Source organism: Saccopteryx leptura, chromosome 1 (assembly GCF_036850995.1).
Source record: "Saccopteryx leptura isolate mSacLep1 chromosome 1, mSacLep1_pri_phased_curated, whole genome shotgun sequence".
In the NCBI taxonomy this organism is placed as follows: Eukaryota; Metazoa; Chordata; class Mammalia; order Chiroptera; family Emballonuridae; genus Saccopteryx; species Saccopteryx leptura.
In genome coordinates this window covers 128,634,524-128,778,702 of record NC_089503.1, presented here as the reverse complement: position 1 = coordinate 128,778,702, position 144,179 = coordinate 128,634,524, and the positions used below count along the sequence as shown (strand labels likewise).

Here is a 144,179-nt window from a genome sequence, read left to right as displayed (position 1 = left end):
TCAGGTTGCTGTGAGAATTAAATGAAGTAATAAATGTAAATCACATAGAATATTATGTCCATTATATAATTGTTATCTATTGTTATGAAATTTTGGGCTTCCTTGTTATATAGCATGTTAGCCTTCTACTAACTAATACATGTGGGTTTGAATCATCATTCTTTCATTTACTTGTGTGATATTGGGCAAGTCATTGACCCATGTTATGAACTCAATATTGTAAATATTACTATAAAAAATATCTTATACTGTAAGTAGATGTTTAGATATCTTTCTTGTGAGCATCTCTAGGATAGTGATTGTCATTTATTTGTTATTCATTGATTACCACAGTGAAGATGTCCAACAACTGTTTATTGAATAAGTTAATAAATGGATCACTAAATCCTCTGGCATTAGTTTACCTGAAAACCCAATACTTTAGCTGTTGAAATGCTGCTTCTGAGACTTCCTCTGGACATAAAATCCCAATGGTACTCTAAGGGCATGCCAGAACAAGGGTGTTCTGTCCCTTCCACCCAGATCATCCCCAAGGATAACAGCTCTTTATGACGCAAATAAAAGGGTTACTCTTTGGGCTCAACCCAGCACACACAGTGGCCAGCATGACTCACTCAAGCTCCTGCTGGCAGAGGACACCTATGGGATCACTCTCATCAATTCCTGTTTATTAAGTGCCTGCCTGAGGGGTGCCAGGGATAACTGGTGGCATGTGGCTGGAATCTACAGTCTTGGCAGGCCCAGCAGTATACCCTGACTCATGCAAATAACTTGCTCTAAGCAGGAGCTGGCAGGAAATCTTTTTTCAAGCCTTTCTGGAAGGGAGGTGGCTTGGAATTTTTCCTATAGTCAGGGCTGGAGAAGGGGAGAGCTGGGCAGTCATGTCCAGAGCCCCAGGCAGTGATCCCTGGGGTGAGGTGGTATATTAATCTGGGTTCCAAAGAAAGAGAACTAATAGGATGAATGGAGAGGGACAGGGAGAGGAAGAGGGAGAGAGAGAGAAGAGAGAGAGAGAGAGAGTTTATTTTAAGGAATTGGCTCATATGATTATAGGAGCTAGCAAGTCCAAAATCTGCAGGTATGCCAGCAGGCTGAAGACCTAGAGAATATTTGATGTTGCAGCTCAAGTCTGAAGGCTGTCTGGAGGCAGAATTCCCTCTTACTTGGGATCCCTCAGTCTTTTTCTCTTCAAGTCTTGACCTGATTGGAGGAGGCCCACGCACATTGGTGGAGGGTCATCTGCTTTAGTAAGTCTACTGATTTAAATGTCTATCTCATATTAAAAAAATACTTCCACAGAATCTTCTAGAATAGGGGTCCCCAAACTTTTTACATAGGGGGCTAGTTCTCTGTCCCTCAGACCGTTGGAGGGCCGGAATATAAAAAAAACTATGAACAAATCCCTATGCACACTGCACATATCTTATTTTTAAGTAAAAAAACAAAACGGGAACAAATACAATATTTAAAGTAAAGAACAAGTAAATTTAAATCAACAAACTGACCAGTATTTCAATGGGAACTATGCTCCTCTCACTGACCACGAATGAAACAGGTGCCCCCTCCAGATGTGCGGCGAGGGCCAGATAAATGGCCTCAGGGGGCCGCATGTGGCCTGCGGGCCGTAGTTTGGAGACCCCTGTTCTAGAACAATGTTTTACCAAATATATGGGTACCGTGGCCCAGCCGAGTTGACACATAAAATTAACCATCACTACCATATTACTTTATAAAACCAGAAAAACAGAATGCTGATACAGGTCTGGGGTCACACCATGGTTTTGGACAAGGACAGTGAGCTCTGTCCAGCAAAAGCCTCTGGTCTGGTGGGATGAGTACTGTCAATGGAAAGGACCAATCAGCAGGGAGCTTAGCTTTCGCCCAATGGGGAGCACCTGAAGACGTGAGCGGTGAACATGTGTCACCCTCAGTGCACACTGGTCCCATCTACAGCAGCAGCGCATGTGAGAAATAATGACGAGTAGGACAGAGAGATGGATGGTAGTGAGAATGTTCAGGGGGGGAGTCAGTTGAACAGAAAGCTAGTGTGAGGTGGATTTGCACATGACTCTGTGGCTCTGGCTTGAACATCTGGCCAAGAGTAAATGGTAAGACAAGACAGAAGATTCCAGAGCAAAAAATCAGGGGAGCACAGGGGGTTTTAGGCATGAGGTTGAGGTGTTTGGGGGATGTTCAAGTGGAAATGCCCAGCAGGCAGCTGAGTGAATGGCCCAGTGCTCAGTGTCAAGGTGATGGCCGAGCCATGGCACAGGGGTTTAGGAGACCCAGATTACAGGTCATTAATGTCATGTCCAAGGTGAAACTCTCAAGGGAGAGAGTATGGAGTGCGACCTGGGGCCCACAGCAGAACATGGACGGTCTGCCGTGCACAGGAAAGGGCAGAAACAGCCACCAGCGAGGGATTAAGAGGGGCGTCTGAGAGGTGTGAGGGGAGCCGGAGAAGCGGCGGAGGTGCTGAGAGAGGGGCCTGTCTCTAGTACAGAGGACACGGGCACAGGAACGGAGTGAGAGGTGTGAGGGGGAGCCGGAGAAGCGGCGGAGGTGCTGAGAGGGGGGCCTGTCTCGAGCACAGAGGACATGGGCACAGGAGCTGAGTGACCACAGGAAAGAGCAAGAATGGAAACGCACCCATGGAGGGGAGAGAGGCGACTTTGCAGGGTGAGGGAGAGGTCTTCTCCAGCATCACGTGCTGTGTGCGCAGTGACTGGGCCTGCGGGGTGATACAGCTTGTGGGTCTTGCAAGGTCTCGCTGCATGTCATAGATGGCAATTGTGAAAGGACAGGAGCTACCCGGCAGACCTACCAAGCTGAGTAACTCAAAGTAACTGAACAGGTTGTTATGATCATAAAAATTCCTAACTGAGCAGCTTATAGTGGGAAGTCCTATCCTAAGGCCTACATGATAGATTAATGTTTGTCTTGAGCAAGCCCTGTCCATCATGTTTGTGCATCTAAGATAACATGCTTAAAATATCAGAATGATCTTTTCTCCAGACCTCCAGAGATAAACGCCTGGTACCGGGGCAGATGACCCCAACATTCCTCATCGTTATCTTTTAGCTGCATACCTCTGTAAACTATGCATGCTAAGTGTTAACTCCTCTGCACCCACCAATGTAAAGGAAGCGTGACTCTCTCTATTTATCTTTTTATCCAGTCCTGGAGATTTCCCCAGCTTGCTTTTTCCGGGCTTCTTAATCTACCGCCAGTGGATTCCATGCACCCTTCCTTACTTTCTCCTTTGGTCCTAATATATAAAATAAGCTACAAAACTGCTATTTCTTGGAGCGTTTCTCAATCCTTTGGGATTTTGCTCCCAGGTCTGGCCCTCAACGCTGGCTCAAATAGCCTGTTTAAACCTTTATTTAAGATTGAAATGTCTTTTGTTAACATAGTCACGGGCATCTCTGGTCGTGAAAAATGAAACACATGCTCTAGAGCAGTGCTGGTCAACCTGCTCCCTACTGCCCACTAGTGGGCGTTCCAGCTTTCATGGTGGCGGTAGCGGAGCAACCAAAGTATAAATAAAAAGATAGATTTAACTATAGTAAGTTGTTTTATAAAGATTTATTCTGCCAAACTTAGCGAAAATCCGACATAAAGTACTTGGTAAGTAATTATTATTATATGCTTTAACTTGCTGTAACTCTGCTTTATAAATTTTATAAAGTAAAGTTACTTCCCTACTTTATAAATCACCATTACTATGGAACTGGTGGGCGGTTAGAAAATTTTACTACTAACAGAGATACAAAAGTGGGCGGTAGGTATAAAAAGGTTGACTACCCCTGCTCTAGAGCCTGCCCTGGGCAGGCTATCTTGTCATCACTTCTCGCATATTACCTTCTACAATCCTCACAACCACCTTAACATACAGGTGTTAGCAATCTTTCCAACTGTCAGATAAGGGGACAGAGGTAGAAAGTAGGTAAGTAGCTTGTTCGAGGCTGTGCAGCTGTTGAAGCGCCACACCAGACTGAGCACTGGCAATGGGACCCAGGGTCTAATTCCTATGACACACTGTTACCTACTCACTGAGCAGCTGGTTAAGATGCCACCGGGAAATTCTACCTGACAGCTGTGCTGGGTTTCAAATAACCTTTATAGTGGGTTGCATGGTGGCATCTTACCTCCAAAAAATATGTCCATTGTACTCCTGGAGCCTGTGAATGTGACTTAATTTGGGGGAAAAAGAGCCTTTGCATACAGAATTATTTTAAGCATTTAGAGATGAGAATATCATCCTATGTAGACTCTAAACCTAACGACAAGGGCTCTTATAAAAGGGAAGGGAGGAGAGACAGGGGAAGGTCATTGAAAAGAAGGATTGGAGACAGAAGTTAGACAAGCTAAAGAGTGACAAGAGCCATCAAAAAGCTGGAAAGTACAGGAAAGATTCTCCCCTAGAGTCTTCAGACACAGAGATTTCAGATTTATGACTTCCCGAACATTGAGAAAATAAAGTTCTGTTGTTTTGAGCCACCACATTTGTGGTAATTTGTTATGACAACAGTAAGAAACTAACACACTTTTATCGAAACCATTTAGTACAGTATTTCCCTGAGTCTGTCTTGAGTTTCTTCCCTGATAACTCTGAGACTTGAACATCGCTGTTCTTGTTACCACAGCTGGAATTCTAGGAAGTGAGGTGTCCAGAAAGTATTTTAAAATTCCACAAGCAACAGGCATTTTAGACTAGAATACTCAACTTGAAATGTCTGAGTTCAGGATTTGCTCAGTTTAAATGTTTACTAATTATTTTGATACTATACAAATTTTAGTGCCATCACTTAAACCCATGCTCACCACCTGAAATAATTCTGTGCCACACAACAGGGGACAACGCATCCCAGACATCCTGTTGTCCTTTGCTGCCTGCCTCCCAGAACTGGGACTCAAAGTGTGCCCAAGGCACTAAATCTGGGTCACAGAGTCCCTTCCCCACATACGGCATTGAGGCAGGATATTAAGAAACTAGGAAAATTCCTGGGCAAGTGGAATGGGAAAACTGAGACAATGTAATTTAACAAGGCCAAACAATTTGAACAACTTACAGACAACTAGTGAATCGCAAGACCTTATCTTCTCTAACAAAGGACACTCGGGAACAAATGGTTTACACATCTCCTCCCTGACCAGAGAATAAATATAATAGATTAAATTGCCCTGGTCAGAGAGCTAGAGCACAGAGACCCAATCATTGCCATTTGTGCCAGCTAAACCCAAGGACAGATGAAGTCAGGGGATGAAATGATAAAAAACGCAATTAGAGCCAGACAGGCCCAAGATAAAAGTAAAGCAGTGAAGTTGACCAGAGAATAATCCCAAACTCCCCTATAGGCTCAGTATGATACATCAGCATATTAAAAATGCACCTGGAAAGCTGATGAATATTCTATTGAAAACCTCCCCTAAGATTCTGGCCTGCAAAAAGAGATAAAACCCCGCAAGACAAAGGATGCTGGCAGGGGCTCACTCTAGAACACCATGACTTTCCTTGGGCATAAACTTTTGTCTGCCTCCCTCCTAGACTCTAAGGGTCCCCATGAGACTTACAACCAGGGAGCAACAGGCAGCGGCAGCTCTTCAGGAACTACTTCCTGAATCTGTTTCCAAGGCCCTTTTCTCTGACTTCCCAGTGAGCTGACAGCAGCCCCGCCTGGTTCACTTGTTTCCTATCATGTTTCTAGGGAGCCAAAGCAGCACTGCCTAGGCTCTCTGTTTCTTTGTCTACCCTAAGTCCTCCCTTTGCTTCACTGTCCCCAGCTTTAATAAACATACTCTTAAAATCACTTCGATTCCAGTTGGGAAATCTTTCCTGCATGAAGTCTAGAACCCACACACTATAGGCCGGCCCGAGGCAGACTGCTCTGGGCCTGGTCCTTTTCCAGTGACAACATCACATCCCCCAACACCTTTTATACATATGGCAGTAGCTAACTAGTAGTTAAAAGAGTTGATTATTGGCTCACTTCAATGCCACCTTGTCCAAATTTTAGACAGAGATCTAATAATTTGTTAGCCATGTAAAATTGCTTAAAAAAAAAAAACTTAAACGAACAGTGACATGGTATGATTGGTGGTGTCTGCCAAGCTAAATTGTGTACATATATTCACAGCCAGAAAGTGATCACCCAAGAGTTGTGATTTCCTAACCTTTATTCCTACATGTCAATCTCCAGCCTGCCGATCTGAGCAACAGATTAAAATCATCACAGAAATTATCGAGCTTTGTTCTGATTAATAATATTTAAAAATTTTTTTTTTGCATACTCATGATAATAAATCAACCAAGAAATGTCTGGCCACTAAATTCTCCAAGGACTTTCGCACCTAACATATAAACCACTCTGAACAGTAACTTACTCTTAGGCATATATTTTATTGGGACTTCTGTAATCATTGCTAGCTTTCAAAATTTCATATTTTCCAAATAGCATGTGAACTCTTATTCCTTGAAAACGTAAATTAACAGTTTTCAAAGCCTATTACTATTTATAGATGCTAAATTGGGGGCAGGGACTTCTTTTTAAGCTAACACATATTAAAGAACCACTCTATGGCAACCATTGTACATATGTTACTATAATAATTTTAGAAATCTAATTTTCCTTTTATTATTACTTGGCAGTCCCTTAGCTTAATTCTTATATTATCTCTTCTCTGTAACAGATTCTTTCTTCATGGGATCCCTCTCGGCAGAAATAGTGATTTCCCCACACACAAATTTTCCAGAACCTCTCCATAAAGTGCTGAGGTTGTAAGACTCACAGCTGATTAATTACTTTATGCAGTGGGACTGGTGTTGGCTTACCAGACACAACTCTGAGAAGTCCCTACAGGTCAGGTCCTAAGGGGTCTAGGGGATGCCCTGACATGCATATGTGAGAGAGTGAATGTGTAAGTGTGTATAGATGTGAATGTGCATAATTGTAAGCATGATTGAGTGTGCATATATGTATGCATCTGTATGTTTGAGTATGTGTGTGTTCATAGGGATGTTCAGAGTGGAGAAAGCCACAAATAATTAGTGAGACATGACATTAAATTTTGGGTTGTTTTTTTTTTAACCTAACAACAAAGGTGACAAAGCTCAGCTAATAGGCCACCTGGGATGTCTAGAAATCAAAACAGTGAATTAATGGCCTCTTACAAAACTAAAGGCAGCCTGCATCTTTAAACATGGTTAGGAAAGGCAGGGAATTTTCCAGAGTGAGGGTGAAGGTGGGAGGGAGGTAGAGACATCAAGGACTTGAAATTTGGCACCCAGAACTTGGATAAGAACAGAATCTCTATTAAGAAGAAGAAGAGCTGTTTACTTTGATAGTTTGACTGGGTAGAGAAATCTTGATCAAAGTCTTTTTTTTTTTTCTTTCCAGAACTTGAAAGATGTCTATTCGTTATCTTTTCATAACCACTGTGGATAACAAGAGATCTTATTTCAAAATGATTCTCGTTTCCAGAAAATCTTTTCATATTCTTGACTTTCTGAAAATTTTCAAGAATATATCTGGGCCTAGATCTTCCATTCATGGCACTGAGAACTCAGAGGGCTTTTTCAATCTCATACTTGTGTCATTTAATTCAGGAAAATCTTCAATATCTCTTTTTTATATAATTCCTTCCCCTCTTTTTTTTCCATGAGTTTTTTAGTCACATATTAGATCCTATGCATTGATATTTTAGTCTTTCATTTCTTTTCTCTATGTCCTGTCTCTATTATTATTATTTTCTTGTCAAGGAATTTTTTTATATTTTATCTTCCAATGCTTTACTGATTATTTTTCTTTTTTAGTTCCATCAATTATTTTTTATTTAAACAGTTTTTTTCTTATTCTCTATTTTCTCCCTTTTTCTATAAAACCCTTTTCTTGCCCTGGCAGGTTGGCTCAGCGGTAGAGCGTCGGCCTGGCGTGCGGGGGACCCGGGTTCGATTCCCGGCCAGGGCACATAGGAGAAGCGCCCATTTGCTTCTCCACCCCCACCCCCTCCTTCCTCTCTGTCTCTCTCTTCCCCTCCCGCAGCCAAGGCTCCATTGGAGCAAAGATGGCCCGGGCACTGGGGATGGCTCCTTGGCCTCTGCCCCAGGCGCTAGAGTGGCTCTGGTCGTGGTAGAGCGATGCCCCAGAGGGGCAGAGCATTGCCCCCTGGTGGGCAGAGCGTTGCCCCCTGGTGGGCATGCCGGGTGGATCCCGGTTGGGTGCATGTGGGAGTCTGTCTGACTGTCTCTCTCCGTTTCCAGCTTCAGAAATTTAAAAAAAAAAAAAATTTAAAAAAAAACAAAACCCTTTTCTTGCTTAGCAAAGAGCAGTGTATCTTGAATTTCTGAAATACAAATATTGAGTGCTTTTTCTAACAAAAAAAAAAGGTGTTCATTGTTCCCTGTATTAGCTCTCTTTCTTTTGGTATAATTTTTTTTCTTTTTTTTTTTCCTGTTCATATAGCTGGTCTGTAATCTCTGGTAGGGTTTTCCTCATAAGCTAGTGGCCCTACTTACTTATTCTCAGTGAAATGTGAAGTTGCCTGTAAGTTCAGTATATGTAGATGGGACTAGTCCACGTCACTTGGCCAGCAATGGTGGGAGGCAACCATATTTTAAGGCTTCTATATGCAAGAAAGAAAGTATGTTTCTCAGCAAACCAGTTCCCACAACTAGCTACCAGACATTTCACTTAATGTCTTCAAAAAATAATTCTATTTTGGGGAAGGGAAGTGGATAAAATTATGAGGATCACTTGTATTTGTAGTTTTTGCTAGGAAATAAATCCCTAGGGATTAGAGAGTCCCATCTTTGGAAAGATGGGGAACTATTTTCTCCTTTAAAAAGTGTAACATATCTTGCAACCACTTCAAAATCCCTTACTGTAATGAACAAAGGAATTAAATCAGATATTTCTGATAAGTCCATAAAATCAGAAGAATTCAAACCTATACTGAAAATTGGTCGAGCTTCCTCAGGTCATGAAAGAGCTAAAATTGGTATGACATCCCTGATGAGTTCAAAAACCACAGTACTTTCTGGCATGTAACATTTGAACTGAAATGAAAAAGAACTTTTCAGCCTTGTCAAAATGGGAATACAATCTGTCCTCAACTCCATGTTTCTACTATTCATGGCTTTCTCTGGCTTATTTATATCAGCTCCTCAAATTATGAATGAAACCAGATAACTTTACTTCCTAGTGTGCAATCTTAAAAGTAGGCTGCCTTAATAATCACCTGGGTTAAGTTCTAATTTTAGAGATGAAGAAACCAAAGCCTAAGAAATTTTTTAAAGTGCAACATCAAAGGTCACAATACCAGCTGGTGATATAATAAAAGAAGGAACATGGGATTGGAGCAAGAAGGTCTGGGTCTAGCTCCATTTTTGCTGGTTTAGATTGGTTAACAAATTGGCTGGAATGTGTTTCTGGTAGGTTGATAATGTGAACATGAGTCCTTATAGCAGAAATTTGGAGTGTTCTGAATCCCAGATCCTTCAAAATTTCAAAATTATCTGAGAAATATAAACTTAGTGTTCCAGTTGGCACAGACCACACCCCTGAATACATTTGCCTAAATCCAGTCTAATCATCATTGTTTGAACATGTAGGTGAATTTTCAGAATCCAAGTGGTCCTTCCACTCCCCATGAGGCTCTCAGAACTAATCAAGAAAGACCTAAATTGAATCAGATCTTTGAACAATCATTAAGTTTTAAGATTCCGAAGAGGCCTTAAGATGATCCATTCTGATGCCTTCATTCTACAGGCATCAGAATACATAAGTAGTTTCACTAAATTAACACAGTGAGCTAAGTGACAGAGGCCACAGAGCCATGTACGGGGCCTTCCCAGTCTGGTACTTTTCCACTCACCGTGCCTCTTCACCAGCAGAACGTTATCCACAAACCAGCCTGTGGGTTTCAAACCGTGAGAAACCAGATGTGTGAATAAATATTCACTGCCACATTTCCCAAGACTGTTTATTCCATATATACATGGACCATTTAAAAAAATAGATTCATGAATGGCCAAGATATCTCTGCGTGATTAACATGCTTATAGAGAAAACATGTGACTATATACTAATTAACAATTTTAATATAATTCTAGAGTGATAAGCTTCTTTAAATGCTTCTTAAGATCTTAAAAATGTAAATTTCTTCAAATAGCTGCTTTGAGAAATTATTTTCATGCCATTTTCTCAGAAATCAACTCCAGATTCTGAAGCTTTATGTATACTTAAAAAAATTATTTCCATTCTGTTATTAACTTTCCTCAATTTGGTTTGCTGTGAAATTCAGTGGGGAAATGAAAGATGATGCTTCCAGGCTTTAATTTAATTTGGGAAGCACACCCTCTCTTTAGAGTGTTTTGATGGGACCATAGAGTGCATATTTTATATGGGGCATTTGTTCCACTAAGAACTATAAAATTTTGTTAGTTTTTAATAAATGCTACTCAGGATACAGAATCTCAATGGTAAATATTTGTTTACCAAACCAACTGACACAAAAAAGTGTCTATATCCATCGACCTGGTACTTTCCCGTTGTCCCATTTTGATACAGGTAGTTTCAGACAAGACAGTGCTAACTGAATGTCAACATAAAAGCTGCTCATGATAATGGATCTTTTGACTCTTCTGTCTGATTAATTTCTTCCTAGAATTCTTAGGAAGTAACTGAATATTGACAAACTATGAGATGGAAATTTCAAGCTCTGAAAAGGTAGCTTTGAGAATAACGAGGTTTCTGGGTACAGGTGGGGTCCAGACCATCCAGTTGAGGCCAGCCTCCCCCTGAGCAACAGTGAACACGTCGACATCACCCGACTCTCCACTCCAGGGCTCATCCTCAGCACAGTTAGTAGCAGCCTTGAGGGCCACTTGCCCCCCTCTGGCCTTCAGGTAGCTCGTTTCTGAGATGAGGCACTGGGGCCAAGACCCGTAGGGACTGTCTCAGCCCTGGCATTTCATGTTCCTATGTCACAAAAATGTATTTTCTGTGGAATCTGGTTCAAGAAACAGCCACTTAAAATTCCCTCTCTGCCTCTAGCAGCAGAGTTCTTATCTGAAAACTACACTGTTCTTCACCAATGTGCTGACGCATTTCAGGTCACACAAAAGTTGGAAAATCAACATGCCTTGGTGAGAAGTGCATTCAAAATCTTTTAAAAGTGTTTATGTCAACGTTAGCATTTCTATGGCCCAGGGTCATATTTTATCTTGAATTGTGATGTTGATGTTTAATTATAAATACTAGACATGCAAATATGTAAGTCCAGTTATATAATACAGATGGACAATCTTGTTTAGATAAGTAAGCATAATTTAAAAAAAGAAAACCTTGTGCATGACCTATGGACATTCATATCAGCACTTTGAAATTGATATGGGGACTTATTTTTGTGGCACAAGCAGTGTGAGCAAGAAATCTTTGTAATAAACTCAGTTCCTCCTTGATCACCTTGATGAAGTCTCAGTCAATAAACGGTCTGTCTCTGTCATCCTGAGTTGACCGTGTGACAGCTGATTCACAGAAATGCAGGATATAACTTGTAGACAAAGCTCAGCTCCCTGGGGGATGGACACCCTCTTCTCAAGGTCACATAGCTGTGGTCACCCCTGCTCTCAGCAAGGACACTCAAAGAGGCATTCTGGCCCCTGGCCTCCTGCCCCCACACAATTCCAGCAGCTCCAGGAATGCCCGTTCTACGCCAAAAGCTTCCCTGGAAAAACATAGGTTAAACCAAAGCCAGCTGCTATGTGGTCATTGACCTGATTCACCCCAACAACAAAGGCAAAGTCAGGCGGGAACGGGTGTTGAGCATAGAGAGCGATGGCCTCCATTCTTTCTCTGCATCTTTTCAGTCTCCCTGGACCCTAATTTATGTACTTGTTTCCTAGGATCTTGTTTTAAAGAAGAATATGGGGTCTAAAATGAAAAGCATATTTACTTTGACATCAGTCCAGAGAACTGTAGGGCAGGAGCCAGTGGTCATTAGGAAGAAGGTGCATGTTTTCAAGTGAAGAAATGAATAAAACTCTGAGCACGGATTTCTGAGCCTCACGCAAAGCCTGCCCCGGTCAGCTAAGCCGCACGGCCCTGCACCCCCCAGTCAGCACAACACCCACAGGACCCTGGACCATTCTGCTTAACCAGCTCCAGCTCCCAGGACAAAGCAATAATGCTGGTGGGAAGGGAGACAGGGGAACATGTCTGCTCCCTGATGGAATGGGACAGGAGACTAATAAAGAGACCCTGGAGATGAAGTAAGTAAGTAACCCCTCAGACTCTAGAACTTCAGATATTTGGCAAATCTTACCTAAAAGTTAATTTCTTATCTCCCATCAGGCTGGGCCTTTTGAGAATTTCACATAATCCTATCTAAAATGAATTCTCTAAAGTCTAAGTCCAGAGCAATTCTACTTGAGAAAAAGAAGTCTGCCCAGACCTGCAGAGCAAACCAAGCAGGAGTGACCAGAGCCACCGCATTGGTTTCTTGAGAATCATGATTGATGATGGAATACCCACAGTGTCACCAGCCCTGGGCACATCAGAGCACAAACTCTACCTCTTATTGAGGACAGCACAACCTTGCCATGAGAGGAAATGCCAGCTCAGTCCTGGGCTGACTCTCCCAAGTGAGGACAGGCCTTCAAGAGCTAGGGGCCCAGATCTGGCCACATGGTTCCCATGAGGGTAAGTAACACTTCCTCCCCTGTAAAGAGGTTCAACTAGAAATGAGTACTACAGGTAATGCTGCTGCATCAAGAGATTTTAAATCAGAGAAACAAAACCCCAGGCTTCCTAGGCAGAGCTCACTTAATAATTTCCTGACTCCAGTTTGGGGTTTTTTTTATAACACTATTGATATTCCCAAGGTGGGGGGGGGGGTGACTAATGACTAAAAATCCATCCAGAAAGCTTGATTTTTCAATGAGATTGTCCCCAGCATGGGTAACTGAAATAATTGTTAAAGATATATGGTGGATTTGCTTTTCTTTAAACAATCAGACCCCACCCCATCTCCCCGGACCTAGCTAGACCTTTAAAGTCATAAGGCTCTGCTAGTAAAAGCACCCAAGGTAAAGGCCTAAGAAATGATCTGTGTAAGCAGGTGTCTGAAAGTGACAGCCGAGACCTAAGAAGGAGTTTAACAATGTGTTTGTGACAGATAAGTTTGCACATGCAAGATGGAAAAGATAACATTTCTCAACTGCTTCTGTAATTATAGCTTTGAAAGAGGAGGTTGTCAGTTCCACCTTCATTCAGGAAACTTTCTTGCAATGTCTCCGTTAATTACCACTGTCTATGTATTTATTGTCAAGGAAGTTCCTTGTTCCCTAGCCTTCTGGTAGCTCTTGGGCTGGGGAAGAACCTTATCCATGGGTGGTCAGTGCAGTTCTCCAAAGGAGGCTGAACTCAATGGACCATCCACTCAGAGTCATGCAGCTCCGGCTGCCTTTGACAAGAAGCCCATCAATCAGCACAAGTGCCATACCACCTACACAGCACTGGTCCCTGAGCTCCAAACACCAGCATCTTTCATGCTCATTAACATTACTGAGAGAGCTGTCTCAGTCACTGATTGTTTTTGGCATTTTCATTTGCAAAGCAGTAAATAAGTTTAGGGAACACTTGGACCCACCTCTCAAAACAACTCACTTCCAAATGATACATGAAATGCCTACCTGTCTAGAGGGTGGAACTTAGCACCACCCCCACCCCTTTGAATATGGACTTGACTTTGTGACTTGCTCCCAAAAGATAGAGTACAAAAGGGGAGAGAGAAATGTTCCGGTGGAGAAATCTGGCAGACTCCACCTGAACCAAATGGTCAACGTTATTGTGCCCAGCGTTGTCACATCACATCATGTGTCCCTGATATGATGTGATGCAAAGGGACCTTCAACTTTGCAGTATTCTTTCCAAAAAATCCCCAGGACCCCAATGTAAACATGAGAAAGACAACAGAGAAGCCAAATTAAGGGACATTCTCCAAAATACCTGCTTAGCATTCCTTACACTGTCAAGGTCATCAAAAACAACAAAGAAAAACTGAGAAGCCATTACAGACCAGAGGAGCTTAAGGACACACTAAATGTAACAGGCTGCCCGGGTGGGATCTCAGACCAAAAAATAGCATGAGTGAGAAAACTAAAAAAATCCAAACAAAGTCTGATGTTTGGTTGATAGTAATGCAGCAATGTTAATTTCTTAATCTTGGCAAGTGTAGCGTGGACGTGCAGGAAACTGGGTAAGAGATATGTAGAAATGGGGCTGGGACCGGGTGCAGGTGAGCAAGTCACCTAGGGTGCAGATTTAGGGAGGTGCTCACTCTTGGGATCTCTACGTGCAGCTCTGCTTGACCTTGTGTGGGCACTCTGTGTGTGCTATGTTTGCAACTTTCCTGTGAATCTAAAATTATCCCAAAATTAAAAATTTGGAATTTTTATAAAAGTAGCATTGGATGAAATCTTGTCATATCCCCAATAGGATATTCCTGGAATAGTGATGTTGCTGGCAAGAGAGGGGGGAAATCTGGCACAATGACAAGACAGGGCTCAGTCTATTCCAAGCCAGAGTGTTGGGATCAGCACGCAGACCTGCAGCATAATGTGTAGCACAAAGAGACAGTGACATTAGACTGTCCCAGCAACTTGGCATAATACCCAAGCAGGAGGTCCCCACATAAAATATTCATGTCTTACCATACCAAAGGGACTCTTTCACTTGCAGCTTTATAAACCCAATTGAAGTATCTGTCCAGCACATTGGTCCACATGCCATTGGATGTGTATTAATGAACTATATTTATTGTTCACAAGGATGATAAAGTGTGATTCTGATAAGAATTCCCGAACAACCAACTACAGACCCAAATCAAAATAGTGTCCAGTTGGGTCCTGACTTGTGATACACGTGTTATTCTGGCCACACATGGTCTAGACTGGTTGGAATGGAGCTGTTCCCTGGAGGCCCCATGGCCAGCAGCTATTGGCCTTCACTTATGGATGATAAGGGACCACACAGTGTTACAAGTCTCTCTTACCTTGGACATTCTATAGTGGCCCCTTGGAAGAATGAACGTTTTTAACGGCTTTGTTCTTGATAGATGGCAACCAGGCATGGGGCAGGATGCAGGAAGAGAGGTGGTGGGAGATTTAAGTTCTTTTAGGGAGAAGAGTCACCTCCTACTTGAATTGAGAGCTAAAAAACAGTTCTCCCATGTGTGCAGTGCCACGTAACTTCTACTGTAATGCCACAAAACACCCACACGTGGAACGCTGATGCTAGTTCTCCCTCCTCCGGTGCCCAGATCCGAGGGGGAACCAGGGAGAGCCAACCAGCCCTGGAAGCAGCTAATGCTGGTGTAGATACAGCAATGAACAAACAAGCTTATTTAAAACTGGCAGGGTGAAAAGGATTTAGGTTTGGGAAATCTTGCCTGAGGAATATCTGAATGTCACTGAGGGGAAAGAGCACGGAATAAACCCAAAATATGCTTTAAGGAAGCCGTGGAAATGCCTTCCGCATAATATTATCTCCCTCTGCTAGAACTGCCAATTTTGAGTTTCTCACTATTTTTATTTTCTTGAGAAATGATCATTTTTATAAATAGCTTTTTAAATGTCAGACTAACCGGTTGAAAAATCTATCTCTACTTCTTATCCCGAACAACTCAGCCCTTGTTCATTTTCTTGGGTGTCTCAAAAGGTTAGAGGAAAGGAGTTAGCTGGGAGTGGTCATCTTTTTAATGTCCCATTGGTTCTAGCTACTCAACAGTCACAACCCATAACCAGGGTCAGTTAAGACAGATTGAAACCACCGAGAAGCCACTACCAGAGGCCATGGGAGAGCTTCCTGCAGCCACAGCAAGACCTGGACTCTCGCTCCTCAGACAGCAGGAGGCCACAGCCCGTCCATCTGCCCAGTCTTGGGTACCGTGGACACTTTTCTCTAGAATGGCTCTGGGCTACTCTGTTGGGGCTATCATAATGAAAGGAGCAGGAGGTTTCTCTTGACCTAGAACATTGTTCTCCAAGGTCATGCCAGCAGCCTTGGGTCATCTGGGAACACATTAGAAATCCTCATTCTTGCCCCTCCCCCAAACCCACTGATTCAGGAGCTCGGGATGAAGAAGAGACAATGACCTGTGAGTTAACATGTCCTCAGGGTCATTCTGATGCATTTTCAACTATGAAGACCACCCCACCCTCCATCTACAACCCTGGTTCTCAAACCTAGCTGTACATTAAGACAAAATAGAACAACAACAAAATGACAACAGATCACCAGAGCTCATGATTGCACTGATATGGGGCATGGTATGGACGTGGGGATTTTCCAAGCTCCTCAGGTGATTCGGATCAGCAGCAAACCTGGAGAACTGCTGTTCAGGAACAACTTAGAAACTGAGTGCAGGTCCCTCCCCCACTTGGTGCACTATGCAAAACCTGCTCTGTCTAAAATATCCACTTCTCTCATTGGAGGTCAGCCTAGAGCCAGTGTCCACTGATCTGGCTGCACATAAGAAACTGGGGAGATCTCAGAAATTTTCACCTTATTGTTTTTAAAGTTATTTCATTATTGCTTCTCAGATAATATCCAACCAAGATTATGAATCAAAAGCTAAGGACCCATGCCCCGTTTTCATATGGGTAGAATTTCTTTTCTCCCAATAAGACCTTGAATGATTTCAGAGATAGGACTAGGGTAGTGTGATAATATGATTTATAATAAGAAACGTTGTATTTGGTTTTCGCCCACTGCTGGCACAGACTTCCTAAAAACCTTGGCATTTCCTGTGATGAGAGCTATAAAGGTATCCTTTGAGAACAAAAGGTTAATGAGGTGACTTTTGGGAAGCATCTAAGGATGCAGGCTGGTTGCCAGGAGAACTGACCATGTGATTAGAGGGTTGGAACTTTCAGTCCCACCCACTGATTTCCAGGGAGGGGAGAAGGGCTGGAGGTTGAATCAGTCACCAATGGTCAAGGACTTAATCACTCATGCCTATGTAATGAGGTCTCCTTGAAAAAAGCATAAGGAGGGGGTTGTAGAGCTTCTGGGTTGGTGAGGTGGACATCCGGGGAGAGCGATGCTCCCAGAGAGGGCGTGGGAGCTCCACCCCCGGTCCTGCTTACCTTGCCCTACGATGCCCTTCCATCAGTTCCTGGGTTACATCCTTCTACAACAAGCCAGTAACCTATTAAGTGAAATGTTTCTCGGGTCTGTGAGAGGCTCCAGCAAATTAATCAAACCCAAATAGGAGGTTGTTGGAAGCTCCCATTTATAGTCAATCAGTCAGAAGCACAGGTGACAACTTAGACTTGTGATTGGAGTCTGAAGTTGGGGAGAGGGTCAGTCTCCTGGGACTCGGCCCATAAACTGTAGGACCTAATGCTATCTCCAGGTAGATAGTGTCAGAACTGAGTTGAAAAGCAGGATACCCGGTTGGTGTGGGAGAATTGTCTGATGTGGAAAAACCACACGTTGGAATTAGGTGTCAGACTACTCAAGTGGGAACTCCCACTGAAACACTCTGGGTCAGAAGTGCTCTTTGTAGTAGTTTGAAACAGTTTAGGCCTTGGTTGTTCACAGACCACCACTCCTGAGTGACATTTAGGAGAAACCTTGGTTCCTGCACCTGTTCTGGGACCTTGGGTCACAGCAAACCAGAGACCCCTGTGAAAAATGCTCTCCCCGTCATTAGCCTGTTGGCCTGGTTTCATCTGCAAGGTCTTTTCATTTATGGCATCCTCATGTCTACAAAGAGAGAAGAATGATTCATCTCTTTTCCTTTAATACTCCCTGCTTGTATTCAGGGACATTGTAATCAGCAAAACTTTATTAAAATCCTTAAAATAAATAATCCCAAATTGCCTTTTAATATAGCCAGTTCACCGTAATTAAAGTGTCCTGGTGAATGTGAATCACCCAGAAGAAATCAAGGCTCCATTTAAATGTTTAAAACAAGCATGAAAATTAATACTTAGAAAAGCCATGGCCCAACTCTCACTTCCTCCATGAAGCCTTCTCTGACCTCCCCCAAAGGAGAAAAAAACCCTAATCAAAGGCTTTCATGTTTTGTAGACCTTTTTCCGCTGTCACTCACATAGCCATTAATTCCAGGGTGACTTGATTCCTTTTTGTCCAGTGAAGACATGGCCAGCTCGGGGATACCTAGGCTTTGGCCCAGTGGCCAGCACAGTCATCAGGTACATAGAGGGTTGTTCCTCCTACTCCAAAGAGCTTGTGTCCTTTCTCCCAGCTTGGCATCCTCCTCCAAAAAAGTAGAATGCACTTCACGTGGAATCAAGGGGACTGTGGGAAGTGCAGCACCCCACAAGGAAGCTTAAAAACAGGCATGAGGGCCTGGCTGGTTGGCTCAGCAGTAGAGCATTGGCCCGGAGTATGGAAATTCCGGGTTCGATTCCCGGCCAGGGCACACAGGAGAAGCGCCCATCTGCTTCTCCAACCTTCCCCTTTCCTTTCTCTCTATATCTCTCTTCCCCTCCCACAGCCAAGGCTCCACTGGAACAAAGTTGGCCTGGGCGCTGAGGATGGCTCCATGGCCTCTGCCTCAGGTGCTAGAATGGCTCCGGTTGTAATAGAACAATGGCCCAGATGGGCAGAGCATTGTCCCCTGGTGGGCATGCCGGGTGGGTCCTGGTTGGGTGCATGCAGGAGTCTGTCTTCTCCCCTGCTTCTCACTTTGGAAAAATTAAAAAATTTTTAAAAATTAAAAAACAGGCATGAAAGGGAAGCTGCCATTTCAAGAGGGCCAGCTGCACAGCCTGGAGGCTGTTGGTTTTGCACTGCTTTATTTTGGGTTGCTTTTGCTTAAGATGGTCAAACACAAACCAGGAAAAACGTCACAACTTCGGGGTCCAGAGAGCCCCCAACAAGACCTTGTTTAAAGAGGATGGGAGCTGTTTCTTCTGATTCCCTGTGATTGATTGAACCTTGGAAATTCCTGGACAAAATTATAATTTTAACATTTTTCCTAGACTGAATTGCATTCCTCAAATTCATACTTTGAAGGCCTAGCCCCCAATGTGACTGTATTTGGAGATGGAGCCTGTAAGGAGGTTAGTAACGATAAATGAGGTCATAACGGTGGGGCTCCTAATCTAATAGGACTTGTCTCATCTCCTTTAAGAAGAGAAAGTGACATCAGATCTCCCCACAACCACCTCCTCCACACACACAGAGAAAAGGCCACATGAGGGCACAGCCAGGTGTCCTGCAAGCTGAAGAAAATGTCTCACCAAAAGCCAACTCTGGCCCTGGTCAGTTGGCTCAGTGGTGAAGCATTGGCCTGGTGTGTGGATGTCACGGGTTCAATTCCTGATTAGGGCACAGAGGAGAGGCACCCATCTGCTTCTTACCCCTCCCCCTCTCATTTCTCTCTCTCTCTTTCAATCTCTCTTCCTCTCCTGCAGCCATGGCACAAAGGAGCGAGTTGGCCCCAGGCGCTGAGGATGGCTCCATGGCCTCTACCTCAGGTGCTAAAAAATGGGTCCAGTTACAATGGAGTAAGGGCCCCAGATGTGCAGAACATTTCCCCCTAGTGGGCTTGTCAGGTGGATCCTGGTCTGGGCATATTGCAGGAGTCTGTCCCTCTGCCTCCTCTCCTCTCACTAAAACAAAATAAAACAAAAGAAACAAAAAAAGCTAACTCTGATCTCCAGAACTGTGAGGAAACAAACTGTTGCTCAGCCACCCTGTATGTGTTTTGTTGTTGCCTTGCGGCATCCCTAGCAGACTAACACAGCGTCATCTATTCCTGCTTTATCAATACTATGTGTTTGATTTCATCATGTAAACCTAAAAAAATAAACTGACTTCAGCTAGTGCAGACTTGACTTGGGCAGCTCTCCAGGACCAGGCGTGTGTGTTGGCAGCTGAGGGTTCCCCCAATGATCCTTAACTCTTCTTTCCTTGTGTAGCCTTTCCCTCTTCCTATAACCCAGCAGTTCTCAAGTGAAGGGAATGCTGCCATCACCAAGGTCAGAGACGTTTTTGGGATTGCTGCTGGCATCTAGCAGGGATAACCCTGTAACAACATTGATAGTGCCGAGGTTGAACCTGCCTTAGTCCCCACAGACCCAGGTTCTAAGTTGTGACCATGTTTTCAAGCTCCAAATTCACTCAACTAAACCAGTCGTTGTTAGCTGAATTAAGTAAATAGTCCTATTACAGAGACCAAAAGAAAGTCATGGAGGAAAGTACAAAGGAAGGAAAGAGGTAGTCATTAAGATTCCAGTCGGTGTTCATTAAAATTAAACAATCTTATCACATCATAGTGCAAATTAAACATTAGGTACCATATAAGATGAGTGTTCTTTCTGATGCCGACTTTGTCACCTTGGCATGTTTTCTGACGTGTCTCACATTAGTAACAATGGCAATAGCCCAGGTGACATTACTCTGTAAATACAATGTCAATCGAAGGAGAGGCACATAATTAGACCCACAGGAGACCCAGTCTTCTCAAGTTCATGTTTTTCCAGCTTCACTTTTACAATTTAACGATTATTACAGCATGTGACGTCACAGGTGCACTCAAAACTCTTCCTTCGGGGGGGATTTCTCAGCGGCTGTGCTGTACCCAAACACTTCCCAATCTTCAAGCTGTTCCAGTCTTTTTATAGATCTAACTAATGAAAACAGAGAAGAGTAGCAAGGCAACTGCTAACATGGGCCTCTTTATGGTGAATGTTTGCGCCCTCCCTGCACCGAGTGTCCTGGTGTTTAAGGAGGTGAGGCTTACCTTGCACTTGGCATTGTGTGAATCACAGAGTGAAAACAGTCCCCAACTTGTGTAACAGAAGCTAAATTTGTGCACAAAGCCCTGCTTTTGTCACGCCCCAACCCCTGTGAGTTCCCTGGGGCTGCTGTACCAAAGTGCTGCAACCTGCGGTGGCTTAAACAGCAGGAGTAGATGACTTCCCGGACTGGATGCCAGGAGTCTGAGGTTAAGGTGCGGGCAGGGCTGTGTGCCCCCCACAGGTGCTGGGGAAGATTCTGTTCCAGGCTTCTCCCCCAGGCTCGTGGATGGCCGTTTTCCCCCTCTATGCCTGCCTGTCTCAACATCTAAATTTCCTCTTTTTATGAGGACAGCAGTCATATCAGATTGGAAGCCATCCTAATGGCCTTATGCTATGGACTGAATGTGTGTGTTCCCCACAGTTCATGGACAGAAGCCTAAAGCCCCAGTGTGGAGGTGTCAGGAGGTGGGGCCTTTGGGAGGTGCTCAGGTCATGAAGGTAGAGGCCTCGTGATCGGGTTAGTGTCCTTATAAGAGGAGACATGAGAGAGCTTGGTTCTCCTCTCTGCTCTCCACTATGTGAGAACACAAGAAGGTGGCCATCTTGCAAGCAGGTCTGAACTGGACACCGGATCTGCCGGCACCTTGCTCTTGGACTCCCAGCCTTCAGAACTGTGAGAAATAAATGCTTGTGGCTTAAGCCATCCAGTCTAGGGTACCATTTTACAGCAACCCACGCTGACGGGATACCTCACTTTAACTTCATTGCCTCTGTAAAGACCTGTCTCCAAGTACGGTCACATTGTGAGTACAGGGGGTTAGCACTCGAACATATCTTCTTTGAGGAACACAATTTAACCCATAATACATCACTTTTATCGGTTTGTCCCTTATTAAATGTGCTGTGGGGGACCCATTGCTGAGGGCCTACTCAGCGCCACACATCACACTGAGTCCTTAGAACTCATTCCCGAATTTAATCCCTCTACAAATTTACTGCCACTTGTGTGTGTGAAGTATCTGACCTGTTCACACAGCGCGGGGTCTTAGAATCAGACTGAACAACTGGGCTGACCAATACTAAAGGCCTGCCCTTGCCCAGTCCAACCTGCCGCTTCCAATTGCTTCTTTTTGTCCTTATAATTCAAGTCAATTAGCTTTAATTGAGCTCTTCTAAGTAGCTAAGAGCCCTACAGCTGCCCTAGACAACACCAGAAACCCCTTGAGTGTCACAAACGTGTCATCGGGAAACTCACTGCTAAGATTTTATATTTTCAGCTCAGGGGACAAGTACAGCCTTTCAGCTCTGTCATGATTTTTTAAAGTCTTGTTCTTATGTTACTGGAGGCCCTGTGTCTGATTATTTGTTTTCTCTTCTTTCCCCCCCCCCCTCAATACAGAATGTCTCACCTCTGAAGCAGAATGCACAACTCCAAACTCCAGAGGGACAAACTGTGACCGTGGTAAGGGCAGCTCCGGGGCAGTGCCATCCTCAAAGGACCTCAGATGAATAGGGTCCCGTGGGACCTTGACTTTGAAGCAAGTGCCTGAAGTCAGACCTCCAGATGATGTCATTGCTCTTCCTCCACTGTCTCAGTTCACCTTGACCCAGTTCCACCTCCCCAGAGTAGCCAGAACTGGAAGACAGACTGTGTACTTTGCCCCACAAGTTAAGACGTTCAAATTCTGCCCATTTAATTAACACCCGTGACGTAATTCCATACTGACAAATGAAAAACCACTCCCATGGGAACTGGGATGTATTCCGCGGGACAGCAGCAGCACACAGAGGGCTGTGGTAGTCAGTGTGCACACTCATACGTAAGATAAAGTGCTCTTCTGGTCCCCATGTTGTGTTTACCATCATCACCATCTCGTTTTTACTATTTCATTCACTGTGTGTCATATTCCACACAAGCATGTTATTGCATTTTCTCTCACCTGTTATGATTTGAATTGTGTCCTCCAGAAAAATATATAGAAGTTCTAACCTTTGGGACCTGTGACTATGACCTAATTTGTGAATAGGCTCTTTTACAGATGTAATCAAGGTAGGGTGGGTCCTAACCCAAAGATGAGTATCCTTATAAGAAAAGGAATTGCCATGTGAAGACAGAGGAACAGGGAGGTCACCATGTGGTGACAGGCAGGATGGAGCCATGCAGCTGCTAACCTAGGGAGCCAAGGGCCGGGGGTGCCACCAGAAGCCAGGAGGAGGCACCAAGGGATCCCACCTGGAGTTTCTGAGGGAGCACAGCCCTGCCGACACCTTGATTCCATGTGTCTGTCCCCCAGGCCTGGGAGAGAGAGCTTCTGCTGCTGTGAGCCTCTGGTTTGAGGAGCTGGCTGCAGCAGCCCAGGGAACCAACACCTTCTCGTAGTCAACTGCTATTCATGTTAGGGTTCATTAGGTCCACAGCTGAGGTGCAGACTGTTTAATTAAAAGTCAACCCAGAGAAATTTTGCTAATGGTAAAGCAGGATTCATTTTAGGAAGAAAAAAAAAAGGTTTTTTTTGAAAATTACTGCTTTCTTCAGTTTTGTGGGCACCTCTTCCTACCCTCCTGTCCTGTCCCAAGCTGGGATTGGTGGGAGCACACTGAGACCTAAGGGGTACAGACGCAGAGCAGGGTGCCTGGCCACGGTGGGGGAGGTGGGGGAGGTGGGCATGGCCAGCGGGGCAGTGGGTGCCTTTATCACCCTTCCCCGGATGGAGCAGTCACAGGCGGCACCCTTACCACTGCATGTATATGTCCCCACAGCCACGCTTCTCTGTGCCACCAGCCCCCGAGGAATACTCTGGACCCTAGGCTGCTAGAAAGGACTGCTTTTATGGAACAAGTGAGTATCCATTAATCTTCTTTAATAGTGACAGTTAATGACCCAAAAGTTTCTATCTAGCCAGAGCAGAGGAAGCAGGGGGTGCTCATTAATTCTGTTTCTAAGCAAGCATCTACACTGTAGCCAGGGACTGCCACCTACAGCCCTTTGCTCAGTGGGATTCCAGACTCGAGACCGAGATCACAGAGGGAGCATGGTCAGCTCACTGCGCTGTCCTAGGTGGAGAGAGGCTTGCAGGAGACCCTCTGTCCCCATCAAGGACGACTGTGTCTGATTCAGCACTGAGGCTCAGAGTCTAGACTCTAGACCCAGAGTGACCCAGAGGTAACCCCACCAGCACTCACCCCTCACAAGATCGTTGTGCCATGTGGCACAGGTCACTCCCTCAGAACCTGCCCATGCCCAGCAAATTGCCCTGGGACTCCAGAGCCAGCATGTGGCCCTGGAGGAGAGCATTGTCCACACCCAGCCACACTTGGCTCTAGCCACTCAGTCAGCCCTGCCTTAGGCGGAGAGGTTGGCTAACAGAGACCCTGAGGGAATGGTGTTGGAAGAGTGTGCTCACAAGGACTCGAGTCCATGGCTGCCTGTGGGAGTCATGCCCTCTCCGAGATGTCCAGCAGAATCATGCTTTCCCCTTCAGGACAGGCACTGAGTTAGAGCACTCAGCACAGCAGGAGGTTTGCTCCCCAACTGTCTAACCAGGCCGGCGATCCCAACCTCACTATACATTATACCCAGAGACTTTCAAATTACCCATCTCTGAGCCTTACCCAAGAGGTTCTATGTAATTGGCCCTCGAGGAACGGGCATCAGATTTTCCTAAGACAACTCTCCATACCCACCCAGGTGAGCGTGTAGCCAGGATGAGATGGCTGAACTAGACTATAAAGCCCTGAAATCCTTGGTATTGCTTTCTAGTCTTTTCTATCTTTCTTTCAATTATAAAAGCCTTGCATGGGCTACCACACTTAACAAATGTTTCATGAATGAGTGAATGAATGAATGAAGCCTTTATGTGGCTTCCACAGGTTAAGAGGAAGATCTGTTGGTTCTGACTATATAAAGCTGAATGTCACTTTCCTGTTTTGGGGTTTTTTTTTTTGTTTTTTTTTTATTTACTAGAATTTGTCATTTAAGAGGAAAGGGAAATGCTATATGAGAAGTGAACAATATATTTTTCACACCTGCAAACTGACTAACAGCAAAACATGTGACTCAAATAAACCAAGAGAAATTAGACTTAAGAATTAGGTTAAATATGGCGAGTTGCTGATAAAAGCCACAACTTGTGAAAATGGGAAGCAAATGAAAATTGGCGAGTAAAATGGAATTTCTAATGAAGCCATTTGTGAATGTAGCTGGAACTTACTAAACTTAAATAACATCTTACTTATCAAACTTCAAACAAACAATGTCTCATCAAATTCAACCCACTGTACCAAACATTTACGCAGTAGGACGAAAGTACCCTGCAGACTAGCAAGAGATTAAAAAATAATTTTGAGCCTGCCAGGCAATGGCACAGTGGATAGAGTGTCAGACTGGGATGCCGAGGACCAAAGTTCAAAACCCCGAGGTCCCCGGCTTGAGCACTGGCTCACCAGCTTGAGTGCGGTGTCGTCGCCTTGAGCATAGGATCATAGACATGACTCTATGGTTGCTGGCTTAAGCAACGGGTCCCTCACTCTGGTATAGCCCCCAGGTCAAAGCACATATGAGAAAGCAATCAATGAACAACTAAGAATCGATGCTTCTCATCTCTCTCCCTTCCTGTCTGCCCCTATCTGTTCTTCTCTCTGTCTCTCTCACAAAAAAAAGAAAGAAAAGAAAATAGAAATAATTTTGAAAATATGTAAGTAATGAAGGAAAGCAGGAATAAGTTAGGTGATAACAACCAATTTAGGACTCCCAAATTCTTCATGGAATGGGATCTAGCAAAACCTTCTGATAATTGGTAAAAATGCAAGCATTTTACAAGTGAGTAAAGAAAGGCTCAGGTCAATGAACTCACTGCTTAGAAAAACATAGGGAAATAAGTTTTCATAAGAAAAATAGCCTCTTTACTACTAATTTATAATTTTTACTTCACAAGAAAATATATGTTTAATAATGTAAGCTGCTCTCTTGTTAAAACTATGTTTTGCTAATTTATTTGCTGTGCTCCAATGGATTAAAATGTCGTTGGGAACAGGAATTATGCCTTCCTTCTTCCTAATGTGCAAGTTTTATGCCTGATGCCATTTTTATGGAGAACATATGCCTAGAATATCTTATTCTAATGATATCATTTATAATAATGTATGTATGTCTATTATGCTTACCTATAATTATTTGTTATATTTAATTATATACAATAATCATAGTTTTACATTATAATTATTTTGCCTTTTTAGATAGGTTGCCCCTAAAGATCTTTTGACAAGTGGATGGGTAGATGGATGGATAAGAGGATCCATTAATATGTACACATATATCTTAAATCAAATGACATTTGTAATAGAGAAGCTCTGTATAGGCAATCATGCCTGGTATAGCTACAGTATATAAAATTGTTTCAACATTTCTCTGGAAGCAGACTATGATTGAATGATCAGAGGATTTAAGGATACAGCAAATTCCAATGCATATCGTTTACTTTAGGGGTTGTCATAGCTTCAAAATCACATACTTTTACCCAAATTTCTAACTTAGTACTGTACAGTCACAAAGTAGTACTGGGAAGCATCTCTTTTCTATGCCAAGCACCCATCCCTCCCTTGGCAAAGACAGGCTAACATAGAGACAGGTATAGCATCTAGAGAAGGGGTCCCCAAACTTTTTACACAGGGGGCCAGTTCACTGTCCCTCAGACTGTTGGAGGGCCGGACTATAAAAAAAACTATGAACAAATTCCTATGCACACTGCACATATCTTATTTTAAAGTAAAAAAACAAAACGGGAACAAATACAATATTTAAGATAAAGAACAAGTAAATTTAAATCAACAAACTGACCAATATTTCAATGGGAACTATGCTCCTCTCACTGACCACCAATGAAAGAGGTACCCTTCCAGAAGTGCGGCGGGAGCCGGATAAATGGCCTAAGGGGGCCACATGTGGCCCGCGGGCCGTAGTTTGGGGACCCCTGATCTAGAGATTTCTCTGGACTTACTACATGCCTGAAATTCTGTAACTGGAAACTCAATCCTTTTAAGTTATAGCAGTGGTCAAGGGGACGACTGACAATATATGGAGACATTTTTAATTCCAGCTGGGACAGGAGGTGCTACTGACATCTGGTGGGTGGATGTCCACCCTAACTAAATATTCTGGAATGCAAAGGACAACCCTCACAACAAAGATTTATTTGGCCCAAAATATTAACAGTATCAATGTTGGAAAACCATTAGTTGAATTGATAAAGATTTAGACATTTGAAATAAAAATAAAGCTAAAGAGAAACATGTGGATGCCTTTTAGATTACTAAGGAAGGATCCACAAATATAAACTGAGTGACTAATACAATGCTGAAAATTGGGAAAATAGCTTGACTGGGCAGTGGCGCAGTGGATAGAGCATCGGACTGAGATGTGGAGGACCCAGATTCGAGACCCCGAGGTCGCCAGCTTGAGCGCGGGCTCATCTGCCTTAAGCAAAAAGCTCACCAGCTTGGACCCAAGGTTGCTGGCTTGAGCAAGGGGTTACTCGGTCTGCTGAAGGCCCGTGGTCAAGGCACATATGAGAAAGCAATCAATGAACAACTAAGGTGTTGCAATGTGCAACAAAAAACTAATGATTGATGCTTCTCATCTCTCTGTCCCTGTCTATCCCTCTCTCTGACTCTCTGTCTCTGAAAAAAAAAAATTGGGAAAATGTGTTATATCTAATACTTACACAATTCTTGGGAAGTAGGTATTATTTTCATTTTATTGAGGAAGAAACATCAGTTTCACAGAAGTTAAATAATCTGTCATAAATTAAGTAACTCATGATGATGTCCATAAAATTAACCCAACAGACTATTCCCTAATGCCTCTACTTACCACATGAAAAAACTTTACTAAAGCATGAAAGATGCAAGTTTAAAACTAAAAGGACAGCCTCACATGGTTGTGAGTAAATCTATGAAATTCAATACTCACAAAAGTTAGTTCAAGCTACATAAATGTATTAATAACATTATTAATGGCATTCTTATGGGAAGGTAGGCTGCTTAGGGCGAATTTCTGAAACTGACAGCAGAAAGGACAATCATACCCTTCTGGAAACCACCTTGAGACCAGGCTTAAAATCCAGTGTCTTTACCTCACTACTCACTCAACAACTGCCTGTCGAATTAATCTGAAATGTTTGGTGCTCTGCTCAAAGAAAAAATTCAATTGAATGGATCATAGATTGTTTGAGGCTGATAATTTGGAAAGAAGGAAGGAAGGAAGGAAGGAAGGAAGGAAGGAAGGAAGGAAGGAAGGAAGGAAGGAAGGAAGGGAGGGAGGGAGGGAGGGAGGGAGGGAGGGAGGGAGGAAGGAAGGAAGGAAGGGAGGAAGGAAGAAGGGAGGAAGGAAGAAGGGAGGAAGAGAGGGAGGGAGGGAGGGAGGGAGGGAGGGAAGAGAAAGAAAATGAGAAAGAAAGAAAGAAAGAAAGAAAGAAAGAAAGAAAGAAAGAAAGAAAGAAAGGAGGAAGGAAGGAAGGAAGGAAGGAAGGAAGGAAGGAAGGAAGGAAGGAAGGAAGGAAGGAATAAGGGAGGGAAGGGAGGAGGGGAGGGAGGGAGGGAAGGAGGGAAGAGAAAGAAAATGAGAAAGAAAGAAAGAAAGAAAGAAAGAAAGAAAGAAAGAAAGAAAGAAAGAAAGAAAGAAAGAAAGAAAGGAGGGAGGGAGGGAGGGAGGGAGGGAGGGAGGGAGGGAGGGAGGAAGGAAGGAAGGAAGGAAGGAAGGAAGGAAGGAAGGAAGGAAGGAAGGAAGGAAGGAAGGGAGGAAGGAAGAAGGGAGGAAGGAAGAAGGGAGGAAGAGAGGGAGGGAGGGAGGGAGGGAGGGAGGGAGGGAAGAGAAAGAAAATGAGAAAGAAAGAAAGAAAGAAAGAAAGAAAGAAAGAAAGAAAGAAAGAAAGAAAGAAAGAAAGAAAGAAAGAAAGAAAGAAAGAAAGGAGGAAGGAAGGAAGGAAGGAAGGAAGGAAGGAAGGAAGGAAGGAAGGAAGGAAGGAAGGAAGGAAGGAAAGGAAGGAAGGAAGGAAGGAAGGAATAAGGGAGGGAGGGGAGGAGGGGAGGGAAGGAGGGAAGGAGGGAAGAGAAAGAAAATGAGAAAGAAAGAAAGAAAGAAAGAAAGAAAGAAAGAAAGAAAGAAAGAAAGAAAGAAAGAAAGAAAGAAAGAGAGAAAGAGAGAAAGAAGGAAGGAAGGAAGGAAGGAAGGAAGGAAGGAAGGAAGGAAGGAAGGAAGGAAGGAAGGAAGGAAGGAAGGAAGGTGGGAGGGAGGGAGGAGACAATTAAACTGATAAGCAATGAGTTCAACGTAAGTGAGAGGACAGTTAGAAACACATAAACAAGTCTCAGCCACCAATTCAGGGACATACCCTTGAAGACAGGGTTATACTTTTGGGCATGGTTTCAAGACTTTCTCCATTTACATATTTCTAGTTCAACACTATTTTCAAATCTGGATATTTTAGTACTATTTCCAAATCTATAAAAAATTTTAAACTTACTATTTTATGAAATTCAGCAAATCCTAGACCTTTAAAAAAAATGAGTTTTCATGGGTCTTCATGACCTCAAACATGATGACGTTTGCAAATCGTCATGAGATGGGTCACATTTTCTGCTGTGAGCGCAACCTAGTTCTACGTTACAGGCACAGCTTTTATGTATTACTTTTAAAAATAGCTCTCTCTGGTTCCTCGCCGGAACTGGCTCATCGTTTGCGTCTGCATTCACTTGGAGAGGTTCCCAGGCAGGAGGGTCTGCGGAGCTGTGTGGGAGCTTATGGATCCCAGCCAAACCTGTCACAGCCCAAGGCTCAGGGACAATGCAGTCAACCAGAGGCCCAGGGAACTGCTTTTGGTTTCTGCTTTGGTTTCTTCACGATGTGGCAATGCCACTCAGAAGCTTGTCTCTGAAATCTAGGGGTTGGGTGAGATCTTTTCTCTGGTTGCATTCATCTGGGATATGCAAGCAAGCAGCTGCTGGCCCACGAGGTGGCTTATTACTCCCTACAGGTGCCAGCCTTAGCTCAGCTGGGCGACTCTCCTCTTCCCTGCACTTATCCTCCCTCCTGGCTTCCCTTATAGAGCCCTTCCGGCCTGCCCCTTCCACCCTTCAATAACAGTGCTGGGACAGGGAAGAAAAGATTTTTTAGCTCTCTGGGTAAGCTTGCACAAGGAAGGGAAGGGAAGGAGAGGAGAGGAGTTGCCCTCTGCCCCCTCCACCCTCCACTGTGGATACCACATTTATCACCACAGTCCCCAGGGACTTAGCAAGCACCTGCAGTGCCAGGCGCTCTGTTGGGCATCAAGGGCTACAGAAGAGAAGGCAAAGACCCTGCTCACAGATAGCTCATAACACTGGGGAACAAAATTTTTGTTGCATCCATAAAAACACTTGTTCTTACCTAATTCGAGTGTGCTGATCTCAAATATGACATTAGTTTTTCTCAGTAAGCTACATATCTTTTGCAATTTCAGATTTTAGGTTTTCATCTTGTAAAATTTTCAACATTTAGTTTAACATAATAAAGTAGAATGTCTTCTTGGGCATCATCTTTGTGAAAATATAATAATTTATATAATGCAGTAAATACACTAATACACTAAAAGATATCATTGCATCAGAATTTGTCTACAATTTCAAAATAGAACATATTAAAACACTTATTTTAATTATAAAATTTGCGCAAAACATTTAAATTCTATTCAGGCAAAAATTTGCGCTTGTAGCTCTTGCATTTGTGTACTTGTTGAGGACAATCTCCTTAGATGCTAAAGCTATAGTCTGATCATTGCTAACAGCTCCAAGATTTTCGGGAAACTTATCAAGGTGACAAGGTGATTGTTTAGGAAGTGAATCTTAACGCTCATGTTACATCCAATGTCGCAGAAAGCCAACAGCATCCTTTGAACCAGAAGTTCATAGATTTCTGCTTTTTTGTAGCCAAGGAAGTTCTTTGTAACTGCCACAAAAGACTGCCATGCTGCTTTCTCCTCCTTATTCATCTTCCTGGCAAATTCTTCGTCACGTATGAGGGTTCAAATTTGAGGTCCATCGAATACACCTGCTTTTATCTTCTCGAAAGACAAGGCAGGAAAAGCAGAAATAACATGTTGAAAGCATTCACTTTTTCTATTCAAAGCCTGAACAAACTGCTTCATTAAGCTAAGTTTGATATGAAGTGGTAGAAAATGATCCTGTCTCAATTAACTACAGGTTCATTCACAATATTTTGCATCCCTACTTCCAGAGCTTCATGTTTCGGCCACTCCTTCTGTGTCCAGTGTTTCTCCCGAGCTCGGCTGTCCCACAAACACAGAAAGCAAGGATACTTCTTGAAACCTCTCTGTTGTCCTAGCAGGAAATTTACCATCTTAAGATCCACACAAATGATCCAGTTATGCTCCTCATACTTCAGAAAGTCGAGGACAGTTTTTATGTCATTCTTACTAAGTCATTCAATTCAGGTTGGCTAAATTGCTGAGGGGTTAATTACTGCTTGGCATCAGAAGGAGACCTTTCAGATTCTACAACCATTTCCTCATGCATCTTATCAAAATACACTTAATCACCATGTTCACTTTCTTCATCCTTAGAAGAAATAAAACCATTGAAAACTGGAACTGAGAGTGTCTCAGAGTGTGGAATAGGTCATATTGCTGAAGGAATATTAGGATATGCGATCATATGCCATTTTTTTCTTGCAGATGCCCTTTGTATGGATCAGACAGAAATAACAGTCACTGCTGTAGTCCTTAGGTTCATGCCAAACCATACGAATATCAAAAGGCATTTCTTTGCATTTTCCTTTTGTCTAGTCATGAGGCATTTCCTCACAATTATGACACACAATATGAGGAGCCCAATTCTTATCTTGATCACCAAGGGGAACTTGAAAATAGGCAATATATGCACGTGTCACAAATGATGAAATATTGTGCCTATGATGTTGAAGCCACATATATAACAGAAGGTGTCAGGACTATTCTTACATTTATGCCTACTTGAAGAAGCCATGATTCAATCTTAAAACAAAATAAGGGGGTGTTTTTATCAGATAATAATTTTTTACATTGAAATACAACTATAATTATGTAAAAGTGATGTTTGTAAAAGATTAATTGCCTTGTGGTTATGTTCAATCCAAGAGTCATTGGCCTTTAACTCCAATTTAAAAACCAATGCATGCCATTAATTGTAACAAAAAGAAATTAAAAATGCATAAAATCTAGAGCATGCACCAAAAAACAGATTTCAGATTTAGAATCAGCGATGCAGAAATATATAGTAACAGCTCTAAAACCTCATGCAATAGAAAATGAAAAAAAAATTGGTGGGCAGAGCGTCGCCCCCTGGTAGGTGTGCCGGGTGGATCCCGGTCGGGCGCATGCGGGAGTCTGTCTGACTGTCTCTCCCCGTTTCCAGCTTCAGAAAAATACAAAAAAACAAAAAAAAACTAGCTGTTAAAATAATGTGCTTTCAAGTAGAGGGATGAAGACAGTCCTGTAGGACTCAGTTCCCCTATTCTCCTCCTTCTCACACCTGTCCCAGGCTCCATCTGGGGGCTCACCCACCACTTCAGCCCCACACGCTGGGGTGAGCCCAAGGGGAAGCTACCAGTGGTACTAGCAAAACAGAAAGCAGGTGATCGGTCGGGGGTCGGGGGCTGGGGCTTAAATGTGTGTCTCTCTGTCTGAGGGGTTGTGAGGGAGGGCACAGTGTGACTAAGAGATAATTCCATATAGTAAGGTCTGAAAGACCATTGTGGTCTGATACCTTATCAGCATACACAATAGTGTTTTTAGGAAAAATGCAATTTGTTCTCTAGTGCTTCCCAAACTTGCTGGAGAAGAACATAGAAGCTACAGCTGTCTTAAAAAGACAAGGAATCCATGCTCCAAGCTGTTCCCCTGTGAGTGCACAAATGTAGACTCATTCGCATCAACAAACTTCTTTGGGGAGGGGGCTGTTTTTGTTTACTGGGGCCATAACAAAGTGCCATTGTCTCACCATTCTGGAGGCTGAAAGTCTGAAATTAAGGTGTCAGCAGGGCTGGTTTCTTCTGAGGTCTCTCTCCTTGGTTTGAAGATGGCTGTCTTCTTCTTGCACCCTCACATGGTCTTCCCTCTGTGCATGTCTGTGTCCTAATCACCTCTTCTAAAGACACCAGTCATGCTGGAGTAAGGCCCCATCCCTACAATCTCATTTTACATTAACCACCTCTGGCCCTATCTCCAAATACAATCATATTCTGAGGAGTATTAGGTATTAGGTCTTCAATATATGAATTGGGAGGAGAGACACAATTCAGCCCAAGCCAGGGGGAAATTGTGAATGTATGTATGGGGAGAGGAGAGTTAACACATTCCCCTCTTCTCATCCCCACCATGCTTACATATACATGATTGAGGAGTCCAGGGAACTGAGGAAGGTGAGTGAGGACATCTCAGGCAGCAGTGAGACTATGGGTCAAAGATGGCACCATTTTCAAGTACAGAGAACGTAAGTGGGCGGGGTCAGGAACAGGCCAAACAAAGTGCCTGGAGGAACTGTGCGGGAAGGAAGGGGAAACAGGACCATGGGGTAGAAATAAAGGCTGGATCCCACCTGTTTCTCAGTTAACCAAGAACTGGCCCTGGTGGTTGGATTAAGCAGGTCATTCAACATACACATTTGATGTGAGTCAAGTGACTAATATTTATCAAAAAGGATCCATACTCAACTTGAGTGGTTTCTCCACCTCTCAAAAAATATGTGTATTTCCAAAATTGCTTTGTTTTACAAGACAATATTCTATATTCTAAATTCCTCTATCTGAAAACCAAAACAATGTTTATAAAGTGAGTTTGAAAAGAAAAATATTAGCTGTTCTTCATGAATTCTAATAAAGACATTATTCTGTTTGAAGGCATCCTAATTATAAAACTACACAATAAAACTCAATCCCAACAGAGTTACTCTTCTCTACCAGGCAGATGGTAATTGCTTTTTAAAATATATATACATATATATTTTATATATATATATATATATATATATATATATATATATATATATATATATATATAACTCATGGCTTATCTGTTTAAGTTATCTGTTTTGAAGAAGTAATAGCAATCCTTTTAAATTGCCTAATTTTTTATTCTGCAGAGGCTAACTCCGAATAAAATGTCTTTCCAAGAAAGATATCACTGCCTATATGAAAAAGCAACACTAAAAAAATGAATATTTTTTTTTTTCAGAAAAGATAAGATGGCAGAATGATAGACTCAGAAGGAGGTCTTACAAGCCTTTGCTCTCAAGCTACTTGTGACAGCAAAGAACAGCAGTGTGCAGTGTTTGGCGTTTGGCTGATCTGCCCTCCGGCATACTGGGCAGGTTGAGGTGGGAGCTAAACCACACCCCAGGGAGAGAGTAATGGCATGTTACCTCCATTTAGGAAAAACCTTAGTGTTGATTTTTCTCAATGGTCTTTGAGGACATTTTCCCTTTCTAGATGCTTTCATATAGAGTATTCCAACTGTAGCCCAAGATTCCTACTTATAAAATGTTTCACAGAGGGACATGTTTTGTGGTGTGTGGGAGGGAGAGGGGATTACGTTTTCTTAGTGGGAGAGGATGTAGGGCAGTGTTTTAATACTGCAAGGCAAAGCCTATTTTCTAAAAAAATGAAATAATAGACTATACCAGACTGAATTAGAATAGGAAGAACAAGAAAATATTACAGTGCCTTCCTTGCACAGAGGAAGGGTAAGCATTGTTGTGTAAGCCTTTAACCCTTACAGGGTTACACGACAATTTATTCTAGATGGTCACTCTCCAGTCACCCATACACTGGGCAGATATGATTAATGCTGCCCCGGGGCCATTTATGCTGAGACAAGATACTGGGAAAGCTGGAAGGGGACTTAGACTAGCAAGTGTCACAACATCACTATCTCTGCTTGCTTGCCTTAGAGCAAACAGGCTAATCTAGTTTTGTTGGTTGACTCAAGAGTTGGTTTTAATAGAGAGATACAAGTCTGAGGCAAAGGGGAAAGGGTCACCACAACATCAACGTGCACTAAAACTTACCACCTTTTCAAATAGGAAAATAGGACACTTCAGACATTTTCCAAAAGGGTCCCACTACTTCTAATAAGTTACTATAGATTTTTCTCATCATCGTGCATGTGTATGTTATAGCCCACTTCCATATCCCATGTGCTCAAAACAAATAAATTTCTTCTTGCACAGATGTTTATAATTACAATTTATATTTTTTAACCAGATAAAGAACAAAATAAAATCAAAGCATAGGTTTAGAGGTATTGAAGCAGCTAAGAGTCAGCAGCAGCAACTTTAAAATATCATTACCAAAATAAATATTTGACGTCTTAAAACACCAGCATCACCCCCCAAATATCTTGCTTTCATTCAGATAAGCAAATACTCTTGTACTCTTTGATACTAAGTGATTCTAAAGTCATAATGGTATGGTAACAGCCATACACCTTAATTACAGCCTCTGCATTCCATCAAAATCATCATGTGTGACACTGATTTTTCCACCTTTTTACCTAGTTAACACTCACTCTAAATTAAGCAAGAGTTAGTGTCTTGTTCTCCACCTCCATCCCTGTCTGTGTATTTGAAAGAATTCTATGCCACAGCTCTTTTGCCCTCTGATTTTCTGTCAAAGAGGTTCTTGTCATATATTATGGATAAAACCCTTTCCTAAACCCCATGTCAAAGATTCTGAGAAAATATCTGAGCTCAGTGACCCTATGGCATTGCCACGGTCTTGGCTTTCAAACAGCAGTTGCGACTTGTTCTGGTGTGGGATGATGCCAATGTCTCTTCCACATGTTGTCTGTGTGGTCACATCAATCCAATCAATGTGGGATTTCTCAGGGGCATGCTGCCCCAGCTGGGAGGCACTGAGAATCAGTCCCCTGCTTAGAAAGCAAATACATAGGTCAGTGGGGGCCATATATCACTACAACCAGAACAACAGCAAAATGACGGCTCAAGTTCGACTGTTGTCCCTCCTTGTCTTCAATATCTGCCTTTCTACTCAAGAAAAGCTACACAAATTGTTTCTGGTGAGACAGCAGCACCTGTGGGGATTGCTTTGATCAGGACACAGACTTTCTGATTTCAATACTCATTCCTGGATTAATGCATTTATGCACGTAGTCAATCACTCAGTAAGAATGCATTTACAAATGTATCCACTGACAGAGAGCAGACTAAACTGTATCTCACATTGCTCTGGAAGATGTTCATTTTAGATATTAAAATCTCTTTTTTATTCTTCTAACTTTATTTCCTCAAATGTTAGTTCTTTGGGTAGGGTTGCTTTTTCTCGAATGTTTGGTAGAGGTTTATTTCTGTGAATATGTGATGGCTCAGGAATCCCTGCTCATCCCCTGGGAGATGCTGATTCTGAATTTCTGCTGTTCTATGATTGAGGATGAAGGGCACATTCCACAATAAATGACGTGGAGCTGGTCATCCAGATGAGCAGTGTCTGGTCAACCTGGGGTGTCTAGCTGCACCAGGCTTTCTCCCAAGTTTAGGCGCATCTTCCTACTGTTGGCACAGCCAGAATCATCGTGATGACTATCTAGGGTCCCCACCCTGTTCTTTATCTCACTCACTCTGAATTCCCACTTCTGTGCCAGGGTTTGCATGCTATGGCTTCCATAGGCTACTTTCTCTGACAATCTGCTGCAATCTGCTCTTGTTTCTTGGGGATCCCACCAAATTTTACTCCCACTGATGATCCTCTTTCTTGTTTTCCAATGGGAGCGCAAAATGACACAATTTGAGAAAGAGTTTAGAAGTTTCTTGTGAAGTTAAACAGATGCCTAGCCTTTGACACAGCCACTGTACTCCTTGTCATAACCCAGAGAAGTGAAAACATGCGTCCAGAGACTCACACATGAGTGTGCATAGAACCTGTACCATGATATTCAAAACACAAAGCAACACAAATGTCCTTGGATGAAAAGATGCATCAACAGAAGGTGATATATTTATGCAATGACTACCACTGATCAATAAAAACAAATTACTGAGACACACATGACATGACAAATCTCACCACGAAATCATATACTGATTATGTATCAATTGATAGAAGCCAGATATGAAAGAGTACCTACTGCATAATTCCATTTATATAAAGTCCAAAACAAGCACAACTAATTTGTGCTAACAGAAATCAGAACAGAGGGTGCATCTGTGGAAGGGTGCAGGGAGGACTTAACAGGAAGGAACATAGAGAAACTGTCTACAGTGATGGAAATATTCGATATCTTGATTGGGGTGTAGGTTACACAGGTGCATACGATTTTCAAAACCCATCAAGTTGTGAAAGTAAGACATGTACATTTCACTGTATGTGAATTAATTCTCTATTTAAAATACTTTTGAAAATAAGACACTACTTTTAAGTGCCAAATTTTCAAAGCCCATTTTGATTATGTTTTTTAAGCTGACATAAGAGCAATAAGAATTTACTGTCTCATACTGTTGGCAAGATAAATAGCAAAAAGGTTCAAAAGATTCCATTATATTCTAAAGCTTTGAAAATGCATAAGATAAATACAATCCATGTTCTCACTTTCAACTAATTATAATATTTCACTTACTACCCCTCAACACTGCCAGGAAGCAGAATTGACCTTCCTTTCTTGGAATACTATATTTGGACCTATATTTAGACCTAAGATTTGAGGTAGCATTAAATAGAGATGCCACCTTGACACACAATATCAACTGTCATTTCACACTTCCACACAACCAGAAAGTAACTGTCTTTGCCTCAAGCAAAGATGAAGAGGACAGGGAAAATGAGATTACTATCTCTGGAAATCTCTTTAGGACCAAGCCATTTCTTCTTCAGAAAAGAATGCATGACTCTTCTCATCACTCAAGCATTCCTTCAACTGCCAGAGAGAATCTATATTCCATAATTACAAAAACCATCTTGGGTCTTTTCTTCTCTGCTCAAAAAGCTAAGTACTGTATAGCCCAAGAGGAAGCCTCCATAGATTGTCATGGTGATGGTTCACACAGGTCCTCTAGGCCAGTGGTCCCCAACCCCCAGGCCACGGACCATTACTGGTCCATGGCCCATTTGGTACTGGTCCACAGAGAAAGAATAAATAACTTATATTATTTCCGTTTTATTTATATTTAAATCTGAATGATGTTTTATTTTTAAAAAATGACCAGAGTCCCTCTGTTACATCCGTCTAAGACTCACTCTTGACACTTGTCTTGGTCACATGATATATTTATCCGTCCCACCCTAAAGACCGGTCCATGAAAATATATATTTTCTGACATTAAACTGGTTTGTGGCCCAAAAAAGTTTGGGGACCACTGCTCTAGGCAGTCCACCCAACCCAGGATTGAACCACCTGACTTTGGAGGTCATAAATTAAGAAAGGAGCTATGATGTCATGCTAGCTCCTGGCAGTAGCTGCTGGGGCAGCAGAGGGGAAGCAGCTGTGGACCGAGCAGTCCCAGGGATGGAGCCTCTGCAGCCACTCCAGCAGCACCAGCAGCTTCAGATACAGTCCTCCCTTGCCATATTGTGGTTCACTTTTCACAGTCTCACTGTATTGTGGATTTTTAAATTGTATATATCTAATATAGTATCATGGATTTTTTGCTATATTGTGGGATTTTTATATATTTATTATTTGAATTATTTAGAAAGTGTTTAAGAGCATAGGAAGTGTTTATAAGAGTGTGAGAAAGGCTAATAAGAGTGTGGGAAGGGTTTATAAAGCCTTAAAATATATATAAATAATAAAATAAATATAAGGTCTCTACTTCATGAATTTCTGCCTATCGCACGGGGTTCTGGAACCTAACCCCTACGGTAGACAAGGGACCACTTGTATAGGGCCTTGCACAATAGTTCTGAGAGGTGAGGGTCATAAACTTTGTAACCAATGATCCAGATTCAATCTCTTCTGTTCAAACACTTAGCATCTGTGAGTTCCTCACTGGACCATGACAGGTACAGGGCTTGGGATCAGGAGCAGGTGAAGATTGGAATGACCATCTAACATCATTAACCATGAGCACAGTGAAGGTCTCAAAGCCAGTGGAAAATGAAAAACTGGCTGTAGCAATTCTGTGATTAATACCACCCGTGGTTCTTTGAGACATGCCTTGATGACAGCTTTGGGACAGCAAGTAGCTGCTTCCCTTGACCCTTACTGTGGGAATGATGATAGTGGCAAAGCGTAGGACAGGCTGCCTCTGACTGAGGTGGAGAGCTTGCAGAAGAGAAATGGTAAGCTCCGAGATCAAAACTCTTGGCTCCAGAAGAGTCAGAACAGCAAAGCTCTCCACGATGGCTCTAAAGACTCATGACTCTTAGAGCTACAGGACTGGTACAGCTGCAAATCAGTCCCAAATTTGATGCTTGAGATGGCAAAATTATAAAATATATTGAATTTACATCTATGCCAACCCTTTGGTGAGTTAGGGCATCAATTGTAAAGGAGTAGCACCCTGACAATTGAAGTGAGGCCATTTGGGTTGACTCAGAAAGCTTTGAGTAAAATACCACCCTACAGCCCCTGAGCATCCTTTGCCAGCAGAAGTTGTTTCTCCTCACCTGAATAAGAATGCCAGCCTTCCTTTGCCTGAAGACACCACACTATCTGACCGAGGGAAGATGCCTTTCAAGGGAAGACCTGCTCTCCTCAACACTCACCCATCACTCCTCATAGCCACCAAACCAAAGCCCAGTTCACCCTAAGGCAGTGGTCCCCAACCTTTTTTGGGCCATGGACTGGTTTAATGTCAGAAAATATTTTCGCAGACCAGCCTTTAGGGTGGGACGGATAAATGTATCACATGACTGAGACAGCATCAAGAGTGAGTCTTAGATGGATGTAACAGAGGGAATCTGGTCATTTTTAAAAAATAAAACATCGTTTAGACTTAAATATAAATAAAACAGAAATAATTTAAGTTATTTATTCTTTCTCTGTGGACCGGTACCAAATGGTCCACAGACCGCTACCGGTCCGCAACCCGGGGGTTGGGGACCACTGCCCTAAGGGACAAATGCCATATCTGACCCAATAGAAGAGAGTTTATGCTCCAAAGGAATTGTATGACAATGTTAATTATGCTGGTAGGAACCTGTGTCCCAAACTGAAAAGGAGAGTGGAAAAGGGCTCAGGTACAGACTAAAGGGAATGCTTAATGAAGACAGCATGTGGGCATGATCTGAAATCCTTCATTTTATAGTTTTACTCCCTTAAATTGAGCCACTAAAAATCCACTGAGGAACGTAGATGTGGCAAAGACTCCTAACTGACCTCCAGTGTCCAAACTCCCTGTTTCTTTCTAGTGAGTTTAAGCTGGCACCTGCTTTCCAGAGAAAACTACAGCTCCCCAATTTCTTTGGATCTGGGTATGGAATGGGATATGAGTAAGGATGGTGTATGTGACTTCCAGGGTATCTGATTACAGTCACGTCTAGGATCAGCAAAAGGCAACAACTGAGGCCACCGTGGAAGCCATGTGCTAACTGCCCTATTTCACTGCATATAAGAGAAATAAACTTCTTAGTTGAACCTCTAGATTACTTTTTTAAAGCAACCTCACCAGCATTGGAACTAATGAAAGGTGTGTTATTTTAAAATATAAATATTCCTAGGGAACTATGCATTAGTTTATATTTTGTATGAATTAGTTTAACCAAGGTGTTTTCTCCCAGAATCCTTGAAGTTGTCAGAGACAGCCTAGTATGTGCAATGCTGCTCCCCCAGCACTCCCAGAGGACATCCTTCACCAGTGGCCACATTCTCTTCCCAGCGCAACACTCCTCCTTCCGGACACCATGGGCAGCTTCCACTACTTGATCCAAGTTGGCAAGAAGAGAAAATCCATCTGCCACACTGAGTTAGGGTTGTATGGAAAACAGCAAACTAAAAGGGTCACCGAGCAAAGGTTTTGAGAACCGAGATCAGTATGAGGGCTCCATGAGTTAAGTAGTGGTGGACGATACACAATGAAAGATGCCACTAAGCCTGTGCTCTGTGCAGATGCCATTTCTAGCAGGGGCAGTCTCAGTTAGACAGAAGTTGTGTAAGTCAGAGTTCTTACAAACAATAGTGTTCATCCACCAAAAGGAGTATAGAGATGTCCTTTGAAGAATTGCCAGGATGGTCACAACCTGACTAACACCAAGATACCACTGACCGCCCCAAGGAAGACACTATTGTTCTAGCCAGGGTACAAGCATACAGGTAGAACCATCCATTTGGAGATCCAAAGCCCCAGGAGAGCTGGCTGCTGCCTCTGAAAGCTGGATCACCAGGTCCATTCACCAGGACCGACCCTCACTGGGTCTCCATCTTGTAACCTAAATATCCAATCTGTTGCACTGCATCGGCTGAGACCATTCAACATGCCTGTGCTTTGCTGCATGGGAGTCTGGGAAAGCAAGTTTCTGGCTTCAAGGAGGTAAGAATCATTAGGAGTCATATTGGTTATCTATTGTCCATAACAAATTGCCCCAAAACATGATGGCCTAAGTGAATAATCTTTCTTAACTTTCAGTTTCTTTAGGTGGAGAATTCAATCAATACATAGTGAGGGACAGCCTATTTTGCTCTCCAACATCTGGGGCCTCAGCTGGAAGCCTCAAAGGCTAGGGACAGAATCATCTGGGAACCAGTTCACGCATATGTCTAGTGGGTTGAAAGCAAGCCACTCTTCACCTTCCCCCTTCATGCAGCTTGAGCTTCCACACAACATGGGGGCTGGGTTCCCCAGTCAAGGATCCTGGGAGAAAGCAGTCAGAGCCTGCGATTTTTTATAACCCAGCCTCAGAAGTGACATCGCTTCACTGCATGCTCCTACTTATTCATCAGAGCTCTCAGAGCCACCTCTGCCCAGGCTCAATAAGAGGGAACATAGAACCCATCTTTCCATGAGAAGAGTGACAGACAGTAGGAATAAGAATAGGTGGGAAGAGACCAATATACTGGCATTGCCAGATTTGGAAATTCCAATCTGCCACAAGAGGGAAATTCTCCAAACACAGGAAGGCTGTGCTAAAATGCTAGCATGATGGAAGTCCTTCACCACCTCTTTCAGACTAGCAGTGCTTGCCTTGCACTCCGCTCTTCTTCCCTTCTGTCCTTTCTGGCCTTCCTCTCCTTCTTCTCCTTCCTCTCTTCCTCCCGCCTGCTGTTCACCTGGGAAATATGGCACCTTGAGCATAAGATAGCCTTACACAAACCATCAGACTGAACTCCCTCTCTCCCCACCTCTGTGCAACTTTGAGCAAGATCATGAGTGTAGTGAATTCAGATGTCTGTGCTGAAAAAAGATTGATATTTCAATTAAAAAACAAAAAATTGTTTGTCTGTTGTGTGACCATATACAGAGGCGAGTATGGAACATTTCTTTGTGTCCTCAGCTCTTTCCTCCTGAGAACCTCAGCTCCAGACGGGATTTCCTTCACTGCTGTCTCCACAGTAACTACATGCTGTAGGTGCTCACGGAACAATAGTTATAACACCATCTGGAACCAAAGATGTCTGGGTGAAAATCCAGGCTCTCTGATTCTGTGCATTGGTTTACTCATATATAAAGTGAAGATAAACATGGCACCTACTTAACTAGAGTGTTATAAAGATTGTTTGGGAAGGCATTTGAGATATTGTAAGTGCCACTAAGTGCTAGCTTTAATGATCAATAAATGAATGGCATAATAATGTGACCTGGTAATATCAGAGATCCACACTGTTGCTTTGCAGTGAATTCTTTTGGCAAAATTTAAAAAAAAAATTTTTTTTGACAGTGATCTTAATACCTTCATTCAAAAGAATAAACAATGCAGATGAATTGGGGGTGGGTCTTTTGAGATATGGTTGATGCCTTGGTGATTCTATGAGATTGGGGCTCAAGAGGAAACAGGACCAATTGGAAAAATTGGGATGCAGTCCTCTGAGGCTGAAAATAAATGGGCAAACTCAGTTTTGCATCTTTTTACAAAAACTGCCACTGGAGACAGCTGACTCCTGGAACCATTGATTCAAATGATCATGGGAGAGTCACTGGCAGGAACAGTGCAATTCCACAACCATTGACCACTGTGCTAATCAGAATCCCTTCTCCTCCCTTTCCTCCTTTCATGGTAGACTGGCCCAGGATCTTTCTGCAGACACTCCCTAACCATCCTCCTTCCCCACTCCTGTCACTACTTGTGAACAGTGGTGAAGCTACAAAGCCAGGCATGGCCAACATAGGGCCCACGGGCCATATCTGGCCTGTGTAATGAATTTATGCGGCCCACAATTTAATTTTTAATATTCTTTGCTACTTTAAAATCTCAGCTACTCAGAAGCGGAAGCATCTTTGATTATTGGAAATTGAGATACTTAAGAAGATAGTGATACACGGAAAAGAATTCCGTGTGTGACTAACCTAGGGTTAACTTCCAATAATTGGTCGAATGGATTCTCGATACTTCTTTATTTTTTAAAAAAATTCCATTATAAAGATTTACAACTTTTGTACTCATTTGTACTTGATATGAACTGTTTGACATTTAGCGGCGATGTGAAACCCACATTCTTTTAGGCAGAGTTCACCAGTGCGCACCCGAGGTCAAACAGTTCGTTATTTTTGTGGTCAAGTGTGCTGAGTCAAGTGGCATTGTAGCGTAGCCAATAGCTGCAGTTGATAACTGAAAACGTGTCCAGGCTGTTTGTAAAATGAAATAATTGTTTTATTTGCAATATAACCCTTCAAGCTCATTCTATTAATTAAATATTATTTCGATTGATTGCGATACAGTTTGGATATTTATATGGTATATAATTATATTTTTATTAAAATATATTTTTATTAAAATAATATTGTATATTAAATTTTTTTACTCACATTTATTCATAAACAAATTACATAATAAAATTTTGTTTACTTAAATGAATCGTTTTTGTATTTAACATTTTTTAATTTTAATATTTCGTCTGGCCCATGAAAAAAGTTTTCTTTCTAATCTGGCCCAGGGGTAAAAACTGTTGGCCATTCCTGTACAAAGCCACAGTTGTCCTTGGAGATGTTTTTATTTCTCTCAATGTTCTCAATTCAACTGTCTTAATGTTGTAAACTTCATCTTCAATAAGCTAATTTTTAAGGTTTACTAACAAATTCTTTCATTATAACTGCAATATATTCCTTCTCAGAATATTTGAACATCAAAAGAAGAGAATAAATACAGCAATAAAATATAATCTCTACACTTTGCTGAACTGGTGAAGGGGAACTTTCTAGACTCTTTCTGGCCTAAGAGAAGGAGGGGGCTTTACAAACCACACAGGCTCTTCTTTCCACACAGCCCCTCTCATCCTGTCAGTGAAGCAAAGGTTTGGATCCATGGACTAGAACAGCACTTCTCAATCTTTTTCATCTCATGGAACATAAGCTAGTCACTAAAATTCTGCAGTACACCAAGAAATATATTTTTTGCCAATCTGACAAAAAAAATAGGAATAATTTTGATTCATTCACACCAGATGGCTATTGTTGTGTTGGCTGTTGTCATTTATTTATTTGACAATCTAAGGGAAAAGAGATCAGTGCCCCTGACTAAACAGTCAGGTATTGCATGTGTTAACAGTTCTTGGGGCACACTGGTTGAAAACTGATAAATGAGAGGACTGAGCGGGGGAGTAAATTGAGGATACCTACCTGTACTAAATGTCACACTTGTTATCATTTCAAATTTTTTTCCTTTTAATCTTTTTTCCTACACTTAGTTTTATATAGTTGTACTTACAGTGTGGAAATAATTTTGTACTCTGCCTTCTCACTTAAAATCGGTATGGAAATCATAAATATTTTCATTTGCTATATAATTATTATAACTATAAAGTTATCTTATCGCTGCATAATATATCCTTAAGTGGATTAGGTATGATTTACTTAAGACTTCTTCTCTAGTAATTTTAGACTGTTTCCAATTTATTTATTTATTTATGTATTTATTTATTTATTTTATACAGGGACAGAGATAGAGTCAGAGAGAGGGATAAATAGAGACAAACACACAGGAACGGAGAGATGAGAAGCATCAATCATTAGTTTTTCGTTTTGACACCTTAGTTGTTCATTGATTGCTTTCTCATATGTGCCTTTACCGCGGGCCTTCAGCAGACCGAGTAACCTCTTGCTCGAGCCAGCAACCTTGGGTCTAAGACGGTGAGTTTTTTGCTTAAGCCAGATGAGCCCACGGGTCTCGAACCTGGGCCCTCCGCATCCCAGTCTGGCGCTCTATCCACTGCGCCACCGCCTGGTCAGGCTGTTTCCAATTTTTAAATAACAAATGGCTTTAGCCCTTCTAGGAGTTGATCAGAGATGCTGTGTGACAGGTAGGTAGAAAGTAAGATAACAACCATCTCATGTGTCAGTCCTGCTTTGACCTCTGTTCCAGCATCTGTATTGTGATCCTTTCACTCTCAAAAAAAAAAATCTGCATCCAAACAATATATTATATTATCACCCTAATAATAATTTCATTCAAAAATAAAGGCCTTACAGACAGCCACTTGGGATTTTGGTTAAACCTTCCCAAACCACACTAGATAACATCCTTGAGACTTCATCCCCCAGGTCAGCTGGTTCTGTGACAATGATAATCACACCTGTGGGGGCTTTCTTATCTTTGCCTCAGGGACTGGGGCTAATAGCCCTTCTGGTAATGTAGATTGCTGTCTGAGACAACTGGTCAACCTCCAGCCGAGGACCTGGAGGCACAGGTATCAGCTGCTGAGATTTTTCAAAGCTTAGCTTCTTCACCAGTAAATGAGACCTTTTCATATCTCTTCTTCCCCCATGTTAAGTGATCTCACAGTACTTGGACATTTTCATCTTCTCAAACTATCTTTTAAAAACAGAGCTGTATAGAGCGGAGTTGCCAAAAAAAACTCATGAAACCTTCAAACCATGGCAGCTGAAATTCCACCACCAGCCTCCGGTCTTGCCTGGACCACTGCGCAGCCCATTCCCACCCAATTGAAAACAGCCCCCGTGGAAATGCACCTCGTATACAGACACCTCTCCAGGTAAGGGCACTCAGGGAGCAGGTGCCTCCTGCGCACCTGCCACAGCTTGTGAGGATTATGCTGACAACTGGCTCTCCTGTTGGACAACCCCAGAAAACCAAACCCCAGACTTGTATTAGTGTCCACAGCGGCCTAAAGAATTATTTTTCACAATGGAATTTTGTAATACAGTGTAATTTCAAAAAAGTGAAAGTGTTAAAGGACGTTTTAAAAAATCATGGTGGCATCAGAATGAATATATGGCGCTGATGAACTCCGAGGCTCCCCACGTTGGAATCCCACCAGGAACAGCTGTGAAGGGTAGAGTCCTTAGCCATTTAGGTGAATGGGGTAATTTTTCCTATATTTCATAGGTCATCTCTGCCTCTCACCATCGCGAGGCTTGACCAACGACTGTGCACGGCAGCGCGCTTCCTGTAAATGCTGAAGCTTCACCTTTTCCCAGGTACTTTCAGCATCTGAGGCTCTGAACATGCATTTTGCTCGAAATTTTCATATATAAAAATAAGTTTCAAGAGTTACAGGCAGAAAGGGAGGGAAAGAAGGAAAGCATCCAGGCTGAAGGAGGCTCGATTCCAAGCCTGGCATGGGTACCAAGGACTCCGGAGTCTCAGAAGGACCTGCCCCGCGCCCTGACCACCCATGTGAGCCAGCTTTGGACACGTTTCCCCGCAGCCGTTTGGAAAGGAGCCAAAGCCAGTGCTTGGCGATCCCCTCCTCTGGGGGCCCTTTTTCAGAATGCAAGGACCTTAATGCGCGGGGACCGAACAGTAGCCCGCCGGAGCAGAGGCTTTAATTCGCATAACATTAACCCTTTAAGGTTAACTCAAGAGACTTCAGGAGGTTTGCGGTGAACACGGTTCCCACATTCTCCTCCTCGGGCCCTGATTCTTTGATCGGTCTTTATAAAAGCGTCCCTGCCGCTGATCCCTCAGTCCCAGCCCCTGCCGACTCCGGACGGCTGTGCGGGACATAGGGCTCCATCTGGTCCCAGGGAATCAGTAATCAGCTGCTTCCCATGCTTCATCTCTTCCCCTTCGGATTGTTCTAACGAGGTTAAGTGAGGTCGGAGGCTCGGACCGGGGGGCGCAGCGAGCCCGGATACCGGGCATAAGGACCGGAGTCAGTGACATCCCCATTAGCGTGCTCACACGCCCCTTCTCCCTCTGGTCCCCACCTTCGTCCCAGCTTCTGCCAGCTGGTCGGCCTCCGCACAGAGACCCCCGCCCCCAGCCCACACCCCGCCCGTGGGGCGCGCCACTGTCTCCCCCCAGCGGCCGAGCGCGTGTCGCCGCTGGAGACGGGCGGCGGGAGGGCGGCGGGGCGGCGCGGCGCAGGCAAGCCCGCGGCTCCGCCCCGCGCCCCCCCTCCCCATCCCGGCCGGCACGGCCGCCCCCTCCGCGCCGCGCTCGGCTCAGACGGAGCAGCCGCCTCTGCAATGTCAGCAGCCGCAGCAGCGGCGGCGGCGGCGACGCGAGCGGCAGCGGCCGGGGCCCCGCGGTAGCCGCCAGCGCGGCACTGCCCGGCCGGCGCGCACGGCGCGAGCCCGCCGCCACCTCGCTGCCTCCGGGGCGCTGCGGGCAACTCTGAGCGCCCCGGCGCAGCGCTCGGACGTCAGGCCAGCCCGGCTGCGGCCACGCACAAAGGACGGCGGACACCGGCTCCGGGGGCTGCACCCAGGGACCAGCCCGGAGACAGCCAGCAACGCCGCATCCCCTCCTCGCCTCCGTTCCTGGGGCGGCCGGAGCCCAAGCCAGAGAGGGCACCGTCATATGACAGCGGCGATATAGCGGCTGGTGAGCGCGCTTGCTACCCTCTCCGCTGCGCCACGGCCGCTGGCGCTGGAGGTGGCCCCCTGAGTGGTCAGCTCTTCGCCACCAACCCGAGCCCCCCGTGCCCCGGCTCTCGGGCTCCGGGGGCAGGATCCGAGAGAAGCCCCAAGCCGGCGCCGAGCCTAAAATGGCCACGCTGCTTCGCAAAATCGGGCTGATCCGCCTGCACAACCGGGACACCGAGGACCCCAAGCACCACCACAACCACCGCGGCGGCGGCGGCCAGCAGAGCGCGTCGTTGCGCGGCAAGGGCGGCGCCAAGAGCGGCGGCCACAAGCAGCAGCAGCACCCCCCCGGGGGCGCGGGCGACGCCAGCCCCGGGCCGGGCAAGGGCAAGGGCAAGCGCGCGCCGGAGCTGGCCCCGCGCGACAAGCCGCCGCAGCCGGCGGCCGCCGCAGCAGGAGCAGCGGGCGCCGGGGGCCCCAAGGAGCAGGCGGCGGGCGCCAGGGCGGGGCCGGGCCCGGCGGGGGCGGCGGCGGCTGCGGCCGGCAGCCTGGTTCCCGCGGCGCGCCAGCAGCACTGCACGCAGGTGCGCAGCCGGCGGCTCATGAAGGAGCTGCAGGACATCGCGCGCCTCAGCGACCGCTTCATCTCCGTGGAGCTGGTGGACGAGAGCCTCTTCGACTGGAACGTGAAGCTGCATCAGGTGGACAAGGACTCGGTGCTGTGGCAGGACATGAAGGAGACCAACACCGAGTTCATCCTGCTCAACCTCACCTTTCCCGACAACTTCCCCTTCTCGCCGCCCTTCATGCGGGTGCTCAGCCCGCGCCTGGAAAACGGCTACGTGCTGGACGGCGGCGCCATCTGCATGGAGCTGCTCACGCCGCGCGGCTGGTCCAGCGCCTACACGGTGGAGGCTGTCATGCGCCAGTTTGCCGCCAGCCTGGTCAAGGGCCAGGTAAGCGGGGAGGGGCTGGGGCGCGCGGCCCGCGACCCTACGCACCGGGTTGGCCCCTCCGGCCGTCTCGCTCCTGGCAAGGCTGCCTCGTGCGCGAGGCGCCAACCGGGAGATTCCGGAGACTTCCTGGAGCCTCCGACTTTCTAAAAGCGTGGTCCTCCCTACTTTTTCATCTCGTTTCTCCCGGTCCCCCGCCCTGACTCCTCCGCTGGTCTCCTCACTCTCTCTTCTTCTCTCCAGAATTCGCTCTCCTCCTTGCTCCCTTCCTGCCCTCTTCTCCCTTTTCTCCTCTACTTCTCCGTCTTACCCCCTCTCTTTTCCCTCAGCCCTACCCCTCTCTCCTCGGTCCTTAATCCTCTTCTCCGCTCGCCCATTTACTCTTCTTTCCAGCCCCCCACCACCTCACCTCTCTCCTTCTCCCTCTCTGCCTTTCCTCCCTCTCCACTCCCAGTCTCCCCCATTCTTTTCCCCCTGCCTCTCCCATCCCCTCATCTGCGTCTCCCATCTTCTGTCCCCATAATGTCAGTAAAGGTGGAACTTTATGTGTAACTCAGAATTCTAATCTCCAACCTAGTTTACTACCCCACCACACACACACACACACATACACACACACACACACACACACACACACACACACACACACATTCTCGGGTGGGTGCTCTGCAGTGGGTGCTCTGCAGAGACCCAGGGACCCAGTGCCCCAGCTCCCTGGCTCTGCTTGCTTGTCCTGAGCAGCATCTAGTGTAAAGGTGAAAATTTTGCTCTTGAGAAATTTCACTGGAGAGGCAGAGGTGTGGTGTGTCTCCTTAAGTAACAAGACCAGACTCTGTCAAGGAAATGCTTCTTGGTACCTGCCCCTTCTGGGACCTTCACCTCTGGGGTAGATGTTCAAGGTCTTGGTCTTTCTCAGACGTGTTTCTTTCTTTGGTTTCCTTGTGCCCAGTGGTCAAATCCTTTACCAGGGCTAAAGATTTTTTTACTAAATACTGAAATAAGGGGCGAGTTTGATGCCCGAGTCTCCTCGACTGTTGGCACCAGATGGCAGCTTTACAGAAGAGAAACCCCAGAGGACTGGAGAGCAGAGAATGAATGAATCTGCTGAAATATGCTCCCACCTGGCTGCAGGCAGGCACATGAGGGTTTTATCTTCCCACATTATGTTCTCTTGATCACATGTTCAAGTCAGTTGATGATTTCCTGAATCAATATTAAACAACATTTAATAAAAATTATGTTTTATTATAGGCATCTTTTAGATTTACGAAGAATCATTGTTTTGTTTAGAAGACTCTGAATGGTCTCAATTTGATCTTTCTACAGCCAGCTTATCAGGGGAGATTAGTCCCCTGTCACCTGCCTCTGTCTCTTTCACGGCAGGATCTTTCACACTAATCAAATAATGCTTGTTCTGCCAATTTCACTAGAGCTGGAGCCCCTGGGATACCAAGCAGATAGCATCCTAACTCCAGTGGAGAAGGGCACTTAATTTCTGACTGAGGTCTGTTGTTACCAAGTAACTCTCCTGCTAGTTTATCTTTTCTGGGGTTTAAGTTCCACTTATTTCTTGACTTGGAATAGGATGGATGTGACAGGTCTGGAAAGACATCTCTTTCGTGAGACATCTCGCTCAGAACTGAGTAAGGTTTAAGTTTTGACGTCAAAGGTTCATTCTGAACCCTGCAGTTCAATGCTGGCTCTGAGGTCAAGTGCCTGTGAATTGAAACAAACCACAGGGATGGGAGGGGGTCTCAGTTTATTTTTCAAACAGAATTTATACAAATGATGTGGAAGATTATTTTTCAGAAATGCCTTTGTTATTTGTTTCTGAAATCATTGCTAATCAGAACTCTCTAGAGCAGTCTCTTATCTTTTTTCATTCTTTACAGTGAAAATGACTTTGTGGATCAGGAGGAAAAGAATGTCATTTTGCTTTATAGAATCACAGACTCATAACATTTTACATTTGTAAAAGATCCTTGAGGTCACTGGGACCACAGTCTGTATCTTAAAAGATGCAGGAAAATAAAGATCTCAAATAAGAACTAAGGAAATTTCCTTTTTAAAGAGATACGTCTTAGTTAAGTGCTATTCACGTTTACATTGATGTTATGAATAGTAGTTCTGTTGGTGCCCATATATTTCTATTAAAATAGGCACGTCTTTGTGTCTATATTCCTTTCCATTGCAATAAAAATTGATAGTCTTGCATATAGCTTGCAAATTAGAGACCTCAGTGTTGAAAGTAATTATCAATACAATTTTTTTAAAGACTTTATTTAAATTCATTTTAGAGAAGAGAGAAAGAGAAAGAAGGGAGGAGCAGGAAGCTTCGACTCTCATACGTGCCTTGACCAGGCAAGCCCAGGGTTTTGAACCAGCGACCTCAGCACTCCAGGTTACAATTTTATTTCTTAAGTATAAATCTCACCTGACTGAACTCAGGGTCCTCCACCTAGCATATCATGTTCTATTACTTATTCTAAATTCTAGCACATAAAATATCTGAAATGAAGGTGAGAACTCAGCAAGTTATTAAAATACCACTTCAGTTTCTTTGCATTTTCCATGCTGACTACAACATCCAAAAGAGAGGAATGTTGGGTATACATCAACTATTCGAAATGCAGTGTAAGAACAGGAGAAATGAAGTCATTAACGTTTCAGTATTCTGTGCACAGAAGTGTTTTGGGAACTTGAGCATTACTGTGCCTTTCCTACAGTTATGAATTTCTCACCTATAGATTACTCATTGCAGTACTTGTAGGTACCAAATCATTCCCATAGTAAATGGTCATAGGCTCTGGGAAAGAACGCAAAATACCTGATCAGGCATTCCAAGAGAACCAGAACTGCTACCAAACCAGTAATTATTTTAAAAGAATGAACCATTCATTCTAGTACATTCCTCCATCTGTTGACATTTCTTTTTAGGATTTTTTTTTTAAGTGACCAAGTCAGAAAAGGCTCCATTTCCTCTTTGATAATTGCTCAGCTTAACTTTCTGAATTGAAGATACACCAAGTTGATTTTGTTTTATACCTTTCAAGACTATTAAGGGTTTCATTGGTGATATTATAAAGAGATCAGCTTAATCATTTTGTGGAAAAAATAAAAGTTGGAGTTTATCACACAATATAATCAATTTAGTTATTTCACAAAGCCTTTATTTGACTCTTTGGTCCATGTTGTCAAAATCTCTGCTGTGCTGCTTTATGGATGGTGGCTGACCTCAATTAAATGAACATGAATTTCTTATATGCTATATTCTGCGTGGATTCAGCAACATACATCCTGACCTTTTTGTCTACTTTCCAGGACAAAGCCTATGTTGACTAATAGGGACATTTTAAGTAACTCTCTTGCTTCTCTACAGTTGGATGAAAATCCTTGTACTTCAAACATGAACTGGTGACAATGTTCAAAGTTTAGACCATTATTTATACCCTTTATCATTTACTAGACCCAAAGAAATAGTCTGCAGATCCTGTACATGAACTTGACATTCAAAGCTGTAGGAAGTTAGTCTTAGAATTAACGTCAGGTACAATGTCAGCACAGTGCATGCCCCTAGCAGGCAGCCTAAGGTGAAAATGACATTGGACAGACTCAGCAGACCAGACATTGGAGGACCTGCCCGGAAGTGCCCCAGAGCTCACTGGCTTGTCTTCCAGGTATGGTCTGGGATCACTGGAGGACTGGACAGAGACCCTCTTCTTGTAGCTGTGTGAGCAGAAAGGTCCCTGAAAGCCACTTAACGCTACACTTAACTCAGGGTTCTGTTTTCACATCTGCTTACCTACTGAATATCTCTTTCTATTTAGTTAGATGTGGCCAGGGGCAGGAGACCAAATGGCATTTGAAAGACAGTTCCTCACTCCTCCTCTATCCTCTCAGAGCCAAAACCATGAAGATGATATTGACCATATTAATAGCAGCAGCCTCTAACATCTAATGTGTGCTCTGTCTGGGCCACACTCTGGGGAAGCTAAACACTTGGGCTGTTTCACCTCACTTGGTTCTGCTGCTTTGATGGTCACTGTACAAGTGAGGAATCCACCGCTTCATGCAATCAGGTGACATTAATACGACTTCATGTTCTAATACTAGCAACCAGTGGCAAGACCGTTAAAATCAATCCATGCCAAGAAAAGCTGTCAGGAATGGCAGAGTCCAGCGCACCCACCTGAGCATCTTACACTCGCCAGGCAGTCTTCTGGACTGTGACCTGCATGATAAGCCTTTTGTCCACAGAACACAGAATGTGCAGCCAGCTGTCAGTAGAAGACTGAAAACAACAAGACTGAGGCATCCTCAGATCTTAGTGTTTGAATTAAAAATTGGTAAGCGGTTGCCATGACAGTTGTTTGCCTGACAGCACAAGTTTCTGGGGCTTTTGAATAAAATAAAGTGGTAGACTTGGCCATTTGTCAGAATGTGATGAGGAGGTAAAGGGCCCTTCAGATCAACTTTGGTCATAATGTGCATCTCTGAGGTTGACTTTAGGTCTTAAAGGGGCCTGTACTGTGGGTGTCACTGGGAATCGTGTGAAACACACACACACAGCTGTCTTCAAAACTTCTTCTAAAGTACGAAGCCTAGAAACAGCCTTTTACTTATGACTGCAACCTCTCCAGGTCTTATCAGAAAAAGTGGTGAAGATGAGCAGTGCTTTGGTTTCCTAAAACAGATGGGCTTCTAAACTGTTTTCATTGACATATGTTGAAAAGCCCTGGATTCGTTTGCTAGGGCTGCGGGGGCCTCAATCAACAGAACTGGATTGTCTCACAGTTCTGGAGGCAGAAGTCACATCAAGGCACCAGCAGGGTCGCTTCCTTCCCAGGCGGTGAGGAACAAGCAGCCTTTCCTTGGCATGTAGATGTCTGTCTTCTCCCTGTTTCTCTTCGTGTCTGTGTCTTAATCTCTTCTGGTTAAGGACTCTGGTCATACTGGATTAGGGCCCACCGTAATGACCTCAGTTTAACTTGACTGTCTCCAAGTACAGTCATATTCTGATGTGATGCGGGTAGGACTCTACCATGCATTTTGTTAAGACACACTGCAGCCCAGAGGGAGTAACTCCTTAACCAATTTAACCTCCCGCTTCCCTAGAGGCTATGCTGGTTTTCAAAAGAACATAAATAAAGGCAATTGTGTAAACACAGGGGGGACCACCCCATGGAAGGTCAGGAGGACCAGCCTGGAGTGCAGCTTGGAACAGAGAGACGGCAGCCGCTCTAGAGAGAGGCTGGAGATCTTAGAGCGTAACCAGTGATAACCCCAGGTGGGTACTGCCTGTGCTCACCCAAGGAGAGTGGACTTGCGGGGGGGGGGGGGGGGGTCTGTGAGTCACCGTGTGCTTTTGTTCTGTGCCACGTGGAGATGAAGGAGAGATTTACCCACCAGGATGACTCTGCAGCTTGAGGTATCCAGGTGCTTGACTGCTCAGAGGAAAAAATAGCTTGTTCTATCAAGTAGGACAGGCAGGAGGACGCAGACAGGACTCTGCATCCTAAAAATAGTTCCACGCCAACTTGGCGGCCCCACAGCTCTGCTCCTTGGTGCTGCGCTCCTTCCGGGGCTGGTGGGACAGTTAATAATAGTAGTGACTTGCTTTGCCCTGAGCTGTCCACTTCTGAGAATCTAAACGTACAAGAAGAGGGTGTAAATACATTTCTGTGTGCTTTTCTGGTTTTCATTAGGGATGTGAGGGGTTTGTTTTTCTTTTTAAGAAGCAACATAGTTCGATGAGGTTATGTTGGGTTTTTTGGGTTTTTTGTTTTGTTTTGTTTTTTCATGGGAAGTGTCAGTATGAACAATGAGTTGAAGTTCATTTTAATGTCTAAGAGTCACAATCCAGCATGTCCTTTCTCACCCCCAGGAACTGTGTGAATCCAGTAAGGCAGACTCAGGTACCATTTTGGGGTGGCTTATTTATTTATTTATTTATTTATTTATTTATTTATTTTAAGTAGCCACTAACAGCGGTCTCTTTGAGCCTTCATATTTCAAATCTGAATCCTAGTTTTTTGCAATGTTGATATAATGGTGTGGAGGGAGAATGAGAATGGCTGACAGATAGAACTCCTTCTCTCTGTCAGTGGTTCTGGACTGGTGGTCAGTTAGATGCCCTGGGAGTGTTTTAAGTTATTCCAATACCAGGGCCCTACCCTCAGAGATTCTGACTTCCTGGGTCTAGGATCGAGCCCTGGTAGAAGCTAGTTGAAAAAATGCTACTCTGGCCAGTGGCTCAGAGTATAGAGCATCAGTTGGTATATAGACATCCCGGGTCTGATTCCGGGTCAGGACACACAGGAGAAGTGACCATCTGCTTCTTCCCTCCTCGCTCTCCCCCTTCTATCCCTCTTCCTCTTCCACAGCTGTGCTCTGTTGGTTTGAGTGTGGCCCTAGGCACTGAGGATAGCTCAGCTGGTCCAAGCACATCAGCCTCAGGTGCTAAAAATAGCTCGGTACTCAAGCATTGGCCCAAGACAGGGTTGCTGGGTAGATCCCAATCGGGGCACATGTGGGAGGCTGTCTCACTATCTCCCTTCCTCTCACTTAAAAAAACAAACAAACAGGAAAAAAAAAAGAATGAAAGAAAAAAGAAAAGAAAAAGCTCATACGTGATTCTACTGGGTGGCCAGGGTGGAAAAAGCCACACTGGAACAATAATTATTTTATCATTTCTAGGTCCACTCATCAGGGGTGCATTCTCCCAGCAGCGATGGCAGGGAGCCTCAGGTGGCAGTGGGTATAATGCAGCCTCCTAACCTTCCCGCCTCCACCTTAATTGGACTCATGCTTCTCTGTCAACCCTGATGGAGCCCCTTTGAAGCCCTGCCATCATAAAACAAAGTCCTTCCTTCCTAGACAGCATGCATAGATCAAGGCAGGGTGTGAGCACTGCAAAAGGACAAGTTACTCAAGACAGACTACTTGCTCTTCATTAGTCACAGCTGGAGGACTCGTATGGACCGCCCAGAATGCTGGATAGTCAGCTAATTCCCATGGCACAGGTATGGAGTGCCTGCCATGTATCAGGCACTTGCTAGGTACACAGGTGAATAGAGACACGTAAAGTGCCTGGCAGGGAAAACTGACTCTCCAGTGGAGATAATGCAAATTAATTCATAAGTCTTTGACGTGGCAGGCGGCCTCACAGTTATATTTTGCTTGATATTTGGATAATTGCCCATGAGTTCACTATATATGGGCTGTGTGTGCACTGGGGGCTTGGGAGAGGTGGGGTCCTGGGGTCAGCAGCATCTTCAAACTCCTGTGTGACTTCCCCGAGGGAACACTGTACTCACAGGTGGATGAGACTTGACTCTAATGTTGAGGGCTAGCCTATTTTCTGAACATTGTTTATTGCTAATAAATGGAAAGATCAGGTATTTCTCAAAATTCACAAAGCAGTAGTTGTAATAGCAGAAATATTTCTAGTAATGTCTATTTTCCTATCAGGGAGTCAGCAAACTAAATTAAGGTTTTATTTGTTTTTTTCTTCATTGTCATATGTCATTCATTCATTCAGCACCCACTTGCTGAGGGTCAACCGTGACTTGGGCGCTGTAGCCACATCACTCTTGGCTTTCCCAGGGTGACCCTTCCCCATTCTGTGTGTCATTTTATCCTCTTGGCTATCTCTGAAACTGGCTATTTTGGAGAAGCCAGGAAGAAGCAAACTGAGTTATGCAAAAGAACCAAAGACCCCAGATTGAGAAAGTTGGGGGACAAAGCAGATCTGGGATGAATCATGTGACAAAGGACTGAAAAAGGAGGGCAGGGCACAGGAACCAAGAGAGGTTGTCCCCACCCAGCAGGTCTAGGCGTGGTCAGGGAGCAGGAGTATCTTCCTTTCATGTGTGTCAAGCCCAGATTTTCCTTTCCACCTTTTTCTCTCGCCTCAGTAGATGCTTGTGACCTGCATCTTGGATGCTGCTTGGATTCCTGCACTGCCCCCATCCAGTCACTCTGTCCCCTTCCTGGTTCCTCTAAATGCAGACCTGGCATCCTTATACCCTTGATTGTGACCCTTACAGCATGCTGTCCAAGTCCCCATGGTGACACTCTTGTACTGCCATGGCCCCCACAGAAGTTCCTGTCCCACCAGCCCTTTACAGCCATAGAACATCCACACTAATTGGTTCTCTCCACCCCTGTTTAGCTCATAGGTGTGCCCCCACCTGGAAATCCCCTTCCCCACCACACACCAGGGGAGCCCCTGGGCATCCTTCAAAACCCTGCCAAGATGCTCCAACCCCTCTGCAGACAGCACCTCAGCCACTCCTGCAATAAAGCAGTGGCTTCCTCCTCTGAACCACCTCTGCATTTTCTAGAAGACGTTCATTTCTGTGTTCTCCCCCTGAAATAATGCCAGACACGTGAGTGCCAAATAAATGTCTCAGGACTGCTGGTCTGAGCGACATCCCATCCCTTAGCTTTAACCCCCTCTTGCAAATGTGAATGTGTATCAGATGCTGTGCAAAATGCTTTATGGGGCATTTGTTTAAATTCTTGCCGCAGTCTTTGAAATGAGGGTTGTAGTTATTCCCAACTTACAGAGGAAGAAACTGAGGCATGCTGAGATCAAATTCATGCCCGAAGCGAATGGCTAGTAAAGAGAAGAGCTGAGTTGCCATGAGGCAGTCCAGTGCCAGAGCCACCTGGTTCTGATGAGCTGTGGGATTGGTAAGTGGGAGCCACCCCATCAAGTAGCATACAGCTTAGTTATTCCCAGATGTCCTATGCACCTTTGGAGAGCCTTGGCAACGATGTAGTTCTTGGTTCTACTGCAGCACCCAGAATTGACCCACAAGGAAGGAGATATTATATCTGTCAAATCTAACACACGGTACTGAATTATCAGCAAAGTTGGACAACTAGAATGGTCCAGATTCACCATTAAGCTCTTCTGCCCATTGTGTATAATGGAAGAATGTTTTAATTGTTTCAAACTGTCGGAGGAAGTTAATTATTGCTGCTTTATTTCTTCGATACACAAAAGGGAAAGACATTTTAAAGATTCTGATAGTAACTGGAGAAAGAAATGCTTTTTGAACATAATTGTTACATTGGCGGAAACCACTCAGATTGAAGAAATTACTTCTTTAAAAATAACTTCTGTAAAATAAATTCTATTTCTCTGTCACAATATTTGGCAAACATTCTCGATTTGTTGTTGTTGTTGTTAAAACTTTGATGAGAGAGAGAAGGAAAAACTGTCTTGCAATGGATCAGATCGCTCTTAGGGTTGACATGTGTTCAGCTCACTTGGGAATTGAAGGGAAAATATCCAGACAAATATTGTTAAGGGGATGCTTGCCAATTTTTTATCTTGAAATTCAGTGATTTCCAAAAATCAATTATAAAGCTACAGAATTGATTATATTTGGTTATACAGTAATAGAAAGCAGTTATTACTATTGCATAAAGTTGGACATAATTATTAGAACAGTTAGTTTTGCCTTACCTATACATATGAATTAGGGTGAGTTTTGTGTGTCAAGCTGGGCACCCATTTTGCTTCCCAAGAGACACCAGTCAGGAATGAGATGTAACTGAGCAAAATACATACAAATTGATGCCAGGGTTGATCTGTGCTGAGGCCTTTCACGTTAGTGACATACCCTACTCTCCTCTGTTTCCCAGTCAGGGGAAAGTAGAAATATGGATGGAGGAAGCTTCCACTGAATTTGTTACAAGCTTAAATTAACAGTAGCTAGTTGACTATTATAAGCCTTTAAAATGTAATTTTTTTAAAAAACTAAATTAATCATCATTTCTTTAATCTCACTTTATGACAAGAAGACTACTCGCAGAAGCAGCTTCTGCAGCCCGGTGTGGGAGGATGCTCCCTGCGATTCGTGCCGCCCCCCGCGGGCTGGGCTGTGTGGAGGGCCCTCTGCGGGGAGCGCCAGCAGCCTCTGTGAACAGGGCCTGAAACTGATGTACATGAGGGGCCCAGGGGGACCGCCGCCATCCCATCCCTCACAGACTCGCTTGTTTTTCTTTGATCAATTTTATAATGTCTATTATGGAAGGATCTTAGCTCATAAAAGTCAGTTTCTCTAACTGGAGGATCAACCAGTAAAATTACATAAAGCTGAAAGGAAATGATTTTAATTCATAAATAAAACTAATCTAATAAAAAGTAACTTTGAATGCTGCTGGATTGAACTAGGGTGATTTATTTTTAGTAATTTTACTTAAAAGAGGATGCTGGCTGGCCCTGGCTGGTTGGCTCAGTGGTAGAGCGTCGGCCTGGCGTGCAGAAGTCCCTTCTCCCAGCCAGGGCACACAGGAGAAGCGCCCATCTGCTTCTCCACCCCTCCCCCTCTCCTTCCTCTCTGTCTCTCTCTTCCCCTCCCGCAGCCAAGGCTCCATTGGAGCAAAGATGGCCTGGGCGCTGGGGATGGCTCCTTGGCCTCTGCCCCAGGCGCTAGAGTGGCTCTGGTCGCGGCAGAGCGACCCCCCCCCCCCCCCCCCCCCCCCCCCCCCCCCGCTAGGGGCAGAGCATCGCCCCCTGGTGGGCAGAGCGTCGCCCCTGGTGGGCGTGCTGGTGGATCCCGGACGGGCGCATGCGGGAGTCTGTCTGACTGTCTATCCCTGTTTCCAGCTTCAGAAAAATACACACACAAAAAAAAGAGGATGCTGGCACCTGCCTTTTCATAGATAGGATAGGAGGCCTCTTGTTGGTTATTCCTGAAGATCAGTCAGAGAGGAGCAGGAGACCCCAGATCCCCTTGCTGCCCCCTCTGGCGCTCACCAGGCACCCGGAGAACTGTGCGGCCCCTCGGCATCTGGAACACTGCCGACTCCTCAGAATAATGTTTTGAAATAGGTAAGATAAAATTCATAGGGTTTCAAAGGAAATGTAGTTATAGTAGTTTACCTTTATTTACAATTGCAGTCAACCTCAGTCTGAAAATATTAAAATGGAAAATTCTAGAAATACACAATTTATAAGTTTTAAATTGCTCGCCGTTCTGAGTAGCGTGACGAAATCTTGCTCCATCTCACTCTGTCGCACCTGGAACATGAACCGTCCCTTTGTCTTCAGTCTCCACGCTGTAGATGGCCTTGCCCGTTAGTCTCTGAGTGGCTGTCTCGGCTATCAGGTCAGCTGTCCTAGTATCACGGTGCTTGTGTTCAAATCACCCTTATGTTACTTAATAATGTCCCCAAAGTACAAGACTAGTGATGCTGGCAATTCAAATATGGGCGAGAGAGGCCATAAAGTGCTTCCTTTAAGGGAAAAGGTGAGTCTAATACATTAAGATGTGAGGCAGACCACATTCACTAACACTTGTTTCAGTGTGTTGTTATCATTGTTCTATTTTATAATCTATTTAGTTATTGTTGTTAATCTTTTACTTGAATAATTTATAAATTAAACTTCATCATAGGTATGTGTGTATAGGAGAAAACATAACACATATAGGGTTCAATACCATCCACAGTTTCAGACATCCCCTAAGGGTGTTGGAATAAATTCCCCATAGATAAAGGGGACTACGGTATACTAAAATACAGTTATAATTCTTTTTAAAAAAATATGATAGCTAAAATATGAAATTAAAAAGCACATCTTTATTAACTCAATATCAAGATCTACAGGCAGGTCCAGCAACTCCCTCCCTAATTGGACATAGTAACAGGCACTGATGATATATATATATATATATATTTTTTTTTTTCAGAAACAGAGAGAGAGTCAGAGAGAAGGATAGACAGGGACAGACAGACAGAAAGGGAGAGAGATGAGAAACATCAATTATTAGTTTTTCATTGCGCATTGCAACACCTTAGTTGTTCATTGATTGCTTTCTCATATGTGCCCTGACTGTGGGCCTTCAGCAGACCAAGTAACCCCTTGCTCGAGCCAGTGACCTTGGGTCCAAGCTGGTGAGCTTTTGCTCAAACCAGATGAGCCCATGCTCAAGCTGGAGACCTCGGGGTCTCAAACCTGGGCCCTCCACATCCCAGTCCGACACTCTATCCACTGCGCCACCGCCTGGTCAGGCAGCACTGATGATATTTTAAGATATGTACAATTGTAATGTAATTTTTTTTTAATCTTGGATTTTTGGTGACAAAAATCAAGGCATTGCCGATACTGCTGTAGTTTGTTACTTTCCATTATAATTAATTGAAGTGCTAAATTGCAGTTAGGACTTAGCAAAAATAAAGACATTTTTCCCACCCACGTTAATATAACCTTGGGGGTATGTGGCCCTGGGTTAAGAATTCCAGGTAAGCCCTAGCTGATTGGCTCAGCAGTAGAGCATCGGCCTGGAGTGTGGAAGTCCCAGATTCGATTCCTGGCTAGGGCACACAGGAGAAGCGCCCATCTGCTTCTCCACCCTTCCCCCTTTTTTTCCTCTCTATTTCCCTCTTCCCCTCCCACAGCCAATGCTCCACTGGAGCAAAGTTGGCCCAGGCACTGAGGACGGCTCCATGGCCTCTGCCTCAGGCGCTAGAATGGCTCTGGTTGCAGCAGAGCAATGCCCCAGAGGGGCTGAGCATCGTCCCCTGATGGGCATGCCAGCTGGATCCTGGTCGGGTGCATTTGGGAGTCTGTCTCTCTGCCTCCTCACTTCTCACTTCAGAAAAATACAAAAAAAAAAAAAAAGAGATAGAGAGAGAACTCCAGGTAGTGCATGGCTGTCTTGGGGAAGACCTTAGAGCTAATTGTGAAGCTCATGACCAGAATCAGTGGGAACAAGGTTTAGGAGCTCAATATGTGACTCAGTTTCACCATGGCTCCACTTAGGTGGGGTTGGTATAAAGTTTGGGACCTAGAGACAGAGACAGGGCTTTAGTATGGTCCCTCTTGAGTTTGCTTACCTGACCTGCTGACCAGGTAGAAACTTCCCCAATCCTACTTCACAGGTGAATCATGATATGTAAAAGATGCACCAAGTGTCAGGCATAGAGGAGGTGAGGTGATCAATAGATGTTCCTTCTTTTAAAAAAGCAGAATATTAGGCACTGGCTGGTTGGCTCAGTGGTAGAGCATCGGCCTGGCATGAAGGAGTCCCGGGTTTGATTCCCGGCCAGGGCACACAGGAGAAGTGCCCATCTGCTTCTCCACCCCTCTCCCTCTCCTTCCTCTCTGTCTCTCTCTTCCCCTCCCACAGCCAAGGCTCCATTGGAGCAAAGTTGGCCTGGGCGCTGAAGATGGCTCTCCATGGCCTCTGCCTCAGGCACTAGAATGGCTCTGGTCCCAACAGAGCAATGCCCCAGATGGGCAGAGCATCTCCCCCTGGTGGGTATGCCGGGTGGATCCTGGTCGGGCACAAGCAAGAGTCTGTCTTACTGCATCCCCATTTCCAACTTTAGAAAAATACCAAAAAAAAAAAAATCAGACTATTTATTGAAATAAATACACAGGAAAAGTATGACCAAAGACGCCGCATTGGGCTCCCATTCAACATCTGTGGCACAAAATTCTGCTTTTGCAATTATTAGCACTTCAGGGCAATATGGATATCCAGTTTGCTCCAACTTTTTTATATATACTTTCACAAATATTCACAAAAATGACAGGATAGACTCCTTTGTATAATTTCATTATGGACTCTTGTCATTGCCTCTGTTGGCTTTCTATCAAGTTATTTTGCATCATCAGGATTTGATTTCTGATAATGACAGTGATTAGGTTATTGTCTGGCTACAGGTTTGATAGCCTTTTTTTTTGTTTGTTTGGGGTTTTTTTTTTTTATGCCTTTACAACATTGGTCTCTCAAGAATTTTGTTGTTGGTAGTATCTTTAAATTAACTTGATTTCCTTTGCTGCTGCTATGTTAGAAAACTACATGGGAGAATATTATTATTTAAAGCATTTGCCTCGGTCATCTCTAAATGCATTCTAAAGGTCTTTGGTAACGATTAAATATTGTTGAGATTCTTCATTTATTACAGAATACCATGTCCATTTGAAAGCTTTTTGGCTATCATTTTGTCTCAAGATGAAAAGCTGGTTCAGAAATTGAATTTAAGATTTTGTAAAATGTAGGCTCTAACGATTATCACAATTATTGCTTCGACACAGCTGAAAAACTGAAAGAGAATTTCCCTGTAGTCAGTTATCCTTTGTCTTTCTAGTACCTAAGTAAAGGTCTCTCCTTGAGTGAAATTCAAGAGGCATCTAGTTGAAATGCTGAACATGCAGAAATTATTATATTTTTTTCAAAAACCTCTGGAGTATTTTACTTGATATGAGAATTGGAGGTAGTCAACAATGGAACACCAATGCCTGCCTCCTTCCTTTTAATAGCTAAATAGGGCCCTGGACATTGGCCCCACATCTAGGGTAAGGCTATCTATATTGGTAGGAGAACAACTAAATGTCTCCAACATTTTTTCCAACTCTTAGGACTTGGAAGGGTAGAACAGCATTTTCACAAGCAGAAGGAATGGTACATAGCTCATTGATCTGTCAGGATTTTTATGCTGTTTTGTGGTACTCACAGTGATTTTCCCATAGTTTAAGCACTATTGAAATCTGAAATCCACCATCAGAGATCATTAGTGGCATGAAACATCCTATCCCCAATGTGCCTCAGCCTGCTGTGCAACTCATTGTAAGAAGGGATGTGATGTTATTGTCTACGTGGAAGGGAGTCTATAGCAATATCTAAATCAGTGCATGGGCCTGAATGGTGTTGCCATAACTACCGCTGTAAGTTTGTAATGTTTTCAGCACCTTAGGTCAGGAAATAGAAAGGGATCTACCCAGCATGGCTCAGATTGTTTTTCACATTTATTTATGTCTCTTTTTCTCTCCTGCAAGCTAATTATTTAGCTGTCAGTGAATCTTTTGGCTGAGATCATTTCAGTTGCCCTACCCTAAGAGAAATAATAAAGGCCCTCAAGCCACACCTTGATGCCAACCACACATCATTCGGAGTCTCTGACGTTGCCAGTTTTTCCGTTCTGTAAGTCGGTGGGCTTAGTTGGAAAGGATGAACCCAGCAGCCTCTTAGCCAGCACTTGACTTTGTTGCCCTTGAGGGGCAGGCCAGTAGACTTCACAACAGCAGGCGACCATCATCTAACCCTGTCAGACCTGTTGAGGGAGGATATATGGTTCCACCCAATCACTGTGGCCAGAAGACCTTCAGCCAGTGAATAACTTGGTCTTGGTCAGCACCCAGCCAGGAAAGACACCCAAGGCCCAGGACCCCAATATGGAAGGAAGTGTACAAAGAACATAGCCAGCAGCAGACCTGAGGGGCTTTGGTCTGCGTGGAGAAACGGTGAGGATTCTGCCAGCAGGTACCAGCCGGGGGCCTGAGAGTGAGGCTGGCTGGCGAGAACAAGTTGGATCCCTTATCCCAGAGCAAAGCTTGCATTCCTCTTCAGTGTTCACAAAGTACTTCCACGTGCATGGCTGTCTGGAGGCCTAAGACAGGGTGGCATCCTGGCATGGAAAACAAAGCAGCTGGCACACAGAAGTGATGAGGCAAGTGCCTGTTTTTTGAGTTCCCACCAGTAACATTATTGAACCAGACCATTATGTCCCTGTAGAAATGAGAGGCTTAATGAGAATTTCCAAGGGGCTTCTTCCCTCTATTTAGCCTCATGTTGTAGCATCAGTAAATATTTATCAAATATCCAAGTTGAGAGACCAGTAAGTAGAGAGCAGCTGGTCTACTATCAAAAGCTGTCAGTATGAGCATGCTACAGGACTCAGGAAGTAAGAGATGGCCTCCCCCTCAGCTTGCATTCAGGACAGAATACTTTATCCAGAATTCTTGCAGATGGTCCCAATAAGAGTTAATGGAAACTTCCATACTGTGCCATTAAATTAACTTATCCCAAAAATGTTGAGGGAAATGTTAAGAATGCTACCAAACCGCCCTGGCCAGATAGCTTGATTGGTTAGAGCCCCATCCTGAAATGTAAAGGTTGTGGGTTTGATCCTGGGTCAGGGCACATACAAGAGCAGATCAATGTTTCTGTCTCTCTTTCCCTTCTTCTTCCTAAAAATCAATCTTAGAAGAAGAAGAAAAAGAAAAGAAGAATGCTACCAAACTGAAGAGGGTCTGCCCACCTGACCTGAATCAGAGCCAAACACTGAACACTGAGTTTTGCAGTGGAGAAATTAAAGCAGTTTATCGGCAGGGCATCAAGCCAGGAGAACAGGAAGCTATCAATTAAAACCTGAACTCCCCGAAGTTTTTTAATCAAGGGTTCTTAAAGGCCAAGAGTGTGTATTTGGGGGTCATGGGTGACGTTGCCTGGTTAGTTCTTGTGTAAGCTTCAGTGGTTTTCCTTAGTCTGTTTTTAGTTCCTGACATCATCTTGTCTGGTGCCTTCGTCACTGTGGTCAGGTGATCTAACTGAGTGGAGGAACCAAGATTCTACAAAACGTCTCATAATTATGTGTCAGTGATGCTATCTTTAAAGCAAAGGCAGAGACTAAACACCTTGTGATCTCTGTAATTGTTTAAGCTATCAATTGCTTTGTGCTTAACTAGGTACATTTTTCTATTATCTCAAACAAAGTGTAATTTTATATATTTTTTTCTAGAACGTGGTTTATAGGCAGGCCTCCAGGACATGACTAACATACTTTCTTAATCTTTGTCAGATACTTGACAACCAAAGCAACTGAAACATGTAGTTGAAGCCTATACCTACATCTCTAGAGTCTGTGATCTAATACCTAAAAATGTTTACTGGTAACTGTCAGTTTCAAAATCTAGCCACAAGGCAATGAATCCTTCTGACATATCCGGCTCCTAAACCTACAGTGAAATGTTGCTATTTTGTCATTTGTTTGGTCTTAAGAAGAATATAGTGCAGTAATGTTAACTAGCCTTCTATATTTGAGTGAGAAGAGAATTTTTCGTAAGTAATCTTAGCTTTCGAAAGAATTACTCTGTAAATCATCTATCATATGCTACTTAATATTTTCCATTTTGTGTAATTTTTCTCTACATAACTACAGTGACTATTGGTACCTTGTACAGTCTTCATTTTCTTCCTCTCCTGCCAGTCCCGTTCATTTCACTACTTTCTACTAACCTCCTAAGTCAGTAAGTCACAATATTGACAGGTAGGTAGTGTTTTAAGAAAAATATTTCAGACTATCCCGGAAGGTTTCACTCTGAGGTTGGGTGAATAAATGCTTTAAAACTTATCTCTTGGAAACCCTGAACATACACCATATGTCAAGTTTATAATGCAGTGACGTCTGGGGAAAGAATACTGATTTGATTAGTAACTGGAAGGGAGAAGAAAGAGCCCCTTGAATAGATCAAGAGAAGCATAGTTTTTCCTCAGTGCGGGCCCTCAGATGGGACGTCCTCCATTTTCCCATGCTGAGATAGATGGCAAAAGTTATCTTGTGTGTGGCTGATACCTCCTTCCACACGCCATGAACATGTGACTGTGGTCAGGTCACCAGGGACCAGGAGGCAGGCATTGATCTGAAATCCCCCAAAACCCAATTAGGCTCCATATTTGTGTTGTGTTTTTTTCCTTTTTCCTTTTTTGCCAGAGAAACAGAGACAGAGAGACAGAGAGAAGAACAGATAAGGACAGACAGGCAGGAAGGGAGAGAGATGAGTAGCATTAGTTCTTTGTTGCAGCACCTTAGTTGTTCATTGTTTGCTTTCTCATATGTGCCTTGACCAGGGGGCTACAGCAGATTGAGTGACCTCTTGCTCAAGTCAGTGACCTTGGGCTCAAGCCAGCGACCTTGGGCTTCCAGCCCGCAACCTTTGGGCTCAAGCCAGTGACCATGGGGTCATGTCTATGATCCCGTACTCAAGCCAGCAATTCCATACTCAAGCTCGTGAGCCCATGCTCAAGATGGATGAGCCTGCACTCAAGCCGGGGACCTCAGGATTTCAAACGTGGGTCCTCTGTGTCCCAGTCTGAAGCTCTATCCACTGCGCCATCACCTGGTCAGGCTGTGTCATGATTTTTAAACTGGAATTTTTGTTCCAGAATATTCTAAGCTTTCGAAAAACCAGTTTGTAGAACCACATAATGAAGCAGAGTTGGGAAATATAGACATAGTGCACACATTTGCCTGTAAACCCAGAATGCCACGATAACATTTGGCATTCCCTTGCCATTCAGAATAAATTCTCTATCCAATATGCCATGGTTTTAAATTCCAGCATATTAATAAGGAAGCTACATAAGATTCAAAATCCTGCAGGAGACAAAAATTCCTGAGTCAAGGTGGTGAGTCATCTCATCAATGGAAAAGCACTGGGAGTCAGCTCCCAGTTGGATCCCGGGACTTGTCAGCACACATATTCCATTTGTTTGCTTGTAAGGTGCTGAAGGTCTTTATCAAAAATAGCTGATTTCCATGTCGCGGTGTGAGGGTTCTTGGCCACTGCTGGCTGCCCTTCTCAGAGCTGGACTGGAACAGTTACGAGGTCAGAGAGAAAATGGGGAGACAGCTGGTGCCATACTGCAGGCAGATCTGGAAAGGCCACCTTTGCCCTGGCTTCACCTGTGGGAGCACAGCAGCAAGTGCACACACACCTGCCTCAGGTAACCCCCAGCTGGATTTTAAATGCCTTAATGATGTTTGCAAAATAGAGATTCCTTTTGATTGGGTGCAGCTGTTTTTCCGCTCTGGTTATTTTAAGCAGGTGCAGTCAGAGGCATTCAGAATTCTGAAGGGACACCTATCCTGTGCCTCAATGACAAGTCTCACCTCTGATGGATTAATAATGTCACCTTCATATGCAACCTGTGGAGGAGGTCACCAGAATCAGGCACTTTTTTTTTTTTTTTTAGAGAGAGAGAGAGGGAGAGGAGAGAGAAAGAGAAACATCAATTTGTTGTTCCACTCATTCATGCCGTCATTAGTTAATTCTTGTATGTGCCCTACCTGGGCAACCTTGCATGATGCTCCAACCAACTGACTAGTCAGCCAGGGCCATCAGGCACTTTTTTTTTTTTAAGATTTTATTTACTGATTTTACAGAGAGAGGAAAGAGAGGGATAGAGAGAGAAGTACCAATTCATAGTTGCTTCATTTTAGTTATTCGTTGGTTGCTTGCTGTATGTGCCTTGACCAGGTAAGCCCAGGGTCTTGAACCAGTAACCTCAACATTTCAGATTGATACTTTATCCACTGTACCACCACAGGTCATAATTTATAGCTGTGTTGATTTTATTTCTTTATTATTATTTTAATGTTTATTTTATTTATTTTAGAGAGAGGAAGGGAGAGAGCGAGAGAGAGACAGGAACATCCATCTATTTCTGTATGTCCCCTGACAGGGGATTGAACCGGCAACCCTTGTGCTTCAGGACGATGCTCAAACCAACCGAGCTATCCAGCCAGGGCATAGGCACTTTTTAAATGTAACTGCCTTTCTGTTGTTCTTAGACAAAGTGAAGTGGTAAACAATAACTTGATGATGTCTAAATAAGAGTGAATACTTTAATTTTGTAACAGAAAAACCAGGTAATTAGCAAAATATAACTAAGTTGCTATCTCACAACCTTGCTTCCACTGTGCATAGTCGGATACTCTGTGGAGCCCACGGAGACTGCACTGTCCCTATAATGGGCACTGTGTGGGGTGCTCTGGGATGCTTCTCCCACCCGTCGTGACCTAGGATGCAGCAGCTCGGTGTCAGGGTGCGGAGGGAAGCCGGACCTGGAGGACCCCAGCTCACTTCCTGCTTGAGAATCACTGCGGGAACCTGAGAGCTTGGTCTCCAAAGCAGCCCCCACCTTACAGCGTGAGTCCACACTGGAACCCGCACTTAACTGCAGTGACTGTGGAACCTTGGATCATCTTTCTCCTTTTTCAAATCTTTCTCCTCCCACCTCCCTTGCAGAGCATTTACTTATACACTTTTTATTTCTATGTATGTTTATCACCTTCTTATTCACTACTAGCTGCCTCCCTCTGCTGTTCAGTCCATGAGGTAATAAGGTAGCCATTTTTCTTCGATTCTCCCCCTGCTCTCCTACCTCCCCTCTGCTCCCCCGACCTACCCCCTGCTCCTCTATCCTCCCTTTGCTCTCTGTCCTTCCTTCCACTCCCTCATCCTCCCCTCTGCTCCCTTGTCCTCCCCTCTGCCCTCCATCCTCCCCTCCACTCCCCTGCCCTCTCCCCTGTCCTCCCCTCTGCTCCTCCATCCTCCCTTTGCTCTCCGTCCTTCCTTCCACTCCCCCATCCTACCCTCTGCTCCGCCATCCTCCCCTCCACTCCCCTGTCCTCTCCTCTGCTCCTCCATCCTCCCTTTGCTCTCCGTCCTTCCTTCCACTCTCCCATCCTACCCTCTGCTCCGCTGTCCTCCCCTCTGCTCCCCTGTCTTCCCCTCCACTCTCCGTCCTCCCCTCCGCTCCCCTGTCCTCCCCTCTGCTCCTCCATCCTCCCTTTGCTCTCTGTCCTTCCTTCCACTCCCCCATCCTCCCCTCTGCTCCCCATCTTCCCTTCAGTTCTGGGTGTCCTAGCAGTGGGTCTGCTTGTTCCCTCTCCTCCCCATTTCCTTTTCTGAAAACTGAAACAGGGTCCATCTACCTGGTGTCTTGGTGAGGATTTAGTGAGCTGCCACGGGAAAAGCTGCCCCTTCCACACTCCAAGGCCGAGTCCCATGTGGGAATCCCAGCCACCAGGCCCACCTCCAGGTCACATCCTGCTGGCAGCCTCTGCTTCTCCCTCTGCCCTGGCTCTCTGTGTGGCCCAGAGCACTCGGCCCCCAGCTTGCTGTGGCATGTGCTTGCTCTTGGAAGCCTTGCTGTCTCCCCACCCCACCAGTAGGTGTTCCTCACAGTGGGGATAACTCCCCATAGGAGGAGCGGTGTTTTTGGACTCCAAGCAGGTGGGCATTTGGGATCTGTGGGGATTGGCACAGACCTTGCACCAAGCAGGCACTCCTCAGCTATTGTAGAGTGAAATTGAGTTGATGACTTTCAGATACCGCAAGATCATGAATCATCAAAGAAAAATTATGGGTGTTGAGTGCACTGTAATTGTAGTGTCAAGAAAGTGGACATTTTTAGCAGCAAAATGACACTGGGGCAAAAAGGCATTGTCTGGTGGACACTGAGTGTCACAGTAAGTTCACCTCCGGCACCCTGTGTGCCTCCCATGCAATCTGAATTTTCCGTTTTTCTCTAAACACTGAATTTATTGATCATATTTTAGTAAATATGAGAATTGGTGTTGTGAGTTTTTTATTTTAATCATGTACCCTGGAAATGTCATCAAACTATTTGCTAGAAAATACATGAGGTGGACACTAGGTGAATGGAGATTTGTGTTCAGGGTCCAAGAAATAGTGAGCACGGGCCTCTATTCCCTGTCCCCGGGTCACCAATCAGCATGTTAGGGTTGGGTACTTATTTTGTCATTTCAGTGTGAGGGGTGTTATTTAAAGAATTTGTCTGTAAACATCTTCTGTTTGCTTTCTTTTTTCTCTTGTCCTGATTGCAGGTTGCTATGCTACTGTGTTCTCCTTTTTATCTCCCTGTCTCCCTCCCCCAGATATCTCTCTCTCTCTCTCTCTCTCTCTCTCTCTCTCTCCCTTTCTTTTACTCCCTCTCTCCCCTCTATTTCCTTCCATCCATTCAGCTGTGGCTTTTCTTACTAGAGCTTGTATTAGCCTGTACTATTATTAGAAGGCTGCTGGGATCACAAAGTACTACAGACTGGGTACTTTATTTAAAACAACAGTTTTAAATCAGACCTAATCTCCTCTTCTTATAAAGACACCAGTCAATTTGGATTAGGACTCACCCCAATGACTTCATTTTTCCTTAATGACCTCTGTAAAGACACTTGTCTCCAAATACAGTCACATTCTGAGGTGCTGGAGATTAGGACATCGTCATATAAAAGCTGGAGTGGGGGGATGCAATTCAGCCCCTAGCAGTCTTTCTTTCCAAACATGTATTAATTTAGACTATTTACTTTTCCTCTTGTGACTTTGATCTTAGAATTCCCATCTTTCTGTCATCATCCCGAAGCCCGCCCTGGGCCCTTGCTGCCTGCAGGTCTCTGGTGTCAGGAACTGGACTCTATCTCCTCAGCCCCTCTCCCAGTGCCTCCTGCAGCCTTGCTCCAGATGAACTGGTTTTCCAAAATTGATTTTTCTTAGCTTTATTTTTCTTAACTTTCCCAGAATTTCTTTCTTTTCTACCTTTACCCATTAATCATAATTACCTTTATTATTTTTTTTTCTTGCTTTCCTTTTTCTTTCTACCCAAAGGATTTCTCCTGACTTTGCTGTGGGTTCTTCCTTTGCTTTTAGCAAAACCTATGAGCAGGGCTCCCTCCATCTTCTCCAGCATTCTCTCCATTTTGGCCTTTTATTTCTGCATTCCTGGTGACTCTCTATCCCACTTTTCCTTCTCACAGTCCCTGTAAATCTCCCCGCCCTCCTCCCATGCCACGCCTCAACTTGTCCAAGATTGACAGGGTACCCTTTACTCCTTTCCAGCCCACGCTGGACTAGTCACCCATCCTGTTGCTTCTCTCTGGTTTGGTATTTCCTCTCCTCGTCTTGCATTCTGGGTCTGCCGTTATCCCTCTGGGTCATCTCAGCCCTGGAAGCAGGTGTCTGAGAAAGGGGACATGGTGCTCCATGTATTTACCTGGGGGCCTGCAGAGAAAAAGCCAGGGTGCTGAGGAGGTGGCCTGGGGCAGGTATTCCAGGTGAACAAAACAGGAGAGGGGCTGATTGCTTGATGATGATGTCAAACAACAGCTTGAGGATCAGTGTTCCTGGAAGGCTGCACTAGTGGAGCGACTGAGGTCGAATTTTTGTGAATGTTTTAATCCGATTGGTTTTTATGCTGATGCACACAAGTTTTTTTTTTACCCCAAGTTATTTTTATTGATTTAGCAAACTCAATGTAGAATGCTTTCTGAAAACCCTTAATTTCATTTTTATGGTCATTTTAGTCATTCAGTTTATAGTTATACCAGAAAACAATTCTTCTTTGGTAATTTTATTGACCCAACTGTTTGAAACAAGCACTTAACAAGAGTTTGAATGATGCATCAGATTCAACGCAAGACTTGAGAAGAACAGTTTTGTTTAGCCATTTGCATTTTGCATACATTTCTTGTTATACTCAAAAGTAGAAGAATTCATTCAGCTATCCCCAAATATCTTCACCAGCCTGCCGCCTAGACCTGAGAACAGGCTAGCACAGCCCTGAGTGGTGGTTCCTGGAGGAACCTAACCCGATGTGTGAGCACAGCCACCCCCTCCCACCAGCTCCCGTGGACACCTTGCATTCAGCTGCAATCCATCTTGAACCCTCCCTCCTGTCTCCTGTCTTCTTGGGACCTTGAACTCTGTAGAGCAAGGACTTGGTTTTATCACCAACACTGACAGACAGGGCAGCAGCGCTGACTGAGCCCCCACCACCGCGCATCACCTCCGTCACAATTGTGTTACTTCTGTGTGTCTAGATGAAAAGCTGAGCAGGTGACACTCAGTGTCTTTTCCACGCTTGATCACCAAAGCCTACTGTTTCCAGATGTAGAATTGCTCCATGAGAGGAGGGATTTTCCACAAACTTTACAAATATCAGAGCCTAACAAAATATCATAAGACTGGGTACTAATCTGTATAATCCAAGGCTTTTTCTAAAGTAAATATAAAATGTGTAAAGTATTTATATAATTTTCTTATTCAAACAGATATGCTTAGATATTAGCATTTTATTTTCAGAATGGCATCACTGACTTTCACAATATCATAATTAAAATGATCTGTTGGAGTTTTTTTTTTTCCTTCCAATAAATGCATTTAACCCCCAGAAAGCCAATTTTTTTTTCAAAACAATCATGTTTTTTAAAATTATTATTAGTTTTTTTCTTCTTTTCCAAGTGAGAGGAGGAGAGATAGACTCCTGCATGCACCCCGACCAGGATCCACCTGGTGTCTCCCATCTAGGAAAGATGCTCTGCTCATCTGGGGCCATGCTCACAACTGAGCTATTTTTAGCACCTGAGACAAAAGCTCCTCCATGGAGCTATCCTCAGTGCTCTGGGCTAATGTACTTGAACCAATTGGACCATGGCTATGGGAGGGGAAGAGAGAAAGAGAAGGAGAAGGAGGAGGGGTAGAAAAGCAGATGGTTGCTTCTCCTGTGTGCCCTGACCAGGAATCGAACCCAGGACATCCACATGCCAGGCCGATGTTCTACTGCTGAGCTAACTGACCAAGCCCATAGAATGCCAATTAAATGAAAAATAACAAATGGGTTTTCTGTTACCACCAACTTTGATCTGCCCGCATGACGACAATGCTTTGTGAGAGAAGTCAATTGCTTCAACTCGGTTTCACTTAACAATGGTTACTGGGTTGGAATCAGATGTCCTTCTGCAATGAAAGTGAAAACAGGAGACATTTTAGGATAGAGACTCGACTCAGGCAGGATCCTGTGTTTGTTTCTGGTGATCACAATTGACAAGTGAGCTACGGCAGCGGGCCAAGCTGCAGGTCTGTCTGTGCACCAGGTTTTGTCCAAATACTCGGAACTTAGAAGACAGAATAGGGGTGAAGACTTTGCCTTCTAAATGAAATATGGGCCACTCAAAAGACTGTCCTTCCCAAAGGGCAGTTTTGGTAGTGCAGCTTTGTCCATCTCCAATGAGATTATGATAGTGTAGTTTTTATCATCATCATCATCATCATCACCATCATTATTTTTTTTGATTGCATGGCTCAGTATTTCGTGAAGGCATCTGAAAAAGCATATATCTTGTGATCATGAGCAAAGTTTTTATGGTGTATGTTATTCTACCTTATAAAACTCTTAAGAGCTTTTTCTGATTACAGAAAGTACATGCTTATTATACAAAATCCATACAGTCTCAAAATGTAGGAGGGAGAGAATGCAAAGCTCCATGGTTCTCCCTGTCAAAAATAATAACCACGTTCCTACAGACACACACACACACACACACACACTCTCTCTCTCTCTCTCTCTCTCTCTCTCTCTCTCTCTCTCTCTCTCTCGTACAGTCACAGTGGGTAACTGCTCTCACAATAATGGGGTCATGGCCCTGGCTGGTTGGCTCAGCGGTAGAGTGTCGGCTTGGCGTGCGGGGGGACCCGGGTTCGATTCCTGGCCAGGGCACATAAGAGAAGCGCCCATTTGCTTCTCCACCCCCCTCCCCTCCTTCCTCTCTGTCTCTCTCTTCCCCTCCCACAACCAAGGCTCCATTGGAGCAAAGATGGCCCTGGCGCTGGGGATGGCTCCTTGGCCTCTGCCCCAGGCACTAGAGTGGCTCTGGTCGCGGCAGAGCGACGCCCCGGAGGGGCAGAGCATCGCCCCCTGGTGGGCAGAGCGCCGCCCCTGGTGGGCGTGCCAGGTGGATCCCGGTCGGGCGCATGCGGGAGTCTGTCTGACTATCTCTCCCTGTTTCCAGCTTCAGAAAAATACAAAAACAAAACAAATAATAATAATAATAATAATGGGGTCATATTCTTCGTGAAGGTGTGAGTTTGCACTTCAGTTCTCACCAGTGCACCGTGGACCTCTTTCTGGTCAGCTGGTCTACATTAAGCTCACTCTTAAACAACTGCCGAGCACCCCAAAGTGGCAATGCCCTGTCTCCTCTCTCATAAACCACCTGCACGGGCTGCCCTCTACATCCGGTTTTCTCGCTTATGCCTGTCTGGCCATGAAGGAAACCACAAGGAGTGGGTTACTGGGTCCAGGGTGTGGACACCCTATATATAGATCGGATACACATTGTCCAATCCCCTCCCTGGGTAATGCCAGGTTACACTCCCATCGACCGCATGACCTAGATGCCTCCCCAGGCCTCTCCAGCTTCTACTCCCAATTGTTCCTGCCCAGTCTCACTGAGAAAAAAAAAAAAAAAAAGTATTTTTAAACTTACATATGTCCTTTTTTATTGAGGCATAGCGTCTGTATTATTTTTCTAGGGCTGCCGTAACATAGTACCAGAGTCTGGGTGGCTTAAACAACAGAAATGAATTTCTCACAGTTCTGCAAGCTGGAAGTCTCAGATCAAGGTTCTGGCCTGGTTTATTTCTCCGGAGGCTTCTCTCCATGGCTTGCAGATGGCAGTCTTTTGCCTGTGTCCCCACGTGGCCTTTCCTCAATGCGTGTCTGTGTCCTAATCTCTTTCTATAAAGATACCAAACCGATAGGATTAGGGGCCCACCCTAACGATCTCTTTAACCTGGATTACCTCTTTAAAGGCCCTGTTTCCAAATTAGAGATTAAGGCTGTTTTAGTGGAGAAATCTAAAGGCCTGACCAGGGGAGGATCTGCTGCCAAGATCACTCTCATGGTGGTGACAGCATTAGGTTCCTGGACGGCTCTTGGCTGGAGGCCTGCCCAGGTCCTTGCACAGAGGCAGTGGCCAAGGGGCAGTTTACAACATGGCAGCTGGCGTTCTTTGAGGGCACTCGTGAGAGACAGCCCACAACAGAAGACTTGTCGTTTCGTAGCTCAATCTCAGAAGTGACATCACATCACTTCTGCCATAGTCTGTTCATTGGAAACAAGTGACAGATCCCGCCCACACTAAAGCAGAGGGGACTGCACAGGGGGCCGGGGACAGGGTTAGAGGCTGCCCAGAGTAGGGTCTCAGAGTATTTGTTGATAGTGTCAACAAGGCCTTGTTTTTATTTTCTAAACAATCATTGATACATAGGAAAAGTACCGAATTTTCAAATACTGTATACATAATACATTTATGTGGGTAAGTATGAATGTACACCTACCTCACTTTTTTAAAAAAAGATTTTATTTATTCATTTTAGAGAGGAGAGAGAGAGAGAGACAGACAGACAGACAGACAGACAAGGGGGTAGGAGCCAGAAGCATCAACTCCCATATGTGCCTTGACCAGGCAAGCCCAGGGTATTGAACCGGCAACGTCAGCATTCCAGGTCGAGGCTTTATCCACTGCGCCACTGCAGGTCAGACCCTACCTCACTTTTATTGTGACTTTTTCTTTTTTGCCTCAGTGGCAGAGAGAATTAGGTTCATCACCCACCAGTCCACATGAGGCCTTTTTTGCCCATGAGAATCCACTCAGTTTTTAATAGATATTCTTAAATAAGCTTGGGTCCTTGTAAAATGTGTACCATTGTTGGGGGCTTCTTTCATTGTCATGGATGGGACTGTCCTCTGCACTTTATTCTGAGTCATCGTCTCACCCAGAACTCGGATGTTGCTCTCTCTGTGTCTCGCTTGTTGCTGCCACACTCGCATTGTGTTATGTTATAATTGTTCACAGAGTGACCATTTACTCAACACTCCCTGGGGGGGGGGGGGGGACCTGCCGTTCCCCTGCTGCCTGCTGTCACATGAGCGTTGCACCTACTATTTCAAACTGGCCTTCTTAGGAACGCACGTGCATTTTGTCTGGAATTTGTGCCCAGGTGTGAGCTCACAGGGCACAGGTCCTATGCATGCCAACTTTCTCTGGATATTGCCAGAACTTTCCAAAATGGCTTCCCTGGCCATTCCACAAACCTCCTCACAACCCCTTGGCAGTAATCCCTTGTCCTAAGTTTTGTACCTCAACAAGTATTTTCCTTTTTTTTTTTTTTTGTATTTTTCTGAAGCTGGAAATGGGGAGAGACAGTCAGATAGACTCCCGCATGCGCCCGACCGGGATCCACCCGGCACGCCCACCAGGGGCGACGCTCTGCCCACCAGGGGGCGATGCTCTGCCCCTCCGGGGCGTCGCTCTGCCGCGACCAGAGCCACTCTAGCGCCTGGGGCAGAGGCCAAGGAGCCATCCCCAGCGCCCGGGCCATCTCTGCTCCAATGGAGCCTTGGCTGCAGGAGGGGAAGAGAGAGACAGAGAGGAAGGAGGGGGTGGGGGTGGAGAAGCAAATGGGCGCTTCTCCTATGTGCCATGGCTGGGAATCGAACCTGGGTCCCCCACACGCCAGGCCGATGCTCTACCGCTGAGCCAACCGGCCAGGGCTGTATCTCAACAAGTATTGAGTGATATCTTATTGCTGTTGTAATGTGTTGTCCTCCGACTACTGCTAAATTTGAACATCACCCCAGATAACTTGTCAACTATTCAAATTTTTTCTTTTTTTGAACGGCCTGTTTATATCATTTTCCTACTTTTCTCTGAGATTTCTGGTTGTCTGGCTTTTTCCAGTCAATTTTCAGGAATCCTTTCAGTTTTCCAATATTCATTCATTGTGTAGGTTTTAGATATTACAAATATTTTCTTCCAATATATAGTCATCCTCTTTCTCTCTCTCTCTCTCTCTCTTTCTCCGTCTTTTATTGGGAAAAAAATTAATTTTTAACTAGTTCCATTTATCCATCTTTTCACGGTGAAAACTGTATGTGAAGGCCATTTCCTCCCCATTATATCACAAGATAAGCCCCTTTTCTCTCCCAGTGTTTACATTCTAAGTTTAATCTACTTTCTTTGTGCGCTCTGTCAGGTAGAAGTCTGGCTCCATTTCTCCCCACGTGGTGAACAGGTTTCCTCAGCACGGGCTCTTGAAGCACCTGGCCTTTCCTGCTGCCTTTAATTTTTTGTCATTGTTGTCCTGTGCAAGCCCCATATTAATATGATTCTCTCCAGTTCTATACATCTATCTGCCTGCTTCTGTACAAATAGTATGCGTAACTCCTTTGAGGAATATGGCTGCCTAGTCTGTCTAACATCGGATAGGAAAGACCCCCCCACCACTTTTGCTCATCCTTTTCAAAATCACCTTAGTTTTTGTAGATCATTAATGTTCCCTGTAAATTTTGCAATAATTTGTCAAGATTATTGCTCACAGTAGTGAGCTCTACTTTCCACAACAGAGCATACCCTGACATCTCAGGATAAAGATGTCTTTCCTGCACACAGTCTGATGCGGTTGGCTGCCCTTTTCCACTGGGGGGATGTGGCCCCAAGTTCACAGCCATGGGAGATAAGAATGAGTGAGCACATCAGTTCATGAATGCTCCCACTCAGAACGAACACGCATCAGCTGTGCTCACAGTCCACTGGCCAGAGCTAACCCCAGGGCCACATGTGATTGAGAGGGAGGCAGGATATGTAAGGAAGCTCACGGCTGCTTGAGGATCATCAACACACTCTCTCACATCAAGTGTACTGGTGGAGAAGACCATAGCTTAACTCATCAAATTGCACACATGCAATATGCTCGGCTTTTTGTACATGTATCAGACCTCAATAAAAGTGGTTTAAAAAAATATGTGAGCTTTAGGATTTTCGATGTAGGAAATTCTCTCACCTACAAATAATAAAATTAAGAGAATATCACGTCCTAGTAGCACAGAAATATTGATAATATCATGAACAAAACTATCATTTTTGCTACCTCTAATATGAAGATTGAGTAAGCTTGATTCTTGTATATTTGAATCTTAATGTAAGCCAACATAAATATAAAATAACAAAGCCAAGAAAATTAATATGTACATTTTTTTTTTTTTTTTACAGAGACAGAGAGATAGTCAGAGAGAGGGATAGACAGACAGGAACAGAGATAGATGAGCAGCATCAATCATTAGTTTTTCGTTGTGACACCTTAGTTGTTTGTTCATTGATTGCTTGCTCATATGTGCCTTGACCGAGGGGCTACAGCAGACGGAGTAACCCCTTGCTCAAGCCAGTGACCTTGGGTTCAAGCTGGTGAGCTTTTGCTCAAACCAGATGAGCCCATGCTCAAGCTGGCAACCTCGGGGTCTCGAACCTGAGTCTTCCGCATCCCAGTCCGACGCTCTATCCACTGCGCCACCGCCTGGTCAGTGTACAATTGTTCTTATGACATCTAAACTATCACTGCAAAATATACCCGGAATTAACTTTTTCTCATTACTAGAGAAAAGGTAGTTTTGATGATTTACTCTTTAACTTCCTTGACATCTAGTTAGTGCCCATCACAAGAAGCCTACACAAATTTATTGACTGCAAACTTAACACATTGCATGAAATGTTCTCAGTAAAAAATGAAAGATTTTAATTAGAAATTCCAGTTTTCTGAATGTATTTACCTTATTAAATACACTTCTTGGAAAGCTAGAATCAGAACTTGACTGCTAGTTGAAATTTTTAGCCACTGGGGCTAAGATGATATTGGCCTGAGCACATGGGATCTAATAGGCACTGTACACTCCTGGAATCTGTGACTTTATGGAGATTACCTCCACAGCAGAAACACTCATTCTTCATTTGTTACTAATGACTGCTGCAGGCGGAGGGTGGTATGGTGGGAACAGGGCAATCTATGGCCAAATAAATCTGATATATCCTGCCTTATATAAAGTCATTAAAAATTCTTAGAGTCAACAGTATGCTGGTATTTCTTGTCAGTGTTCAGACACAGGTTCTATAATGTACCATTTCCCAAAATTTTGCATCACAGGGTTTCAACTCCAATTCCAGGATAAGCTTGGGTTGTTAAGGGACAGTGCCATTCACTACCATCACTGCCACAAAGAAGTGATTTGCCCCTTTATTCTTTACTTGATCATTTGCAAAATTGCAACAAGTATGTCCATCTCCTGGGTGAGGATTAGATGAGCTAATATTTATAAAAGACTATGTGGGACACATTTGGAGAAATGGTGTCATGTATACTACCTTTTCTTTGGAATTCTATCTGGGACATGAAGAATACTTCATATCAGTTTCACTAATTTTACAAGATTTACATTTCTCAGGAGGTTTGAGCACTCATTGGGTGCTGAGTATGTGGTGGTGTGATGCTTAAGACAAGGACTTGAATATCCAAGATAATGAGTGAAAATGCAATGTCCTTGAGTTTTCTCATGACACATAATAAGACGTGTTTTTGTTCATTTCATGTTGTGCCCTCAGTTCATAGACATAGAAATAGATAACTGTGGGAATTAAATAACCATAACTGACCTGAACTTGCCATATAGAGTATATGCAGCCATTATATTCATGATCAAAATGAAGTATCCAAACTTTAAATATAATTTATTTTATTTATAGTAGCATAGCAACTAACAGCCAACTAAACATTGTCATTTTCCCAGAAACTTGAAAGCAAGAATTTTTAGAAATATTTGATGTATGATATTTTTAATCAGAAATCTTATTTACATAAATTACTTCATTTACTTTTTATTATATTTTTGATATCTTGAAACTATATTTGTGCTCAAATTTAATAGTTTTTATTAGGATTAATATCAAGTTCATTTAAATAAAGTTGTGTGTCAGCAAAACATGCTGTTGAGTTGCATTGTATGTCCAAACATATCTCGAGAATTTGTTTTTTATTCAAGGATGTGTCTCTATAGAGGAACCATTTGTCCATTTGTGGCTAAATCAGTTTTCTTGGCTATGTTATTTATTGTTGTGTACAGTTATATTGACCAAATACAGTAGTTACCCAACCTAGTTTTAATAAAGAATACTAGAGTATTGGCCTTGATCCTGCAGTCTTGATATTGAGATTATGTAACAAATAATGTATAAATTAGACATTCATTTTGGCCCCAATCTTAGAATTCCCACTATTGGTGGGGTTTAGTAGAATCTAGGAAGCTATGGCTTAGAGTCTTGAATGATGTAGAAGGAATATTTAGAAGTGCTCCAGTTCAAATCCTGACTCCAACATTTCCTAATGGGGTTACCATGCTCCCCATCTACCAGCATCAGTTTCCACTCGTGTATCAGGAAACATGATGGTTGCTCTGTTTGCCACACCAAAGAATGAAATGCAAATAAGAAAGGTGATTTGAAACAGATGTAGAAACACGAGCAAGCTCTGTGAGGATGATGATCAAGCCATAAGACACTTCCTTTACTCAGCATGGTGAAGCAAAGTAATGCCCAGGTAGAGCAGAAGTAAACCTGGTAATTCCGTTGCCATTGTAATGCCTGCATTGCTGCTTTACCACACTCATTCGCAGCAAGAATGTGTGACACACATGTCATTGTGGGGTCTGTGGCTGCCATTCTCAGCACTCACATGTGTTTTGATTAAAGACAAGACCCAAGACCCTCTCTTCAAGTCAGTATCATCATAGAAGAGACAGGAGGAAGGGAAAGGCTTCTTCTTCTGGCCCCAAACTCAAAGCCCCTATACAAAAGAGGAAAATTAATTTGGGAGAACAGTTAAATGAAGCAAATATAACCATGACTGGATGTGTGGGGGAAGGAATGGGTAGGTCTAGGAAATGATCTAGTAGTCTGATATAAATAAAGTGACCTTATTTTTCCCCAAAGAGACTAGCACAATTGGACATATTGCTTAAAAATCAACTTAATATTCAAATGTAATTGTAAAATGCTCACTTAAAAATTGCACTGACATTGTGCAAAGCTACTGACAGTCTTGGCTCATTTGAATGCAAACCATAACAGTGGGCCTCCTGGTATTTATACTTTGATCATTTGTTGTTACTTTTTCTAATAGAGCAAAGCAGTTGTTAGCAGGGACTCCGGAACCCAACTTTGTGAGATCAGATTCCAACTCCACCTGCTGCATGAACTTTGGCACTTTAACTCTGTGCCTCATGTTCCTTATCTGAGCAAGTTTATGCCAGTCCCTCCCTGGTAAGGACTGAGCATGCTCATACATGCAAAGCCCTCAGAAGAGTGGCAATACAATTATTGTAAACTAGGTATTGTTTGAAGATTGCCAGTGATGTGTATAAAAAAAATCACTGACTGAATACATTTCTTTTATTATAATTCTTATTCAATCAAAAAGAAAAGGTCCTGTAGCAACACCCTTATACAAATAATATAATTGAAATCAGAGCATCCCCAAAGTAATGACCTAAAAGTAATAATAGCCATCCCAGTTGCTTATAGAAAATCACTTTTTAATTTTTATTAGGTCAGTCAAATCGGTCTCTTGGTTTTCTAAGCTTTTGAGTCAGAGACTAGAAATTTGAATTTACAACCAACTTCTTTCCTTGAATACAATCTTAAGACTATTTTATGGTAATAGAACACTGTATTTTTCAGGAACATTCCCACCCCCTTCCCTTCTCAACAATGAGTAAGCTATGTAATGCCATGTGTTGGCCCCTGCATTTTCTTGCAAACAGAAAGGCATGTACTGGGCTTCATCTACACTGGAACCTGTGTGTCACCAGCAAATCTGGGAGGTGGGATGACAGTGTGTAGCCCTGCAATGGTTGAGAGCCTTCACCATTATCCAGTTATTCATGGCACACAGCCAGGTGGACTCCATGCTCAGACCTCTAGATTTAATAAGAAACCCCACGTAGGTGCAGGGTGGGAGCAGAGGGTGGGATTAGAAGGCAGAGGTGGGGTGATAGAGGGCTGGGAGCAAGGGGGAGCCCGAAGAGACAGGGGTGTGATCCAGGGGACAATAACTGCAGCCATGGAAGTGAAATGCTGACATGCCCACAGTGCAGAAATGAGCGGGCTTCGCTGAGCACCCGTTATGGCTATTGAATGTCATCACAAGGCCCTCCAGAAAGTTGTTTTATGAAACCCTTCATTTTTAAAGTAAAGTGTATTAGGATAAGTTGAGTTAGGATAAGCCATCACACCTCTGAAATAGCCTGGAAGTTGGGTGACGCCTGCTCAAGTGTTTGTGAGTGTCTGGAAATCTCCAGGGAACAGGGGTGCTGTCATGTTCAAGCTCCTCATCTTTCCGCAGGTGCACTCTAATGGCCTGAGGTGAGCCTCTAATTTCTGTGTGGAGCTGCGCTTCCCCCAGCCTCTACCACCCTGCACCTCATTAGCACCTCATTAGCAGCTGGTGCACAAAACAACCAAAAACATGTTCTCCACAAACATACCAGGCACTGTCAAGCTTATTATAAGGTGTTTGTTTTTCAAAGTTACCAGCACATAGAAGCCTGGTTTTCCCACTGAGGGAGCAATCCCATTTGAAGATACTGTTGGGGCCAGTCCTGATGGGCTGGCATTGCTGCCGTGAGGGGCTTCTGTGGGGGCCCCAGTGACTCATTATGGGATGGTTCCATGAAGCGGAAACTCTGGGGGTGGTGAGGAAGCATGAAAGAGTCACACACAGCATTGCTCAAATGTGCCAAATCAAAAAGAATCAGTTCTTTTCATACTTGTAATGACCTTCAGTCATATCCTGTTTGTGATGCCCACTTGCTAAATAGATTCCTCAGCAGGAACACATACTTTGGTTTTGTAAAACCAAACCACCATTATCTTTGCTGGATACTGGTTGCCACCGATAATTATTTGCATTTACAGGGCAAAAGTGGCCCCCCCTTGGGAAAGAAAGAAGTGAAAACCAGTGACCCCAACTTCAGGGACTCAGAAATCCCTGCCTCCACCCATCCTCACCCAAGGGGCCTAACCCATGGCCTCTGAGACCACCAGCTCACATCAGTGCTGAAGGCCTATGGTCACATAAAGTTGCCCTACTCTCTAAGGGGGCAGGGCCAGCAGGGCAGACCCTCCACACCTTCCATCAACCTATTGGCCCCCCACAGCCTTCTGCCTCAGACTAACTGGATGTCTGCCCATCTCCTACGTGTCTCCCCCTGACCTCCATGTACCAACAGAGCCTCAAACTGTGGACCCCCTTCAGTCAAACTGATGGAGGAGGAGCTGCCATCTTAGGCTAAGTTAAAGGTTTCGGTCTTGCCAAGGGTTCCTGGCACATGGCTCTGACACCAACCTTCTCACTGGGGCAAGCCCTCTGAGGTTTGCTGCAGGTGTGATGGGCTTATGTGGGAGACTGATAGGAACTGCCCCACTTTCTCCTCCCCAAGACGGGTGACTGGAGTCCCTGCTAACCACCACCTCCATCTTTTAAATCCAAGGGACTGGCTCCTGCCAACGGGTCTCTTTGGCTGAGGGCTTCTTGGTGATATTCCAGACTTTGAAGAAATGATTAACTACAAATTGAGTGGGCTTTGTTCAAAATAGGGATGTGATAGAGAAACTCTGGGAAAAGGTGATGAGTTTTATCCTAACAGTCTCCATATAGAAGCTGCAGTGGCTAGCCCAGTGGACATGACTGGCAGGAAGGGGACTGACATTTGGGAGTGAGGTGGAGGCTGATGGGGAGAATTCCAGAGTCCCCACCAGGGCATATGTGGACCAAAGATGGAATGGATGGGTGACCTAGACTGTGTGGTTCTGTGGAGGCAAATTGAATGTTCAGCGCTATTCTAGGAGGCTTCATTCATGTCCTCATAACAATGGGTTCCATCTTTAGTCTTCAAGAAGGAAGACTAAGCCAAAGACAGACCTTGACCTCTCCTCAGACCTGACCTAAAACAATGTGAAAGACAGCAGTGCGGCATCTCCAGTGGCCAGAGTGAAATTTCACATCTTTATGAGCATTGCTCCTTTATTAAAAATGTAGTAATTAGATAAAGTAAATAATCCACATAGAGTCTTTGTTATAGCTGTGTTTTTATAGCCAAATGGACTCTTCTCAAAAGTAATATATATTTTAGAGAATGTGTGCCCAAATCATAACATTTTTACAGTTGAATTTCTCCAGAAATTTTATCTTCAGATTTCCAATGACTCCAAAATCTCATCAGCTTTATTATTTATTCAATGTTGTAGGATTTTCTTTCACATTTTAAGGTTTCTGTGTTAACTGCGTCGTGGTGGCAAGTGTCTCTGTCTCTGTAAGTCACACTGCTTGGGGAAGACGGTGACGCTGTGAAGTGTCACCTTACATCGCATAGGCAGACATGCCTCCTGGGACGAGAAACCATCTTCAGGGTGAAAACGTGGGGCCGATGTCACTCGGATCTCTGTGAAAACCTTGTGTTGCTTCTTGATGCAATTTTTCCAAAACACTGTTCAGAATTATTTTGTCAGACTCATAATGAACTGCTGCAGAGGCAGAAGGTGGAAGGTGGCTGTCCTCTCTTTTGACAGATTAATTCCCAGCACCGATTCCTCTCATGTCTTCTAGTGATGGTCTGCATCTCCCTCGTTTCTTTACAGGTCCCCTCGGTGGCATTCCGTCACTGCTGTCCTCGCTACCACAGAACCACTTGTGTCGATGGGAGTGGGTAATGGGGAGTGTCAAGAGACCTGGTTGCAGAGGGTCATAAAATCAACAGCAAACCTGGGAGGACACCTGGCTAGAGGCGGGTGATCTCTAAAGCATGTGGGTGAAGCTTTCAGGCGTGAGTGACGCTTGTCAGCACAGCTGCATTCTGTGGGGAAGCCCACAGAAGGCAGGAGGTGCGGACAGTGGGTGTCCTGTCTCGCTGGCAGCCATCAGCTCATCTGGTTCTTCCTGACTGCCCAGGGGCTCTGCTCTCCCTGGAAGAGGAAGACCCAGCCTCTCCTACAAAGCCTTCCCTCCCCAATGCATCCTTTCTTTTATTCTGACTCCCAGCAGCAGAAAGTCCCCAGTGCCTTGTGCTTAATCAAGGCCACATGGCTATTTAGAGTTGGCTGTTTGGAGGTGGCTGTTTGGAGGTGGTTACAGGCATCATGGGTTGCAGCGAGTTGGAGAGGCATGGTCCCACCTTAGAACAGGAGCCTACAGTGTGATTAAGCCACTGAGAATAAATGGGTAGACTGAAAATAAAAACCAGGGGGCGCTGTGGGGAAGACTCTTGATTCTCAATCTTCTCCTAGTGTGTTCCAAGAAGACGGGAAAACATGGTGTTCTAAGGAAGCTCACGTGTGTAGGGAAGAGGGTTGGCCTGGGTTCTGACCTCAGAGGTCTGTTTGGGTGGGAAAATGCCACCATTTGCTGCCGACCTCTCACTGAGTGCAGGTAAGAGGCAGAGCTGTCCTCAGTAGGAAGGCCGGATAGCCGAGGCCAGTAAGGTGAACGCGTGTGTGCCCAGTGAAACCTGGTCCACTATCTGATGGCCCTCTGGGCCTGCCCGCAACACCAGGGGCAGAGGGTGTGCTGAGGGGCTTCTCCGAACCCCACATAGATGCAGCAGGAATTAGCCCTTAAGCAGAAAACACAGGAGTGGTTGTTTTGCGCTAAAGAAGTATTTTAGCTATGGAAGTGGAACATGGCGTCCTTGGCTTAGCCTGTTGAAAGCAGCATCTGGATGTAGCAATAATGGAACCACATCCTGACAGTCGTCTGTGGGAACAAAGTGCTCTTGTAGGAGGCCTGCCTGCCCCCATCACACGGGAACAGAGTCCAGGAGGGTCCATACGCCTGGGCCGGAGACCGGGCTCTCGGTGGTGAAGGCAGTCAATGCACACTGATCAGCTCAACGGCGTACAGGAGCTCCGTGGTGAATATAGGATGGAGGCCAGAGGCTCCATATTGAAAAGAGGATACAGAGGGCGGGCGGGCGGGGGGGGGGGGGGGGGGAGGGAGGGTTCAGTGACCGCAACTCATCCTTTGTCCAGACGGGGAAAGCCAGGGCAGACAGCATTTGTGAGGTAAATGGTCAGTATCTCATTTCTCTTCTCTTCCACAACCCTTTTCCGTGTTTCTGAGAGCCAGCTGGGCACTGGGTTCAGAGTGTGGCTTCCAGTCCTGCGCTGGAAGCCTGTGTGACTTTGAGCATGTTGTTGACCTCCCTGTGTCTGTTTCTTCATCCAGGAATCAAGGTTGATAGCAGAGCCCACTTGGTAAAGTTTCAGGGAGGTTTTAATGACTGTGTTCAAGCCCCATCCTAGAACACAGCAAGCATCAGACAGAGCCACCACGAATGCCTTTAATAAGTAGATCTGGCTGTCACTTACTGAGCTCCAGTGCAGCTAATGAAACCCACTGGGACCCGGATGCTTAAGCAGAAGTATAAGTATTGGTGGAATCTCCAAAAAAACTTTTTTGAAATAATTACCTGATATTTAAATTTTTAGCAAAAAAGTTCTTTTTTCTCTGCTTGCTTCTTCCAAGAAGACGCAGTGTCTCAAAACTGAATCAGTAATTGCTAGAAGTTTCTTCAAACTGTAATGGGAAGAGATGTTTCTTTTTTGCAAGCAGCAAAAATATCCACTAACTGTGCCTTTGGTGCTGACAGTGGCTTGAGGATTTTTTTAATGATAATGTTGAATATTATCCAGGTTTTTATAAAACTGATGCTGGCTTTGTCATCATCCTGAGAGTTTTTATAAATTTAAGAGCAAATATCTGAAGATGTTTATTACTTAACACTAGTGAAAATATTTTAGAGACTTTAATAAAGAGTCTGGGGTTACATATATTTCTCAATGGAAAATTCTAGAATGCTCCACTAAGGCAACAATCCTTCTTGAGTGAAGTGGCATTGCATTTTGGGCATTATTCTTGTATTTTGCTCTGATGAGAGTCATTGCCACAGGAGAGCTGGCCTGTGACCCTGCCAGGGATGGGAGCTGGAATCTGGCCACTTGTATCACTCATTCGCTCATTCATTTGCTGCCACCACCCACCAGGCCCCTGGTTAAGCCCCGCACATCTTGCTCACCCACCGTCACCTGGTGTCACCTGGAGTCTCCAGCAATACACACAAGGGCTGTTGGGTGACACACACTTAAAATCTGTGGGAAATACAGATTGCTGTCTTGGGGCATTTTTATTATTAAGCTGCACTTTTCTAAAGAACCAGATTTTTCTTTAATATACAAGAGATTGCTTTAAAAAAATAAGGTCAAGAAGAGTTTATAAAGCTCTGATTTTATTATAAATCAACCAAGCATCTTACCTCTGAGAGAGCTATTTCCTCCTAAGGGCTGGCACCAGTGCTTTTCGGGCACTATGCTCGGACCCTCACCCGCGCCCTCCATGACGCCCCTTGCCTGGCCCAGCCCCTGCACCCATGGCTTTCTGTTTCTTCACTGGCCTGACTCCTCCCACTGGCTCCCCAGGTTTCTTTCTGGAGCGTCTTCTAAGGCAGGGTCACCCGCAAGTTGTCCTGTGCCACTGGTTGCCCCACCACTGTGCCTGCTGAGCACCCTGCACACCAGACCAGTGAGTTTTCCTTCTCCAAAGGCTCACCCCACACCACAGGTATCAGGATTCAGATGTGGAGACTGAGGCACAGGGAGGATGACTTGCTCAAAGCCCATAGCTAGTGGGCCAAGTGGAAATGCATGACCCGTGCATTTCTCTTTATGGACCCTCAACTGTGTCCATCTCCCATGACATGAGAGCTCCAAGCACTATGTCCAATAGCTTCTTGCTTTATGTGCCTGGATTTATGATACACGGTCCCAATCCACCCAAAGGAACTCAATATCTTATCCTGAAAACCTATATACTTTCTCCTGGGTCAGAAACCTGTATGCCTTAGTCTTCCTTGCCCTCAAAGAGGTTCTTCCCAAGCCCTGCAGTCATCACTGTCTCTGGACTGCACCCCTTTCCTCCCACCTTGCCTCTGCTGCAGGCCAGTCCTTCACCCATCTTCTCTGGACTGGGACAATAACCTAACTTGCCAAAACCCCAGCCTAATGCCTCCCCCAAAGTGATTCATTCAAAAAGAGCCTGACTTGATGCTCTACCACAGGGGTCAGGAACCTATGGCTCGCAACCCAGATGTGGCTCTTTTGATGGCTGCATCTGGCTCGCAGACAAATATTTATTTATTTATTTATTTATTTTTCTTTTTTTTTTTTTTTTTTCTGAAGCTGGAAACAGGGAGAGACAGTCTGACAGACTCCCGCATGCACCCGACCGGGATCCACCCGGCACGCCCACCAGGGGCGAGGCTCTGCCCACCAGAGGGCGATGCTCTGCCCATCCTGGGGGTCGCCATGTTGCGACCAGAGCCACTCTAGCGCCTGAGGCAGAGGCCACAGAGCCATCCCCAGCGCCCGGGCCATTTTTGCTCCAATGGAACCTTGGCTGCGGGAGGGGAAGAGAGAGACAGAGAGGAAAGCGCGGCGGAGGGGTGGAGAAGCAAATGGGCGCTTCTCCTGTGTGCCCTGGCCAGGAATCGAACCCGGGTCCTCCGCACGCTAGGCCGACGCTCTACCGCTGAGCCAACCGGCCAGGGCCAGACAAATATTTAATAAAATAAATAATAACATTAAAAATATAAAACATTCTCATGTATTACAATCCATTCATTTCCTACCACTCATATTCATGGTTGCGAGTGGCTGGAGCCAATTACAGCTGTCCTCTGGGACAACACCAAATTTTTATTGGATAATGCATAACGTACATGGGTCGTTATATGGCTCTCACGGAATTACATTTTAAAATATGTGGCATTCATGGCTCTCTCAACCAAAAAGATTCCAAACCCCTGCTCTACCACTTGCAGGAGAAATCCAGATGCTGCAGAAGGGGGTTGAAGATCTTTCTATCCACTTTACTTCTTGTAGTGGGGAGAATTGTGTCCCCCAAAAGGACATATTGAAGTCCTAACCTTCCCCCACCTGTGCCTGTGAATGTGCATTTATTTGGGATCTTTGCAGATGTAAAGTTCAGATGAAGTCACCCTGGATTAAGATGAACCCAATTATTGGTGTTCCTGGTAAAAAAAAAAAAAAAAAAGGAAAATCTGACACAGACAGACACATGGGGAGAAGGCCATGGGAAAATGAAGGCAGAGATCAGGGTGACTTGTCTATAAGCCAGTTGCCTACAAACCACCAGAAGCCAGGGGGCGATGTGGAACAGATTCTCCCTCGGAGCCTCCTGAAGCAGCTCTGCTCACACCTTGGTTTTGGACTTCTGGCCTTCAGAGCCCTGAGAACATAAATTTCTGTTGTTTGAAACCACCCATTATGACACTCTGTTCGACAGCCCAGGAACTAATAGTGTACCTCCCATGCCTGCCTCCTCCCTCTCTCTGCCTCGAGCAGCACCTGAACACCAATTCCCAGTGCTCCTGCTGGCGTCCTGCATTCCGGTAGGGTTATTCCACCTGTCCTTTGAGTTCTGCTCTTGAACAACCTCCTCCAGGAAGTCTCCTCTGCCTGAAAGGAGCCCAACCTGCGTTTGAAACGCAGGTTGCAAGGGTTAGGGTTTGTGAGTGCGATTAGACTAACAATTAACTTTCCAAGGCTTTGAAAACAAATGACTACTCAGTAATGCAGCCCAGGAAATGAGTGAAGGAACTTCAAGACTTTACATGACTCGTCTGGAAATTCTGTTTTTAAAGGAGCAGAAGCCTGTAATTCATAGGTAAATGAAACACAATAATAACATGAAGCTGTGTTAGCAAAGAAAAAAAGAAAGAAAATCTAGTCAAAGGAGAAACACAGAATGAATGTATTTGTATCAGTCTGTTAAAATAGATATTATTGAAAAGGCTGAAAAATTAGCCACATAAATTCCAAATATTGGATTTTCCTGAAGACATTTATGTGACCAAATAATCCAAGACATAATATCTACCAAAAAAAAAAAAAAAAAAAGAAAATTTTGTGTATTTTTCAAGAGGATACAGTGAAACTACCTTTGCCAAAGGAGAAGACTCTCTGATAACTTAAAAAATAAAATGCACTGTTTATTGTGTTCACCCTCCACCTGGCATTTTGCCAAGCGTATCATATGCTTTAATATATTAAATCTTTATTAAAATCCAGTGTCATATAATACTATTATTATGCTTATTTTACAGATGAGGAAATTGAAATTCAGAGAGGTTAAGTAACTCAAGGTCACACAGCCAGGAGATATTGGAGGAGGGATTTGAAGCCAGATCTGTTGAATCTGCAATCCCACCCCAATACATACATAATCATGCACATGCACACATGCACACACATACTCTGTTTCCCAGCTTTATCAAGTGTCACTCCCTAAATATAGAGCTGGTTTATCAATCTCTGATTTGGGACCCCTTATTCACACCACACCACCATGTCCTGGTAAACACCCACTCATATTTCAATGCTCAGCTCAAGTGTCTTTGTACATAGAAATCTTTCTAGATGCACAGACAACTGACACAACTTCTCCTCCCACCTTTCTTTTTCTCCCTCCCCCCATAGACTTTATCCCCCACTCAGAGCTGTGTGAGGACCAGAATCATTTCCACCTTAAGCAGCCCTGCAGTCCCACTAACCAGCACAGTGCCTAATGGGGAAGACTTGTAGCTATTGTCTGCTAAACCAGTGGTAGTCAACCTGGTCCCTACCACCCACTAGTGGGCCTTCCAGCTTTCATGGTGGGTGGTAGCGGAGCAACCAAAGTACAAATAAAAACATAGATTTAACTATGGTAAGTTGTTTTATAAAGATTTATTCTGCCAAACTTAGCGAAAATTCTACATTACTTGGTAATTATTATTATATGCTTTAACTTGCTGTAACTCTGCTTTACAAATTTTATAAAGTAAAGTTACTTCCCTACTTTATAAATCACCATTACTGTGGAACCAGTGGGCGGTTAGAAAATCTTACTACTAACAGAGATACAAAAGTGGGCGGTAGGTATAAAAAGGTTGACTACCCCTGTGCTAAACAAACAGAATGAACTGACTCATCCTTGTTCTGGGCCATTTACTCAGGTAAATTTACTTCTGAAGGGACACTTGGCAATGTCTGGAGACGATATAGTTGTCATAACTCAAGGGGTGCTGCTAGCATCTAGTGGGTGGAGGCCGGGGTGCTCCTAAGCATCCTACAATATACAGGACACCCTGCCCCCTCACCCACAACAAAAAAACTTTCTAATCCATGACATCAATAGTACAGATGCTGAAAAACCCTGATCTGTATCTTCTGTCTCAGCAGCTGCAACATACCCAATTATCTCCCTATAATGGACTCTAAGCCCACAAGGACAAAGGCCTAGATCACTTTGTCTTTTAAGCATACAACAGAATGAATGAATGAATGAGTTAATTAATTAATTAATTAATGAGGGAAACGCAGAAGTGACAGAGCCATAGTGAAATTCAGTGTGCACATTGGGTAATGGAAATCCTGTAAAATCAGTTGGCTGAACTGAGAACCTGAATTTGGGGAAATGTATTAGCTGTGTAGGAATGTTTCATGTTTACCACTGTGAATGGCCCCAAAGAGGTCAAGCCAAGGCACCAACTAATGGTTTTGTTTGACAGATGCAGCCCCAGAGAGCTGTACTCTTATTAGCACTGTTCTGCATCCATATTATGGTGAGATTTTTCAGGTTCTTGAAGCAAAATTCTATGTTGTTTATAATTCTCCAATTACGGTCTGTGGCTCAGGAGTGTTTATTTCTCTAACTTCCTAATGACAGCAGTGTGAGCACAGTGAGTTGAGTATATTGACACATCTAGGTCTTTCAGCATTAAGTACAAGTAGGTAGTTTAGGGCAAATAAGAGTTATTCTAACAAAAATGCCCAGAATAGGCTCTTTGGTTATTAGTTAAATGGAAACAAACAAGTGAGAAATACATATGTTATGAGAATAAGGAAAATAGTTCTTCAGTGTATATACTTTAAATTCTCAAAGTATTTTCAAACTTAGTATCTTCTCTGACATGCATAGTGATACCATGAAGCGGGTGTTGTCTCCACTTCATAGAGGAAGACACAGAGTCAGAGTAGTTAGGCTGAAGGTTTCCCCAAGGTCCAGACTCCAGGAGACTGGACCATGGAAGGAAGAATTGAGACCAGTTCAACAGCAGCATGGCTATGGGCCTGGGATGGATGGAGTGATCCTCCCCTTCCTGGCACAGTGAGCACCTTGAGGGCATTTCACAAAAGACTCAGTCACCCTGGCAGGGCCAGGAAATGTAAGTGGTCATTTCCAAGCTCAGTGTCTCACAGGGTGATACTTAAATAGCCAATCAGTGGAGGGCAGGCAGTCTGTGAAATGGTGTCTGTTAACTGTGAAGTGGGGCATAGGAAACAGGAGCGGAGAGCAGAGTTCTTTGTGGACAGCTGGGTGCGGTGACGGCGTGGAGACCTCCGCTGGCTGACAGCAGGCTCTGTCTCCTGGCTGCTGAATGGACCGAGCGCTGGCGCTTTATGTTCATAATTCTTCCCAGGAAGAAAAGGCCACAAAGAGTGGTCTGTTCATGTGCAGTTTTGTCCATTGTTTTTTGTAACAATTGGGACTTTCAAAAAGAATAGGCAGTGTGTATGTTCATGCCAAGAGGGACAGACTATTCCAAGATTATCATGAACCTGTATTTGGCTGCTTTTAGTTCAGAATTCTCAAGTCATACCATAAATTTTCAGTATTATAGAAGAAAATCATAGAGGTGGTTAGAATTTTTATTTTATGGAAAAAACAAACAAACATAGCCTTTAATATATGTTCTTACTCATGTAGAAACTGGTGCCGATATTCCTACACAGATGCATCTGCATATGTTTAATGAAGTAACTTTGGATTTTTTATCTTAGCCCATGACGATGATGATAAATGTATTTGCTTTTTGGTGGCCTTCGTTCATCAAGTGTAACTACACCACATAAGCAACAGGGGAAAAAAATTGAAAGTAGGAGTCATATCCTGGTGAGACACAGAGAAGTTTCTAGAATCCAGTAAGTGGCAGTTTCCTGTCTTCTATTCCAGTCTTCTTTCATTCTTTTAGCAGCTCACTTGTGAATCAAGCAGCAGATTAGAAAAGTGCTGTCCTTGATCAACTGGTGGACAGGTTCATCCAGGGATGTCAGGGGGACAGAGAACAGCTACAACTCTGGATCTCTGACTCCTCACAGGGGCACTGGTTCGAGTATCCAGTGTTGAAAGGAAACATAGGCACTGAATTTAAGTATGTGGGACACTTTTCCCTTCCCAGTTTCTAGTGATCAGCTGCTGCTTTCTCTGTGGAGTGTGAGGCCAGTATAGTTAGCAGTGTGTATTCAGAGAAAGCTAAGACTGGGTGGAACCTGCCTGCCACGCAGAACCTGAGTGGTTGCTGCCCTCAGTGCCTGTCCAAGGGGACAGGTTTGCAATATGGCCCAGTGAGGCTTGGCTGATTCAGGTCGCCATTTGACATGGACAGTACCTGCTCGCTGGTGTGCTATAACAAAAATATTACATATCTGGAATGCAGAGGGCTCATTCAGAGAGAATTCTTAGTAAAACTTTATAAACAACAGGAGAACATTGGAAATAGTGTGTGTGCGTTTACTGGCTTACTGGTAGAAGAAATTCACCAAGACTTTCGAGGGTTTTTCCTTTTTTTTTTCTTGCAGTGAGAGGAAAGAAGGCAAAGACAGAATCCCACTTGTGCCCCAACCAGGATCCATGCAGCAAGCCCACTTGGGGGTGGTGCTCTGCCCATTTGGGACGTTGTTCCTTTGCTCAGCAACCGAGCTCTTCTTAGCACCTGAGGCAGAGGCCATAGAGCCATCCTCAGCACCCAGGGCCAGTCTCTCCAACCAAGCCATGGCTGCATGAGGGGGGAGAGAGAGAGAGAGAGAGAGAGAGAGAGAGAGAGAGAGAGAAGCAAGAGGGGAGGAGTGGAAAAGCAGATGGACGCTTCACCTCTATGCCCTGATCAGGAATCAAACCGAGGACTTTCACACGCTGGGCCGATGTTCTACTGAGCCAACCGTCCAGGGCGGGTATTTCCATCTCAGCAAGAAAATGCACACATGACTCACTTAGAACAGCCAGCGGGTGTTCTAGGAGGGGTAGGGGATATTCAGTGCAAAGAAGTGTGCCCAAGAGACTAAGAGAAAGCTACAGTTGCTCTGCCATCAAAAGATGTAGTGAAGAATGACTGAGGCAGGAATAATGGGAGTGACAAACACCCTGTCTGATTGAGGGCCCAGCGCTGCCCAGGCTCTTCACTGTCTTCAGCCTGCTCCTTCCCTCTGAGCCCAAATAAACTTCATTTCAGGGGAGCTCAATGGAAGGGTGGCGATGGCCTGAGACATGGTCACATGAACGGTGTCTTCTGGTTCCTTCTCTCTTGTGGTCTAGAACCTTCAGTGTGCATTCTCAGATAAATTTGACCTTGTCTACTGCAGACCCAACTGTTCCATAGTCAGTCCATAACACACCTGGTCATTGTAGGTGGTGTGTGGCCCTCTCCCTGGGCCCTCATCCATCTCCCAAGCTTGTGTGAGGAATTCTTGTCCCCTCACCTTTATCCCTTCACTTGGGACTTGAGCACTGACTTTCCCCTCCTTGAAAATGGCTCCACCTGCTCCCCCGTGATGTGATATCTAAGAAATTCACTAATCGTTCCTGAGCTTGAATTTAAAAAGTCAGATTTTTAAAATGTGTGTATGCATCTATAAATATGCTCATCTATATGTAAATATACCAATCTCTACTGTTATTGGAGAGGAACGGAAAGCTATAAGAAAAGGCATGCGCTGGTGGGAGAGAAGGACGCTAGCACAGTGCCTGCCTTGGGGATGGCAGACTGGGTTCTGCACCAAGGCTCATTGATAGAACTGGCCGTCCCTCTCGAGAACCGGCGGAGGCTGTGCTCCAGCTCCGTGGAAGGAGCAAGTTCAGAGGAAGCCAATGCCCTGGGTTTGTGAAGACAGCAGCCCAAGTGCCTCTCCCCTCTCCTGGAAGCTCACCGCCTGCTTGTCATGCTCTGTATCTCTCTCCATCAGATGTTAAGGATTAACCACGACTTTGGCTGTTTTAACCAAGGTGGTGGGAAACAGGATTCCTACCAGAGTTCTAACCTGGTTTCTTTTTCCTCTCACACAGGGGCGGATCTGTAGAAAAGCCGGCAAGTCAAAAAAGTCCTTCAGTCGCAAGGAAGCGGAAGCCACCTTTAAGAGTTTGGTGAAGACGCATGAAAAGTACGGCTGGGTCACCCCGCCTGTCTCTGATGGCTGATGCTTGCCGCGTTGCCAGAGGCTTACACAGCCTCTCCTCACACACAGACACCCGCCATCTCCTCCTCGACGCTGAGCATCCTCCATTCTTTTTTACTCCGGCCGGAACTGAATCCTGAATGCCAAGGAGACATTTAAGTTATTTATGAACAGATGTGTTTACAGAGAGAAAGAGGGAGCAAATGCTGTTCAGGATTAAGTTTCGATCATAAATGAATGATCATCTCTAAGTCACTTTAGAACAAATGTTGACATGGTGACGTTTCCCAGCCCACCTGCCCCTCCACCCCGGTCACATTGCCCTTAGCTTCTTTCCATGACAGCAGCTCCAAAGAGCAGGCAGGAAACTCAACGCCCGCTGCTCAGACCATTTCCATGTCAGTGGTGCCGTTTATGTTCTGTAGGAGCGCCCTGCATCGCCAGTCCATGTTTGCTGTGCCCCTCCCCCTCTTCCTGGCAGGGCAACATCACTTGAAGGCGAGTCTTTCTGTGGCCCTGTGTGACAACATGTAGACCTCATTTGTGCTATGACCTTTGGCTCATGAAAACAAAAATTTAATCTTGCCAGGTTCTAGTGATTTAAAACAACTGCCCTCTTGGTTTCTATGTGCTCTCTATGTTGATGGGATGGTGTCCACAGAGAAACCAGCGCCCTTAGGTGAAAGGCGGGCTGCTGCAGCCACAGCGGCACACAACCTTGCGCAGGCCAGGTGCGCGCTTCCTGGGGCGCAGAGCAAAGGGTGGTGACATGCGGACAGTCTCTTCCCATGTCCTGAGATGCTCCGACAATGAGTTTCTGTTCCTGTCTTCTCTCTGCTGGTCAACCTACCACCAAAAACAAAAGACAATTTTCCACTCACTGAAGTCATCGGGCTCATTTTATCATGTGTGCTAGTGACAGGGAATGCCAGAACTGCCAAAGGATACCAAGTGATCGTACGACAGTTTGCATGACCGGGTTTAATTCTTCACCCTGTAGTCACTTGTGTGTCCCCCAAGGCTGGGATGCCTGAGCACCCTGCTGTGATATAAACTTCCTGTTATTTAATCTCCCCACAGTTTCATTTCTCTCTTTTATTAAGTTACTTAGAACTTTCTAAGAAACTCCATGAAATGAAGAAATGCTGTTTATAATAGTATGCGGGAAGAGGAAAATGTTCACCCCAAGTGGAAAATCTTACTGGACACATTTTAAATAAAATCATGCATACCTGACACCTGCCTCAAGAATCCAATCATTGTGGGCTACACTTCTATTTCAAATATTTAACTTGGCCCTGGCCGGTTGGCTCAGTGGTAGAGCATCGGCCTGGCGTGCGGAAGTCCCGGGTTCGATTCCCGGCCAGGGCACACAGGAGAAGCGCCCATCTGCTTCTCCACCCCTCCCCCTCTCCTTCCTCTCTGTCTCTCTCTTCCCCTCCCACAGCCAAGGCTCCATTGGAGCAAAGATGGCCTGGGTGCTGGGGATGGCTCCTTGGCCTCTGCCCCAGGCGCTAGAGTGGCTCTGGTCGTGGCAGAGCGACGCCCTGGAGGGGCAGAGCATCGCCCCCTGGTGGGCGTGCCGGGTGGATCCCAGTCGGGCGCATGCGGGAGTCTGTCTGACTGCCTCCCCGTTTCCAGCTTTGGAAAAATACAAAAAAAAAAAAAATTTAACTTATTATAACAGTTTTAATATTTCAAATACTACAAATAGTATAAGAGCAACCTGCAGTGAAATACAAGAGATGAGTCTTAGGAACCCATAGTTTTTGCAAAAATCCATTGGATTAAAATGATTCCCACAAGCAAGTGGAGCCGTAACTAGAAACTGGCGCATAAAGGGATGCTTTGGCCAAATGTGAATGTTGCGAATTCTATTTTACCACTCAGAAGGAAGAGAACCTCCGCTGATTACATAATGTTCTTCAGGCAGTCTTGGCTACTCAGGGAACCACCTGCTCACTGTCCAGGGTTGTCAGAGATCTAACCTTGTTTCAGAGAACAGGGGTCGAATCCTCCCATCACGATTGGCCACTCACCAAATCTGCCCTTTATTGCTACTTTTATTTTTTTCAACATTTTTTTATGTGCCTCCAAATACCACATGCATCTCTATTTGGCCAAAATGGCTGTGTATTGAAAATGCCTGCTCTGCTTAAGTTCCCTCCAAGTAACAATAGTCTTGAAATTTGATGACAATGAACTTGGGGCATTCATTCATCTGATCCTCTGCAGAGGAATTCTCCGTCCTGGAAACCTGACATTCAGCAGGCGGTTTTAGACCCTTGGCTATTTATTTGTTGTCATGGAACCACACTGCAGGCATTAAAGAGCTAGGACAGGAACAGCTTGCCAGGGAAGCACTCGAGTTCATTTTTTCCAAACAATTTCCTCTTCTAATGTAAAATTAAAGGTAACTTCCTTTAAGAAACCATATGCATGTATCTGGAGATATTATATATGTCCAAACCAGGGTCACCTCGGGGCTGTTTGTTAGCTGGTAGAAGCACCTGTGCATGTTGGTTCAGGGGACCCATCCCTGAGGGGAAGCCCGGAGGGTCATTATTACCTAAGGTGGGTTAAGCTACTCTCAGCAGCAACAGGAGATATGTGGCTCAATTTCTACTCTTTGTACACCCTGAATTTGATATCTTATGCATGACATTTTCACTAGGTTTATTAGAAATTGGAAGTTACAGACAAAATAGTCTTTAGTGAAAGAAAGACAGTTTTTCACTTAAATTGATAAGACATTCTCATTTTAAAAGCAGTGGGAAGTGACTGGAAACTTGGCTCTTGCTTTGACCTTTAGTTGGAAGCAAGCACTCCCTCCCTGTTGTCTGGAGGTTTGTAAGCAAACATGACAGTGTTGGTCAAACAGCAGCCCAGGCTGATGTGCCTGAAGACCCTGTGGTTGGGTCATGCCTGCTGCCAGGCATGTCCCACTCCTCTGAAATGGACGTCTGTGTGCAGAGCTGATATGGGAGGAACTATACCCGGACCCAACTAGGGGGCTGGCTGTCATCACATTCCACACAGGCTGAGAAGTCCATCCCTTTTCAGACAGACATCAGGGAAGTAGGACTGAGTACAGATGTCCACATCTGCACTTACCAGTGGGAACTCCAACCTGCCCAGAGGCCGAAGAGCCACAGGAAGGAAAAAAAATACACACTCATGCTCACTTTCCATCAGCCCCAAACTTTTTCCATCTAGCGGTTTTCCTTGTATGGCTGTCCTTGTTCCCGGGGTCCCACCATCCCCTAGTGCAGGCCAAAGGCTGTGGATGAGACCTGCACATGGTTTATTAGCTTTTTGGAAGATCAAGATTACTTATGGCTTAAGACTTACTATATGAGCAACAATTTATCTCGGAGTTGCACACGTGTGTGTACACGCTCACATGCACTTATTCCCTAGAAGATTCACAATCTCTATAATCCAGCTCTCAGGAAAAAACAGGATTTAGGCCTAAATTGTTTAGTTCCCAAGTTCACTTCATTGATAAAATTTCAACCTTATTTTTCAAAAGGAAAATCTGTGGATGAGTGAAAAAGACCCTGGATAGGAGGTCAAATGCCCACTTTACCTGCTTCAGCCACTGTTCCCTCAGCTGTACCAAGTTAGTGTGAGAATTGACTACATAATAAAGGAAAGTGCTTGGGAAACACATAATTGTCATATGGACTTTACATGTCATTTTTACTGTTATTGGTAAATTTATATTACAACAGGCTTTAATTAGAACACATTGGTAAAGGTTCAGATTGAACAATTACAATGATTCAGATATAATTACCCTGTAGTGATATACTAGCCTTCCGTCTCCAGTCTGCTACTTTAAGTCAATGGACCAAACTCATTGACCAAACTGCCACTCACTCAGATATAGGGAATACAAAATGTAAGACACGTCTCCCTCTATGGAAGACCTCATAAAACAAGAAAAACAGGAACCAGCAACAAGGGAGTGGAGACCAAAGACACCCAAATGTTAAATAGCAGAGTAGCATTGTGCAAGCAGAAGATTTCTAACTGATAATCAGGGAAGTTTTCATGAAATAAATCAAGCTTGAGCTACATACAGTTGGGTGGGAGAGCAAGACAGATGTAGGAATGGGGAGAGGCTGAGGTTGCCTGCGTAGAGGTCATGGTCTTTGTCATACTGACCCTAGGGGGAGTACTGGGCAGCTCCTTGCCAGTTCTCACCTGCAGGGACCCTGTCTATAGATTTGCACAATGAAGTCCAACCTTACAACCTAACATGGCAGTGAGGTTGGCCCCTTATCTAAGAATTATATTCCAGTGTTTTTATCTGAACCTGTCTAACAGCATGCAAAATTAAATAGAATTTGCTCTCTAGAGAAGCAGAGCTAGTTTATAGATCAAAGGAAGGCAGAACCATCAAATTTAGGAGGCCATTTAGTGTAACTCTACAGTGGAGGAAACAAGCTCAGAAAGATTGAGTGGTTTTTCCAAAGTCAACCAGAGGAACAAGCCAAGGCCTTTGTCTTGCTGGTACTGTCTGATTGATCCTATGTGATGCCACCCATGAACCATCTGACAATTCATGTGGCCCGTATCCTTAGCCCAGTGCTGAGTTAATGCAGCTACAAGTCTTCCAAGGTGGCTGGGAAACACCCAAGTGATCCATTATGTGTCAAAAGCAAGTTGATACAAGGGACAGAGCTCCACTCTTGACTGCTTTGGGAAACTGTTGAGGGACTTAGACCTCAGCCCATGTGATCACAATCAGTATTTGTTTTTTTTCTCCAAAGTCATTAAAATAATATACAGCTCTGTTCCTTGGCTGTATGCTATATTCTACCTTATCTTTCTGATTTTGGCAGGCTCCAGTTTACACAGCATTGAATATCACTCAATCCCAGGGCCCATCTAACCTGCAGGATGTGGTTAACCGACTGAAAAGGCCAAATAAACACGGTTGACATTCAGGAAGGCAATACACAACGTTAGCTTCGTTCCAGGAGAAACACGAGAGCAAAGTGTGCTGGCCCAAGAAGCATAATCAAAACTGAGTATTTGAGAAGAGTGTAGAACCAAGGGAAGCAAGATTTTATTTCAAGGTCATAACAGGTCTAGACAAATAAAATGGGCTGGAGGAGATGACCTCCAGGGACACCTCCTTGGGGCAGTAAGGCAGTATGTGGTGAAGGGATAAATACTTGCATTGCTTCCACTGCTGACTAACTCTGGCCCTTCTCTAGTTCTCTACTGAAGGCAAATGAAGTGGCCATCCTTCTTTATAGACTCGCAATCACTGTACATCTGTAGATCTCAGGTGACCTCTAGTAATGACACTAATTGAACTAAAATAAAACTGCTATAACCTGATATGCTTGGTTTTACTCCTGCTTGCCTCCTGGACTGAGGCAACTTTATTCCATGAACATTCTCGCCCTATGACCATGGCAAGCTGCTGATCTACATACCACGGTTACTGTAAACTTTCAGACGATCCTCATAATTCACATTGTGGCTTTGGTGTACACTCCTCCCAAAGTTGTCCTATTTTGTGGTTCTCAAAAGGAGAGAAGAAAAATTGCATATGCCATAAAATAAATAGGAAAGAAACACTGACTATTGGAAGAGGGTGAATGCACAAGTCAAATAGTCTGCAGGCACTGATATAATGGGAAAAACTAGGATTCTCAAAAGCAAGACTTTAAAACCAATAAACGTCTTTCCATGGAATGTTTGTTACATCCTTGCATGGTCTATGTTCGGTATTTGTCCAAATTCCTCGTAGTTTCCATATACATTATTCTCCGTGGTCCATTGTGGGTAATTTTCAATCAGTTTGTGCCCTCTGATCTTTTGTGCTTTGATTTATTTGTGTTTTAAAACATACTGTGGGTATTCTCTATAAAAGTCAATGAAATGTAACTGAATCGAATCTAATTAAGCATCAGTGTGATTTAGAAGATTTCTCCTTCAACTTCTATTTGCATTATAAAGATTTATTAATGTGTTTGCCAAAGATCCCCATTAAAGTTTCTCAATGTAATTGAAACTGTGTGCTTAGCACAGCACTATAGCCTAAACTAATACTGATTTACAGAGATATTCCTCTGGAAACTGTTATGGAGCAGTAATTCTGCTATGACAATTTTCACATCCCTAAACTCAATCTATTTAAAGGGTACCTCAATCTACTTTTTACATGAATATAGAAGTTGGATTTCCATTTTTATTCTAAATTGTTTATCAGAGGAATTTATCCACCCTTGTGTCAATATTTGAGATTGTTTTCCAATCAAGAGTCCATTTTTCATTTAAAAGTTGACATTCTGATGATTTTCGTATTGAATAGACATAGGCTTTAAAATCAAACGACCTTGAATTCCCTCTGCCTTTCATTACCTGTGGGTAAGAATCTTAAGCTACAACACACTTAGTTTTCACTTTCCAAACTAAATTTATGAAGCTAATGTCTACTGTTGAGGGTTGTTGCTGTGACAAGGCAGACAATGTGTAGAAATTATGAAGCTTCATGCCTGGCATGTAACTGATACTCAACACATGATTTTGGAAATAACAATGAGATTGATCTGGCATGGTCAAGTTGATAGCTTGAGTTGGCTGTTGGCTCTACTTCAGGTGGTTCTTTCATCCCTGGTGAACATGTAACCTTTCCTTTGGTTGAAGACATGGAAGATCCACCATCAGTGAGGGAGCTGGCTCTGAATTTCTCTTTGGCAACGGAAATGGATGAGTGTCCAAACACTCAGTCTCCCCATACTAGCTGGGCGGGAGCATTCACTACGCTGGCTTGGGTCATCTGTGTCCAGGGCCATAGTTTTCTTAAGGCAAAAGTAAAAGAGCCAATAAGATTGCACTTCAGTTCTAACACTGAGAATTCAAGTTGTGGCCTCGGTGTCAGTAACAAAGCAACTAGTCCAAGTTACAGAAAATGTGTGCTGTTGAGCTCTGCTTTATCTGTCACTTAAGTGTTTGTAGTAATGAATTTTATTTCCATGCCAGAATAAATGCTACATGTTAATGGAAACAAGTTATTTTTTACTTAAACACAGGAAAGTGATAGTGATATTAAAGTAGATGGATACATAATTTGTTTGCAAAATTAAAGTCAATTTGGACAGAGTATAACCATCCACAGATTGGTGAGGAGGGAGGCAAAAGGGTTGAGATTCGGTGACTCCTGAAAATACAAATTTTACTTTGTTTAAACTTATGCCAGAGAATTTTCTAAATGTTTCCTTTTTTGAGTCATGTAAAGTTTTCTAATAAAAAATTTTGAAGGTTAAATCCAATCAAATAATCTTAACAACTTTCCCATGGGGAATCATTCCTATTTTATTTCTTTTTCCACATTTACAAACCTTTTAGCTTCTCAGAGACTTTCCATGCTATCTCTCGTATCACCCCCCGGGCAAGGCTGTGAGGTGGAGGACTACGCCAAGCTTGTAGAAAGGAAACAGGCATTTAAAGCATAACTGATTTTTCTAATGTGATTTTACTTCAACATGGTCAACTGCTTTCCTGTCACACAAACCTTACAGTAAGTCAGTCCTAAAACAACTTTGAAACCTCTGACTCTAAAGAATATTTGTAGGGACAACAGTTCAGATTTTACTCCTTTAATTAATTATTAATTAATTTACTTATTTATTTATTTTTATTGATTGATTGTCAGAGAGAGAGAAAGAAACATTGATTTGTGTAAAGCCAGTAGCCAGGGCCAGGGCCAGCACTACAGCTGCCTGGCCCATGCAGGTTTGTATCGGATTCGGACAGTCAGTAAAGTAACAACGGAGCCAAAAACTGGTGGGCCATAGTCTTTAATCCTAGCTTGCACCCGGCGGGCAAGTAAAAACACACACTGGGCTCCAAAACCTACTCACATTCAGTGCTCACAAAGCTACTGACTTAATCCGAGTTTCCTAGAATCAAAGGTTTCTAGCTCACCAGACTTATTCACCTCTGTTCCCCATCTCCTTCCAGCTCCCTGCACAAAGTCTGCACTAACTGGCTTTTCACTCAACACTCCGCCATCTTGGCTGCCTCTCCTGGCCTCCTCCACGTGGCCTTTCTCTGCTCTCCTCTCTGCTCTATCCTCTAATCTCAGGAACCAAGAGAGCAAGCTCCCGTTCTGCTCCCATTTTATAGTGTAGAAATCAAAACCTTTAATCCAATATACAAAATAGGGAAGTCTCTAATACAAAATCACTTATCTGAGGCATGATGGGATTGTACCACCCCACATCAAAAAGGATGGGAGGCCCTGGCCGGTTGGCTCAGTGGTAGAGCATCAGCCTGGCATGCAGAGGTCCCGGGTTCGATTCCCAGCCAGGGCACACAGGAGAAGCGCCCATCTGCTTCTCTACTCCTCCCCCTCTCCTTCCTCTCTGTCTCTCTCTTCCCCTCCTGCAGCCGAGGCTCCATTGGAGCAAAGATGGCCCGGGCGCTGGGGATGGCTCCTTGGCCACTGCCCCAGGCACTAGGGTGGCTCTGGTTTTAAAGGAGCGACGCCCCGGAGGGGCAGAGCGTCGCCCCCTGGTGGGCGTGCCGGGTGGATCCTGGTCGGGCGCATGTGGGAGTCTGTCTGACTGTCTCTCCCCGTTTCCAGCTTCAGAAAAATACAAAAAAAAAAAAGGATGGGAAAGGCTTAATCCCAAAACCAAGCCCCAGGCCACAAGGATTCTGCCTGCCCCCAACACACATTAATATCACCTGGGCAACGGCCTCCACGTGGGCATCGCCATCTTTAACAAAGTGAGCATAATATATTTTATCTGCCCAACAATCCACCCCTATGCTCACTTTACTACCCACCAATTTACATCATCAGCATCCCCCATGCAAGGAAATTAGGCACATTACACAAATTACAACATGACAAATCATACAGTTTCAACAATCACAAAGGTACACTTTACCAGTCTCTGAGCACTTAGCCCAAGGTGCAAAATGTCCTCGGCCTTCTTTCTAGCCATGGGAAAAGCTTCCCGGGGCAGGGGAAGGGCCTCCAGCAAAGCCACCCCCCACCCCCATCAGAGTATTTTACATTGTCCAAAATCTGTAATCCATAAGTCCATCCAACAAAGGAGTCAGTGCCCACTCTGGTTGTAGTCCAGGAAATCAGTCCATGCACATGGGCGTCAGCCACCCCCTCATCCCTGCCGTCCTCACAGGTCTTACACTGTCCCAAAGAGGAGCACATGGCAATGCCAGTCAGCATTTCCATCTCTGCTCCAGAGAGCATGATGGCATCCATCTCTACATCCCAAAATTGCAGACATACCAGGAGAGTAGTAGATACTCCTTGCTGCTGGGCTCTCACCTTCTGGAGACAGCGGATTGCAACTCCAGCCCAATTCTCCTCATCTTCCAAAGAGGAACTGAAAACACCAGTTCCCACTGCTGGGCTTGCAGCCCCAGGCCCTGCCTCAGCCCAGGCCTCAGCCCCGGCCTCCTGCCGCTGCTGGCTCTCCACAGCATCCAGGGCAATCTGCAACTCACGAACCTGTGAATCCTCCTCCAGCAGCTGCTCCATTTCCAGGCGAATCTCGCAAACCTGGTCGGCCTCCTCGTCTAGCGCTTCCTCCAGCTCCAGGGTCAGCATCTCTTTCTCCCACGTTTGCTCCTGCTCCTTCCACTGCTCGGTTTGCAGGTCCCAGGAAGCCTCTTCACAGAGCTCTCAGTTTCCTCACACATGGCTATAAAAGTCAGCCAGCCTACGGTCCCCAAAAGGTCAGCCATGGGGAACCATAACAGCAGTCAGTCCTCTACTATGCACATCAAAGGTGGCAGCTCCATACCGATCTCCAAATCCTGCCACAGACTATGCGCCAAATGTAAAGCCAGCAGCCACGGCTACCATCACAGCAGCCTGGCTCATGCAGGTTCGCATCGGATTCGGACAGTTGGTAAAGAAATAACGGAGCCAAAAACTGGTGGGCCATAGTCTTTAATCCTAGCTTGCACCCGGCGGGCAAGTAAAAACACACACTGGGCTCCAAAACCCACTCACATTCAGTGCTCACAAAGCTACTGACTTAATCCGAGTTTCCTAGAATCAAAGGTTTCTAGCTCACCAGACTTATTCACCTCTGTTCTCCATCTCCTTCCAGCTCCCTGCACAAACTCTGCACTAACTGGCTTCTCACTCAACACTCCGCCATCTTGGCTGCTTCTCCTGGCCTCCTCCACGTGGCCTTTCTCTGCTCTCCTCTCTGCTCTATCCTCTAATCTCAGGAACCAAGAGAGCAAGCTCCCGTTCTGCCCCCATTTTATAGTATAGAAATCAAAACCTTTAATCCAATATACAAAACAGGGAAATCTCTAATACAAAGTCACGTATCTGAGGCATGATGGAATTGTACCACCCTACATCAAAAAGGGTGGGAAAGGCTTAATCCCAAAACCAAGCCCCAGGCCACAAGGATTCTTCCTACCCACAGCCTGCCCCTAACACACATTAATATCACCTGGGCAACGGCCTCCACGTGGGCAGCGCCATCTTTAACAAAGTGAGCATAATATATTTTATCTGCCCAATAATTTGTTTTTTCGTTTTTTTTATGCATCCAGTGGTTATCATATATGTGCCCTGACCCAGGAGTGGAACCCGCAACTTTGGTGTATCTGGACAACACTCTAACCAACTAAGCTGTCTGGCCAAGGCCAGACTTTACCTTTTTTAAATACTAAAGACCATTTTGCATATAACAAATGCAATTTGCGGCAAATTCTGTGTATCTACACACCCAGACACACACATACACACCTGATTTATGTAATCTTGTTCTCATTACTTCAAGGATTCTCTTCTCAATTAACACTAGTTTCTACATTTTATGGTGTTGCTTTTTCACAAAATTGAATTTCTCAAACAACACACCATTCCATGCAAGCCTGCCTCCCCCGTTCACCTCTCTTCTGTGATCTGGAACCTCCAGAGGGTTTCTGTTCTCACCTGCTGAGGGCTATGTGCTCTGTCAACTGTCCCCAGAGCCTGAACTTCATGATATCCAGGGTCCCACCTTCCCACCACATTTAAAGGGTGGGACTAGAAGGGACTTTTGGTAAATGATAGCTTGGAGCTTGCTAAAGTTTACTCTAGAAAGTTAGTGTGGGAAACAAAAGCAAAGGCTCTGATTTCTAATCTCCATGCCATTTGTTTATTTAATAAATGAACTGGAAAAGGCCTCAGGGGTCAGTGGCAATGACCTTGTCATTGAATTTCATTCAGACTGCCCCAGGCTGATTCTTAAACTCAGAGCCTATTCACACTTCCTCCCTGTTACACAGAAGGTTTTAAAACTAGCCTATCCCAGTAACTTCTGATAGTGAAAGGATTCTTTATGATGAGGGAACTATAATCTCAAAATCTCATTTTTTCTTAAGGTTGCTTTAAAGTATAGGAAATTAAATTCAGGGTCCAGGGTCCTCATTTAATCTATTATAAAGCTAGGACCAGAATTAGGGACCATGTTACTTCTAGTCATGTTGCCTTAGAGTATAAAATATATCTACACACACATGCATGTGATGCATCTAAGAACTAGACACTATCTTAGAACATGAAGAGAAAAAATATGCGTGTATAGCACTAGGTTGAATAGTGGTGCCCAAAAAGTTATGCTTATGTCCTAACTCCAGAAATCTATAAATGTGACCCTATTTTTTCAAAGAGCCTTTGAAGATGTAATTAAGTTAAGGATCTCAAGATGAGATCATCTGGATTTAAGCTAGGCCCTAAATCCAAAGACAGGTGTTCTCTTAAGTATCCAGAGGTAGATCCGAGCACCAGAGGCACAGGAGAAGGTGACGACGTGAAGATGGAAGCGATGAGTCTGCAAGCCCACTCTAGGCGTCATTGCCAACGTGGTAATTTACATGTGTACCCAAACCAGCTCTTCCTACCACTGCCTCCACAGAAAAGCCTTTTCCTCCTCTATCTATAGATCATTCTCTCCGGGAGCTCTGTCCACACCTGCTCCTCCATGAACGCTGGACCTGGGAGTCCAGGTCCATCTTCTCAGCATCCCAGTGCTGGGGTGGGGGGTGGGGTGCAGGCCTGGCAAAGCCTCTCCCACTCACTTGGGTCACTTTACCCAAGGCCCTGCAATAGGAGGGACCCTGGGCCCGCTGCTGCTCCAGTGAAGGCTTTGGAGGGAAAGCAGGAAGCATGGCCAACATGATTCTGTTTGGTCTAAGAGGGCCTCTCCCAGTCAGCTCATTCCTGTGGGAGTCTCCATAATGACCCCTTTGGGAGGTGAATCCACAACTACCCAGTGCACCTTTTCCTTCAGCTAGATTTCCTTCTCAGTAATGAACACCTGAAGGGAGACATGTGCTGACTCATCAGCCGAGGCACCAGTCCCTCCATTTGGTCCTCACAGTCCTGACTCATCGCCCTCCGCCACCTGCCACCTCTGGGCTGTGAGCAGACATCTTCTGGGACCATCTGAATATTGAGAGGAAGAGGAAGGAACGTTCGATTTTGGTATAAAAAGGTAAATCTTCTCGAGGAAGGAAACTTCTAGCCTTATAAATCCATCATTCATAACCGTAAGGGCACCTTGTTGCCCTCTGAGAAACAGCCCCTCCCCAATTACCCCTCCAGCCCAACGCAGGCCCAGCGCTTCCGCCTGAACTCATGCAGCACCTCGGAAGGCAACACTGCCCAAAGCCTGGAGAAAAAGGCTGCCTCTTCCTCAGGTTCCCCTGGCCATCTTGGGAACTTGCTCCTCTCTCGCCATTGGCAGAAATTTCTATCTTCCCCCAAAATGAATCTATGGGGATTTACCCCACGTGTTTGTTGTCCTCACGGCCACTGCCCATTCCCGCCTGCCCCGTGCACAGCTCTGCTCTGCTGGACTTGCACATAGCATGTGAAGGGTTAACCGGAGAGAGAACGCTCTAGTTAGGGGGAGACTGGGACTAGGGACCAAGAAGAGAGAGGATCGGCCCCATCCCCCTTTTTAAGGCTGGCAGCTTCTGAACAGCATGTGCCAACACGTGGGCAGTCTGGGGGAGGTTAATTGCTTTTCTTCCCAAAGCTGACCCAGGCCAGGACAACAGGAGCCTTGGAGGGGCGAGTGAAGTCATCATACGGCGGTGGCGTCAGCTTCTCTCACCAGCATGAGGAGGGGCAGATGTGACTCCCCATTTGGACCTGGTTCTGGTGCTTCCCACTGAAAGGATGGTCCTGGAGACCAAGCTGCCCAGAGACCTGGGGTGGCCTGCTTGGGGGTCTGCTGCGAAGAGCTGCCCACAGGAGGACACCTGTCTTCTGTGTCCCAGCCTAAAACAGAAGGCAGCTCTCCTTTCCCACAAATAGTGCACACGCCAGCCACACTGGCAGGGCCCGGGCAAGAATATCCGTCTGCAGCTCACCCTGTAATTTACTTGCCCTCTCATACGGAGAAATATATATTTTTCTTTCAAAAGCTTCCTTTGCTTCCCTACAATTCTGAACATTGGACGGAAGTAGGAGATGCGTCAATGAAAGGCTCCTGAGATCTGCGTCTCCCGGGGACGCAGGGGGCCGTTGGAGCAGAGACGCAGCTGGGAGCGAGGCTGCGTGGGCCCTGAGACCACAGAATTCACAAAGAGTGGGTTGAAATGGCCTTCTTGAGCTTTCTAGTGTTCTCTTTCTGTGGGTTCTCTTTTTTATATTTTTCCGTTTCAGTGGGGGAAAAAATATATATATGTCTCGTAATTTTTACTTTAAAAAAACTGGTGAGAGAGACACGGGAAAACAGAAAGAGAAAATATGGAATCACGAGCCTCCAGGAGAGGGGCTGTGTGAGCGAGGGGGCAAAGGGGGAGGGAACTAGAATACAGGTGTTTCTGTCATGTCAGGTGAAACCCCAGATTTATGTTGAGGCTGGTACAGAGGGAGTGGGAGGAGAAAAAGGAATAAAGGAAGTTTCCAGCAAGATCTTTCCTCCAAGTTCGCCAGTGGCCTCTGCAGGAATATAGCAGCTCCATGCAAGCACCTTGCAGAGGTCTCCTAGAGTCCCTAACAGAGGCCCGGGCCAGCATGGCGACCCCAGAACCTCACTTACCCAGGAGCCGCCATTCGGCAGGTAACTCAGGAGTAGAACTCTCAGTGGTGAGGACGAATTTGAAAAGACAACTTACAAACTGGGGTTGGGCTTCTATGGGGTGGTGCAGGGCAGCAGGGCACGCCTATAACGCAAGCGGGCACAGACTGCCCACAGGTGGAGGCCCGGGATGGGTAGTGGACACAGGCCTGGCCTAGTGGGAAGGGCCGACTCACGGCCCACAAAGGCATCCTAATGGGTGTCCTACCCCTGGGCAGTGTGGCCTATGCAAGGAAGAGCCTGGATGGTCGCAAAACTATGGAGTGTGTCCCTGGGCCAAGCTGTCCATGATTGTCTTGTCCAGTCCGAGGGCACAGAGAAAGTGGGCACTCAGGGGGGAGGTTGAGGCCAGCAGAAGGTAACAAAGGGACTGATAGAAGTGGGGCCAGGTGTAGGGAGCCCTATGAATGGTGTGGGGACTGGGTCTAGGAGAACCTGAGCTATTAGCGCTGGACCCAACCTTGAGGAGGTGGGGAGCAGGCCAGGTATAGGGTTCCCTACAGGAGTATGACCTCTTTCTGAGATGCCCAATCCCCCAGACTGTGCTCTGGGTGCAAGATAAATCCCATGCTGGCTGGAAGTTGGCCTCTGCTGGAGGAGGAGACTCAGTAATGGAGAAACACACACAACAATTCAGATGAGCATAAGCATCATGGGCTAGAGTCACAGGGCGGGGGGGCCTGAGGGCTTGGACAGTGGTCAAAGACACCCACCTCCTGCATTTGAGTTGGGCACTGGTTGGAAGCATTTCAGAAAGAGGAGCGATTAGACCAGAAGACACAGAGGCCAGAAACGGCCAGACCAGTTGGAGGATCAGAAGAGTCCAGCGATGGGAGGCGCCAGGTGTCTTCTCGGGAAAACATGAGAGGACTTGGGGCCCAGCAGGGCCATCTGGGCAAGGGAGGGGCTGCAGTGTGTCCAGGAGTTTGTTCTAATGGTGTACCAAAGGCTGTATGGTCAATCAATATGTCAGGGCCATATCGTCCTCTGCCTGCTTTGTGCTGTGCCCAGAGGTAGAGCAGAGGCAGGCAGGGCGCCACCCCAGCCTCTCACTGTGTCCTGCGAGCAGGACTGGGGACTGTGGAGTGGACAGTAGCGTCGTCCAGTACATGTAAGCCCCTAGACAACCAGTCCTCTCTTGATTACCAGTATCCTGTCTCCCCAAAAAGGCCTCTAGTCTCCCAGAATGTCCCTTTTTTCTTTCTAGGGGCATCTCCATCTCAATGCCAGGATGAGACCAGGACATCTGCCTCGTGAATAGAACTTCCTCGCTGAGAATAACCACTACAGTTCTCTCCCCTAGTGGCCAGGTGAGCCGTCGATGGAACGTCTGTGAGGTTTGCAGAGGCTGGCGCCTGGTGAGAGAGCTCATTTTACACACCACAGAATGAAGGCCCGGAGACAGAGCAGGAAGCTGCGGTCTAGACCAAAACAAGCAAGGAGAAGTCTCATCGACACACACCTAAAATCCTGGGTTCACATTACAGGGGCCCATGGCTGAGAAGGAGGAAGAAGATCTGGGAGCCGATGGAGTGACACGCTGGCTGCTACCAATGCGTCCTTTCCGCCGGTCCCCATCAATTTAGGTGATACAGTTGCCGAGGCTGTGTTAATGGGACCACACAATGTAGATTGATTTTAATTCCAGACTCTGCTTCTCTCTCAACAAAATTGGGGAGAGGTAATATTCTGAACACCCTCCCATTCCAACACACCTAAAAAGCTTGGATATTTTCTATGTATATAAATGCTTAAATGCATCGTTGAGCTCACAGGAAAGTAAGAAAAATTCTCAGAAGGAACAAATAAAGTTAGAACCCAAAACCAGAGAAGTCAGGAAGCCCCGACCTAGGACTCTGCTGATTCCTGTCGCCAGAGGTGTCCGTTTGTCTGGATATGCGGGGACAGGACACAAACCCTCGAGGAGATGCCTCCCACAGCGCTGGGACACCCAAAGGACCCACGTCCAGTTACAGGAGATAGAGGCACGGTTTCCTTAGGATCCACTTGTAGAAGCAGAACTGCTGGACAGTGGGTATCCATATACTTAATTTTGCTAAGTTCTGATGGACTGCACTGAAGAATTTCACTGGTCCATGCTCCCCCCAAAATGCAAGAGTGTTTCATCCTTAGGCACAAATGCTTACCCAGCTTTCAAATATTTGCAAGTCTAGTGAATGTAAAGTGATCATTTTAATGGGTGTAGATAGGGTTTTTCAATTTGCAATTATTTAATTGCTAGTGTGTTTAAGTAACTCTTTGAAGTTTTCTTTGTAAATTGCCTCATTTTTCTTTTAGGGTTCTTGACTTTTTCTTGTTAATTTCACAGTTTCTTGTACTGTATAACTTATTTCTCAGTTATTGATTTTAAGCATTACAAGTATTTTCTCCCAATCAGGAATGAACAAAAATCTTAATCATGGTATTATAAATTCTTTAATAGTTTATTTTGTTTTATAGTATTGGGAAATTTTATTCAACACAGCCTTCTCCACCTCTGTATTACAAAGATATCCATTTATATTATATTCTATTTCTTTAGGGAGATGCCACGTCTATTTGTATATAATATCCCTGTGTGCCCAGGGTGTGTCTCTGAGCTCTGTCTTCTATTTCATTGGTCCCTTTTTGCCTTCAAAATATCGTATCGTTTTTATTACTACATCTTTATAGAATGTCCTGATACTTACAAGGAAAATGTCCCTTTTACTCTTCCTTTTTTTCCCTAGAGATTACAGACAAATTTTATAGTAAATTTATCAAATCCCTCAAAAGAAAGAAAAAAGTCAACTACAAATGTGTTCGTACTTTCATTACATGTATAGCCCAATGTATGATCTTATCATCCAACCTGGAACATGGATTCTTTTCTATTTATTTATTTCAATGTCTATGTCAGTCACTAGAGTTTGAAGTGTTTGCCACAGAAGTTTTATATAGTCTTAGATGACTCCTATACACTTTATAGATTTGTTACCATTATGAATAATATCTTACTTTTTGCTGTATTTCCTAATTGATGATTTCTGAAATCAAGAAACACTGTTGATTTTTTTTTTCAAGGTTAGAAGTGAGGAGGCAGACTCCTGCATGCACCTGACTGGGATCCACCTGGCATGCCCACCAGGGGGCGATGCTCTGCCCTTCCGGGGCATCACTCCATTTGGGGCCGGAGCCTTCTAGCACCTGAGGCGGAGGCCATGGAGTCATCCTCAGTGCCCAGGGCAACTTTGCTCCAACGGAGGGGAAGAGAGAGACAGAGAGGAAAAAGAGAAGGAAGGGTGGAGAAGAAGATGGGTGCCTCTCCTGTGTGCCTGACCAGGAATCAAACCCGGGACTTTCACACGCTGGGCCGATGCTCTACCACAGAGCCAACAGGCCAGGGCCAACACTGTTGATTTTTTAACTTAATCAGTATTTACCACTGCTAAGCTTTCTTATTGTTATGACCACTGTTGATTCTACTGTTTTTCTTAAAAAATAATCATATAATTTGCAAACACTAATCTTATATTAAGGTTATTCATGTTTCTGACTCCTTGGAGAAGACAGAATATATGCTTGACCCATTTTTTTTATCACCATGGCACCAAGCAAAGTGAAAAAAATGTTTAATTAATATTTATTGAATTTGCAAATGAATAATGAGTCATTAAAAGAACGTGGTGAGCATATCAAGGCCGTTTAGAAGTGAAATATTCAGTCAAATTGGGTTTTGAAATTAGATGGATGTCTGGTTGACTATCATGGGTATCTGATTGAATCTAATTTGGGGCCTGTGTCTTTGGGGACTTATTATCAAAGTGAAATCACAGTCGAATCAACAGACATAAAGACAGTAGTGCCTGGCCTGTGGTGGCGCAGTGGATAAAGCATAGACCTGGAAATGCTGAGGTCACTGGTTCAAAACCCTGGGCTTGCCTGATCAAGGCACATATGGGAGTTGATGCTTCCTGCTCCTCCCCCCTTCTCTCTCTCTGTCTTTCTCTCCTCTCCCTCTCTCTCTCCTTTCTAAAATGAATAAATTAAAAAAAAAAGACAGTATGGAAGAGTGATTAAAGAACAAACGATAAATAAATGAGTAACACAGTGGTACACGTCAGCGCCATACCAAACTGCACGGTCTTCACCACGTAAGGCCAGCAGTGTCTGGGTCCTTCCAGCGCCACCTCCCGCCTCCCTTTTAAACCCCATCCCAGCTGCCATAGTGGTTGTCCATCTCATCTGTCATCCTCACGCCCCAGCACTGACCAGGCACTTTTGCTCCTATTTAACCACCTGCTGGGCTTTTCATCAAACTCTCCTACCCACAGGACACAGCCTGTACAATGTCCTTAGCTCACACCAGGCTGAGCCCACCTCTGGCTGTGGGTGACCAAGGGACAGTTGGTCACCCTTTGGGGCACTGTGGGCAGGTCTTTGCCAGGCAGAGCTTGGATGGCCAAGAAGGAGGCCAAGGCAGGTACCAGAACAGGCCAGGCCAGGGCAGAGCTGGGCTCTGTCTGTCTTCTCCTGGGTCCACAGGCCGAGAACACCCAATTGTTCTGTTCTTCCCTGGAGTAGCTTTGTGTTCTGGAGATTAGAAGGAAACCATTCCTTCTCCAAGGAAGCCAGAGAGAACTGGCCTGGTAGAGACTGTGCAAGTGCATGCCTCTCGGCAACCTGAGGAGCTAGAAGCTGAGGCACTGCTGTCTTTACTCCCTTGGGACCTTCTGACCCAGGGCTGCTGGCCCTGCATTTCAGCCTCCATGAGGATTTTCACTGTGCTGGTTAACATCTCAGGTTTTTCTTTATCACCCAAAGCTGTCTACCCAGCACATCTGAATCCCCCGAGGGGCTCACTGTCTTGTCCCACCTCAAGTCATCTGGGTCCTTCTTTTCTCCACTGTGCATACTGAAATGCCCTAGAAGCTACCAAATGAGATTCTCCTTTCTCTGGGACAGTCTGAACTTAGACTTGTTGTCACTACAATAAGTGGGCATTTGGAGAACACCAAAAGGTACAGACCAGTCTGGTGGTCTTCTCTATCCTGGATCTATTCCTACAGAGCTCTGTGTCCAGCAACCTGCTTATGGCTGGCTGTGCTCCTGCCCTCTGTCCGAGGCTGCAGATCCTCAGTCCTCAGCTTGTCCAGGGCTTCTGAGGGAGCTCTGTCACTCAACCTTTGGTGGAGAATAAAAAATGGCCCAGGCCATGGCAGACCCTCTGCTAGCATCACTGGGTGGTGACTCTATAGCATAAGCGTTCTGATCTCTGACCTTAGTACTTAGAGCTGGCTTAGTGAGGATGCACAATCGCCACTGAGTCACCATGGGGCAAAATTTGTTCCTGTTCTGTAATAATAATAATAATAATAATAATAATAATAATAATAAAAAAAGTACAATGCTAGCAGATCTAATTTTTAGAAGAGGATAATTCTTTATAGAAATTTACAAATGGCAGTTGTTCTCTTCCCTGTGCAATGTGCACTGTATTATCTTCTTTGGGAAAAGAACATGCTGGATCTTACAGCAATTTGCTTATAAAAAATAGAAAAGAGCACCATCTTCCAAAATTCTCCTCTCCATACACGGAAATAAAAGAAAAACCTGGTTTCTCCCTGCCCCAGACACTTACCGCGTCGCCCACCGGGAGGGAAGGAGAATGTGTTCAGCTTTCATGGTATCTACCTGGCTTCTTCCCCACAGCTTAGCTCCCGAACCTCCCCCACCTTAAACAAGGCCTCTCAAATGCTGTGACTTGCTCCTGGGGGATAGGCGTGCCATTCCTGGGAACATATGCTAGTTAATTTTAAATGTCAACTTGACTGGGCCACGGAGTGCCCAAATATTTGGTTAAACATTATTCTGGGTGTGCCTGTGAGGGTGTTTTATTCAGTAGACCGAATAAAACAGACTGCTCTTCTTGATGTGGGTGGGCCACATGCAATCACCTGAAAGGCTGAATAGAACAAAAGGGCTGACCCTGAAGAGAGAGAATTCTTCCTGTTCAAGGGCCTTAGCTCTGGCACACCAGCTTTTTCCTGCCTTCGGACTCACACAGAAACATTGGCTCTTCCCAAATCTTCGGCATGCTAACTCAACCTGTACATCTGGAAGCTTGCCTGCCTTCATAATTGTGTGAGCCAATTTCTTATAATAAATGTATCTATCTACCTACCTACCTACCTACCTACCTATCTACCTGTCTATCTATACACATCACATTGGTTCTGTTTCTCTTGAGAACTCTGACTAATCCTGAGCATCAGCAATTCCTGTTTGATGGCTTCAGAAAATTCCTAGCATTGTTAGGACCTGCAAAGTGCTGGTGAGTTCACGTTGACCTCTGAGAGTACCAGGAGTGAAATCAGGACATGTGCATTCTTGCTCCACTACCTCCTACTCTTGATGGCCAAGTCCTCTTTCTGGGCATCATTGTACACATCACTAACAGGAAGGAATAGGGTTAATATTCCTTCACATCTCTTCATTTTTAACATCTTCTCTAAGTATCATGAAGGCTGGACCCTCGTCTTTCATGTCCACTGCTTATTATCAAGAGCCTTGCATAATATCTAGCACATAGTGAAAAGGCACTCAGTGAAAAGTTGTTAGATGAACAAATGGGTGGATGGATAGATAGATGGATAGATGGGTGATGGATGGACATGCAAGGTTTTAGTCAACTCTGATGAAAGCCTCAAACATAAATGTTCCTAACCATACTCTTGAAACAAGAATCCTAACTCTATTTAAACTTAGTACTAGTTGCCCTGGCATTGCCCAAACCCCACCTTCTGATGATGTGGTGGTGTGCAGGGAAGTCTTTCTGGCATATAGGTGGCTATGACTTTTTGAATTCTTGGTCTGATTGCAGCTTTGGTTCTAAATTTACCTCCTCTACCCCATTCTGACTTCCGGCATAGAGATTATGGCAGCCTGGCGAAGCAGCTCACAACCTTTATTGGAAATTTACCAAAAGTCAAAAACACAAACAGTGTCTGAGAAAAAGCCAGAGGGACCTTCCTGTGTTAAAAATACATACACAAACATTAGCAGGTAGATCCTTAGCATTAGCAGCAACAATGTCAGCAGCAGCAGCAGCAGCAGCAGCAGCAGCAGCGTCAACATCAGCATCAATATCAGCATCATGAGCATCAGCATTGGCGGCAGCAGTAGCGTTATCATCTACATCAGCAGCATCACTATCAACATCAGCAGCAGCATCTACCTAGCATCATCGGCAAGAACAACGGCAGCAGCAGCAACATCAGCATCTACATCAGCATCAGCAGGAGCAGCAGCAACATCAGCAAACTACATCAGCATCAGCATCATTATCTCAAACAACAACAGCCTTCTTAACTAGCTCAGGGCAAAGCATCCCTCATTGTGCCTCTGCCCATCTGCACTGGGAGGCTGAACGAGACTAATAGTTCTATAACAGAACCAGTTGTGTTGTGTGGCTTCCCGCGACCATGGAAATGTCTTTTGTCCATCTCTGAGGCCCCATCCTATTGCTGAGCCATGGGACCTTCCTGCTCCAGGCCTGTCTCATCCTTGGCACATTTCTGTCCACGACTGTCTTACTCTTTCCCTTTCCTGAAACTCCTCTGCCTCCTACAGCAGCCATCCTGGTCTGCCCATCTACTCCAAGAAGCCTTGCCCGCACTCACCCCAATTTCCTTTGATCTGCACTTCCTGTCTTGGAAATCACTTGCTGTCTTGGCCTTCACAGCTGGTGATCCCTGCTGTCTAACGCTGGATGGTTTTCTTGTGTTGCTTCCACTGTGTCCTGGTGCCTCTCGGGGCTCATCTCCCTGCCCTTCTCCTCAGAGATAGGGAGCAAGGGAGGGGACAGCCTCATCACCTGCCAACCTTGAGCATGACTCCTTTCTGTGTGCATCCTACCTTCTCCAACACCTGTATTCTTTTTCCCAGGATTCTCTTCATTTACTAACATTAAATCAGGCACTGAATTACTTGCTATTATAAACTATAGGTCGTTTATATGATGTTCACTTATCATTGACTCAGTTTTAATTTGTATTTCCTTTGCATGGCAGTATCTGACTATTCTGCAATCTAATTGTTCAGAGTGTGACCTCGAGACCAAGCACTCCAATTTAATTTTAGGAATGTGGAGGGTTATTGGTGTCTAATTTTGCATGTTTTCCTGCAGAGGCCTTGTACAACCATCTGGGATCTCATACTTGAGGACTGGTTAGTTGAGTTGTGCAACTGGCTTCCAGAAACTAAGATTTGCCACAAAATGCAGGTACAAGTGAGCTTCACAGTGCCTGGCCTAAGGCGGGCCCTGGACTATGTTTGGGTAGATGGGTGGTTCACCGAGAGAGCGCAGGGTGGAGACTCGCTTCCCTAAGTGAGCTGAAGCTGCTGAACCTCAGCAAGTCTCAGTTCTGCACTGCCAGGCAAGGGGTCCAGCCAGGCTCACCCCGCCTCCCAGCCAGGAGTTCAGAGGGTACTGGGCAGAAGGACCCAAAGCGGGTTCCTCGTCTTTCTGTTCTGAGAAATCAGTGGTGCTTGTTGTATAGACAGAAACCTAAAAATGTGACAAAGCTGTGGAGACCATTCCAGCATGCCCAAGATGGCAGTTGTTCTGTTTTTCTTTTGACATATAATGAGATTTAATTCTCATACCATACAACACACCCATTTACTGTATACAATTTAATAGCTTGGGGTATATTCACAGATAAATGCAACCATCATTGCGGTCCATTTTAGGACATTTTTTATCGCCTAGAAAGGAAACCTTGTGCCCCTTCCATCCCAACTCTCTGGCCAGCACAGCTGACCCAGCCATCCCCACGACTCTCCAGCCCGAGGGCACCACTCACCACCTCTCCACCTCTGCATACAGAGTTCCCAATTCTGGACATTTCATATAAATGGAACATTCACTATGTCACCCTTTTGTCTGGCTTCTTTCACTTAGCAAAATGTTTTCAAGGTTCATCCGCTCTGTAGCCTTCCTTTTTATGGCTGAATAAAAATGTAGATAGACCAAGATTTATTTATCCATTTGTCCATTGGTGGTTGGTGAACATTTGGGTTGCTTCCATCCTCTGCTATGAACAGCACTGGTATGCACACTGTGTAATTCTGGCTGCTTTGGTTTGTTTGTTGTTTTCTAAAGGAAGTTAAAACCTGAAGTGGTCTTTATCAGCCCTCCACCCACATGAAACCCCAGCACACACTCAGCACCCCTCCCAGCCAGACACAGGACTGATTCAGGGCAGTGACAGAGCAGACCCTGGCTGCAGGAGGTCACTGCATGGCCCCTACGCTGGTGGAAGGGGAATATATATATATTTTTTTTCATTTTTCTGAAGCTGGAAACAGGGAGAGACAGTCAGACAGACTCCCACATGCGCCCGACCGGGATCCACCCGGCACGCACACCAGGGGTGATGCTCTGCCCACCAGGGGGCGATGCTCTGCCCCTCCGGGGCATCGCCATGTTGTGACCAGAGCCACTCTAGCGCCTGAGGCAGAGGCCACAGAGCCATCCCCAGCGCCCGGGCCATGTTTGCTCCAATGGAGCCTTGGCTGCGGGAGGGGAAGAGAGAGACAGAGAGGAAAGTGCGGCGGAGGGGTGGAGAAGCAAATGGGCGCTTCTCCTGTGTGCCCTGGCCGGAAATCGAACCCAGGTCCCCCGCACGCTAGGCCGACGCTCTACCACTGAGCGAACCGGCCAGGGCGGAAGGGGAATATTTTAAGGACTAGTGTCGGAGGGCGGGGGCAATGTGGCCTGTCTGCCCTTCCTGGGCTCCATCCACCCCTGCCCCTTGGATCAGAAGAGAGGCCCCGCAGGCTCTCACCAGGTGTCTCAGGGTTAGCCAGTTGAGAATTGCCCTGTAGGAAAGGCTCAAGATTTTGAGGGGGTTAGCACCTTGTAGCTTTTGGGCATCTGTAAGCCAAGCAAACTGATGGACCCCCAGAGTTTGAGGGAAGGGGGAAAGCTCCCTGGCTGGAAAGTCTAATTTATTCAGAGCACTGAGCTCCCAATCAGGGAGGGGCTTGAGTCCTGCTGTTGACGGGGTTCTTCCGGTCCTGTGGCAGCTCCACTCTCCCAAGAATATAGGGAGAAGTAGGGATGTGCACCCTCTTCTTCAGACTTGAAGGGGGGGTGGCTGCTCAGAGCATACCCGCACCCTGCTGCTCCTGCTGTTTGAGGGGCCAGCTGTCCCCAAAGTGACCCTGCAAGGCCTGATCAAATTACCTTCCCTTTTTCCTTCCCATCACAATCTTTCTTCTGGGATAATGGAGTCGCTCAGACCAGAAGAACTGGAGGGTTCGGCTCAGGAAAATGAATACCCCTTCCCCCGTAGACTTTCGGCAACTCTTTTGAAATAACTTTTTTGGTTCCAGTATTTTTCAACAGCGTGAAATTTCCACCAGAAATTTTATGCTGGTCTGTGAAAGAGTTAACCATCCTGATGTTGTAGGAAGACTATAGAGTATATAATTATTAGGTCTCTTATCTTCACACATCAGGGTGGTTAACTCTTTCATGGACTGGCATGAAGTTTCTGAGAGAACAGCACCGGTCCATGGGTCAGTAGTAGAAAATCATTGATTTATACTAAAGTGTAAATATTTGGCAGGGGACAAACAGATAGTTGCTCTGCTATTCTGAGACTGTTGACACAGTGGTTCTGCCCAGAGGCCCACTCAGAACTGGCCCTACAACTGTGTGATTTTCTACTTTCCAGCAAGGGCACATTTCCTAGGGAGGTGGTGACAGGGACCCATGCTTCCCACTGGGGCTGTGGAGGGGAGAGGAGCTGACCCCCATGACATGGAGGCAGAGTGCTTACCACAGAAGGCCCTGGATGAACTTTAGCTGTCAACGTTACCTTCCCCAACCAGCAAACAAGTCCTGTATTTGTTTCTCTCTTGCCAGATGAGATCAGCTATTTGGGGAACCTGTTTACATTTCCAGGTTAAAATTTTAGAAAAGTGTCTAATTGTCGAGTTAGAGGAGCTTGGGGTTCATCCAGCTTATGGTTCTCTGCCCTGGCTGCACAGGGGAGCCTTTGAAATGTTGATGCCCAAGCCTTTCTCGGGCCCAGGAAGTAACGCTCTCGGAGTGGGGTTGGGGGTACATCTGAAGACTCCCAGCTGACTTTAAGGTGCAGTGGCAGCACCATCCACTTTACAGATGGAGAAAGTAAGGCTCAGACAGGAAAAGGACTTGTCGATGGGCAGCTGGGGTGGGGTTTCTGGTCCTATCTCCCCATTCAGTGCTCCTCCTAGCTCAGTTAGCACCAGGACAAAGGGGCTATATAGATGCCACCCATGGGATAGTGATCCATAATCTATCTATTCTACCAGTCTACCTTCAGGGTCTCTGCCCACAGAACATGCTGTGCCCCTAGAGGTGGGCACTGAGGCAGTTGAAACCTCAGTCCCCTTGTTCTCAAGGCCTCTGCAAAGAGCCACTTCACACAGCCATCAGCGAACAACCTGAAACCCATGGATCTCAGGGACACAGAGTGTCAGATGGACACAGAGTATCAGATGGACACAGCCGTGGGTAGTCTGGGGACTTACAGAAGCAGCTTGTGTCATATCTCACAGGCAGCCTGGGGACAGGGAAGCGGTGGTGCAGGACCACTGCTCTCCTAGGATGGCAAAGCAAGAGTGCCAGACGAAGGAGGTGTCTGCCAGCCTCGGCTTCCCTTGAACTCTACTGCAGAATGTCTCTGTTTAACCAACGGCGAAATTAAAGTGCACTGTGAGTACACAGTGGGAACCTGACTCCGTGCTCTCAATGTGTAACTGCACAGCTTTGGCCCAGACCAAAATGAAGACCAGGGATGGCTTCATGTGTCTCTTTTACTTTTTAGATTTGATTGCGTGTGTGAACAAGAAAGCAGGCGGCAGAGGCGAAGCGGGGCGGAGGGAGCCTGTGGTAAGGCAGACACCAGGCTTCGTGTCAGTCTCCACTGCCACTTGCTGGTGACCTACTGAAACCTCTACATCTCTCTGTGCCTTAGTTTCTTTATTTGTCAAAGGAGGCTGTGAGTTTTGTTGAAGCTACTGTCTGTGTTAAACGATGTAATCTGTGAGAAGTGCTTAAAGCAGTGCTTCACACCCTAGTGTCCTTGACCGTGAGCCATGGCCAGGAGCCCCTCCCTTTTCTGCTCCACTTCCTCTTCTGTCTAAGAATCCAAATCTCTGCGGCCCTGTGGTCACAGACAGAGTTTTAGAAACTTGTTTCTGCATAGATGCAATAGAAAGAAAAGTTATGGTAAAGCATTAATATCTGTCAACTGTTTGAAAACTGCTGAGTGCTAATAAAACGGCTAAGCTAAAGTTATGGTAGCCCCTCTCCAATGATCCACATTACAAAGAGCAGCGGAGGAAAGTAGAGAAAACTTTTTAATAAACTAGACATGAGCAGGCATGGAATTTTCCCCCAGCATTTACCAAATTGCATATTTTCCTTCCCCACGATAGCTATAAGCAAAGCTTAGTCAAGTGAAGAATGTTTCTTCCTGGGAAAACACTTCCTTTCCATGTTCTCTTACTATTTCTGCATCATCCTCCTTTGATGCTGGGGGAATGGAATGGAGAGCCCGAGTAACAATGGATATCGTCATGACCCCCCCACCTCTGCTACAGGAAACAGAGCAGAGCAGAGCAGAGCAGACGCCCCCATCCGTCTCTCTAGTTTCCTTCCCACGTGGCTAGCGGAAGGGGCCAGTGACCCTGGGCGTGCACACGGTGAGTACTCGAGGTCTTGCCTACAGGCCAGCTCCCCATCTATTTCCAATCTGACAAATAAAAACAAAGAGAAGCAAGATGCAAGAAAGGATGCAAGGGAGGGTGTGAAGAAGAGAACCCTGGGGCACTGCTGGTGGGGATGTAAACAGCGTGGCCACTGTGGAAAGCAGGATGGAGGGTCCTCAAAAAGCTACAAATAGAACTACCATGCAATCCAGCGATCCCACTACTGGGCATTTCTCTGAAGGAAAAATGCTACCCTGGACCTTGGGAGCCTACTCAGAGTTCCCGGATCCCAGCACTGCAAGCAGCCCCTACCATAGGGACAAACCCATGTGGCTGAGGCCCAAGCTGTCCTAGCTGTGACTCAGCTGTGACTTGACTTTGCCTCAGTGAGTGGCCCTTGGGTGACAATGATGAGGCCTCAAATTCCCAAACTGCAAACGGCCCCATTAGGGCAGCTCTGTCTTGGCTTGTTAGGAGATTGTGGGCACCCTTAGGAATAAGTCAGCTCCAGGAAGGGGGATGGACTTCCCTTATGGCCTGCTGGAACTCAGACGCTGCCTTCAACGCCCCCCCCCTAGCCCCCCGTCCCCCTGGAACCCACCAGGAGAGAGCAGGCCTGTCCCTGGGGAGGGTGCTGGGTCAGGGGAGGCCCTAGGTGAGCACAGCATGGGGCAGCCAGGGGAACTGGGAGTAGACAAGCTCAGCCCCAGCACCCACTCTGGCCTCCTCTGCTGTCTGATTCTCCTGGTTTCCCACTTTTATCTCTTCCTTGGGGAGCCAGCCTTCAGGCCCAGGAGTTCCTGGAAATGCCTGCTCTGACTGAACCCAAAATAAGCCTGGTGCCCATGGCTTCCCACTAACAACAAGGATGTGAGCCCACACCAGGTTATGCTGGTGTCCCGCAGACGTGGATGGAGGGGGCTGTCTCTGGGAGAGGAGGCAGTTCTCAGCATGCCTAGTCTGGCCTGGAGGGTTTGGGTGAGTCAGCACTGAGCTCCATGTTCCAAACCTGTCTGCCACCTCCCAAGTTTCACTTGATGCAAGCCTTGGGTCTTGGCACGCTGGCCGTCTAGACGCCAGGGCTCTGGCCAAGATGAGCTGTTTTTCTAAAAGAGCTTGTGGCATTCTTGGCAGAGATGACAGAGAATGGCCTTCCCGTAGTACGGACGGCCCATAGTGCTCCGAAGAGCAATGACTCTGAAACTCACTTGCAGGGTTTTCCTCCAGCAAAGTCTTTGAAACCTGGTGTCCCTGGGAGTCATTCCTTGGCTCAGACAGTCCACAGACAACAAATTGAAGTGGTGAAACCTGAACTGTCACCAAACCCCTGCGGGACCTGGTCACCCTCCCTGTGATTGGTGCATCTTATGAGGGATGAATGGGGATGTCTACAAGGAAGCCTTTGGGCTGACGGCCCTGCCAGCAGAGAGCTCAACCCACCCTCCCCCTACAAAAAACGTCCAGGGCCTTGGGGCAGGAGCCCAGTGGGCCTTGCTGCGTCTCCACGCGCTATGCAGGGTATCACCATACTTCTGGCCTTAGCTGCGAGGGGCCCTGGGGACATTCATTTTTCTCAAGGGACATAGTGTTGCCTGAGATAAAAAAGGGTTTCCAATTGTAAGGGGGGGGGAGGGTGAACTCTAAACTGGCAAGCAGCAGCATCTGCCCCAACCATGGAGAGGTCCTTTCGAAGGAGATGGGTGACTCAGTGACCCTGAGGCAGAGGGGCAGGGATGCCAGGCCCCTGGGCTGAGCAGGGAATGGGGTGGCAAAGGGCAGGCAGTGGGTGCAGGCCGTGTTCTCCGGTTGCAAAGAGACAGAGAGAAAGAAGGTTTTAGGTTTGCCTTCTTCCTACTAAGAGTATGGTGTGGTCACACTGCAGTGGTGGAAAGGGGCAGAGTGGGCGGGGAGAGGGTTGGGGAGGTGATAAATTGATGAATAACTTCCCGAGGACAGAGTCTGTGTAACCTGACCCCCAACCCCGGGTTGGGGCAGAGTCTGGTGGAGAATCAGCAGCAACTCCTGGGAGCAGGGTTGCTGCAGGGATCCGGGGTCTTGTCTGGGGTAGGGGTAAGTGCTGCCACATGTCCCCTGGAGCTGGGCTCCTTCCTTTCCACCCCACTCTCTATCCTCACTCAGTGGGTGGCTTTGGTGGCTGGGTCTGGCTCCAGGCCCCAATCCTAGGTTCAATCTCGCAGGTCCAACCACACGGGCTTCGCAAGGCTTTGCCTGGTGACCATGGGAAAGTTGCCCCCACACCAAACTTCGTGACCAGCAAGTGCATCGCAGCTTTCTGGAGGGAATCGCAGTTAGGACGGAAGCCCCGAAGCCAGCCAGACTCACACACATTTCTGTGGTCCTAGCCTGGGCGCCTCCATTCACCTCTTTACCTGGGGCCCCACCAAGGCACTTTCCCCACTCTGATTCCACACTTTTCCTCTCCTTGCCCTCCTCCTCCCCTGCCCCTTCCCCCACCATCCCCAGGGCCATAATCAGGTAGGAGCCATGGTGTGAGGTTCCTGGGCAGTGGGATGACTTTCCTGCTCGGCACTGATCCACCTGCTCCACCTTCTGCACCTGGGAGCACGGGGAACACTGGGGCCAGGCACCTCCTGCCTCTCATGTGTCACTCTGAGTGAATCAGGAATTGGTTGCTACCTTCTGTTTGGCTCCTTGTTCTAAATGACCCCTTGATGACTGATTGCTCGATGCTATCCTGGTTTTTCATGTCTATCTGAGGATCTCTGACCTCCGAACACAGGAGATGACGCCCTAAAGGCTACCTATAAAAATACCTCAATGAGGCTGTTCAGTTGGTTCATTAATACAGTATTTTCTGCCAGGTTCTCTCTTTGACTAACACAAAACTGTTTGCTCAAGAGGCCAGTATTTGAGCATGAACAGATTGTTTTAATAATTGATAGTTAAATACTATAACTTCAATATAGCCTATATACGTTAGAGCAAAACACAAGATTATACGTAAATGAAACTGAACTGGGTTAACAGCTTCTCTGTGGAAAAGACCTCCCATGCCAAGCAGGTTAATGTTTGCTTGACAAGAAAGTCAGTCACCTCATACAGAGGGTCCAAGTAGGTCAGCCAAGAGCCGGAACAGGCAAGAGGCAGTTTAACATCTGGGAAGAAAGTTCTTTGCATGTCAGCAAGAACTTTTCTTAGAGTCTTTACAGAACACAGACTCTGGGTCTTATCTACCACAAGCTCTTAGAAACACAAAGCTATTTCCTATGGCCAGACAGACAAATCCAAAGCAGTTTCGAAGAGGTTGCTGACACATGTATGATGGCCCTGTGCAGACTCTGCACCTGTTATCTAGAGGAACACATAAAAACAGGGTGGAGCCTGACCTGTGATGGTGCAGTGGATAAAGCATCGACCTGGAAGTGCTGAGGTGGCCAGTTTGAAACCCTGGGCTTGCCTGGTCAAGGCACATATGGGAGTTGATGCTTCCAGCTCCTCCTTCCCTTCTCTCTCTCTGTCTCTCCTCTCTCTCTCTCTCTCTGTCTCTCCCTCTCCTCTCTAAAAAATGAATAAATAAATAAATAATAAAAAAATTAAATTAAAAACAACAACAACAACAAAAAAAAAAAAAACAGAGTGGAGTCCTCTGGACCATCTGAGAGACTTGACAGCATCACATTGCAAGGCTTCTCAATCTTGCACAATACACCCCTCGAATCGACAGGGTCTGTCAACTTGGAAGAAAGATTTGGAAACTGAGGCCAACCCACAAGATTTATAAACAGTGCATTTGTTCCTGTGCTTCTTCACATGTGGAAGCTCAACCACAAGAAGGTTTCTTTCCTATGTCTCTCTCCTTTTTAAAAAAAGTGGGTCTCAGATGCAGAGTTGGGGCCCGTGCAGACTCTTTGGTCCAGGCTACAGTAGCATCACTGGTGTGTGCATGGCCCTCTTTGTTAGGTACAGACATCTATCTGTCTGTATCTTATAGTGAATAGTCTCGAGCTCTCCAGCCAACCCAAGGATGAGAACACTGCAGGTAACTAATACCTTCAAATGCACTCTTTTCCCATTGTCACTTTGCCTCTTCCCCTAGAGGCAAGTAGTATCCTGAATTTGGGGCTTATCATTTTTTTTTTTTTTGCTTTTAAATACATATATATATTTAATATACATATATTTAAATATTTATACATTAAATAAAATACATATATTTAATATATATATATTTGCTATTAGAAACAACACTACTATGAGCATTCTCTTGTTTAAGATATTTTACATGCATTTGCAAGTGTTTCTCTTAACTATATACCTAGAATGGAATGGCCACATTGCAGGGCATGTTAATGTCTACATTTACAGAATTGATTTCCAAAGCAGTTATAACAATTTACACTCCCCCCAGCAATGTATAAAATATACTTTTGATCCAACATTCTCTTCAATACCAGCACTATCAGACTTCATTATTCTGGCCTTCAAACTTGGATGTGCAACAATTATCATTGGGGGTGACCAACACGTTCCTGATTTCTAGTGAGATTTATCATCTCCTCATAGCTTCTCAGCCCTAGGTATTTCCTCTTCTTAAAAAGGTCTGTTCCTGTCTTTTACCCACTTTTTAAAATTTTAGTTCTCTTTTTGTTATTAACTTGTAGAAGTTTGTTTTATACAGTCTGTGATAGATACATTGGCTGCTAACATCTTCTTTTTGCAAGATATTAGCCAAATTCATCAGTGTTTTACAGTGCAGGCTTTTTGTGTATTATTTAAGAAAGTTTTTCTTATTTCAAGGTCATAAAAATAATCATCTATGTTTTCTTCCAAAAATTAAATGTTCTGTTTCTATTTTTAATCAAAATAGACTGTTGTATATGGTGTGAGATAGGGATTTTTTTTTTTACCTTCTTCTCTATGGGCAATGAAAGACCAGCTTTTCCAGTTCTACTTATTGAACAGTTTTCTCTCCAACTAATGGTATTTCAACTCACCTCTCTCACTTATCAACTGATCATCTGTGATTCAGTTTTTGAGTCCTCTACACTGTCCCACAGAGATCACCTCCACATCACACAGTCTTAATTACTACAGCCCCATGATAAGACTTGACATCTGCAGGCAAATCCTCCTCTCCCTTATTTGTCTTCAGTATATTTATAGATACTCTCAGTCCTTTGATTTTTCCTAAATATGTTAGAATTCAGGTCAAGTTCCTATAAACCCTGTTATAATTCTGATGGGAGGTACATTAAATCTGCAGACCTATTTGGAGAAGATTTATATTTTTATGCAATTAAGATTCTCTATTCATGAACACAGGATCTCCACCCATGTATTTGGTCCTTCTTTAATGTCTTTGTGTGTGCAGATTTTCTGTATGGGTTTTACAATTGATTTCTCAGATTTGTTCCAAAGTAACTTATGGATATTTTCTATTATACATTTTTGGATATTAACTTTTGTATACCAATTTTATATCTAGCCACATTGCTAAACACCTCTTTTTTTTCTAATGATTTATAGACTTTTGTGTTACCTCTGTAGATGATCATGTCATCTGCAAATAAAAACAAATTTCCCTCATAGTCTATCCTATCTTTTCTCTATATATAATGTCAGAAAAGCATCGAGATTTTAAAGTGATGCTTCTAATGTTTCATCACTAGAATGAATTTTTTTTAATTCTCAGTACCCTTTACTAGGTTAAGGACATTTACTTTCACTCTTAGTTTAATAAGAAAGTTTTTATTTTCATCATCAATGACTAATTTTACCAGATGCTTTTTCTATATCTAATGATTTCCTTTTTCAAAGCAATGATAATTTTCAAATTTCCTAATATTAAATCTTCCTTACATTCCTAGGTAGTGGTTATCACCATTTTTGCACACTCTGGCATTCAGTTTGCTAATATTTTGTCTTCATGAGGAATAGGGGCCTGCAATTTGATTTTCTTGTACTAACCTGGTTCAGTTTGGGTTTCAAGGTCATTCCTATCTCACAAAATGAGCAAAAGACTGGTCTCTCAAGTAAATTGCTTTCTGTCCCCCCTGATTGACCTACTCAAATTTACCTGGGCTTGGTAAGCAAGATGGGAAGGAGTTCAAAAAGAAGAAAAAGGTACATTTTTTTATGTTATTAAAATACAAACAAGCACCTGTATTATAGCTCCTATTTTAGTATTTTTCAACCTTGGCTGAAAATTAGAATCACCTGGAGAGCTTTTTTCTTTTTTTTTTAAAGGAATGCTTATCATGGGCACACCCAGGCCAATTAAATTCGAATCTCCAGGGCTGGGCTCAACCACTGTATTTATTAAAAGCCTCATGAGTGCATCTAATCTTCCTTCAGGCAGGATTAAAAAAAAACTGGTGCATAAGAAACTGGATTTTCTTTCCCATGAAGCAGTCTCACAGCTCTTCATCTTATTAATGGACCAGTTTGTCAATTTATCAACCAGTGAGTATTTGTCAACTGCTGGCTTATTCCTGTATGGTAATAATAGTGCTGATCACAGCAAAAGTAGCACAGACACTTAATATGGGATTGAGTGAACTATGGTTCATTTATTCAATGAAATCTATGCAGCCACCAAAAGAAAGTTCAACAAAGACATTAATGATCTAGGGTTCATACAGATGACAAAACAGTAGGCGCTGATCATAACATTTTGTAAAATACTTAGATATAACACAAAGTTGCATGGAAAGGCAACAAATAACCAAGTTAATTGCTTTGTGTTAAAAGTAGATATTGTTTTAGTTTGCTTTTATGGGTTTTTTTCCGCTAGCCTGTTTGAAATAAATAGGAATTTCTTATGCAAAAAAAAAAAAATGCAAAATACAGTAAGAGACTATTAAATAGTAGATATATTTATTTAAGAAACTTTTGTTACAAAAAATATATATAAAAATTCCCTCATTTTAGCTCCAGTATGAGGGAGCAAGGTTTTTTTTTTCAACTTACAACAGATCCCAAAAACTGAATTAAATCAAACTGGCATCAAAGTAGGACCTGGAAATTTAGATGCAACACTTCTCTGGGCTCCTGTCTCTGTCTTTCTGAGGACCTGCTTCAGTCTCTGTTTCCCCAGAAGTCTAGTTTGCCTAAGTCTGTAGTTTCCCATGGAGGGCCTTAGTCATGACCACATGATCTTTGGAATCACGTGTGGTCCTTTTAGGCAAGCTGCTAAACCTCCCCAAGCCTTAGTTTGTCATTTGCAAACTGGGACATAATAGAAAGACCTCAAATATTTGAGAATAAAATTTCTAGCACAGTACCTATTGCATCAAAAACATTCAGCAAACGTTCACAATAAAACATTGTGTTATTAGTCATTGAAGATGTGCAGTTAAACTGCAGCATTTTCCAGTGAGAAGAGGGGAACATGAACACTCTGGGAGGGCACTTATTGGGCAAATAAGTTTAATGTGATTTTTATGCTCACTCTTCTTGTTAAAAATGGCTGCTGTTCACATGATGATGCTCTCACGTGATACAGCTAATTGCCTTTCATGCTTGGGAAGGGACTTGGTTATGCTAATGTGTGCTGGAGAGGGACTTCTGTGCTGAAAAGTTTTAAAAGGAGGAGCCAGGAGGCCATTTTGGGAGAGAGGGAGACCACGTTGTTGTAGAGAGAGGAGGCGCCCGTGTTGTAGCAGGGCGGGGAGGCCACGTGGAGGAGAGGAGGCCGCCAGAATGGAAGCATGCAGAGGGGACTGAGTGAGGCTGTTAGGCCTTTGATTCTAGGAAAACCGGAAAGATTCTCCTGGTTGTGGAACCAGAGGAAAATGTGAGTGGGTTTTGGTGCCCTGTGTGTTTGTTTTTACTCGTTGGCCGGTATGAGTCTAGAATAAAGGAAAATGGCCCACCAGTTCTTGGCTCTGTTGCTTCATTACCATCTGTCCAGATTAAATGAGAACCTACATGGTCCAGGCGGCTGTGGTAGTCGCAGCTACTGGCCTTACAGCATGACAGCAGGGGCCAGTGGTGGTCATCTGGGAAAGCCAGCAGGGAAAGAGGCTGAAGTTCAATGGAGAGGTGGCAGCTGGAACGATGGGCTCCTTGGAAGTTGGATGAGGGAGCTGGATGTGGAAGGACCAGAACCCAGAACTCTTCCTGAGCATGTGGTTAGGAAGGGCAGTGGCTACACCTCCACCGTTGCCAACACTGATCTGGATTTTATGGCCTGAGGAGACATAGAGGCTTGACTCATTGAACTAAACCAGGATGAGTGTAACCTCCTTATGGGCTTGATATCCCATCATACTCACAGGTTCTGCCTGCCGTCCTGGGAGGGGATTATAAAGGGCATGCCCACTAGGGGATGGGAATCGTGGGGGTCACTTAGAATTCTGCATATCATACCTTCCTGTGTATGTTTGCAAGTCCCACTGAATAGAATTTAACTTACAATAACCAGGGGATGCCCACTGAGTTCTCTGCTTCACTTGGAGAGCCTCCTGGAAAAGAAGATTTTACTGTGGGACAGAAAAGGAACACAAAGAAACTTAACCCTTCCAAAAGGCCCAGCCTGCTTTGAAGACCTCGGGAGCATCATTTGCAAGACACAGGTGACAAGCAGGCCAGTGCGAGACACTCCATCACCCTGGGAAAGGGAGCCCCTTGTGGTTTTCAATTAGCTGTGCTTGCTGGCTTAACAGTCTGGCTCCAGCTGTTGCCTAGACTTGAAAGAAAAAAACTAGGTCAAACAAATGATTTCGAGAATACAGGGCAGTTAATATTTCTACTGATCATCATGTCCGTGCTCTGGACACTGTCAGTGCTTGGAGAATGGGTGGACAGTGGTTTCCACTCCGGCTGCTCGTTAGAACCACTGGGGACCCTTCAGAAGCCCCAGTGCCTAGGCCAGGCCCCACCCACTACCCAGACCAACCAGACTTTCTAGGCTGGGGCCTCGGTGTTCGCAAAGCTGCTCAGGTGATTCACAGGGCTGGCCGGAATGGAGAACCACTATTTTGGACAATCATTTGAGGATCAACTTCTAATAAGATAAAAATGAGGATTCCAGCTTATTTTGTTGCAGGGATATTTAGCTTATTGGAGCACGAAGGGGAGCCCTGCAGGGTGTGGGAATGCAGCCTGGAAAGAAATTGGTTCACGGCAAATGGGGAAGAAATGGCTTGTTTCAGCACATTCACAGTCATTCCCACAGTCGTTCTGTGAGTATTTACAGAGCTTCCCAAGTGCAGTGGAGACACAGCCAGTTGTGCACAAGATCGGCAGGGCCTCGGAGAGCTAGCGGTCCCCTGAGAATGCTTAGTAGTGACATGATATGTCATTAAAGCCGCTAAGACCCTGGCTTTTTTCTTTCTTTTTTTAACTGGAGTACAATGGTATTCAATTCTGCTCTTGCACTTTTTAGGTGAGAAAAGCAGATCATAGTGTGTGAAGAGAAAGTACACCTACCTCTTCTTCCTCTAGAAATTTTTGAATGAAATAATAGAATGACTTTAAAATAATCTGGAGTGTGTGTGTGTGTGTGTGTGTGTGTGTGTGTGTGTGTGTGTGTGTGTGTATGTGTGTGTGTGAAGGGCAAGGGTCTGTGTCTCTTATTGGAGTTGGGTGATAGTTGTCAGGAGGGTTCATTGGACTGTTCTCCTGACTTTTGTATGTTTAAAATATTTTAAAATGAAAAGTTAACATTAAATTTATGAATCAAGAGACAAGAGAAAACTTGTTCTGATAATACCAAAAGTTGAGAAGAAAAAAGCTGAGTTCAAAGGGGGGCAGAGGATTGCCGCTGTACAAGGCGCCCCTCAGCACTGCTGAGCTCCAGCCGATGTGCATTAATATTTGACACAAATATGAAGCCCATGTTGGGCTGGAGCCCTGCTCCCACCTCAGTGCTGCCACCACCCACTGGCTCCACACACAGAAACCGCACCTTCTGCTAGGCCCTCGCCTCCGACAGGTGCTCAAGGAGGAAAGGGCCGGGGTCCGCCTTTGCACCCGGCGCCTGGCCTGTCCAGTGGCACAGAGGAGTGCCTGAAAAATCCATGGATATGGCTGGAGCTGAAATGAACCAGCACAGCGTTCCATTTTTCCTCCTCCAACTATGTCTGGTCAGGTCCTGTGGTAAACTCTTCCAGTTTGGGGATCCCCACTTCTGGAGGATGTAAGCATATTAGAGAGGGGCAAGATGTTGAAGAAAAGGGCCTTAGCCTTGGAGCAAAGACAAAAGGCAAAAGTGCCCAAGTCTGTGAAGGTTTGAACAAAGATGGTGACTGCCTACTTCTCCACATAGCGTCCAACAGAAGCCAATGGGTTTGGAAGTCAGGGCGAGGCACTCTAAAAATCTCTGCTGAGAGGTAAATTCCATGGGATAGATAGAGCACGTGTCCCCACACTGGGTACATTGTAGAAGGAATGAAGAAAGGGGCGGGGTGTTGGTTTGTGGCAAATGTGCTCGCCTGTGCGTGAGCATAGCACTCTCTCACTGGGAAGCCTGGTCCTATGTGGAAATGGCCTTGAGTCTGGAGGAGGAGACCTGCACGCCCCCAACCCTGTTCAGCTCTGTGACCTTGAATGGATATCCTTCTCTATCCAGAATGCCATTTCCTCACCTATAAATGAGAAGGGCGGGCTAAAGGAGTTCTGGAATCCTGTGTCTTGATGGATAATGATATTCTCTCCTGTGGTTACAGAAGTTTATTGCTGTCATATTTTTCTTTTTATGACATCTTTTTGGTTTTAGCTATGATTTGATGCCAAGTCCTTGGTACAATAGGTCGACTCCTAATAACTTTGTACTGTCTGTTATTTCCACTTTTCCTTTAGGGAAACGCTGCTTGCCTTTCAAAGCAAAGGTAGGAATTCACTGCAGTGAACCCCAGTGTGATGTGTGTGCCTGTCTCTCCTGGTCTTGCGGGTGACAGTGCTTCGGTTACGGTCAAGGTCAGTGTCAGGATCCTCTGCTCCAGGTGATGTCCCATGGCAATGGTTCCAAAGGCACACAGCAATGGAGAGGCTGGGAAAGAAAGGCTAAGGTTACAAGGTCTTCCAAGTCACCTTCTGTCACTCAGATGCTGTGATGGGAAGGAGGGGCGCTGAGTGGATGCAGTTTAAAGCATTCCAAATGCCTGCATTATTTCTCAAACCATCACACTTACTTCCAAAAATGTCAGTCCTTGTGGGAAGTCATTAATGTCTGGAATACATGCTAGTGTTAGCATGTATTCATCTTCAGAAGAAAGGCAAGATCCAGCCAGAACAAAGTTATCTTCCACAAAACAGGAAGAATCTCCTTCAGCTGTATTGCACACCTGTCCTGGCACAAGGAGGGACCTTGCCCAACAGGCAGTGTCCATCATCAAAGGGAGGGTAACGAGTATCATGGATTTGGGTGGAAACAAATAGTACAGGGGCCAGCCAGTGAGGGGGCACTGTGGCTCAGGGATCTTGTAAATTTTCAATGGCTCCCATCCATATTTTATTTTGTGTCACTTCCAAGCTGTCTGTTACCAGTCCATAGTCTCGGTGAGCAGGACCACAGATGAGTCTACGGCCTTTGCTTGTCCAGGCAGTCCCTGCCAGACAGGCACAGGCAACCAGGATATTGACAAGGTGCAGGACAGCATGGTAAGCCTACACACTACAGAAATTTACCATATACATTTAATATATCTCTCCAAGAGGCAAGGGCACCAGTTCAACAGTGCACAGCAATTGCACCCACCGTAGGACTCAGAAGCAGGCACGCAGTGAGAGTGTGGCGTGAGAAACCAGAACAAGTCTCAGCTCCCACATGGGCATCAAACTGCCTGGGAGCTTATTCTAGAGTTTGAAGACATGTCTTATTAGCCCCAAGCCAACTCCTTCATCTGAGGCTCTGTTGAAGAAGTGATCTGTCCCAACATGGGGCCAATAGCTATGTCCATTCTTACATGGCACTTTCCCTTGCATATGTGATTTTGGTCACATGAAATGGTTTGTCCTATGTGAACTTTTGTCTTACTCAGCTCAGGTTGTTATAACAGAATATCAGACACAGGGCAGCTTAAATAACAGACATTTATTTCTCCTAATTCTGGAGGCTGGAATTCCAAGATCAGGGTGCCAACATGGGTGGGTTGTGATGAGAGCTCTCTTCCTGACTTGCAGACAGCCACCTTCCTGCTGTGTTTTCACATGACAGAGAGCAGAGAGGAAGCAAGCCCTCTCTAGTCTCGTCTATAAGGGCACTCATACCATCATGGGAGCTCTACCCTCCTAACCTAATTACCTTCCAAAGTCCTTAGTGCCAAATGCCATCACATCGGGGATTAAGGTTTCAACATATAAATTCAGTCCATAGCATAAACATTCAGTCCATAGCAACATTATTATTTTTAAGTGTTCTATTTATTCTTACCATAGTACATGCAACAGAACAAAATTTAAAGATATACAACACATTCTCCTTATTTTCTGTCCCCCAGATGCCCAGTTTCTCCCCAGAGACAAGAACTATGACAAGTTCCATGATTATCTCTTCTTCCAGAGGTATACGTGTTGAAACAGAAATGCTGGCAGGCTATCTGGGTCATTGTTCACCTGGCTTTTTTGCACTTACTAATATATATTGAAGATACACATCAATAAATGAAGAGCTGCTTTATTATTTCAGCAGCTGCACAATATTATTCTATCATGGACACACGATAATCTATTACATCAATTCCCTGTTAGCCAGTGGTTTCCGGTCCTTTGCTCTTATCATATTGAGGTGATTAACCTTGCACACATCCTTTCACACTCACCAAGATATTTGTTGGATAAGTTCCTGGAAGTACAATTCCCAAGAGATAGAATATGGGCACTTTAAACTTGGTGGGGATTGTCAAACTGTCATCCAGAGAGTGTAATCAGTGTGGACCCCCATCAGCAATGTGCAGGGAGCCTTGCCAATACCATGCTACAGAGAAAAAAATGAGTAATATGAAGTGTATCTCACTGCTTAAATTTGCATTCTCTTATGAGATTGAGCATACTTTCCATGTTTATCAGATACTAATATTTGCATATTTTTCTCATTCCTCTGCTTGCTGATCTTTTACTTTTTGATTTGTAGGCACTGTATTTATCAGAGAACTGAGCCCCTTGATTTGGCAAACCTTTCACTTTGTCTATTGTCTTGATTATTTTACCGGGGTTATTTTCCACACAGGAGATTTTTATGTAGCTGCATTTATGAATCTTTTCTTTCATGTTTCTGGGTGTAGGGTCATATTTTAAAAAGCCTTCTCCATTCCAAGACTGTAAAAATCAGCTGACTTTAAACCCCTCCTCACACACAAGTGCACATGCACATATATACATACACACACGCATGCATGCACACCACATGCACACGTACACATACAGATACCATATTAAATGTAAATCTGCTGCAGTTACATTGCTTAATATCCACCCATAGAACTATTGACCTTCTGAGCTGGAAGGGATATCAAAGATCTTTTATTAGCAGTGAGAGAGCAGAGACCCCTTAAGTGATTGTTATCACCTGATGTCACATAGTCAAACCAGCCATGTGGCTATGTGAGTACACGTCACAGGGAAGCCGCCCTCTGCCCTCTGACTTCTACCCAGCCCCACCCCACGCCTGCTGCCTCTGGGGAACCCAGGAGAAGAGCTGAACTGTAGTTTCCACTTTATAATCTTCAGGTATAACTTCTAGTTGAAATTCAGTTGATTTTTTAAAAAATGCAGTGCCTTACATTGTGGGAGTTGGCAGGAATTTTGAGATGCAGATACAATTCCAGGGAACAAAGAGGAGAAATGCTTTCCCTGCCAATTCTTTTCCAGAGGAGGAAGGAAGGAAGGAAGGAAGGAAGGAAGGAAGGAAGGAAGGAAGGAAGGAAGGAAGGAAGGAAGGAAGGAGGGAGGGAGGGAGGGAGGGAGGGAGGGAGGGAGGGAAGGAGGGAGGAAAGGAGGAAGGGAAATGAAAAGAAACAAAAAGAAAGAAAAGAAAGAAAGAAAGAAAGAAAGAAAGAAAGAAAGAAAGAAAAGAAAGAAAGAAAGAGAGAGAGAGAGAAAGAAAGAAAGAGAGAGAGAGAGAAAGAAAGAAAGAAAGAAAGAAAGGAAGGAAGGAAGGAAGGAAGGAAGGAAGGAAGGAAGGAAGGAAGGAAGGAAGGAAGGAAGGAAGGAAGGAAATCAAGTTTTTGAGAAAGCTCATCCTGGTTGTGGGTTTCCCTGGGAGAGTGACACAGATAACAACATAGGATTAAGAGCTTAGGAAGGAAGGACCACATTGTGCCACCCCTGAGGGAGGACCCAGTGGAGGACACCTGGGTACCCAGTTATCAGCGGTGGGTGAAAGAAGTGGGGGCAAGTCTGGAAGGACAGTGGCCTTTGAAGCTTTTTATGAGTACTGAGGGTAAGTTATTGCTGGTTGGCAGCTCAGTGGAATCCAGCTCACCTGTCTCCTAATGCTGGGCTCAGAGAAGCCTGTGGACGGCGCTGGGAGGTGGCTGCTTTGCTGAAACGCTTTTCTTTCCTCGTCTATAAAAAGGAGTCATTCATTATCCTTCCCATGGGGACGATTCACTTCCTAATGCCTCTGAATCAAAGAGCCATGCTCTCTAACTGTCTGGTCCATGATCTCAAATAGACCCATGTGACTTTCTGCTCACACTGTAAGTCCTGGAGGCCCAGGATCAGAGAACGGGCACAGCGCCCCAGCTCCACTTAAGGGAGAGCAAAACCACCACCCACATGAGGAGCCAGGCGTTGTGAATCATGTCAGGGGGGGTCAGGCCTTAGAGAGAGGCATCTTTAATGATTCCCCCTGGTTCTCTCCTACCAGGCAAAGATGAAAGTGGGAAGGGCGGCTGGAAGGGGAGAGGGAGCCGGGGACAGTATGTGGAGAAGGGGAGGATTTGTTCAGAGGGCATATCCACCCCCCGTGGGGTCTGATCTCTGTTATTTACTGTATACCAGAGTATCATGAGATCTGTGGCTGGAGTTAGTGCCATTCAAGAACACATACCTGTGTAGCCTCCTAAACTAGGCATGCAGAATCCCCATCGCCCCTGTGGATTTCACCTTCCCAGACACTAGGGGCTCACCCTAGTCATCACCCAAGAAGATGGGTGATGTATCCCCCCACACCCCGTCCCCTAGCCCCATGCATAGCGAACCAGCCAGGTCCTGGCTCAGCTGGCACCACCCTCTCACTATAAGCAGCAGCTCAAGGCACCTGGGCACACAGGTCCCTCCTCCGATCCTGGTCCAGACAGATTCAGAGCTTCCCCCTGCTGTTCCCCTGAGAGTCTGAGAGTGGCCAGCCAGGGAAAGCCATGGCACATTCACCTGTGCTGCTGCTATTGCGCAGCTGCGGCTGCACATGCTTCTGCAGCCCCTGGGGTTGTATGTTGTTTGTCCGCAGACCCTGGAGTTTCAAAGCAACACCAGTTACAACTGCACAGGCATGCTCGTTGGAAAGGCAGCGGGCTTTGCAAGTCATTTACGGGTAGCAACCCCCAGCAAGCATGCCAAACTTGGGGGTGTTTGCCCTGGGTGCATAGCACCCTATTCGCCCCTCCTAGGTGACAAAGCGAGAGAGCTGGTCATCGGCTCAGGGCTGAAACCCATCCCGCCTGCTGGCAAAACTGCAGCTGGACTTCCTGTCCCCCAGCTCCTGGTGTTCTCCAGATCTTGCAAAACCCTTTCCATGAAACTTAGCATCTCTCCCCAACATTGACTTCCTAGAGATGTCAATCCACTCCTTGGGTGGGTGGTGGCAGGGTGACCCAGGTTGCAACGAGGGTCTTCTACATACCCTCACCTGCCAAGAAGATTCTGATGAGCTTAATTTTCTGTAATTAATGTTTTTGGGTTTTTTTACATTTTTAGTGTCATCTCTCAAATGTACAATTCCTATTCATAATGCTGAATAAGTAGACTTTCTAAACTACATCCCCTCCAGACTCCACAGGGAGCATTCTTCTCCCTCTAGGGCTGCCTTTGGGAGGCCAGAGAGAAACCCAGCAATGGCCAAGGGTGAGCAAACTTCTCAGACCTTCCTCCTGCTTCCTCATCCTCCAACGTGGGTGAGGTATTGATGGGCACCTCCTAGCATGTTCCCATGTTGAAATGAGACAAAGGGCACTCAGTGGATGTTGGCTAAGGAGAAAATGGAGGGATTCAAGTGGGGGCTGCCCATAGATGCTTCACGAGCACTGCCTGAATCAGATCCGACACCGAGGCAGGGAGGGAGAATTCAGTTTCCGAGGCTGCTTACACGGTTGTTGTCTGAAGTCAGTTCTGGGGGCGATGGACTGAGGGGCCTCGGCCCTTGGTTTCTCCAACACGGAACTCACTTCATCAAAGTGACTACGGCAAGAGGGCAGGTGTGCAGGGAAGCGTTAACCGAGCGGGCCTCAGACTGCTGTTTTTGGGAAGATCTGAGTGGAAGGTTGGCAGTTGGCTAGGTTCTAGGAACTGGGATTTGGGGAGTGTTTCCTCACCCTAACGATATAATGAACCCCTGCTTCCTCGTGGAAGTCTTGAATCAAAGAGGCGCCTATGTGACCAGCCTGCAAGAAGCATAGGTGCTGGGTCTCTAACGAGCTTCCTGGTGGACATTTCACATGTATTGTCACAACTCACTGGATGAATCAGGTACATCCCGTTCAATTCCCCTGAGAGAGGCCACTTGGAGGGTCAGGCCTGCTTTCCTCTGGATGTCACCCGCACACATTTTCTCTTTGTAATTCATTCACTAATAAGTCTGAGCCGTGTTTCTTATTATGATCTGAATCATCCTAGCGAACCATCAACTCTAGGGATGGTTGGAGACACCTGGACCAACAGGACAGAGTGTCAGCAGGACAGAAGTCACTGTCTTCTATAACCTTATCTTAAACGTACATTTGCTGTCTGTCATCTGTGCATTGGTAGCAAGTTACTAGATCCAGTCCACACACGCAGAATCCCCAAGGGCCTGACTTCTGGGGGGTGGGGATCACTGGGGATTATTTAGGAAGGCTGCTACCAGGCAGTAGAGCCAGGATGTAATGTGAACGGTTGGTTGCCTCCAAGGGAAGGGGATCTAGCTGCTCACCATTCGCCAAAGATATCATGAGGAACAACAGAAGACCAGGCCAGAGTGCCGTTTCCTGAGAAGTGCTCTGAGGATGGGTCTGCATTCACTGAGGAAAAATAGACCTGATCCAGAGGTCATGGACATCCATAGAGAGCCTTGCTCTGTGGACTCACTTAGGCATGTTACACTGTTGCATCTCTTATTCATTTATTGAATGGGTCCAACACTACCATGGTTTCATACTCAACATCTCTATCCCATCCTTGGCCTCAACCCTCGAGGCAGCCAATATTGTCCTTTTTTTTTTTTTTTTTTTTTATCCTGGATCCTTTCTGAGTTGTCTTATGCAAACTCTAAAATGTCTCTGTGTTTGTTTCTTCCTGCTTACACAAATAGCAGCCGAGGAAGTACACCTCTCTGCACTTTGCCTTCTCATTCCGTTCTTGGTGCTCCCTGGATTCTAGAGCTGGGCGAGCTCTCAAGAGTGTCCCTTCTGATGGCAGCACAGTCTCGCTGTGCGTTATTTCACCGGGCCCCAATCATGGACGAGGGTCTTTCCAGTTTTCTGCTATAATAAATAATGTTGCATCGAATGACATAGACACACATATTACACCTTGTAAAATCTGGGAACTGGACTTGCTGGGTCTAAGTGAGGTATATTTGTCATTCTTTTTAGGAAATTCATTTTATTCATCTTCTCAATAGGTATCTCAAAATCAAAGGAAACAGAGGGTTTTAAGTGAAAAAAGTATCTCCCTTGCCTGACCAGGTGATGGCGCAGTGGATAGAGCATCGGACTGGGATGCAGAGGACCCAGGTTCAAGACCCCGAGGTTGCCAGCTTGAGTGTGGGCTCATCTGGTTTGAGCAAAAGCTCACCAGCTTGGACCCAAGGTCACTGGCTTGAGCAAGGGGTTACTCAGTCTGCTGTAGCCCCACAGTCAAGGCACATATGAGAAAGCAATCAATGAACAACTAAGGTCTTGCAAAGAAAAACTGATGATTGATGCTTCTCATCTCTCTCTGTTCTTGTCTGTCCCTATTTCTCTCTCTGTCCCTGTAAAAAAAAAAAAAAAGTGTATCCCTCAGCACCCGCCCGCAACCAGGCAACTGATGGGTGGGGCTACTCCAAAGATGCCCTGTATATGGGTGAGAAAACCTTCTTCAAAGTTGTCTTTTCTTCTGCAGTGGCTTCATTTTGGAGCAGCAGAGTCCCTTGCCAAAATGTTGACTAAAATGGGAGAAAAGAACCTTCAGTGTAACTGTTCATGTTTGGAACATCCTTTTAGGGGGGATATGGGGGTTAAACTGTCTCACCAAGCTTAACTGCACCCCATTGTCATCTAGTTTATGGTAATAGAAGGGATATTAAAGAAGTTTTCTTCTCCCTGTGTAGTCTGTGCTTCTACCTAGCTGTTTTCTCCTGTTTGATGCCTGTACTCAATGTCAGAGGCTGCTTGTAGGCATCTGGGAATCTGCTTATTCTGAAGCCGAGGCTACCAGGCATGTTGACAGCACCATCATCTTTGAGGGGATGTGAGTGGGCCATTTCTGGGAGAACTGAGCCCACTATCTTTATTTAGATCTTTGGGAACTGGACATGTTCCCCAGAGAAGTGTCTTCCAAACTTCTGAAGACCAGGGTCTGGTTGCCCCAAATATTCTGGGACCGTAGAAGAGGGCACGGCGTGGACAGTTCTAACCCCCCTCAGACAAGTAAAGCTCCTGTGCAGCACCCAGGCCCTCTACCACGCTCAGTGTCCCTGGTCTGGCAGCTCAGATGAGGAAGACCTAGTATTTAGCTGCTTCTCAAACCAGCTCAATACACGACTGCTTCTCAGCTGTCCTCGCCACTGGCTTAGGGTTTCGCGCCCGGATCCTAGGTTACAACCTGCCCATCTGCCTGCCAGCTTTCAAAATCATGTTACTTCTGTGCTCCCCTTCCCTCTGTTTTTGTTTGTTGAAACATTATTGCTGTAGTTTTACTAGGGATGGGGGAGACTGTGAAATTAGATGCATGGGTTCAATGCATATCTCAATCCAGACAGACCTTTCTAATCAGCCTCACTTAGAGAAAAGTTCCTAAGTGTACATTTGACAAAAACAAATGAACACAGCAACTTAGAGGCTTTAAGTAGCCTTAATTTTTAAAGCAGAAAATATCACTAAAAAGTGGCTGTTGCAATGCAACTGGAATGTCCATTGAAAGGGAGGTGTCCTGGGACAGAGACACCCCCCAACACACACACACCACTGAGTTCTGGGTTCTGTTCCTGTTGGTTAAGACTTTTTAAAATTGGAATCTGGTTTTGTCACTTACTCTGTGATGGCTGGTTTGTTGTTTAATGTTTGGTTAGCTTTTCTTATCTTTAAGTACGGATACTAATGACCTCCCTCCATTAGGTTTTGGATTACATGAGTCCCACGTCAGTTATCAGTAGATTTACTGTCCCATAGTTCCACATTCATCCGTCATTACCCTCTCTGCTAAAATGGATCTGGGCCCTTAACTACCTTCTGCCAGCTGGCACGTCATGCTTTGTCGGTAGAGGGCACTAGAGAGTTGTTGCAGGAATACATGGTTTTTCCTTCTTGGTTCTGGTCCTCGTTCTCCAGGCTACTCCCCTGTACGTGGCTTCCAGCGCTAGGTTCCTGCAGTGCTGTGGCCGGTGGCACCAGCAGCCAGCAGCAACCCCCAGGGCCCCCTTGACACTCCTGAAGCAGAATGCCTCTGCTGAGATACTCTCAGGATTCCTCCAGCACCCTAGAGGGTGGATATCCAGCAAGTTCAGCCCATGCAGAACCACAGCAACATCTCTGCCATTCAGTAAGTGTGGTCAACCCTCCCAACACCTCCAGGGTGAGGGGTGGCAGGTTCTTCCTAAGGTGCTCTAGCTCAGCCCTGGGGGGAATAGCTGTTTTTCTGTCATGCCTACTTTCTCCGGCATTCTCTTTTTACTAGCCAATCCCTGCTTACCCCTACCTCACTTGAATTAGCATTCTATTAAATTTTTTCCCTGTTCAAATTATGGTCAATATGAGTCAGTATAAGTAAATCAATTAAATGTCATTTGCAATGTCAGGCATTTTCCTATTAGAGGTCTGTTATTATCTAATAAACCATGGTTTGCTTATATATCAAACTGGTACAAATCTGTCTAAATACACAAGGGTGTTTTGTTGTCCAAATGAGCCTATGGTCATGAGGATGCAGTATGGACATACCTGGATTTGAATTTCGGCTCTGCTGTGGTGGTATTTGGTCTTGACAACCTAACCATGCCTACAGCTGGATTATAACTACACAAAATAATGCTCGTCAAGCACCTCAACCAAACATCAGCCATGTTCACTAAAAAATAAACACCAGTGGTTGTGTTCTACATGTGCCACGGTTAAACGGAGGACCCCACAACCTGGACACCCACCAGAACCATATGGGGGTTAGACTCCACCCCAGCCATATAAAATAGAATCTGCAAGAAGTAGGGCCAGAGATCCCATTTTAAAGAAACTTGGAGAACTAAGAACTCCTGAGTTCAATTTTTTTTTAAGATTCCACATGTAAATGATACCATGCATAACTCATCTTTCTCTGCCTGGTTTATTTCACTTAGCTTAACATCCTCAAGGTCCTTCAGTGCTACACCGATCTGCATTCCCACCAACAGTGCACAAGAGTTCCCTTTTCTCCACATCATCGCCAACACTTTGATAGTCATTCTGACAGGTGTGAGGTGCTATCTCACTGGTTCTGACTTGCTTTTCTCTGATTAGTGATGTTGATCATCTTTTTAAATTATCTGTTGGCAATCTGTATGACATCTTTGGAAAAAATGCCTATTCAGGTCCTTTGCCCATTTTTTAAATGGGTTGTAGGCTTTATTTATTTTTGCTATTTGTGTAAGTTTCCTGCGTATTTTGGGTACTAGTCCCTTATCAGATAATGTGGTTTGCAAATATTTTTTCCCATCTCATAGGTCACCTTTCCATCTTGGTTTCCTTTGCTAAGCAGCCTAACTTGATGTAGTCCCACTTTTTGTTTTAGCTGGTGTCAAATTTTTAAAATATCATTGCCAAGACCCGTATCAAGAAGCTTCCAACTACGTTTCCTTCTCACTTTGATAACAGGTCTTACACAAGTCTTTAATCCATTTTGAGTTTCTTGTATATGGTGCAAGATAAACTGTTTTTGTATGTAGCTGTCCAGTTCTCCAAATACTGTTGAAGAGACTCCTTTCTCCATTGTATACTCTTAGCTTCCTTGTTGAAAACTTTAGGCATGGGTTCATTCCTGCACTCTCTGTTCTGTACCATTGGTCTGTGTGTGTTTTCATGCCAATAGCATACTGTTTTGATTACTACAGCTTTCTAAGAAAAGTTTGAAATCAGGAAATATGCCTCTTGTTCTATTCTTTTTTCAAGATTACTTTGGCTATTAGGAGTCTGTGGTTTCATACAAATTTTAAAATTGTTTTTTCTATTTCTATGAAAACTGCCATTGAAATTTCTGTAGGGATTGCATTAAATTTGTAGATTACATTGGGTAGCATATGTTAACAATATTAATTCTTCCAACCTATGCACCTGAAATACTATCTTTCATCCACGTCTTAAAATTCTCAGTGTATGTGTATTTTATATAAGCTATTTAACAGAAATTGTTACTGTTCTTGGTGTAAAGTTATTGAGATTATTTTTAATGAGTTATTATCTTTTGAAATGTTATTGGATACAATTTACTATAAAACAATAAAAATAGTTGGGTGAGCTAAGGAAATAAGAGGTACTAATAAAACAAGATTGCGTCAATAAGTGTGAAAGTTGGGCAAAAGGAACATGAAGGTTCACCTACTATACTCTCCTTTTTTGAAAGTTTGAAACTGTCTGTCTTGGTCAGCTATGTCCCAGCCTGCAGAACCCTGCCTGGCACACAGGAACCTCACCAGGAAGTGATACAGGGAAATGGTCACGTTATCATTGAGTGACTAACATTACCTGCAGGTTCTCTAACCGCTGTGCCCCAGGGAATCCATCCAGTGCTGGGGCCTTTCCTCAAACTGCTAAAGGAACCCTCATATCCTCAGATCTGTCTCACTGTAGCTGCAGCACTAACACT

The 144,179-nt window shown here is 44.9% G+C and overlaps 1 protein-coding gene across 1 annotated transcript; it reads left to right on the top strand.

The window, feature by feature from the left end:
- The first annotated feature begins 47,741 nt into the window (after window positions 1-47,741).
- On the top strand, window positions 47,742-96,407 carry UBE2QL1 (ubiquitin conjugating enzyme E2 QL1). Its single transcript, XM_066374766.1, has 2 exons — window positions 47,742-48,633; window positions 95,069-96,407. The coding sequence occupies exons 1-2, from the start codon at window positions 47,860-47,862 to the stop codon at window positions 95,198-95,200; spliced, it is 906 nt and encodes a 301-aa protein (XP_066230863.1). The 5' UTR covers window positions 47,742-47,859; the 3' UTR covers window positions 95,201-96,407.
- Window positions 96,408-144,179: the final 47,772 nt, after the last annotated feature.

Excerpts from the sequence above, each read along its gene's own strand:
- UBE2QL1 (XM_066374766.1), top strand. The coding sequence starts at position 47,860 with ATGGCCACGCTGCTTCGCAAAATCGGGCTGATCCGCCTGCACAACCGG. Across the intron at positions 48,634-95,068 it reads CCAGCCTGGTCAAGGGCCAG|GGGCGGATCTGTAGAAAAGC; the intron begins GTAAGCGGGGAG and ends CCTCTCACACAG.